Source organism: Nannobrachium achirus (genome assembly GCF_963921795.1).
Source record: "Nannobrachium achirus genome assembly, chromosome: 10".
Classification (NCBI taxonomy): domain Eukaryota; kingdom Metazoa; phylum Chordata; class Actinopteri; order Myctophiformes; family Myctophidae; genus Nannobrachium; species Nannobrachium achirus.
In genome coordinates, this window is record NC_137819.1 from 29,656,498 (window position 1) to 29,800,676 (window position 144,179).

Consider the following 144,179-nt stretch of genomic DNA (forward strand, 5'->3'; position numbering starts at 1 on the left):
TTTACAGTGATATGGCATATGTTTCCATCATGCAACAAACAAAGTCAAGCATCAGTCATGTTGATGCGAGTACATGGCATTCCACTGCTTACTGTTCGTCCAATTTAACCTCAAAACCTTAGTCCATGACTTGAATAATCTTCTCATAGCCAGCTGGCATTTCCCTGCTGTGGCAGCGTGAGTGGTGCCAAGCAGGGCCTCTCACTGGCTACGACTCTTTATGCAAAGTCTGTCAGTAAGAGCCTGTGGCCCACACGAAACAAGGAGGGAAAGAGAGGTGATGGGGAAGAGGATGAGGAGGACAGATAGAACGTGAATATACTTCTAAAACAGGTCCTGCCGAGCGAGCTCCACTTGGGTCTAGCCTAGTTTCTCTATGATTTTGTATTCTGGTAATCATTTTTACAGTACCCAGTAATCAATTTCTGAGAAATCCATTTGAGAAAAAGAGGTGAGAAGATGGGCAGGTGGACAGCTGAACAGGCCCGTTTGATGTGCTGTCAGAGATAATGGGTGTTTACTGGAACTCATTGTCATTGCTTAATGTTTCTACTGAATTGTAAAAGTTCACCGTTTTGGGGGTAATACAAAAAAAGGACTGTGGTTAAAAGTACATTTGTGTATCCTTTGATGTCATATCTTCCAATTCTGTTGTGTAGCTTGTCTGTGTTTGCCCCCGACAACAATCTCATTCTTTATGAGCAGTTATACATAGCTGCCCTTACCCCTGCTCTACTTCCCCTTTTCACAAGGGGAAGTTGTTTAGTTAAAGTTGTTGCCATTTTTATTGAAATTCTCTCTCTCCACTTTATTGATGATGACTGAACACCATCTCGGCCTTCCTTTCTGAAACTGCTGTGTAGTTTCAGAGGGTTTGTATTTGTTACTTACACATACAGGTACAAGCAGTTTGTGCGGCATCGTGTTCCGCAAGACTGATAACAACAATATAACATAAAAACATGATAATGATGATAATACTGGATGTAAAATAATAAACATTTTAAGAGAATAAAGATTAAAGAAATACAGGTTAAAAAAACAGTTTAGCAGATAAAAAGTTAATTTTGCAGTATTACAGGTAAAGAATGCTTTAGCAGCAATGGGAAATAGCAAGTAGGGCTGGGCGAATAATCAGCTTTTATTTTCAGTTACGATTTTGGATTCTTAATACGAAAACAATAGCTGAATTCTGCCGTTTAAAATCCAATTCGGAATGGATGGTCTTAAATACATATATATATATATACCGTATATTTTATCTGTGTTATCTCCGCCAGGTTGAAATGATCAGAGACTGTGTGTGTGTATATATGTCACAGTTAGTTTGAGATTCGGTTAGATTGAGAAGAGGAGCGCTCGTTTTTGTGCACAAGGTGGAGCAGGCGCCGCCTCCTTCCGGGAACTAGGAATAATTTGACTGAGGTTAGGGTTAGGATAAGGGTTAGGTTTAGGCATAGTTTTTCTGAGGTTAGGGTTAGGATTAGGGTTAGGTTTAGGCATAGTTTTACTGAGGTTAGGGTTAGGTTTGGGGTTAGGGTCAGGGTCAGGGTTAGGTTTAGGGTTAGGATTGGGGTTAGGTTTAGGGTAAGGTTTAGGCATAGTAGCATTCACCAGCGTGGGACTAATGCAGTCAAATGCTCTACCACTGGGACATCCAGGTGAACAAAAACAAGCGCTCCTACCCCAATCTAACTGAGTTACCCAAACTAACTGTAACATATATATATATATGTCACGGTTTGTTAGAGAAACAGTACGGTCGAGAAACGGAGCACTCGCCGTGCGGCACGGGGCGGAACAAGCGGTCGCCACAACAACGTCCTCCAGGCGGAGCCGCTCGATTGTCCACGACATTGCAAGCGGCGCGAAGGCCAGCGGACCTTGGCGCGAGTGGCCGCGAAGAGCGGGCCAGGGCCGCGCGGCCGGCGGAGCGCCGCGCGAGTTACGAAGCCGTGGTGAATGCAATCGTTATATTTATGCCCAGGCAGTAAGGCCTGGGCAAGCCCACGATAAACGCCCTGTCCAAGTGACTACAATGGAGCTAATGGCTAATGGCTAATGGCTAATGGCTAAACACTGCCGAGCTAGGCTAGTAAATAAAGAAAGAGAGTCGCAAACGAGTGACGTCAGCGCCTTCACTAGTGAATGGCTGTCGTCGCCATCTGGTGGTGATTGGTGTGTGGTGAACGACAAAACAAGCGCTCTTACAATGAACGTCCTGAGTTACCCAAACATACTGTAACATATATATATATATATATATATATATATATATATATATATATATATTCTTTTTTTTTTTCTTTTTTTTTTTAAGTCTGCAGTTGCCCTTTTTCCATAGAAAATCGTGCCCAAGTGTCAGTCTTGTCTCCGAGAATATTCCAAGTCTTGTTTGAAATGTATGTCTTGCCATGAAACGTGCTGAGCACATTGATGTTCCCCAAAGGATGGACCCTGCTGATTTTGGTGACCCTTTTGCTATAGAGCCACCATTAGATCAAATTGTGTCTAATTGAGCTGTGTCTAATTTGTCTGTGCTCTGCTGTGTTGTTTTTTCCCCCTGCTTTCCTCTCCAGAGATGTGGTATTGGGTGTTCCTGTGGTGTCTCTTCTCCTCGCTCTTCGTCCATGGGGCCATGGGGCTGCTCATGTTGGTCATGCTACAGCGACATAAGCGGGGCCGCCTCATCACCCTGGTGCTGGTCAGCGTGGGCTTCCTGGCCTCCCTCTCTGGAGGGGTCATCACCAGTAAGTACTGCCTCACACCGTTTTTAGTCTGAGGTTACAGTGCTTAGAACCAAGGGCGTCTCAAGGGGGGCGAGTGCTCGCAGCGCGGCACTCGGTGCTGCGCTGTGAGCTTGTATATCTGCTATTTTTTCAATAGTTAAAGCACAAAATAACGCTTAATGCGTTCCCAGTCTAAATGGGTTAAACCCCCTCCCCCTATGAAGAACATTTATGGGGGCCCAGCATTTGGTGCGACACCCCTGGTACTGCCTCACCCCGTTTTTAGTCTGAGGTCACAGTGCTTAGAACCACACAGCAAAAAGGAATATACACAATAAAGATGAATCCAATTTACAGTGACTTTACTGGAAGTGTAATAATGGACCCTCAGGTATTTGCTGTGTATGAGTTACTACAGCGAGTGAGAGAAAGAGATTAAGAGGATGGCTTAATCAAGATACTGTAGGTGTGAGGCGTGCAGCGAATGGGAGAATCGACCATTTCCAGAGACGAAGTAGCAAGCTTTGTGTGTGTGTTTACATGTCTGTTTTTGGTGTATTGGGGACTTCTCAATTATGGTATAAAATATGCTATGGCTGCTAGTAGCATACATTAAGGTTCATTGTTTATTCTAACTATTACAATTAGCACACTTTTGCGCCTCAATTTCCATACAGGCATTACCGTCTGATTCTATGGGTCCTGAACATGTAAACTCCATCGTTTGCGCACTTGCACAGTTGATCAGAAATTAGACTTGTATATAGAATAGAATATTCTTGGGGAGGAGGTTGAGGTTGACACTTGTGAAGTGGGCAATGTTGTTGCTCAGTTATTGTAAGGAAATGCGGGTATTTTCTGACCAGAAGCAGGGATCAAACATATCCCTGCTGGTAATAAAAAGGAATGACTAGAGAGGGAGTTATCAAAATCAGAGGCATGGATTCACCCCACCACCCCAGGCATTCTGCCTGTGTGTAAACACAGGCGATTGTTAAATAAGGTTTGAGGATGAAATTATTAAATATTACTACAATAAATTCAGCAAACGAGAGTATATACTAGTGTGCATTTATTTTCATTACAGCTCATTCTACACAGTATATGGTCAAGTGGTCAACATCTGTTCTGGATGTGTGAATGTATACCTCCATTTGCCCAATCCTTTCAATTCTTTCCATAAAAGACCATACCGGTGGTGTGGCATTGCATTATTTTTTTTTAAAGATTTGTTTTGGGGCTTTTATGCCTTTATTGGATAGTACAGTAGACTGACAGGAAACGGGGGGAGAGATGGGGAGAGACATGCGGTAAAGGTCTTCCGGATCGGGAATCAAACCGGCAACGCCACCAGGCATCATTGCCTATATGGTATGCGCTTAGACCAGTAGGCCACCAGGCGCCCCATGGCATTGCATTATTGACTACGACTCACTGTATACTTGACTTTACTGCTGAGTCAGTGTCAACCATTTTCCAAAGCATACAGTACCATGGTTTGTGTAATTTTTGAGGAAGCCATTGGACAACAGAAGTCAACTTACAGAGACTTAATGCTTGATAAGCACTAAAACATTGGCTACTACATTCAATTTAATTGAGTGGTTATTTTCTGTGAAACTATTGTTGTGCTTTAATGCTGATTTATTTGAAAAGGTATGGCCAAAAATAGTCCCTGGAGAAAAGACTGATTTACAAATTAAACGCAAACATTACTTATTAACGGTGCAATGATGTTTAAGGAAACATTGACTGCGGGACTACGCCAAGGCTTTTCACGCACGTCTTTGCGTAGAATTTACTGCGTGGAGAGTGCGCGTGTACAACGCGTTTGGAAAGATCCAATGTATATCAATGATAGTGGCTACGCCAGGCGCACGGATAGCACGAGCCCTGGATATGCATTCTCTAAAAATAGGATCAATCAATAGACGATTCTATTCCAGCCGACTCACCCGCACAAATATGCATGCGGTGCGCCCTTGCTGTAGCCCGGGACGCAAGTATCTTCACGGACAGCGCGCGTGCGCACATTTTCTGGTGTAGTCTGGCCGTTAGTTAACTATTGTAGACGTATAGTTTTCAACATAAAAATGGTCTGTTTCTATACAGAATGGTTCTTTAAGGTTGCCATTGTCTGTTGTTGCTGCACAGTGACAGCCGCTATAACACAGTTTGGTTACAGTGTGTGTAAACAGACCTAAATCTATCCGACCACAGGACAGGAGCTCTCGAGGGCACAGCTGTAATGAATGACTTTCAATCACAGAGCCGGTCCATGAATAGAAAGAGGCTTTATTATTAATGTGCAGCGAGAGGGAGAGAAGCCTACTGACTGTCTGTATGTAAATATGATTTCCTCTAAAGGAAAAGTAGTAATAGCTTTATAAACAAGAATTGACACACAGTCAATATAAAATCTGTGGATTGGTGTGTTGACGTTAGTGTAAAAAAAGTTTGAAAAAAAAAATGTTTTGAAAAAAAAAAAAAAAGTTTGAAAAAAAAAAATGTAGAAAAAAAAAAGTTTAGGTCCAAAAATGTGTTAAAAAATCGACCTGATGGTGGCGCTATATGGGACAGATCCATGTCGATGAGATAAGTGTAGACATACTGTGTAGCGATTTGTGTGATTTTAGGGCAAAAACTGTAGGAGCAGTATTCAAAAATGTGTTTTAAAAAATTTGGCAGGGGTCCCTGGAGCTGCGGGGGTCCCTGGAAGGGTGGAGGTTGTGGATTGGCAGACAAGGATTGTGTGTGGAAAATTTCACATGGATAGGGGCAAAAAAGTGTGATGTGACGTGACAGACAGACTGACGGACAGACAGACAGGCGGTGGAGGTTTTCATAGTAACTGCGACCTGACGGTCGCAATTATAATCATTAGTATTGTTTATTTTAATTATTATTATTAAAGGACCTACACCATGAATTTTCACTTTTTCTATTTTAAAACCTTTTTTTGGGGTCCCACTGGCACCTTCTATCCTCACAAAGTCCTATTTCTGACCGTTGTGTCTTTCTCTGGTTTTGGGCAGACAGAGATGAAAAGCTTTCCACGGGTTCTCAGAACAGTGCTGTTCTGAGAGTTGACGAGAGTGACGTCACTCTCGTTTTCCCGTTTTCCCGAGTCAAAAAAAAAAATGTTTTCAATTTTTTTTTTTCAAAACATTTTTTTTTCAAAACTTTTTTTTTTTTCAAAAAACTTTTTTTTTTCAAAAAACTTTTTTTTTCAAAAAACTTCTTTTTTTTCTGGAAAAACCCCACTAGATGCGCCCCTGAGCAAACAGAGGCCGTTTTGGTATTGCAGCTGGAGAGCCTCATTATAGTAGAGCTAGAACAAACAAAAAGAATGGTCAGAGTGTTTTTTGAGGGTTAAAACCTGTCTAAGACTCAATTTTGAGCATATATTTATACAAAAAATATAGTTTTAAAAGCATGGTGTAGGCCCTTTAAGGAACTCTAGAAATCTCAGTTGGAACTGTTACCCCAGTGACCCGATGCTGGATAAGCGGTTGAAGATGGATGGATGGATGGATGGATTATTTTAGAGTAAGCTACTTTATTTACCATTATTGTGTACTCCGCCACATGGGGAGCAATCTTCAATTCAATCTTCAATTCAAAGAAGCTTTATTGGCATGAGAACACAAACGTTTACACAGTGGTGGAAAAAGTACCTACATTTTTATAATTAAGTAAAAGTATCAATTCTGCAATGTAGAATCACTCTGTTACAAGTAAAAGTCCAGAATTAAAAATGTACTTGAGTAAAAGTACAAAAGTATTGGTATCCAAATGTACTTAAAGTACCAAAAGTAAAAGTACAAAATGTTTGAAAATAGCAGATCTACAAGCTCACAACGCGTCGCACCGCAATGCGTTGTGAGCTTGTAGATCGGCTATTTTCAAATAGCCTTGGTATAACATAGGGCTAAAGTGGTTTATGTGTGTTTTAAACTTTAGTTAAAGTTAGATAAAGTACTATGTTCTATCCGTCTGTCTTTCAATGTTATATGAGATACTTAAAGTGTGGTTCCTGTGGAAATAAGCCTCGGCTTTCTAGGATCTCCTTTTAGTCACCAGTTGACCTTGTACCAGTGATTTGTACTGTCATGAAACTGTACTTTTTTCTATTGCAAACTTCTAATAAATTCTTCAATCAATCAATCAGTTATTGCTTTGTAGATTAGCATTATTGGGCTAAATGTAAAGACGCTACGCTGCGCCAACCGTGAATTCAACACAATCTGCTGTTGAGCAGTTTAACCAATTTGCTACGTACGTCTACACAAACGGTCAGATTACAAAGATAAATTGCTTAGTGAAGGCTCACGGATGTCACCATAGGGTACGCTCCAGCAGAATGTCCCGTAATGATCGTATTATTTAAAGAGGAGCATTTTAATCCGATCGGTCGTCGTTTCCTTAAAAAGGTATTAATGTATCTAAGTGCAGTACACCTCGCAACCGATGGGGTCGCATGGCTGAAAAACAACAGAAAATGACGTCTGATCGGATTAAAATGCTGTTTATTAAACAATACGAAAGATACGGGTAATTCTGCTTGAGCGTACCATACTGTGACATCTGTGAGACTTCAGTAAGCACTTTATCTTTGAAATAAGAACGTTTTTGTAGACGTACGTAGCAAATAGGTTTAACTGCTCAACACGAGGTTGAAGTGAATGTATTACGTGCGCAACAACGTAACATGCCTGCGTTAGCCTGCAGCTAGCGCTAGCTAGCGTTAGCCTGCAGCTAGCGCTAGCTAACGTTAGCGTTAGCCGTTAGCCACACATCCAGAATAGTCTAATAAGTCAATTTTCCAACGGCGAGTGAACGATTGCATTCCGAGTTGGGTCGCCGTTTTATTCCATGAGTAATTGTGTATAACATGCCTGCGTTAGCCTGCAGCTAGCGCTAGCTAGCGTTAGCCTGCAGCTAGCACTAGCTAACGTTAGCGTTAGCCGTTAGCCACACATCCAGAATAGTCTATTAAGTCAATTTTCCAACGGCGAGTGAACTATTGCATTCCGTGTCCTTCATGGATTTTTTTCCCCCTGGCTGTCAATGTTTTTATTGTCCAAAAAGAAAACGTTCTGAACGTTAAAACTAGATAGTTTTACGATCATGACAATGTGACAAACGGAACGGATCATTTTTTTCCAAACTCGAGAAGAAGAACAGCGCCAGAACAGCGCAAGGCCGCTCCCAATCATGAAACTAGCTCGGTTACCATGTGACATGGGGACAGCCAATAGGCAAATAGGTCGCCTAGGTCGCCTGAATGTCTCACCACAAACGCACGTCTTTACTAAAATCTGTTCCACAGATTTAAAAATAGTTACAAATAAAAGGCCTGTATTCAAAATGTTACTTGGCTAAAAAGTACAAAAGTATTGGCATCAAAATATACTTACAGTACCAAAGTGAAAAAGTAATTTTAATATTTGTCAAGACTTTTTTCGAAAATAGCAGATCCACAAGCTTCCAAAGCATTGTAGTGGACTCAAAGGTACAATATTTGCCTCTGAGATGTAGTAGAGTAGAAGTAAAAGCATCTAAAATTGAAAAGAAAAAGAAAAAAAAAGAATTAAAAGTACAGTACTTGAGTAAATGTACTTACTTTCCACCGACAGGTCAGTAAGGCAACAGTGAGGTAAAGGAAAAGTTTGGTTGTGCTAGAAAGCTACGCAACAATTTAATTTGTAATTCATTCTTAAATCTTCTGATAATGATAACAATTTCCATTTCTGATAAAGGTACTTTTTGGAGCTGTGTGCAGCTCCCTATACGTGGCTGTGTGGGTCTGTCTGTGTGTGTGTCTGTCTGTGTGTGTGTCTGTGTGTATGTAGCCTGACTTCGGCGCGTAACTAGTGCCGCACCATTTACGCCACTCGCGCAATATATACATCAAAATGTGCGGCTCGGCCGGGAATGGTGTTCTATTACCTTTCGTTCCGATCCGCCTTACCATGCCGACGTAATCGGCAAAAAACGACGCTTAATTGTCCCCATTGACTTATAATGGGACAATGCAAGAAATCACTTTCAAGTATTTTTCTCTCGTAAACCATAGGAGCTACAGTTTCAAACCTCGGAGAGGAGATTCATAATGATTTTAAGAATGAATCGAAAAATAATTACATCACTCGGCCTCATGGTGGCGCTATAACGGCCCACTTTACGTTTTGCCCCGTAACTCTTGAACCGTAGATCGGAAAATTAAAATTATTTTTTCCCTGGATTCCTTGGATCAAGACGCATCTCCCCATATAGGCCACGCACATTTGCGACACACACACACAGCTCCACTTCACACGGGTGTGATTTTATTTGCACGAAAGGTCATGGTGGTGTCACTCAAATGGTTAGGGTTCAACCACTAGGAAGCTTTCTTGTTCACAGCAATTTCCTTGGCAATCCAGCCATTATATTCTGAGATATTTTGTGTGCAAGTGGAAATTTTCATTTCCTCCTGTGTAGGCTAGGTAAACAGCAGCTGTCTTTCCATCATCGTCTAAACGGCATCTGCTCATAATCATGCATCATAATATCTGTGCTGCATGTGAAGCACCTTTTATTTGTAGGGTATTTTATACAATAGAAACATACAATTATAGAGTGTAGCTCATCATGGGTGGTTGCTTCATCTGTCAATGACGTTTCTGTGTTTTGACTCTGAAATCAAGCAAAAGGCTTCCTTGAGGGGGTTCTCTGGCTGTCCATTTCACGATGTTGTCCAAATGGCATATTGTGTGTTATGGCGTGACTAACACTTGGAGGAAGAGCGGCGAGTCAACACAGCGTGTGGGCAGACACTCAATCACACCCCCAACGGGCTGTGTGGAGCAGCAGATGAATACTTTAAATGGCGCTCCTTTTTAAATATTCACACGCAAAACACCATGGCTTTTGTGCAGAACACTTGCTTCCTGGTGCTAAGATGTACAGACGAATAGGAAGCAGTTTTAGCTTCTTTGTGCATTTCATCTGTGGTCATGGTGATGAGTCTTGAGTGACAAGCAGTTGTGTGCGAAATGCCGCTCTGTTTACTTGATGTGTGTCTCTTTTTGTCCTCAGGCGCGGCTGTGGCAGGGGTGTACCGTGTGACGGGGAAGGACATGGCCCCCCTGCAGGCTCTGGTATTCGGCGTTGGACAGACTACCTTCTCCGTCATAATCTCCTTCTCGCGCGTCATGGCCACTCTGTGAAGTTCCACTTCAAGGGCACACTCAGATGAATGGAAGGACCCATACAGGTGAGCAGAGGTGGTGGATTAAGCCACGGATCAAGTCAGTGAGAGACTTATGGTTGCTCACTCGTAAGAGCATCGAAAGGGCATGGCCTGATTTGCATGGGCAAAGAGAAGGTGGGGATGCTCTGAAAGTTGGGCCTCAATGCAGGAGAGAAAGAGACCCCTGGTGTCTCTGTTCTATCACTGCAACAATCATCAGCGCTCCCCCAGTGCTGTTTAAAAGGGAACTCAGTGCAGGCCTCTCTCCTCTCCATGGGACGGCACACCACTCGCTGGACAAGAGGGCAAGATCCATAGCCACTCTGTAGCGATGCCACATCCCAGACTGAAAGCCATGTTCCAGGTGTCTCCAGAGTTCTCTCAGTGCTCTGTCATTGTGCCAACAGCCCTGCCTGGGACATCCAGATGCCTTTGTGGTAATCTCCACTGACTCTTGAAGGCTTTCTGTTGCACTTGGAAAATCTCTCTTTTCTTCCTTTTTTTTTTTTTTTTAACCAAGTGAAGGGAAGCAAGAAGGATGACCTGTAATTATTTGCGATGATTTCATGGTACCATGTCACAATGCACTTTAGGTGCCGCTGTGAGAACAACATTTTGGGCAGAGAAGGTTCACAAGAGTGAACTAACAACGATGTTCATCAGCAAAACCGCCTTTGAGTATATTAACGTCAGCCTCACCAACTGGCTAGGTTCTCACACCTAAAATAACAGATTATCGAGGCCATTACTTTCTGTTCAGTGGTTTGACAACTTCTGCAGAGTTATACTCCAGTACTAACATACTCCAGAGACTTGGCTTTGAATTTGCACTCCTCTAAATGTTGGAACTCCCTTGCCTGAGTGGTCACACGACACCTCAGTTGAAAGTCACAAAGGATATCATATTACCAGCATCCCTGCAGCATTCTCAGTTTGTATTTTTGAAATAGTTTCATTGCGTGCCAATTATGTGACAGGTGGGGTCTAAGATAGGAGGGAAAAATCCCATCATATTTAAAATACTGAGTGTATGTGCACTTGGTTGAATTTGCCTTGGGCAGTTTCTTTCAGGGCTGGTCAGCATTAGATCAGTATTAACATAATCATTATACAGACTGAATGAGAGAGATTGGGTCTCAACTGAAGTGAAAAGGTTTGTTTGCATTGCTGCTTGAATTAAAATTGCTGTGATATTCAAACAATTGCTTTACTGTCTGTGAGTCCTAAATGCTAATTTGTACTTGGGCGCACAATCGCTCAAATGAAAAACCTATTTTTTGAAAATCTGTTAATTGCGCTGAGCAATGCGGCCATGCAATGAAGTATAAATGAAGCGTTAGAATCCATCACTCCATGGCCCGCCAGTGTTAATAACATTGTCTGCAGTGCCATACATTCCTCAAGCTTATATTAAACAAAGTATGTGTGTGTATATATACTGTATAATGTATGTATACATACATACACATATATACGATGATCCACTCTCTAACTCAGAAGAACTGCAACGTGTAGCGAGCTTGTAGATCAACCATTTTCTTTATATGTCAACCAGTGTTGAAAAATGTCACCTATATTGACACTCCCAAAATAGGGATGCCAGGATGAAAGTGGTTGAAGCCATAGTTCCCTGGAGAAGATCAAATACATTTTGCTGCTGTCACAGCCATTTTATATGGCTCCTCCTTAGTTTCTTGCCATTTATTTATTTTAATTTTAACCCATGTTCCTTAAGTTTAACCTTATCTATTGCACTGAAATTGATCTGCCTTCTTTTAGCACAGTGTGTGATGATAATGTTCCAGTGTGACCCATATTAATCCAGTATTACGTATAGTTAGCGTTCCCAATAGCCACAGTTGAAGTCGATTTCAAAAGACTAACCGATGTCACTCTGTATAGAATAATGTATGGGGTCATTGATGACAAACACATTCAATAGTAAACCTATTGAAAGAAGGCGTTATCAAGGACTTATATTGCCCAGGTACACCACAGTTTGTGTTACCTACTATTGGTTAGAACAACTTAAGAATTATATTTACTTTTATGCCTACTACCTATTGCAGCAAAAATATGGACAACAAGATAACAGCGTCCCTCCCTGGATTAAAGGGGCCACACCATGCTTTTAAAAATATATATTTTATATAAATATTGGTCCATAATACGGTTTTATACAGGTTTTAGCCTAAACAACCACTCAGATATTGGAATTTCATGTTCTGTCTGTCTCTAATTCCAAACCATTTCAGATGCAATACCAAAATGCCCTTTGTTGGCAATGGGGCGCTGTATTTGGGCTAAAATTGGAACAATACAGAGAAGATACCATGGCACCATGCTAATCTTCTCTGTATCGTTCCAATTTTAGCATGGCACCATGCTAATCTTCTCTGTATCGTTCCAATTTTAGCACCACTTTACCCCGCCCACCTCATAGTCTCAATAGAATATAGCCTCCCAAAAAGTACCGGTGACTGAGGGCAGAATTCAAAAGAGTACCGTTCAGACACGCCCATTCAGAAAATCAATGAAATGGAAGACAAGGCTTAGAGTTAATGAATTGGGGGTTTTTTTTGGGCTGGAAGAGACACTGGGAAGACCAAAAAACACGTTTTTTTTTTTAAATTCATGGTGTAGTCCCTTTAATAAACTACAGTAGTATACTGTACTTGCACCAGACCCACAATGGAGAGTTTTAGGCTGAAATGCCAAAGTATTTTTCACATACTAGCTTTAATTACTGCATTATCTACATATATTAGGTTGTTATCATCAAGAACTAGTTTAGCCCAGTTTACTTTTTTTTACTTTTTTTTTCTTCTTATGGCGTAGATCAGAATGACCCAGACCTTAACGCACAGCCATAAGAGTTGCTATGATTTGGGCGAATATTTGATATGAAGTTTCTCACCTAAATTTGTGCAGTAAGATTGCATCATATTCACCATAATTTGTTGTTATGTAATTGACTCCACTCACCTTCAGTACCAACACAGCACAGAAGAGGGCAGTGTTTGCTCAGGGCAGTAGCAACAGTAATGTTGAAGAATTGAAATAATTACCAGTGAGAATTATTATTATTATTACAGCTTTATTATTGTAATTTGACATGGTTTCTATTCGCTTTCCACTTACTTACTCTTCTTGGTGGTACTGTTGGCCTACTGCAATCTTTAACCCCAAAATGTAAAAGAATAAACATTACAGGAAAAAGTGAAACACTGAATTATCTGCACATACTACAGTACTAACCATACCCATGTGATTGTTTTTGGCTCAAATTCAGGGACCAAATTGTGCGTTGTTGCCGATGACTCACCTGTCATCATAGCAATGAAAATGATGTGAAACTTTGTTTGAATTGCTGAATAGTTTGCTGAATATATGGTTCATAGGAGATGTGATATTTGAGTGTTTTGTTGTATTTTGGTGTATGTCTGTGTGGTTGTGCATGTGAGTACTATAATATTTAATTATTTATTTTCTTTCATAATGGGGGTTGTCTGTACGCAGGCCCTTGGAAAGTGTTTTCACTTGTCTCGATCAGATAATGTCTAGTCTATGCTCTGTCGTGCGATGGTGTCGTGAGTGCAACAAAAGTAGCAGCCCACAGCACGTTGCGGTTGTGAGCTTGAAGATTGGCTATTTTTGGAGTGTGATACCATCATATGACGAAGGATTAATCAGGCTTAAGGACCTAATTATAAGTGACATGAATGGCACCGTGTGTCCAAAGACGTCACACAGACAGGTCCACGAGAAACGTCTTACAGTACGTAATGTATCAGAAAACATGTTTTATTTATTACTACAAAGTGTTTAGAAGCGCCTTTTTTGTCCAACAAAACATCAAGCACCGACAGTAGAAAGCTTGCTTACGTGGATGAGGTCAGTTGCACTTAACCTGTACGGCTAAACTGTACAAAATCCTCATCAGAAGGATATATATCAAAATGAGATGTAGCATAATGGCAAAATTAACCTTACTGACAGTATTTTGATATTCACACAAATGTATTTCTCTACTACAGTATAGTGACATGCATTAAAATAATGACGCCTATGCCACAAGTGGTAATGTTTTAAGATTGAGTGAGAATTGATTTTCTGCTTTAGACTAGGCAATTACACCACCAACAAAATGGTGGGCAATGTTGTGTGTACTGCTGCAATACCTAAAAGAGAGGAACTGACGATACAACACAGTCGGAATGTTCATTTAAGTCTGAAAGAGTCAAATCTTTGACACTTTCAGAATTATATGAACACTCCAGACTTCGCTGTGGACCGCTTCCCGGACCTCAACATGCCATTCAATGATATGCCCTGTCCAATAACCACTTATAAGTAATGCTACCCTTCAGATCTGTGTTATACAAATGCCACATACAGTATGCACCATGGGCACACATCCTCTGTTACTGTACCTCCCCTCCTGTGTTTGCATGTGTAATGCAGCTCAGAAAACGTGTGAATGGATTATGGACAATCCCAAACAAGAGACAATGTACAAAAACCCAAAGTGGCACTTGTAAATAATGTATAATGTTCTTTTTTTAGTTTTTTACCAGCCAAACAGCTGATGTTTATAACTATTGGATATTTATGTACAAATTGTTCTCCTGTACATACTCAACAGTCAGGTGAAATACAAAATAAAATGTTTTGCAGAATAAACTCGGGAATGCCTTTTCTGTTCCCACATACTGTGTCTCAATACTGTCTTCTACAGATCTTTATATGACCTGAAGAAAATATTGTCTGTGGGGGCCGGATGTCTGCCTGTATATTCTCACAATCATCAGCATCACTCTTTCACTGGAGCAGTCTGAAGGATCCCTGCTCATACGATCGTTTATATCTTGTATCTCATCTGCCATGCCATGCGTGATCTGACTACTTGCTGTTGCCATTAATCCCCCTCTCCTTGGAGGCTTCCTCTGTCCTTCGATGCAGTTATTCCTAGTTTGTCCTTTGACTGCTTCCTGCATGAAACCTAAGGTGTGCAATAGTTTATTGTACGTTGTAAGTACTTTTTACTGACGATCTGATCCAGAACAACGTACAATCAGGTTAACAGGTAGGGATTCAGTTCCTCGTCAAAGGACACTGCAAGCCTGGGGCACTCAGGTGGTGCAGGGGTAAAGTTCCTGCCCACCACCGGAGACTAGGGCTTGGAATCCTCTTCTATTCGGTGCATCCAGCTTGCCTGGGTGTTCCAACAAAGACAATTACCGTATGTTTGCAGAATTGCAGGAGGGAAGTCGGACGTGGAGGGCATTTCTTTGTCGCTGCTCTAGTGACTCCTACAGGTTCGTCAATGGCATTAGTAAGCAGTGTTGTCCAGCTATGAGGCATGAGGTGAAAGTGGCTATATTTGCAATTTGACTGAAATCCCCACTGCACGTACCAAATTATTACATTTCTGTCTCGCTGAATACCGTCTACAGTCTCTGCACATAGAAATGCAGTGCAAAATCCTGAGTGTCAAATCAATTTGTGTAAAACCAATCAATTTGTACACTCAGATTTAAATTGGCACTCAATGTTTCACAGTGAAGGGCAGTGCCAGCCAGATAGGCAGACAGACATACAGTAGCCCCTTTTGAGCCGGCTGCTCCATTGTCGCTGGTTTAAAGTCTGTTATATCATTTAGAACCTTTCTCTTTGTTGCTCAGGCTGGTGTGGACGCGAAGATCACCCTGCTACATCCAAACATTGAAATTCAGAAGGCTGTCCTGGATATATCATTCCAGCTGGCAGGGGAGTTTGACATTCAGACAATATTTATAATATAATGGTTGTGATTTGGTTGTGACCCATAAGCTTCCATTTGTTTACATTTTTTACATTCTCTGAGTTACAAATGGATAAATGAATACATTGATGTATATGAAATTGATGTTCTGAATTTTACCGTACAGGCAACATGGTGCTTTACGGATCCATTGTTATGCTCTTGGAGTTAAATTGACTTGGATTGAATTGGATTTTACAGTATACGTGGTGCTTCGCCATTGCCGTTACTGGAGCTGAGGGGCACGGAGACGGAACAAAAGACAATTCAGACCTGAGCACAATTGGTCATTCATGTAGTTGTTCTAACATTTCATTGCTATTCAGGGCAAGTGGTGTACCTTGCCTGTGTCTTGCAAGTACCCGATTACAGTCCCGTTTCTCAAGGCTGCATGTATAACATTTCCAAGCCTCATGCGGTGCAGTCTACCGAGGGTCAAAGTTATCTGCACTGGGGGGCCTATAACCTGGCTGGAATGTTGGGCCGTGACAATGGATGCATGCTGATGGAATTTAATCAGGGGAATAAAACAGGCAAAGGTCTAGTGTTGTTATCATGCTGTTTTGCTGTGTTTTTGTTATTTTATTCTTTAATGCCAGAGCACGGCGTCCTCCGGACTATACTGCTCATTTCCATCAAGCGTCCACGCTGTTTTATAACTAGGAGAGAGGCTGAGCGGCGCTGATAAGGGGTCAGTGGCTGTTCTGGGGACAGGAAGTGTTTCATAAGAAGCCAGAAGCTGGGCAGTGATATATATACGCTGTAATCTGACGGGAATGTCTGACAAACAGGTCTCTCTGTGTGTGTGTGTGTGTGTGTGTGTGTGTGTGTGTGTGTGTGTGTGTGTGTGTGTGTGTGTGTGTGTGTGTGTGTGTGTGTGTGTGTGTGTGTGTGTGTGTGTGTGTGTGTGTGTGTGTGTGCCGTGTTCATCATTCTACAGTTCACTTTACACTATAACTCATTCTGCCCAACGGCAGATCTGCTGAGGTTGTTTTCCTGTTTTTGTCAGAATTAGCTCTGGAATTCGACATTGATTTTCTAAATGCCTTTTAATAGCACTCTGTTTTCTCTAGGGTGTATTCCAACTTGAAATACACACCCCACAGACAATTCTCTCAGCCACCTTTTTCAGATAATTTTTCCAATAAACTGTGCATTACAGTGTGTGTGTGTGTGTGTGTGTGTGTGTGTGTGTGTGTGTGTGTGTGTGTGTGTGTGTGCGCGCGTGTGTGCGTGTGTGTGTGTGTGTGTGTGTGACTGTATTTTTCTAAAGGCTGAAAATGGTCATGCACTTAGTTTTTTTTGCAGCTCATTCATCTATCTAAATTAATCGATCTTTGGCTCTCTTAATTGTATTCACGCTGCATATGCTCCTGCATATGCTCCTTCACACTGCATATGGCTCACTTTACAGCCACGATATATAAATAGTTTTGTTATTTAGAAAGTGGTTATTCAGCCGTCAGACAGCATTGGTAGTGGAAATACTATTAAGTAATCACACCATTAGGTTCTGATTGATTGATTGAAGACTTTATTAGAGGTTTGCATATAGGAAAAGTTACATGCATGACAGTACAGCTCACTGGTACACGGTCAACTAAAAGGATTAACACCACAAGAAAGCCTTTGCCTTGTTTCAATTGGGGTCCTTTTTTAACTCCAGGGTTCCCACACATCTTTACCAATTAATTTCCAAAACCTTTCCAAAACTTTTCCAGAATATTTAAACCGATTTCCAGGACTATATAACAATAATTCAGCTCAATAACGAGTCGCTTACTCCTATGCGCAATGCCCAAAGACAGGTAGTGTATGCCAGTGGTTCTCAACCTTTTCAGGCCGTGACCCCCGAAATAATCATATTTGAAGAGAGTTGAGGAATTTTGTATAACACAGTTTTATTGTGAACAACGCGAGGCGTTGTGAGCATGTAGATCGTCTATTTTCACAATTTCTTCCTCTAATATTTGACAATTTGGCCAATGTTTAATTTGTTATTTCAGTATTAACAAAATCAATAACGAAAGACAATGCATAGTTATTTTTTCCAGGACCCTTGATCAATTCCAAAACTTTTCCAGTGCTGGAAAAATATTTTTCTAATTTCAAAATAGTTCCAGGAATTTCATGACCGTGGGAACCCTGTAACTCATATAACTGATTGAGGTCCTTGCCAAACCCTGACCATAACAAACCTATGCCTTTACTTATGCCGAGCCTGAACCAGCTGTAAGTTACAGCAAGAGTCTTCACCAGGGGGTCCTCAGAGTTACTACAGGGGGTCCTCCAAATCTTTGAGTGATAGAAGATTTTTTCTCCTTTTTTATATTAACGACTTGAACCCTAGCGTCCATATTCTGAGAACTTTAGCCAAAAATAGCAGATCTACAAGCTCAGAACACCTCACGTTGCGAGGCGTTGTGAGCTTGTAGATCGGTTATTTTCGGCAAAGAGGTTTGGTGTAGAGTGTACTAAGTACAGAGTGAAAGGTCAAATGTATTAATTATTATTTATTATATTAATTTTACATGAATCCAAAATACACTGATGATTGTGCCGTCAAACGATGAAACTATATGGTATCTATGGGTTGTGGGGGTCCCTCTTCATCTCTCTCGACGAAGGGGTCCTTGGCCTGAAAACGTTGAAGACCCCTGAGTATGACAACATGGCAACATGACTGTCCCTAACCAATCACATGTCATAGATTGGTCTCCCATGGCTGAACATCCACCACCAACAACTTTACCCCGCAAGTAAAGTCGCCTGGCTTCCTAGAATAGGAATAGGGCCACCAAGCCACTCGTTGCTATTGTCTTATTGTTTCCTCTCCAGGAAATACTCAAGAGTTGAGCATGAGTGTAGACAAGGGGATTGCATGCTTGCTTTGAAAAAAACACCCCCTAAACAATGGCTGGAGGCAGACCAATTCCTTTGACCTGCCAGATCACACTTCACATTATTGACCTTGCCTGCATGTGCGCCTGGCGGCTCCACTCCCGTTGCTCGTGATGTATATAAAAGTTCAGACAACACACAAACAGTCCACGAGGCTAGTCTCCAGCAGAGGCCGGACCTCCTGTCATCCCAGCGCCTGTTGTCTGGACACTTCAACGGTGGGTGGGACCAGGGGTGTCGCACCAAATTCTGGGCCCTGGGTACAAGGATTCACAGCGGGCCCCCCCATGAATGTATTTCATTAGACTGGGAACGCATTATTATTACGCATTATTTTGTGCTTTAACTATTGAAAAATAGCAGATCTACAAGCTCACAACGCGGCACCGAGTGCCACGCTGCGAGCTTGTAGATCTGCTAATTTTGAAAAATCGTGAAAAAGCTTTTTAAAAAACCTATGTTTCTACCGGTATGTCAGTGGTGCTCAAACCTTTTCACACCAAGAACCCCCAAAATTATATGTATTTGGCCGCCGACCCCCATCTCAAAATATTTGGTTCCAGGGACCCCCCAGAAGCAAAATTTGAGTTTCAAATGTTCGCTTAAAAAATACACATATTCAAAGATTTGCACACATTTTCACGACTTTTCAAAAATAGCAGATCTACAAGCTCGCAGCGCGGCACTCGGTGCCGCGCTGTGAGCTTGTATATCTGCTATTTTTCAATAGTTAAAGGGCCTACACCATGAATTTTCATTTTTCCAATTTTTATGTATTTTCTTGGTGTCCCACCAGCAACTTCTATCCTCACAAAGTCCTATTTCTGACCATTGTGTCTTTCTCAGTTTATGGGCAGATCTATGTTAGCATGTCTCAGAACGGTCCTGATTGTGAAATGTCAGATTTGTGATGTCACAAGGCCTGAGAAGGAGGCAGGAGGAGCTGGGAGAGGGTTGGGGAGGGGTGGGCAGGCCTGAGAAGGAGGCAGGAGGAGCTGGGAGAGGGTTGGGGAGGGGTGGGCAGGCCTGCTGAGCAGGAGGTGGGGAGGAGTGTGGGGCCAAATCTGGCTCAATAGCGCAGTCCTCCCACTCAGGACAAGGTGGTACTGCAGCTGAAAATGCTCTGAAAGCCAGGCAGAAATGACAGGGGCTCTGTATTCAGGAGTGGTAATTTAGCCTCAAACCTTTTCAAAAACGTTTTTGGGACACAAACAGTGTTATATAAATTATTTTTAAATGCATGGTGTAGGACCTTTAAAGCATAAAATAATGAAGGCCCCTCCACCTTGGGCCCTAGTAACTCAGTCCCACTCCCCACTTGTGACGCCTCTAGGTGGGACGGAGCTGTCCTCTCTGTTTACATGTTCAAGTTATATCAGACAGACCCTGCACACTCCTACTCTGGCTCTATGCAACTATGCTGGCACAATGTAACCTTGGCGGCATGGGAGGTACACGTAATAATGACATTGCACTAATCTGAATAAAAAGATTATTAATTGGAAGTGTTTGTAGCTTCTGGAGAACAGCAATTATTTTTCATTATTTTGTATTACATGCTGATACTTAAAAAGTATTAATCTGTAATCTGTACAAAAACGTATATATAATCATTGTAATCTATAAATAAGCAGGTGACCTACAATTAAGTACATTTTGGATTTAAATCCCTCCAGTCCTGAATATAGATTTTATTCACCAAGGATGTTCACATAAAAGGAATTTGACACAAAATTAGACAACAAGTTCAAGGAGATGAGAAAAACGTCAAAGGGTAACGTTGTACAGTTTATAATACACAGATTATTGTGTACATATTACAGAACTTCACTTAATAGGTGTCAGAGTGTATAGCAAAGACAGCACTGATATACCAGCAGTAGAGTACAGTATTACCCTATTAATAGACAATCTAAATAATAGCCTCATTCACGACCTCCATTGTTTTTGGCTTCTCTTTGACATGCCCCTGCATCCATTTCTTATAGCGTGAACAATGTGTGATCCTCGCCCCCGCTGGGTCTTCCCTTTGGAGAGGCTTTCCTTTACTCTTGATGATGTGAACGATGCGTGTGTGTGTGTGCAGGGACCATTGTCTACAACAACATTAGTCGCATGCGAGGATACTGTGACCATGTGACTGCCAACACCCTCGGCCCTGACTCCATGTCTGACACCAGCACCTTGGATGGCACAGGGCACAGAAACCCCTTTTACAGTAGGCTTATACTTCGTCAAGCGACGGTGTTGCGTGCAGAAAATAACCTACCAGTGGTAGAAAAAGGTTAGTATCAATACTGTAAAATGATCAATACTGCAAGGTATTAGAAATACTCTGTTACAAGTAAAAGTCTGGAATTCAAAATGTACTTAGGCCTACTTACTTTTGATACAAAAGCATTATCAAAATGTAGGCTACTAAGTACCAAAAGTAGAAAGTTATGTAGAATGTCCCATTTCACAAGTTTTCAAATGTAGGCTATAACATATCTAAAACTAGTAGATCTACAAGCTTACAATGCATCGTGATGCAACGCATTGTGAGCTTGCAGATCGTCCATTTTCAAATGGCTGAAATGTATATAGGGCTAGTAGTACTGTAACTACGTTTTCAAATACTTGTAGTGGAGTAAATAGTCCAGTATTTGCCTCTGAGATTAGATATAAAGGAGTAGAAAGTAAAAGTAACTCAAAATTGTACTTAAGTACAGTACTTGAGTTCATGTACTTTGTAACATCACTGCTATCTACAAGCTCACAAATGTGTCACAGCAGCAGACGTCTAAATGTTAATTAGGTTATTACGTTATATTAGCTATATTTGCATTGTAAAAAACTGATTTTTGCAATGCAAGTTGTTGATATGATACACATCACAAAAAGCTACAGCTTGTCAAATACACACACACACACACACACACACACACACACACACACACACACACACACACACACACACACACACGTCACACACACACACACACACACATTGATTGATTGATTGAATTGATTGAAGACTTTATTAGAAGTTTGCATAAGAAAAGGTACAGTTTCATGACGGTACAGTTCACTGGTACAAGGTCTACTAAAAGGAGATCCATGAAAAGACTAAGCTTATTTCCACAGGAAACACACACACACACACACACACACACACACACACACACACACACACACACACACACACACACACACACACACACACACACACACACACACACACACACACATACACTGTACACATTATATATACGTAAAGTTTATACACACACAGGGTGTACAGTACACACCAATTAAAATATGACCACATTTTAGGACCTATAGGCACATTGGAATACAAGGTTTACAACGTCATTATTTAGACTCCATTGTCCTTGATTTGCTTCACTGTCTTGATTGTTTTTATAATGCCTATTACTCTCATTATTCTGGTCGTTTCAGTGCTTGGAATAGTTTGTAACTAAGTGGTTGTTTTGTTTTATATGGTTTTCTGTTTATTTTCTATAAAGCCCTTTGTAAACTGTCTGTGCAAATTACGTTTTAAATAATAATATAATAATAGTCATTTGATTTCACCAGGTCATGGCAGGTAGCCTACTATTTATTTTGGGTTTTTCCTGTGTTGTATCAGCAACTTCCACAAGGGAGCAGCATTGCATTTCTCATTGACTGCTGCTGCTGCAAATCCTGCTGCACTGCCCAATGGACTCCCCTCTGTGACTCATCCCATTCCCCAGTGCCAGGGGGACTGATGTGAGTCAAATCATGCCATCATTCAGAGTCCACTTGATAGCTGGTCCAAGCAGAGATCATCTGGTGTAAACTGAGGCATTAGAGTTATAGGCTATATTCACCTGTGGACCTAGTGGAATGATGTATGGCCTCCACCCATCCCTGTACTCTCTCAGAGCAGTGCACGCACGTGCGCGTGCGCGCGCGCGCGCGCACACACACACACACACACACACACACACACACACACGATATTGATAATGAGTTCCACTTCATTTTCTACTGCCTTAATGGGCAGCGTCAAAAATGATTTAATAGCTGTAAAAACATAGATATATCGTTAAGTGACGCATGAGAGATGTGCATGGGGTTTTTAAAATAAGATATTCGCACTTGCGGAATATTTAGAGAAAGCATGGGACAAACGGACAAAGAAAACAAATATGTGATGTAGGCTATATTTATTTAGTTTTTGGGTATTAACAAAATATTTAAGTTTTTACTTTTACGTTTCTGTTTCCAGTTTTCTGTTTTGGTGTCTTTATAATCCCTTTATAAAAAAAGGGATGGGTTTTATGACAAGACACGAAAATAGCACACACACACATACGGTACACGCACGCATGCACACACAACTGGAAAAATAATCAAGGGGAAAATGGTGTCTGTACATTCTGAGTATATTTTCGTCCATGCCTTACCCCTTATTCCAAAACTCCTTTGCCTTTTTTTTTTTACTATTTTGAAAACACTTTAAAATACTTCAAATAGCCGATCTACATCATCGACACGTTGTGAACTTGTAGATCAGTTATTTGAAATATTTAAAAAATGTTTTTCAAAATAGTAAAAAATGGCAAAAGATTTTAGGGATAAGGGGTAAGGCATGGACGGAAATGAAGGCCCTTTATGCCCTACCCAGGATCTAGCATGCAGATTGGTCAAAAATAACAGAGGGCATGCATAGCCCTATAAAGAAGAAATAAAATCACACCAGTGTGAAGTGAGCGGTGCTGATGACGATAGACCCGCACATGATGTCACAGGATAGACCTTGACATAACATAAGTATTTGGCCCGTCCATTTTGCATGGACAATGGACATACATACACAAATGGACATACACACAATGCCACATATTGGAGCGGTTAGCATAGCAGCTCAAAATATATTATTTTTCCAGCTCGAACAGTGTGGATCTAATATTGCTTATTTACAGTACACTTGTCACATGCTAAACATGATAAACTCAATAGGATGTGGACAAAAGTTCAGGGATCCTCCTATAGCAGGAGGAGACATGCTGGACTGCAGTCTCATTGTCCCAGACAGCAGAGGAAGCCCCAACAACATCAAGTGTGAACTCTGTGAAGGTGAGCAGAGCTTCACGTTGCCTTTGTCAAGAAATGGGTCTGGTTGACATAATGGCGATACAAATGGTCAAACAACCAAAACATCATGTTCTATTCCAGTGGTTCTGAACCTTTTCAGGCCACGACCCCCAAAACAATCATATTTTACCCTGACGAGTATTAAGAGTTGAGGCATTACATTTTCTATAACACGGTTCTATTGTGAAAATAGATAATAATATTAGAGGCAATTTCTGCCTCTAATATTTGAAAATGTTACCAATGTTTGACCAGAGGCACTAGTAAAAAGGTCTTTAATGTCCTTAAATTGTCACTTTAGAAATGTGCAGATACCCTGTATACACTTATACTGTATGTTGGTCTGTTTACTGTTGAGTGAGAAAACAATGTTAGCATTTAGCTAAATATCTGGGGACCCACCAAAATAATTTGGGAACCCCCCTGGGGGTCCCGACCCACAGGTTGAGAACCACTGTTCTATTCAAACAGACACTCGCCCTATCCACAACTTTCCAACATCCCATCGTGCATTGCGCAGAAGTTGTGCGGAGCTTCCGGCGCCGCAGCCGAGTGTGATCTACTAGCTCACAACGGCTGCATCTGCGACACGACGTGAGCTTGTATGTCTGTATGCAGTTAACCGGAAGTGTGGTGCAAAAAATCCTCCTGTAAATTCCCGCGGAAAGAGGTGGATAGTGACATTATTACTTACACCTAAAAGTAGAAGCACATCCTCAGTGCTGGTTGAATGGGATTTGGGATGAGAAAGCTGGAGGTTAAAGGGCCTACACCATGCTTTTAAAACTATATTTTTTGTATAAATATATGCTCAAAATTGAGTCTTAGACAGGTTTTAACCCTCAACAAACACTCTGACCATTCTTTTTGTTTGTTCTAGCTCTACTATAATGAGGCTCTCCAGCTGCAATACCAAAACGGCCTCTGTTTGCTCAGGGGCGCATCTAGTGGGTTTTTTCCACCCCTCCCCCCTCCCCTCCTCTCCTCTCCTCCCCGGACCCCACGTTGACAACAAATAATGTTAATATTGGGCCAATACAAAAATAGGATAATGTTGCAGCTCTGATTATAGCCTACTGTAGGCCTATGTTGTATGTTATAGGCCTACTGTCAAATGACACAGGGCGACCGTTGCTAGACCAGACATTACAGAAAGTTAATCTACATTAGACAATCAACCCCACCTGCATTGTATTTATGTATAAAAAAAAAGTAAAAAAAAAAAAAAAATGTTTTGAAAAAGAAAGGTTTTTTGAAAAAAAAGAAAGGTTTTTTGAAAAAAAAAGAAAAGTTTTTTGAAAAAAAAAGTTTTTTGAAAAAAAAAGTTTTTTGAAAATAATTTTTTTGAAAAAAAAAGTTTTTTGAAAAAAAAAGTTTTTTGAAAAAAAAAAATAGATTTTTTTTTTTTTTTTTTTTTGACTCTGAAAAAAAAAACGGGAATCTGTGTGACGTCACACGGATCAACTCTCAGAACAGCACTGTTCTGAGAACCCGTGGAAAGCTTTTCATCTCTGTCTTCCCAAAACCAGAGAAAGACACAACGGTCAGAAATAGGACTTTGTGAGGATAGAAGGTGCCAGTGGGACCCCAAAAAAAGGTTTTAAAATAGAAAAAGTGAAAATTCATGGTGTAGGTCCTTTAAAGGGATATTACACTTTCAAAAAACATTTTGTCATTGTATGGTCTAATCAGGCTTGTATGAACACCCTGAACAGTTTTTAATTTTCTTCATTCAGTATTTAGATATTTGATGTAAAAGTTATCTGGCCCTCCAGGCCCATGGCCTCTCCCCACACACAGTCATTGTAACTTCAAACTCCATTTTAACCATGATAGATTCATTAAAAATACCCATTATTTTTTCTGGTGACTCAAACTACCCTCCTAATACGTGAGCAGGCCGTGTTTTTTCCATAACGTTTTTCATGTATTTTTAATAATTCTTTGTGAAAATGGAAAAAATTAAATACAATAAAAATATATAAAAAAGACATGAAAAACGTTATGGAAAAAACACGGCCTGCTCACGTATTAGGAGGGTAGTATGAGTCACCAGAAAAAAATAATGGGTATTTTTAATGAATCTATCATGGTTAAAATGGAGTTTGAAGTTACAATGAGTGTGTGTGGGGAGAGGCCCTGGGCCTGGAGGGCCTGATAACATTTACATCAAATATCTAAATACTGAATGAAGAAAATTAAAAACTGTTCAGGGTGTTCATACAAGCCTGATTAGACCATACAATGACAAAAAGTGTTTTTGAAAGTGGAATATCCCTTTAAGTACATCTCTCCTCAACGACTCCCCAAAAGAAAAGAGAGAGAAAAAAAAAAGAGTTGAACACCTACAGTTTTTAGAATTTAATGCTAATCCAGAGACTTCTCCAGTAATTCTCTGGGACTGTGCAAAGGCTTACTTATGGGGATGTATTATAGCCTTTTATAGTGCTAAAAAGATTGAAAAAGAGTCTGAGCAAAGATAATTAGAAAACCAAATAAAGACTCTCTAACAGTGGCATACATATTCACACTGCTGATGTGCTGAAGTGACTCAGAAAAACATGTAGCCTTGGATTCCTTACTCTCAGAAAAAGTGAAGAGTTGCTTTCACTAGTTGTTCCCAACCTTTTTCCTTGGAGCCCCCTTCGTACGTCCTTATCTCTAACCAAAGCTGAGACCCCCCCCCCCTCCCCCCCATATACATACACGCAAGCACGAGCGAACTTGTGTTTGTCAGATATTTTCTCCACTTAGGCCGTATATCAATCTCATACAACAAATATTGAAAACATGGCAGATCTTCAGGCTCACTGCGAGCTTGTACAGTAGATCTGCTATTTTCTAATGACCCAAAAATGCAAGTTAGGATTTTGTGCAACATGTTTAAAGATTTGGACTACCTCCAAACCGGAGAACGCCTCTTGATCTTTGGTGCCCCCCAATGGGCGCCCAGACCCCAGGTCGGGAAACACTGGCTCAACACCATTTCAAAGATATTATGAACAGGGGTCTTCAACGTTTTCAGGCCAAGGACCCCTTAGCTGAGAGAGAGATGAAGCAGGGACTCCCACTACATATTGTATAAATGTGTTTGCATTTTTTCATAGATAGATTCATAGACTTGTTTGACAGCACTGTCGTCAGTCTATGTTGGATTCATGTTAATGTGTATTTTCAGGCATTTAACCACTTAAATCGTTGATATTTTGTAAATTTGACCTTTCATTATGTACTTGGTCTGCTCTTTTTTACCTCTACACCAAACCTATTTGCTGAAAATAGCTGTTTTTGCTAAAGTTCTCCTCGGAATAGGGATGTGAGTGTTCAAGTTGTTCATTTAAAATAATTATCCTATCACACAAGGATTTGGCGACCCCCCTGTAGTAACTCTGAGGACCCCCTAGAGGTCCAGGACCCCCGGTTGAAGACCCCTGTATTATGAACATGATACAAAAGGGAAGCCTTGTTCTCTTTCTGTTAATACCTCGTCAACTCCAGCCACCTGCATGTCTTCTCTCGCCGAATCCATAAACCTCCTCTATAGCCTTCCTCTTTTCCTCTTGCCTGGCAGCTCCCTTCTCCCAGTTCTACCCCTTATCCCTCCTCTGCACCTGTCCAAACCATCTCAACCTTGCCTCTCTAACCTGGGCTGATCCCTACTGTAGTCATTTCTGATCTTGTCCCTCCTTTTCGCTCCTAATGAGAATTGTAGCAGCCTTTTTGGACCAGATTAAACTGACAAAACTACCTGAAAATGCAAAAAAGGAGTTAGACTCCTATAAGCAACCTCTGGCCTCAATAATAACACAACTCCTGGCCCTGATGGCTATGGCAATGAGTTCTATAAGGCATTCAAAGAGCTCATAACTCCTCTTTCACTACAAGGCAAGCATATTATTAATGTTTACTCGAAATAGGCATCCATCTTGGAGAGAGGCCACCATAGCTGTCATACATAACATGATGTTTTATTCATTAAACCACTTAAATCCATTATACTTCATTCTATACTTTATCCACTCCTTTTTTCCCTCTACACAAAATGTCTTCACCGAAAACAGTTGATCTACAAGCTTACAATGCATTGCAACGCAAGGCTCTGTGAGCTTGTTGATCACCTATCTTTTGCAGAATGTTCGACTGTTATGAAATGCCCATAATTGGGATGGCTAGGGTTCATGACAGTTAATATAAGTTATGGATTGCAGTTAAGACATGCTGGTTAGTGTGTGAGTGGAATGGCATTGAGTGCACATACGTATAAGGCATCATACGGCATATCTGCTCAGTATCATTTATCTTCTCTGTTACAATATTAATATATATTTTTTGCGGTTGGTCTAAAAGGTATTTGCATCTTGATAAGCATCTCTGTTATTAGACAGAACCCCTGCCCTGGTGAATCAAGGGGACACCCCAATTACACAGTGTGATAAGACACAGCACAGATAACATCACAATGAGCAATGTGTCAGATGCCTTTCGACAGTAGACTAAAGACTTCCTACTTAATCCACTTCAGTGTTCAGTTATGTAACACAGTGGTTGTTGGACCCACAAGAGAGGGTTCCAGAGGGTCCCCAGCAAAATGAGTTAATATAGCGTCAAAATCAATTTAACCACTTTAAACCTATAGGCTATATTTGAAAACAGCAGATTTACAAGCGCGCAACGCGTTGCAACGCATTGTGAGCTTGTAGATTTGCCATTTAACAAAACTCCAAAATAGCACAAACAAATGTGAGAAATATGACACATTTTAGAACATTTTAACAACACAAACACAAATGTGGGTCACTTGCACAAAATAGTTTCTTGATGATGTGGGTCCGCGGCCAAATAAATATGAATGTGGGGGTCCTTGAGATGGAAAGGTTTGAGAAACACTTATGTAACAAGTGAATGAGATAGACAAGTATTGCAGTCCTGAACCAAATGAGTTGTGCAATAAACATGCTTCACCTGCATCAATAATGGATTCCCCACCAAGTTCCTCAAAGTCACTCTGTTGGACAGTTATGTAATTCTATGGTGGTATGAAAAACAAAGAACCACAGGCAGCCAACATGACATTCCTCAAGGTGGTGAGCCTTTGGCTGTTACAATGGAAACCCTCCCTAACCCCTATCACATCCCCCAGATCATTCTGCTAAGCCCACCCCCCCTGTACTGCTATCCTGCCTGACCCTGAGCCCTGACATTTTGATTGAGCACACTGGGGTCTGTGGTAACAAGCTACTGCGACGCTGCAGCCGATTTGAGCTGCGTTTAACCATCCTACGACTTTCACACTAAGGAGATGCCATTTCCATAACAAGTATTGCTCTCCGTCCACTATAGCTAGGATGGTGACCTTTGCACCTGTGCTTGATGAGAAGTGAATGCCAATTGGCATTGTTGCACTGAACTGGAGTGTGAAGGGAGCAACAACTGACAGGTGTGAGCTGATGAGTGCAGCAGGTTACTAATGGATGAGAGCTTTTCCGGCAGGTATAGTGTTATGCAACACAAACATAATGCTAAGAACAACAACATAACGCTGATTGGTGCTGACTGCAGCAGCCTCTTCGAACAGTGGTAAAAGCTGATGACATACAGTAGTCCAAATTCTTGTTAGGAGCCACGGACATGCAGATACTGTAGATGGGCATTTGACTGATGGCACACGAAGAGTGAGCTACATAATTAATGTCCTCATTCAAGTCGTCCCTCTAGAATGCTTCTGGGGCCCAGCAGGGGGTTCTATATGAGCTTCCTGGAAAGGTCCTCGCAGAGTTGAAGGCTAATTGACCATGTGTCATAATCTTTCAACATCCATCCTGACCGAACATATTTCTGTTGTCAAGTTAATATAGAGATAGCATGTCACGCAAGCTAAAGATAGAAATGGCATGATGACAACAAGGTACAGTGGGGAAATATCTAAAGTAACATTCCCTGTTTTTGTTTTGTTTTTCTTCTTAGAAATAGGGTGGGTGGGTGGATGGGTCGGAGAGGGGAAGGGCTTCAAAACAAAGCAAAGAGAATGAGTCACCGTTCCCTCAATCCCAGTCTGGATATAAATACACACACATACTGTATACAGATACACACACACACACACACACACACACACACACACACACACACACACACACACACACACACACACACACACACACACACACACACACACACACACACACACACACAGTCACACACACACACACACACACACACATACGTACGTACGTACGTTTCCCTACGCATGGCTGACATTACATAAGCTGGAGCGTGGGAGGTGTGATGTGATGGCATGTATAATTCATCAATGTGGGATTGAATTGAGAAGCAGCAACATCCACCAGCAAAGCTTAATTTATACTTTGCGCTGCGGTGGTGTCGCTCACCGAGAGTCAGTTGTTTTCAGTGAGCGATACCATGGCATAATAAATAAAGCATGCATACTGTAAATGACTGTGGGCTTTAGACAGAACCTCCAAATAAACCTGCAACACCCCCACCTCCAACCCCCAGATATGTCACTAATGTTTTGGTTATATTTAGATGGATTGCATCACACAGTGCTCTCATGTTAGTGTAGCCAAGTTGAGCCAACTCCTGGAAGGCAAAGCATACCTTGCACCGACAGATGTTCCACAAGGCTTTACATATTGAACAGTATAACATTTATCGATGATATTATAGCAGCTGGAGATCAGACCCCATAAGGACCAATGACCCCCGCAGATTTGAGACCGTTTGATCAGACATCTTCAGAGATGCCCAGGACAGATACAGATACAGACACAGAGAGATTTTGTTAATTATAGAATGATAATGATAGTTTTATAAACAGGTAATAATAAGACATTATAAGAATGTTTATAATGCATTATAGTTTTACTATTTGTCCAAATCCATCAAGATGAATACTGTAGTGAAGTCCAAAGTCCACCTAGGATTGTTCACCGGTAACAAAATGGACCTGTGATGGTCCATTTGGTTACATTTGTACACTCTCCGAGTTATAACTGAGGATTTTAATGTGCCACAGAAGGAAACTTTAGATGTTTCCACTGAGCTCACTATTCCAACACAAGCAACAAAGACAGCAAATAAAAGTTAACTGCAATACCACACTGGTTCATTGGTTCCAATTCATTTTTAGGTTGCTATTTTTTTAGGATGTGCTATTGTATGTGAATCAAACAAACCGCAGGTTGAATCTCTCTGTCTGCCCTTCCTTTTTATGTACCACAGCTGCCACAGCCTTTTATTTTTTACACCAGTTAATTGATTCATCATTTGGGGCGATGGTCTCTGTAGTGACATAACGCTACTATGAGTGCAATATATTAGATGTTTATTTCTATTTGATTTGGACACCACAGTAGTATTAGATTTGTAACCAGATGCACTGTATAAAATGCAATGTACTGGTACCAAACCTGTCCAAAGGAGGCTTTTTAAAAGTTTAAATAGAAAAAATGTTATGCACAAAATACATAGCTGTTATTAGTCTAGGTGTGAGAACAGTGTTGTTCTCTTTTAGCCATGACGTAATACCTCTATTAAAAACATTCAAATAGTGTTGCATTTTCAAATCAGTTCCATAGTTTTTCTCCTTTAACAGATAAACTGATTATCCATGAGGTTTCCCTTTTTCCTGCTTATTGCAATGTGACAGTTACCATTTATCGAGGTCTGTGTGTTGACTACTGGTGTGCTGGGTGTCTGGCAACAATTTCATTAGACAGGGAAGGAGCATGACCATGATGTATGCATTTAAAAATAAACCCTAAGTTGGAATAGCTTTATGAAGCCTTCAAGGCTGAACATAATTGTGCCCCCCCACCAAGATGTGACAATGGTACCACCTCATTGGTTTGTTGTCTATCATTATCTCTGCCAGGCCATGGACATGGGTGCGCGTGCGTGCGTGTGTGCCTGCGTGTGTGTATGTGGCTAATCTCAGACACCACTGAATTGTGTCAAACTTTGCATGCACACTAACATTTATTTTTTAATGTTTTGATTTAACCAAAAACATATCATGAACGTAATATCCAATCAAACCCAAATTAGACTTGCCTCTAAAGAGTGCAACTCCATAAGCACTTTGACTTATGCCCATAGGGGGTGCCACAGATATGTCAAGTTGCACTGAAATCTAGACAACCAAGTCGCTAGTTTTTATTGTCTGGTTATATAGTGATACGATGGGTTTGTGTTATTGTATTTGTAAGGCTTATGATGCAGTATGAGAGGTGTAAGAATATCATGGTGGCACGCTTGTAGAGCTTGGCTAAGGAATGGCAGGTACTGCAGATATTATAACATTTTTGATTCTTGATTAGAAATCAGAAATAGCAGATGTCATTGCATTTGCTGCTTTTATATCTAAACATGTTGCTCATGAAAATGCTTAACCTTTAACCCGGTTTCCTGCACAAGTGCATAGATTTTTACCATTGAGCTAATAGAGTCTGCCTGCTTGCTCAGGGGATAAATTGAATCGTGACCATCATGTCAACATTCGCGTCAGATCCGGTGTCTAAGTGAGACATGACCTTTGACAGCATCTACAGTAAATGTCTCAATAGAAGAGCAGGGAGACAAAATACAACCACCCCAATAGTATAAGTTATATTGTATTATTGCACGGCTTGTTTGAATGCTTGATTCTGATTGGTCAATCGCTGAAATCAGCGGTCTGATATTTCTGGATAACAGACCGCTGCCTAATCAAAGGGTCAGAACACTTGCTGCACTGTGGCTGCACAGCATGAATCTTGTGCTGTATCCAACATGTCAGCCATGTACTGTAAACAAACACACAGCGACATTTACAACTAAACATTGCTCTCAAGAATGTTTTTGGAAACATTTGAAGCGAGAAATCGACAATGCAAAACCAAATATGGATTCTATTTGATTAACACCTCCTTGTTTGCGTCGAGGCGACGTTGCGCTCTGCGGATGGTCAGTGCAACACTTTCATTACTGTAAGCAAAGAAATATTTTGTTGTTTTTTTACTTGGGTCAATGCATTCATTTATTTAGTAAGCAACCGTGCAATAAGCGGGATAACATCTTCGGCATATCAACCTGTCCGGCTCCTATCACTCAATAATGACCGATGGCACTGAACGAGATGCTATCCCTTACACACACTCTGCTTACAGATTGGACAACATTCCATTTATTCATTAAAAATGCAACATAAATCCGCATTAATTACAGACTAGTTATTATTACAGACTAGTTATACAGTGTTTTAGTTATTTTCCATCTTTGTTATAAGTCTATTATAGTCTACTAAAGTGGTTCTCAAACTGTGGGTCCAGAGGCCCAGGGGGGTCCCAAAATTATTTTGGGGGGTCCCCAGATGATTCTCTTAATGTGCAACACTGTTTTCTCACTCAACAGTAAACAAACCAGCATAAGGTTTAAGTGTATAGAGGGTATCTGCACATTTCTGAAGTGAAAATGTAAGGACTTTTTAATATAAAATGTCAAATTAAACATTGACCAAAATTGTCAAATTTTAGAGGCTGAAATTGTGAAAATAGCGTTGTGAGCATGTAGATCTGCTATTTTCACATTAGAACCGTGTTATACAAAATGTAATGCCTCAACTCTTAGTGCTCGTCAAGGTGGGGGGGTCCCCAGTTAAAATATGATTATTTTGGGGGCCACAGCCTGAAAAGGTTGAGAACCACTGGTCTACTATACCTTGGGAATATGAATTCTGAACTGAGCCTTTTTCCACATTTGTCCATAGAGGGCGCAAACATTCAGCTTTACAGAACTGGAACCTGAACATTAACATTTGCATTTACTGTATCTGTAAATGCAAAGCTGAGCACTTTCAGTTTAGCATTCATATGAAGCAATGTGTTCATTTGTTTGTTTTTTTAGCAGAGAGGACAGGGTGAGAGTTTGCATCAGGCCTGCAATCTGAGGTTTGACCCAAAATAAATTGTAGTCAATAAATAGTAATGGTTCAAGGTTTTCCAAAAAACATGTCAAAAGTTTCCCATTATATTCTTCGTGGATCAAGGAAAATTCAGGGGGTTCAAGTTTGGGTCCCTTCACTTCAGGCCAGGTTACTGTGACAACATTGTAAGTGAAGGGACCCAAACTTGAACCCCCTGAATTTACCTTGATCCACAAAGAATATAATGGGAAACGTTTAACATGTTTTTTGGATGACCCTAAGGATCATCAAAAACCTTGAATGATTACTATTTCTTTTGGGTCAGGCCCTTTTTTGGCTTTTGATTGGCCAATTAAGGGTGATGTAAATGTAAAACAGCAGCGAGGGAGGGCTGAAAAATATTAATTTTAAAAGATCATACAGTAGGCTATGTAGTTTACAGCTATTCTCAGCTGTGAGTGATTCATCACCCGATATGCATATTGACATACAGGGATATTGGAGAAGAAGCAAAAAAGGAATGTGTCATTGAAAAGCTTCTCTAATATAGATGAATGTAAAATCTGTCATCAAGTAACACATTTACCATACATGATGTGTGGGTTAGATACAGGTTCTATACCAGGTTCTCTCATGTGTGTGTGTGTGTGTGTGTGTGTGTGTGTGTGTGTGTGTGTGTGTGTGTGTGTGTGTGTGTGTGTGTGTGTGTGTGTGTGTGTGTGTGTGTGTGTGTGTGTGTGTGAGAATTAATACAAAATTAATAGGTCCCCACAAGGTGTTTAGGGGTTAGGTTAAGGGTTAGGGTTAGGGTTAGGGTTAGGGTTAAAAATGAATGGAATGTCCCAACAAATATAGTAGACTATGTGTAATGTCCCCACAAAGTAGTAATTGCAAACCTGTGTGTGTGTGTGTGTGTGTGCGTGTGTGTGTGTGTGTGTGTGTGTGCGTGCGCGTGTGCGTGTGTGTGTGTGTGTGTGTGTGTGTGTGTGTGTGTGTGTGTGTGTGTGTGTGTGTGCATGTGTGTGTGTGTGTGTGTGATAGCCAAACACCCTTTTGTCAATATCTATTTATGTCCCCGTGCGCCAGAACCAACTGATGAAAACAATCAACAAAAAAACATCTCATTCCCCGATAGGATCTTTTCTTCTGATAAGCCATGCACTTCTGAAAGGGACACTATCATGATTTTCAAGATTATATATTTGTTGAAGGGCTAATGTGTGGCTTATGCCATTTCAAATCCTGGTCTGTGGTCTCATTACTTGGTCATAGTTTAGTTTGGTCTGTTCACATTGTTTACTCGCTCACGTCACGACAAACTCACATTTGCATGAAAAAGTGTGTGAGTGCTGCGGACAACAATAATAGGACGTAATATGATGCAGACGGTGAACATCAGTCAACATGTAAATAAAAGGAAAACGATTATGTCTCATGTACTACTCAACCATGACCAAAGTAGTGCATGGTGACACTAGTGGATAGTAGCACAATACTACCTCCAAGCACAAAGAGAACACTATCCATGATCAATAAAGTGCATGTTACTCACAATGACCTACAGTATAGTCCCTCTCTTGGTCTCTCTTGCTTTACATGCGTACTGCTTTTATGCTCCCTGGGGTCCCACACGCACAGGGACAGTGGAGCTACATGAGGGTTATTAAGTGCAGTGTGCAGCCCATAAATAAACTGAAGTATAATCCACTAGGGAAACCGCATCCGGCAGAACCACTGCTCCCCGCGGATGCTAGCCCCCCAAACCCCACTCCTTCACCCCCCCCCCCCCCCCCCCCCCCATCAAGCCAAACACTTCCTCTCCCAAAAACGAGAGGTGTCTAGATCAGTGTTTCTCAAACTATCAAATGTCAAGGTCTCCCCTTACATGTAACTTTGTCAGAGTTACAGACTTGTATGGGTCAATTTAGACCCCCATAAAGGAACCCACAGAGTCCCTGGAATCCACTTTGAGAACCACTGGTCTAGGATGACCAGCCTCTCCCCATTCCCCTATTATCAAACTTTATTTACAAACATCTCCATCATACCGTATTTACAGTATCTGGAGAGGCATTCTATGCTAATGAATTTGGTTTTCCCTTGGCCTTGCACAAGAGCCGGAGCAAGCATTCCCCCCCCCCCCCCACCCCTCCCTTATGTCACTGGAAACGCTGACACAATGTTGGTCTTCTCCCGAAAGGCACAACTTTAGCATTCATGAATCCAGCCTCCTTTCCCTCCCCTGGGTGAGGTCCGCTCTCTCATCCCACATCCTCCTCAGCAATGTTGTCACAGTAACCTGGCCTTGCTGGTCTGCAGTTGGAGGATGACTGCTGCAGAATGGAAATGCAGCATGACTGTTATCACGTCGGTGGCAATGGTTGCTAACACAGGAGAGCAAAATCCTAGAGAAGTAGAGCGCTTTCCCCCAAAAACGCTGGCCATGCATGAAAAAGCCACTTGGAGTAAAAAGTAATTCATCCTCTTTAATTTCCCCCTGAATATATGTGGGTTATACAGGGACAGTGAAAAGAGGGGATTTGTTTTTTCCTAAAGGCTAATTTGGTTAGAGCACAGGGAGTAGGACTGAGCCAGCGGGGTCGAACGGGGCACAGAAATAAGAGTTTACCACAGTGATGCTGTTCTGAGAAATGCTATGCTTAAGGCTGGCTCTGAGTAAAGTGATTTTCTCACTAGGGATTAGACGAGAGGAGAAATACTTTTTGTTTCACATCATAGACTGGTCGATGTCTTTCTGCTGCAATGATTAAAAATCAGGCTCAGGCCAATGAATAGGTAGCCTTTAAAGGGACTTTTCTTTCAAACATATGATAGAGCACATGAAGATGCCATCAAATGTTCCATCTACTGTATAAGGACAAGATGTGCGACCGCACACACACACACACACACACACACACACACACACACACACACACACACACACACACACACACACACCTCTGAGTTTTTACCTGAAAGCTTTACGATGGACGGTCATTTTGATTTGTGTGTACCAGACTGCTCTTCAAAGACCTTGAGAATCCATAATGTTATTTACCCGTGTCGTGTGTGATGCCACTCTTTTTGCAATGCAAAACATACCCCACACATACACACAGGCACTCATGTACAGTATATGTACACATACTGCATAAGAAATTGATTGGGTCGCATGAGTATAGACATTTTATAACCAAATAAAAACACCATTTCCAAATTGTGCATACATACGTCATACTGTACATACACAACATTTTTCTCTCTGAAAGCATAGCTGATTGCTCTCTTTGCAACCAAGATACAGGCAAATATTGTCCAGGAATATAAATGCTTTTAATTGATTATTCCATTGACCGATGGACCAGCAAACAAGGTTTGATTATTGAAATGGAGGAAGCTTCTATTTATGCCTAGATAAACAGATGGTTGGATGGACAGTCACATGGTGTCTAAGTGGCGCTCTGAGACAGCGTTGAGAGCTATGAGAGCACTCGCTGCAGTATCCTGGAACACAAAGAGACAGCTCTTCTGTGGGAATGCCTGGTGTTGTTATTGTACGGCTCAGGATGTCAGGAGAGCCTCCCTGACCTTGAATTCAACTAGTGGAGAGGGATTACTCACACAAAGTAATAAAAACTGACTCACACTATTACCATGCAGCTATTGACAGCTTGTCCACAGTGTGACATGGCCAACCCTAACACAGTAAAATCCCCAATGCTCATTTCATTCTGACCGTAAGGGTCTATTTGGTGTACACTCACAGAGTTACAAATGGATACATTAATGAGGATTTTACTGCGCATCACATGTTTATAGTCACGGTTCTAGGATTCTCTAGGATTATCGTTGCATCTTGTGTATACTATGGGTACATACAAGTACAATTGTCCTCCTGGAAATGCACAGCAGGTTATACAGCACGTGCTGGTGCTGGATGGTTGCAGCTGCACATGGCAAAATGGAGCAAAATTGCAAATATTCAATGTGCTTTGATGGATATTATTTAACATGCTTATCAACAACACTGGAGTCAGAGTGAACTATTGAAGTTGAAGCATTCAACAGTGTGGCAGTGGCAGACAAATGGTGGAGAGCAGCCTATCCACTCCCAAAAAGGAAGAGATCGAGCAGAGAAAAAAGGTTTTGGATGCAATTTCAACAGCTAAGCTTGCGGACAGACTTCAGGGCTGTCCATACCAAGAACGATAACAAATGATAACTATATCGTTTAACATTTTGTTCTTGGATGGCAGAGTTCACACGCTGACAGTGGCGGAATCTGTCTGAATTCTGAGGCTGTGATGTTCATCACTCATCAACACATCACTCCTGTAGAACTTATAGAACATTTTTCAGTGTGGATGGTATAGTACATGTCTTCGTAATATAGTTATCGTTATAACTTAGATTGTCTATTTTTCTTTTTTATATGGCCACGGTATGAAAGTGTATGAACTCTAGTTTAAACAGCAGCAAGAGGAAGAACAGGCAGAAAGCTCTTCCAGAACTGGACCATGCTTGTTGTGACACTGCCCTGTCTTGAGGGGCTTTAATGACCAAACCGTCACAAGCTAGGAAGCTTAGGAAGGTGGAAAGGGAATATGAACATAACTCATACCTTCTTTGCTGCAGGAAGAGAAAACCGATGTTGAGCAGAGTAAACACAACCAGGCTTCATCCTCCATACATGGTGCTGAAGGAGGTTCCTAAATGCTGGTCAGACGGCTTCTCCCATCACATGTGCAGTCTGCAAGTGAAATTCGTCCATGCTGATGCAGCCTGACAGCGTGTTGCGCGTTCGACTCCTAATCCCGATGACCTTTGCTGTGTGTCACTCCTCTCTCTCCCCATTTCCTGTCAGTCTACTGTAATCTGTCAACAAAAGCAAAAAGACCCAAAAGTTATCTTAAAGAGGTGGTGCCATAGTTTTGTACTTTTTCTGTTTTGCATATGTGTATGAAGTTAACATTATTCTAATAGGCCACCGGGTGGGGTTATAATGTGCAGATTTGTCTTCCCCATGTATTTGTGTTTACTTCCTGAAAACTGAAACACAGATTAAATTACATCATATACTCATCCCCTCCCCTTTTACCATTCACCCAACACTGTGGGTGTGGCTAACTTCAGCTGGGTCACCACCCACCTGACAACCAGGCATACCTAATGAACTGGTGGGTGTGGCCACATAAAAACACAATTTTAACTCTTTCTGTACACTTTTTTTGAAAAGCTCTTCCTCCTATTATAATCATAATACCTGATCATCATGTTTTAGGGTATAAAAAAATCATGGCACTGCATCTTTTAAAAAAAAAGAAGAAAAAAAAAGAGATGAGTCTGTATCCTTACAACCTCAGCTCCAAGTGTCCACTTTAATACAGGCTGTCATTATTAGGCAACTTTTTCTGCAGTGCAACGTAGGATCGCAGTGTAGATTAATTTCTCTGTCGTTTTTAGGTACATCATACTAACAAGCTGCTGGGGCCCCTCCAGCTTAAAGTCCATGGCCCATCATTCACCCAGCCAGACAGCAGCTTCCTCTCACCCCATCGTCAGGGTTGTCGCACAAAATTCTGGGCCCTGGGTACTTTAACTAAGTGCTGTGCTGTGAGCTTGTATATCTGCTATTTTTCAATAGCTAAAGCATTAAATAATTAAGGCCCCTCCACCTTGGGCCCTAGTAACTCAGTCCCAAACATGGCCCCCTGGCGAATATGGTCTATAAAAGGAGGAGAAACCATTACTAAGTTCGGCTCATGCGACCTTTGCAATGCTTGCGACACGGCGACTCGCGCCCTCTGTGGTGACTTAAGGTCACCTGAGACGGCACGCCTCCGTCTTCATCACCGAAAACAAGTGCTCCTTTCCAAGCCATATCCTAAGGATACATTAATAGCGTCCCCTTATTCTTATTGTGTCTAAAAAAAACACCTCTTGATGAAACTAAATGGCAAGTTCATGTGAAAATAGTTCTTTTTTGTGACATCTGCTGCCTCGCTTTCCATAATTCCAGTGCCTCATGTCCGATATTGGATGTCCCTTGGCCCCAACCCTCTCCAATTAGGTTATAGCTGTAACATAACAAGTAAGGAATGGGGGTGGAGGGTAGCGAAGGAGTTGGAGCGTTGCTGGGGCAACAGCCTCAGTTATGTAACATCATAATATCATAATGTGTACAGTACACCACCCCCTCATCCCCCTTCTCCTTTAAGTGCTATAGAGAATGTATGGCAATGGACAGCTCAAACATGTACAGCTAAAATCCATAAATAGCTGGCATTTACATTTTAAAAAGCAATGTAAATCAATGCAAACCCTTGTAGCATTGATTATAAAAAAAATACCCCACAAAGACTGCAGTGGACATTATAGCTGTGTAATTTACAATAACAGGAACATTTTAACAGCCACGTGTGTCAACGCTGATTGACAATATAGTCGGTGAGGAAGACTAATGTCTATTTGCTCTTTGGTTCTGGGTTCTATAATGGCATTTAAATAGAACACCGTCTACTGTGATATGTGGTAGTCCTTATCTCCACAGACAGCCTGCAGTGCCAAGCCCATTGGATTTATACGGCATGTTTAAGACCATTTCCTTTCACATCTAGAGCAATAGGAAACGTATGTGGGGGAAAGGGATGAAAGGACATTAACCGATAAATACTTCAATAACATTAATCCTTAACGAAGTGCTCGACTATGAGCCAAGAGAAATAGGACGTGAACACATCCCCCTTGTGAATGCCGTCTTTCTTTGGAAGTTTGTGTTTAATGAATATCTATTTTTGATACCAGGGAAAACAAAGAAAGCAAAACATGAGAGAGCCCCATGAACATAGGCCACAGAAGGCAGACAACCAGAAGTGCCTTCCCGTCGACGAAGTCACATAAGAGGCTATTGTTCAGCAGGACAGCTCTGGAGGGCAGCTGTGATTATTTTCTGAAACCACTCCAGGATATTAATAGCCCCGCTGCCATTCACTGCCATTGCTGTGGAGGGAGCAGAGGAAGTCCCCCTCATCATTCTGACCAAATCAAGATTATATCGCTGCGCTATAGACAAAAGTTTAACTGACATGGCTAGAACTCAGGAATGAAATGGAACTCTGAATAGAACTGTCCTGTGGTCAGGAGAATCCGTTCTGTGGTCAGGAGAATCCGTCCGCAGCCTTCAGAGACTAATCTTCTAGAGTAGACCCATGAGAAGCTTCAGTCCATATAAACACTCAATGTGCCTCTCCCTGAGATGATGTTCTACACCATAAAATCCTGAGTGTCAATCTAACTTTAATTTTACACTGTTAGAGTGAAACCATCATTACTGTAAATTATCTCTTTTCTCCTCTCATAGAATAAAATAAATGTTCCCACCTCACAAGTCATACTGTACTCTTATTTCTCCATTTCCAACTCTTTTATCATGTGATTAAGAACCAACATCTGCCTCTCTATGCGAGTGTGGTGGATACACATTTAATGAATATTAGACTTACTAGAAGCTCGGCCGCCCGTCTAGTCGAACAATGTAAATAGGGAATGAATGCCCCGCCCTTTAATGCAAACCCCATTATACCTGTTGTCATAGGATCTGTTTTGATCATCTGTTTGCGTGTGTCCATTTATGCCCATATATGGAGATATCTGTCTGTCTACGTCCATTTTATGCCCATATATGGAGATCTCTGTAGGACCCGTTTTGACCATCTGTTTGCCTGTGTCCATTTATGCCCATATATGGAGTTATCTGTCTGTCTGCGTCCATTTTATGCCCATATATGGAGATCTCTGTAGTACCCGTATTGACCATCTGTTTGCCTGTGTCCATTTATGCTCATATATGGAGATATCTGTATCTGTCTGTCTGCATCCATTTTATGCCCATATATGGAGATCTTGGTATCTGTTTGTCTGTGTCCCTTTATGCCCATTATGGAGATCTCTGTATCTGTCTGTGCCTCCGACTGTGTTGCAGACACAGTGCCGGTTCCCCCTTTAATGCAAACCCCATTATACCTGTTGTCATAGGACCCGTTTTGACCATCTGTTTGCCTGTGTCCATTTCTGCCCATTGACTCATGTGGTGTACGTGATGTCAGAGCCTTTTATGAAGTGATGTCACAATGAGTCAGCGATTGCGCCGATTTCCTCCGGAACAGCCTGATGTCAACAATCAGCTCCGCATAAGGAGATTCCGAACGTTTTGCACCGGTTTTGGAAAACCGTGCATCGGGTCGAGGCCCGGCACTGCACTCCTAGCTGACCTGTTCTGACATCACAGTGATGACTCGACCAGCTCAGCCTCTCGCCCCTTAGGGCGTCTTACTGGTATTATGTTAATAGACTTCTTATTGTAGATAGTCAGATGAGATCATCTCATTATTTTCCTGATTATGTAATTTACTACTATTTATTTTTACAAGCCCAATGCCACTGGCATTCTATGCATATTATCCATGGGGGAAAAATGAATCCCTAAAATGAATTGAGTCATGAGCAGCTCTAAATCATCTCCAAAATTATGACTAAAGCCTGATTTATACTTTGTCGTACGACAGATTCTAAAGTAAAAAATAATTTAATTCACATTCTATGGGAAACATTCTTTTTCTATTATTCAATTGTGCCATTTTAAAGTTGTTGCAGTTGAAACAGGTGAGTCATAAAGTCCCAGTCTGCAGGAAGCCTGTGACATGAAGGTGGGTGGCTGTCACAAAATCACTTATTAATATGTAGATCTGCCTCACTGCAGCAAACTTTTCTCTGGATGTCAGTGTGCCTTTTTCTTACAGTTTGCTGCAAACGTAGTCATTAATGTAACGTGAACATTTATATAAAAAAAAGATCAGTCTTCTGTTAAGTTCAGTATTCATACCTACGATAGTCTGTAAATTAGGTGGACATTTTCAGTTTGGAGATATCTTTGTACATTTTTTCCCCTGACAGCTTTTTCGTTTAATACAACCTGCCAGGAGGGTAGCAAAGTGATGCTATTGTTTTTATCTGATCATCTCAGCATGTCACCTGCTCACATTGTACTTTATATTGTACAGTGTATTCATTTCTAGTAGGCAATGTGCCATTTATTTTCACATCTATCCAGGAGCTATTCTATTTACAGTATAGGCTATGTAGTAAAAATAGTATGCTCCTTTTTTTTTTAAGCGGTGAAAGCCGCTTCCAAGGAGTGGCTTTGTGTGTCCCATGTCCATATATGGTCATTTCAGTCCAGAATGAACAGGTTTTATCAAAAACAAAATGTGTGTCCCATGTCCATATATGGTCATTTCAGTCCAGAATGAACAGGTTTTATCAAAAACAAAATGACTGTCGCCTCATGTCCATATATGGTCATTTCAGTCCAGAATGAACAGGTCTTATCTGTCCCGTACGTCCAGAATATGTGTGTAGTGTCCGTCCCGGTCTGATGATTGGATACTTTGAGGATTGGTCAAGCTTCACATGACAATTCGGCCCTCCAGATAAAATCATTCATTCATTCAGAATATAAAGAATGTATAGATCACAGAGTTCATAACTCTAGAACACATAGAATAAAAGTTCACAAAGCTTGGCCATTGCTAAGCTCTGCAGTAAACAGCGGCAGCGCTACAAAAAACAGCTTCGCCTCAATGGAGCAAGACCTGTTGATTTCAAGCAATGCCTATCTGTAGTTGAAATACTGCAGCTAAAAAGGCAGTCCCACACTTTGAGGAAATGCTACAGTATAGAGGGTATGCACATGCATAAAGTGAATGAAAAATCGAGTGGCAAAGTGAGTTTTACATCATTTAATGCAATCAGATGGATTGAACCCACTGTCAGGAGTTTAAATTGACCTTAGTGTGTATCCTTATGGCCAGTACCAGTGGTCTAAAAAGCAAGTAGGCCTACATTTACTCAAGTACAATTTTGAGGAACTTTTACTTTACTGGAGTATTTCCAATATTCTGTACTTTTAATTCTTCTTCACTACGTCTCAAAGACAAATATATTTAATTATCATTACAACATAGGCATATACATTAATCGCTTCAGCCCTATATACCTGTACATTTCAGCTTTTAGAGCTGCTTTTTTCAAAATATTCCTTTACATTTGAAAACTTTAAATGGGACATTATGCATAATGAATACTTTCTACTTTTTGTACTTTAATTAAGTAGAAGTACATTTTGATACCAATACTTTTGTACTTTCACTCAAGTATTTTTATTTTATTTTTTAATTCTGGACTTTTACTTGTGAGTACTTTCTACATTGCAGTATTGATACTTTCACCTAAGTAGGTCATTTGAGTAGGCCTACTTTTTCCACCACTGGCTCCATGGGAAAGCCCGGTCGTAGTGGTGGTGGAGGGGCTCTGGGCTCAACAACGTGACCCTGACAACAAGGAACCACCGGGCGCTGCATGGGGAAAACCGTCAGTGCTAAACTATGTAGCAAACGGGGGACGTCGCCAAGGGGGTTCGCGACGAACGACACCGATCGGAGGCGGCTCGCTTCTCGGACGAACGCGACTCGGAACAAACCGCGAGCCACGCGGCGAGGTGTAGCCTTTAAACGCACATAAATCACCGCGGCGATAAATGCACGGCGGCGATCGTCTAATTACACGTCATTTTGGCAGGAGCGTATGCGCAAGTCGAGCACCTCCCTCTGCCAGAGTTGACATCCTGTGGTCGGGGAGGCGGAGACGGGACCCCCGTTGACGTCAGTGGGCCTGTCTGTTTCCTGCAATAGAAAGTGAGCGAGAGAAGGTGAAGAGAGAGAATACAGACCTTCTTTGCCCCCCCTCCCCTGTATTTATCGTTATGGTGCGTTTAACCAGAAACCCCTGACAGTAACTTAAAGACTGCACTTAATGTGAGTATTGAATCAATTCAGTTATAGTTACATTTCTAAAGTGAACGCGCGAGGCGTGTGTACTTTCGGGAGCTGCATTGGGTAGTGTGTTCGTTCAGTCGGTCAGTGCATTTCGCAGGGGCGCTCGTGTTTGGCTGCTGTTGTGCTGTCGGGGTTGGTCCTTTCCTTATCAATGTCCTCACTGTTTTCTGTGGAATGGGGCTTGTTTGGTGTTCTGCGCGTTGTGGCAGTGGCATGTTTCAGTCGTTATAAAAAAAATAACGCCGATAGGCTCGTGGTTTATTAGACTGCTCTCTCTCAAGTGCCAGCATAGCATCGCTGTTTTGGTGGAGACTTGTGCAGCATGTGTGTGTGTGTGTGTGTGGCAACTTAACCTCTCCTGTTCACTACGCAACGTGTAACTGGCTGTGTGTGCTCTCTCTCTCTCTCTCTCTTTATACCCGTACCGTAGTAGGTAACCATTTCCCGTTCGCCTTGTTCATGTTGACAATGACATCCCTCATGTTAAAGGAAACTGTGTGCATATGTAACGGGTGAAGGCAGAGATAATAACACAGACGCAGATTTTGTTGGATAGATATAGACAGGGGAAGCGAGCAGCGTCCCATAAGAGCGCTGTTGCAGAGAGACGAGGGGTTTTCCCTGACTCCTCCCTCAGTTACAGCAGGGCGTTCATGTGTTGCAACAGGCATAGCATGCTATTCCCACCACGCATTGTTTTTTGCTGACTGTATTTTCCATGCAATGACCAACTGGACCCAAATCAATTATGTGCATAATATATATATATATATATATATATATATATATATATATATATATATATATATATATATATATATATATATATATATATATATATATATTATAGTGTTTAGCAGTCCATGTCCACTCACCCAAACATGGAGATAATCACTATTATGCGAAGTCTATGGCTACATTTTCGATTTTCGTGAATAGGCTATGTTGTGGTGGGCGTGTAATAATCATAACACAAACACGTGATTGTGCCACTGACAGCTTGCTTTCTTAACGCAGTGCGCGCGATGTCTTGGTTTTATATAAGGCTTTGATTCCGGTGAAGGTGGTAGAGAGAGAGAGGTGAGGTCTGGAATTCTCATCATGTGTGAATGAATGACTCAGTCACCTCACCTGCATATATGCATGCATTCCATTCTAACAGGTTTAGGACATGCCATGGCGTTTCAGTGCAGTGCTGTGTTTACACATACAATTCATTGTAGTGCATCCTTGTTCCTTGTATTTTGTATCGACCAACATCAGGGTGTTTCCTCACATTTTTTATTATGTTCTCTTTCCCTCTCTCTCTCTCACACACACACACACACACACACACACACACACACACACACACACACACACACACACACACACACACACACACACACACACACACACACACACACACAGAGCACACACACACACACAGAGCACACAGTCACCAGGCAAAAACGAGCATGTTTATTTTCCCCATTTCATCGGTGCTGTCAGACCCAGTAAATATTTCCATCATTGCATGTGTGTTTACGTGAGAGCGTCTGTGTGACTTTCTGTGTTTCTAGGCTATGTGGTGCATGCGCTATGTACATTCTGCCGAATTGAGATGCCCAGGGAGATGATGTCATTGCTGTAGTGCCACATGTACCAGTGTGCATGTTTGCATGGTGAAAAATCACCATTCAGTTGTAGTAACTGTTATGTAATGCTGGTGAGACAAACAAAGACTGATGCTGAAGCGCCATGCTCATTGCATGTGCACGATGGGTCATGGCCTTACAAACTGTCCATGAAAGAATATAGCTGTAGACTAGAGATGTGTGCAAAACAGATATTGCGTTACAAATATGAGTATAATTTTAAGGTTAGATAGTGCTCGTCTTCGGGCTGTGCCTGTCCATTCAAAGGGAGGTGAGCTTATTCTGTAGGTGATTATGTATATCAGGGAGCCCACAGAAGCATGTACAGTGCAGCGGATTCGAAAGGTTGAGGTTTTGGTAACATTTAACTAGAACAGCCCCCTTTTACCCAGTGTTTCTTTAACCAAGCCAGAATTTGCATGAAGCCTGTATTAAACCCCCGATCATTCCATTGTAAAAAGGGCATCAGAAACAATACAGAGAGTCAAAACAGTTCCCCTGTCAGAATGAGTTCAATCTGCCCTTTTGATGTTTGCATAGCCCTTATGCAGCGGCCTGTGAGAGTTAACTTATACAATTAGATTAGCCTGATAGCAACCTATCGGCTGGCTTCCCAAGTAGCCTGGAGCGTTCAATACCCCAGCGCAAACAGAACATTATTGTTTTGCGCCTTTCGTCATCCGAGCTGCCGCTGTTCGTCAAAGAGAAAGGGCAGGCAACCCATATCAGACACTGACTTGTCAATCAGACGTTGACCAAAAAAACAACATCCCTCTCTCTTCTTGGATCAGCCTGCGAGACAACTGCTGCAACATAGCTTATATTGATACCAAGAGAACATACTCACACCTCTTCCCACTATCTACTGGTCTCTCCACCTGACAGGCCCAGAGGGGGTCTGCTTGGACTGAAATTTTCAAACTCGATCAGCTCTCTCCCTGCCAAGTGAGAGTGGTGATGGGTGTTGCGTTGAAAATCTGTTATTTGTTACGAGTGACGCTGTCATGGAGCATGAATTAAGCTCAAGCGGGAATTCTGCAAGGCCCACTTAGTGTTCATTGATCTCTGCTGTTTTATGCTTTTAGCCATCCGATGACTGTGAGTGTCTGTGTGTGTGTGTTTGTTCTATAGATGTACCCACAGTGTGTCCCTAACTGTGTGGAGCGGAAGTCAGATCCTCTCAACATCCAAGGACTTTAGAACCTACTTTACTCAAGTATGTACCTGTGAGCGAATGTAAACATGCCACGCACCAAGCAGAACAACCCAAGAAATTTAAAAGGTAAGGTGCAATTCTATACATTTTATTGTTATTTTTTTTTTTTGGGGGGAACGTATCCTCTTCCAAAATGTCTGTGTTCAAAATTATCTTTTACTTTTAAAGGTGCAAGTTATAGTAATACTGACTGTTGCTGACAACATTTTTGTCTTGCATATACAGTCAACAGTGTATTAGAAATATTATTTCAAGAATATCAAATAGACTTCTCTCAAAATTATATTTGCTATTTAGCTATTAGTAGCGAAACGCTTCATAATGTATTCTATTTGATTGCAGGATTTGTAGTGTTGCACATGAGTATAACAGGAGTTACTCAACTGGCTCCTGACCACCAAGTAGGACACTAAATAATGTAGGCCGTAGGTGTGTACTTGTACTACAGTGTAATTACTTCCTTATTACACGGGTCCATTAGAATCTAATGGACCTGTGTAAAAAAGATGTAATCTGTTTGATTTCTAATACACTAGTTATCTAATGCAGTGTTTACCAACCTTTTTTCTGCCAGGGCACACTTTTCATTTCCCAAAAGATCCCAGGGCACACCTAGATATACGGTGTGTGTGGCTATTTTCAAAATGATTGCCTCTTTCTTATATTATTTTACAATTTGGCCAATGTTTTACTAGTTTATATATATATAGTTTGTGTATTACTTTTGATGCAGTAATAGTCTTTTTTCTTGAGGTATTAAAAAGGTTTTAAACGTCCTTAAATTGTGACTTCACTGTCAAATTTCAAACGGAACACCAAAGCATCTCAAAGGGCACAGCAAAGGTCCGTGGCACAGTGGTTGAGAAACACTGATCTAATGATTAGCTAAATAGTGTATTAGAAATCATGCAGATTAACATGGTGATGAGGTACTGAAGGAGGCTGGTGGTGACACTAAGGTACTGAATTATGCTATGTCTGACTCTGAATATGCTGCACTTCCACTTCTACTGTATAGCTACTTTTAGGTACTGTACACTGCAAGTGGCTTCATTTCACCATAGTGGGTTCTGTATTAAAAATCCCTTTGTTCACCTACCTGAGTAGACTATTCTGGGTTCTCTTTTCTTCTTTCTTTCTTAGTATGGTTGCCCTATCAGGGCAAAACTATAGTACTAGTCCGACTTTATTTCCGGATACACTTTATTTTGCTACTCCTCCCACAGTTTTGGCGGCACGCACTTGGGCCATATGTCAAATGGACCAGCTTCATCGGGAATCGCTTGCTTGCATTTTGCTAAGAGATACATTATTTTTAATTTATATAATCATTTTTTCTTGAATGGGAAAATGCAAAAATTAAACTCTTCCTATTATAGATGTCTGACGTCATAGACCACATGAGACTGACACAGCATGTCCATATATTGGCATTCCAACTTAAGATACTCGCGTCACGGCGACCACATTGCAATTTCCTAGAATTGCATCTTTCGAGTTTTTATTTACATTTGTTTAATTTATTTTTGCACAAATGCATGACCCATTGAAACTGGGTGTGAATGAAGTCTATGCATTGAATAAAAATGCTTTGGCTTTTGTCTGCGAGCAGTGACCCAGATTTTCAGTTATTTGTGATATAAACACTTCCCCTGAGCGTATTGCATCAAGCTTACTTGGCCAAATAATATGAATAATTAAGTTTTATTGCAGCACATTACCCAACAGAGGTCCATACAAACTCCAGCCAAATTACTCTAGATGCTATTTTTGATAGAGGTTCTTAAACTTCTTTTACAGCAGACTACAGTGCCACAGCTGTTCTTGGAACAGATAAAAGATACATCCAGAAAAGATTAAAGCTTTTGTTATTTCTGACATTTTGATTGATATTCAAGGTCAGATGATGATGAATACTGATATGAAAGCAGTCAAAAGGTTTTCTCTTAAAGATGCAGTGCAGTGACCTTTTTCTCCCATAAAACATGATGATCAGGACAGGTTTTATTGCGACCGAAGGTCACTGACGCAGTTTACTATGAGAAACGTCACAGCTTGCCGCTCTGACATCATGCTCTGATGTCACTGTGATGTCAAGGGAACCACTCTACCAGAATGGGTTTGCCTCTCTGACATCATGCTCTGGCTTCACTGTGATGTCACACTAACAGAATGCCCATATATGGAGTTCCCTGATGTCATCAATATTAATGATGCCCTGTTAGAGAGATCCCTGTGATGCCAGGGAGAACAAATCCCTTGTATGCCCATGTATAGAGTTATTAAGATCCCTGTGATGCCAGGGGAACAAATCCCTTTTATGCCCATATATGGAGATCCCTGATGTCCACATCCCTGATGTCCACATTACTGTGGCGCAAACTTGCCCTTTAGAGCGAGGTTGCTTGTCACTGTGAGGTGTCTTACTAGTGATTATACTGGGAGGAAAAAGTGTACAGAAACTGTTAACCCAGCAGTGGTGACCCAGCTGAAGTTAGCCACACCCACATTGTTGGGTGTATGGTAAAAGGGGAGGGGATGATTATATGATGTCATTTAATCTGTGTTTTTCGACTGGGCCTTTTGACTAAGGCTTTCAGCTTTCAGGAAGTAAACACAAATACACAGGGAAGACAAATTTGCACATTATAACCCCACCAGGTGGCCTATTAGAATAATGTTAACTTCATAGACACATACAAAACCGAAAAAGTACAAAACTATGGCACCACCTCTTTAACTATTCTCACCACTTGACCTCTAAGGTATTTGACTTTTCTCAGTACTGTTCGCTTGTGTTGCGCATGCATGCACGCACACACACACACACACACACACACACACACACACACACACACACACACACACACACACACACACACACACACACACACACACACACACACACACTTAACCCTTACTATCAAACCAGCTTAATGAGACCCTGCTCGAGCTTCTTTGATTCGCCTTATGACCTAGTTCAACAACCCTCTTCCAGGCCTGCACTCAAGGCGTTTCCTTCATCAGACAGGAAATGCTCATTGCATGGCATGCTATCACATGCTTCGATTCTGCTGTAGTGAATTTCTTTCCTCCGAACTCAGTGAAACCCCCCCATATTCTTCCCCAAGCCATCACATGACGTGACGATGCCTGGTGCTCAAGACTAAAGTAGTTTAAGACTTATTATTTTACAGGGGTGACTGAGTCAGTGAGTCATCCCTGTAAAATAATAAATATGTGCAGACCATTCGAATGCACCCGTATTTAATTTTGGGCTCTCCTGAAGTGCCCAGGTACTATTCTCTCTGATTCAAGTTGTCCCTGTTGACCACCAACAAGCCCTTCTAGCTTCTACCTATAACTGGCTGAAGCGTGCTACACTTGAGTTTGATTGCAGTAGATTGACTTAGGTTGCAGTAATATTGAGTTTGGTTAGCTGAGAAGATTGTGTCCACAATGCCTTGGAGCGCTTGGCACAGTTCTGAATGCTGATGCTAACCAACAGTCATGTCAAGACTTATCAGTCTTTACCTTGTCAACGATACAAAGATATAAAAAAGACAAGACTAGGACAACACCTAGTCCTAGTGCATGGCTAGACTGTGTAAGAAACGCTAGAGGGCTTTTAATTTTATACTTTATACTGAATGGTGAAGTTATTTCACCAGAAATAAGTGTGTTAATGTACTGTAAAAGTATAATAAGTGTGTTAATATACTGTAAAAGTATAATACTGTAAGTGTGTTACAGTAGCTCTCTCTCGCTCTCTCTCTCTCTCTCTCTCTCTCTCTCTCTCACACACACACACACACACACACACACACACACACACACACACACACACACACACACACACACACAAACAAACCGTTTTACACTGTTTTAGTTATTAAAAAGCCTGATTTATATAGGAAAATGTCTTTATAACCTTGGGATGTTATTTTGACATTCTTCAATACTGTATTACAGGGGTTATGACAACCCATTCTGACATATTGTGATTGTCACGACGTTGTTATATTGCTCAGAGCAACAACCCATCTATCTCCCCGACAGCCTCCCCAGTCAAAGTTCAGAATTTTAATGAATGTAGAATTATGTGCAGGATGTAATTTGCTACAAATTAGGAGACTTCATTTAATTGACCAGGTTTAAAACAATATTTGATTTCAAAATATAAATCCTCTCTTACACTTCTACCAGTGTGCCAGTGATCACCTTCCCCTGTGCCAATGTTGGCACCCGTGCCTAAGGTTGCCTACTCTTGCTGTATTAGGATAGATTACATCACATAGCCTGGAAGGACGGTTGCTCTGTTGTTTGGACTGTTCGTTAGGCCAACCTGGCCGGTCAATAATAGACAACATCCATAATTTGGAATAGAAACCAGGCCTTCCAAAGGTACTGCGGAAAGCCTGGTGATTGTCGCGAGTTTAAGTCAGTCATAGACATTTGCGTCTATGGTGCTGCCCAGCTGCTGCCAGTATTGCATTACAGCCAAAAATATTATATTGTTCTATTGATACCATCCCAGTCCCGGATCTTTGACGATGCTTATGCAGGTGAGCCAGGGTGGCATTCCAATGAATGGTCTGTACACACACAGAGCATTAGGAATGATCCTATGACGCAGTTTGAGGGTAATAAGGCAGGAAGTTTGGAACTCCTGCCTCCTCCTTCACGTCCTTTGTTTAATTTTCTCAAACAGCTGGTCTCTAAGCAGCTTTGGCGGGACATGCACTGCAGTGGTTTCCCTTGCCCCTCATATCCCTTCACAGAGACACACTCTGTGGGCATCATAAAAACACCACTGTAGAGGGCAGATGCACAGTACTTTACCTCGCTAGCATTAGCTGCCTGGAAGGCAAACATTTTAAACATAAAACTGAAGTGTTTACTGGAGTAGTTAGTATTATTGTGTAGTACACTATATGACATACTGTATAGTCAAGTTAATGACTATATGTCCAGGGTTAGTCAATTCTAACCCTGGAAAGTGCTTAAATTATGTTAAAGTTTTTAACTTAGAAGTTGAGTTTGATTTCATTTTATTTTATGTACCTCATTTTCATCTAATTCTATTGGAAAGCCTTCTTTTAAACATAGTGGCCCACCCACTTGATTCTCCCCCTTTTATCATTTTTATTTTTAAATATTTTTGTTTACTATAGTTATTTGTTTTTCGAGATCTGTTTCAAAAGACGAGATGCACTACGGTTATTCATACAAACGTAATTTATTATCGATATCTTTATTGATTTAAGCACATTAAATCTTTCTGTTTTTAACCTTTTATCAGTGGTCTAATGGAAAAATAATGTCCTTTAGTTTCCTCCCATGCTCTTAAATTAATTCTTGGATTAGTCAAAGACTGATTTATACAAAATCTATAATCTATATGCTCACAACATGTCTTGAAGCAACGCTCATGTGAGCTTGTAGATCGGCTATTTTTGCAGCACGACATCATCTGCCTGCGTGGTGTTTGGTCTTTATCACTAGTCTCCTGTCTATGGCTCTAACCTTGGAAGTGCATTCCAAAAAGTGCCCCTGAAAATGCCCAGACTTGTTAGCAACCACAGCGTTTATGGAGCCAACTCTGCATTCCTTTTTGTCTTATAAAAAGGTTCTCACACCGAAGCCCAGTGTGCCTGGACACCTGCTTTATGCGGAGAACGTGCTGTGTGATAAATGGGGAACAACTGCAGTAAAAACGGGGTACATTTAACACAGTGGAAAATGTTTACCCCCATAAAGCGAGTGCAGTGAGAGGAAAAGAAAGGATGGAGTTCCCCTTAACTTACTGTAGTCCTTTCTGTACCATTTACTGCAACCAACACATGTTAGAGCAGAACCTTCTGTACACCACTGGAGCATCTAGAATTCTAGATTGTTACATTTGTGATAAAGTTCAGTAATTCATGAGGTTTGAAATGTCATTTTCCTAGTCCTGCTAGTGTTTGTTTGGTTCTCATCTGGCAACTGGAAATTCAGTTGTCTTCATAATTTGAAACATAATGGAAGATGTCATAGCATTGGCAGTGTAATATTTAGGCCTACTAATTGGCTGGTTCCCCCAAATCCTCCTAGATCAAATTCATTCCTAAATTGATAAGGTCATAGTAAGAATATGCAATGCAACTGTTTCATATTCTGGCCAACGCTATTGTTTCTTCAGAGAAATCCGTTTAGGCTGAACAACATTTCTCCCCAGGCTTCATCACAACGCTTAGCAGCCCATCGAGTGTTTTACCACTTCGGTAATTTCTGACCAAACCAACAAGAGTCTCCCGTTAATGATCAACCAAACCTCTGACTTCATCACTGACTGCGGTTAAGTATTCAGGGGTCAGAGAAAACCACTCCTGTACTCCTACGATCAAAGTTGCAGGGTAACCTACAGATGGCCTGATACAGGACCCACAGTCATTTGTTTATGGTTTAAAGACACAGTGCAGTTGTTGCCATCAGAAGAAATGCATAGAAAGGGCCACGTTATTTCTGTCATTCTTGTGTGTTATCACTCAAGTCAGAGATCTAGGGAGACTTAAAAATGCCCGCTACTTTGACCTGCCCTGACCCCAACCTCGATCCTCTGCAATCTCAGTTCAACTCCAGGCCACAATCAGGGTCTCTGACAACCCACTACTGAAGTCCTCATACCCTGCCACACTAGGGCTGACCACAACACTGCCTAAGCAAGTTCTATATCATTTGTGGTCATTTGAATGACAATCGCAGGCACTTATTTTAAAGTTTTGAATTTTGATCACTTGAGAGTTGACATTCACATATAATGTAATTTGTAATGTTTTTATGAGTTTCACTGTAAGGTACATAAAAAATGTGTAAAACCGTAGAGAAAAGAATGCTACGTTGGCTTAAAAATACTCATTAAACCCATTAAGATGTGTGATTTGTATCCTTGTAAGAAAGCAATCTCCCAAGTTACCCATTTAAAAAAAGCCTTTATTTAATTTGCTGTACCACTGTGGAAAAAAGTATTAATTAATTGTGTGTTGAAGGTTTAGAGCATTGGAAAGAAAGAGTTAATACCCTGGCCCTAGTGAATGGATTTCTACATGTTGTGTCATGCTTATGCAGCCAAACCAGTATTTCCGTACTGTACCTTCAAATTACAGTGTGTGAAAGCATTGCGACTCGCACAAAGGGAACTTCTCTCCCAGAGGCAGGAATAACCTGGGGTTTTAGCAACAGTAACTACAACAGACAGGCTGAAACCAGCTCAGGGATGTCTGTTTAACTTGGTGGTAACCTCAGAGAAGCTTTCACTTTGAGAGAGAGGAAAGGAGAGAATGAGGACAGGGAGGGGGGGGGAGGGGCAGGGTTGGAATTTTTATGGCCATATTTTGTATGAATGAAATTGAATACGGTGGAGAAAAAAGCCCGTTGCTCACTTTGCCATTCTTGAATGTGGGTTAATGTCTATTCCTTCTTTCTAAATGTAGGAAAACAATCAAGTATATTTTGATCCTTGCTCAATGCTCACTGCGCTCTGGCTTTTTATGGCTGGCAGACAGGCCTCTAGTTCAGAAGCTTGCAAAATGATTCTTGATGATGGAAAATATGAATATGAGGAACCAGTTTGAGCTCGTAACAAATTTTAGAATGACTTGTGCCATTTTTCCACTTTCGGAACTGTAATTGTTGGGTGTGTATCTCACGAATGGCAGTGTTTTTGATCACCCTGGGCCCTTTTCCTGCATAGAGAGGCGCTCATTCGTTGACAAACCAGCAGGCCCTCGGGAAAGCTCCACCATGGTGGCAAAGAGGAAAACCTCCCAAACACCTGGGAACATCTGGTTGTGAGGAAACCAATTTGTCAGCTGGCTGATTTGAGGGGTTTTCAATTGGCAGCTCGTCTTTGGGTATCTGGACAGCCTTTTACTTTCACGTCAGGGTTTTTTTTCTCTTCTCACATTGCTTAAGGTGAGCGCCCACATTAGTTCAGTTTTTTTTAATGCCAGTTACATTTTGAGGGTGTAGGATTGGATTTGTAATCTTTTCTCTTTATTTCCTTCATCTCTCACTGTTGGGGGGGCCTATAGAGCCAACTGTTTCTTTATACAGACTCTCAGTCTGAATGTCTGTCAAACAGTCAGACTGTTTATCAGACCATTCTGACTAATACCAGCGCTAACGCCACCCACCTGTTTTTGCAGAGAGGTTTTTGTGTGTGTGTGGTCGTGTGTATAACGTGTGTTTGTTTGTTCATTTACAGTGTATGCGTACTTGTGCTGCACATCTCCTTATCTGGAGGTTGTGCTGATGCATTTGCATATGCCACTAAATGCTCATAGTTTGCCTTTATTGTTCTTACTTCTTAAAGTCAATGTACCTGTCATGCAGTGGTGGAAAGTAACTAGGTAGATTTACTTAAGTACTGAGGTATTTGTACTTTATTTGAGTATTTCCGTTTTTTCCTTTTATAATTTTTATCCCACGATTTTGCAACCCATTTTTCACCCAGTGCCAATTGCCTATGTAATCCTGGGCTCTGCTCTCCCTCTGCCGCGCCTGGGGAGACAACGGACTGACCTCATGCTTCCTTCAATGCATGAGTAGTCCAAGTTGTTTCTTTTCACCTGACAGGGGGGATTTCCCCGGGATGGACGTAGCGCGTGGAAGGAACACGTTATTCCAACCAGTTCCTTTCCCCTCCATCAAGCCACCTTGCATTATTGAGACCAGGATCACTGCATGTATTTGTGAGGGTATCAACCCTAGGAGACACGGGGAGAACATGCAAACTCCACACAGAAAATTATTTGAGTATTTCCAATATCCAATACTTTTACTCCACTACATCTCGGATCCAAATATTGTATTTTTACTCTGCTACATTTATTTGAAAACTTATAGTTACTTTGATTATTACAAAAAATACATTAATCACTTCATCTCTATATACATGCTCACAATGCATCGCGATGCGACGCATTGTAGATCTGCTATTTTCTGCTATTTTCCCAAGATTTTATACATTTAAAAACTTGTGAAAATGGGACCTTCTGCATAACGAGTACTTTTACTTTTGTACTTTAAGTATACTTTGATTCCAATGCTTTTGTACTTTTTCTCAAGCAAATGTTGAATTCCGGACTTGGCTGAAGCCACACCAAAGTACTACCGATGAGGGTGGATTCCCCATTCCGCCAATGCATTTCAATGAGAATGGAGCGTTTTCATGCCAGTAGACTGGGTTCCCATGATCATGAAATTCCTGGAAATATTTTGAAATTAGAAAAATATTTTGAAATTAGAAAAATATTTTTCCAGTACTGGAAAAGTTTTGGAAATGATCAAGGGTCCTGGAAGGTCCAGGGAAAATAGCTATGCATTGTCTTTTGTTATTGATTTTATTAATACCTCTGAAATGACAAATTAAACACTGGCCAAATTGTCAAATATTAGAGGCAGAAATTGTCTTAGTGCTCGTCAGGGTGTCCGGGTCCACAGTTCAAATATGATTATTTCGAAAGGTTGAGAACCACTGCCATACACTACCTGTCTTTGGGCATTGCGCATAGGAGTAAGCGACTCGTTATTGAGCTGAATTATTGTTATATAGTCCTGGAAATCGGGTTAAATATTCTGGAAAAGTTTTGGAAAAGTTTTGGAAATTAATTGGTAAATATGTGTGGGAACCCTGAGTAGAGGATTTATGCAAAAAAGAAAAAAAGAAAAAAAAACGCTCCATTCACATTGAAATGCATTGGCATGGGGAATGGGGAATCCACCTTCATAGGTACTTTGGTGTGGCTTCAGCCTTTTACTTGTAACGGAATACTTCTACATTCCAGTATTGATACTTTTACTTGGGTAAAATATTTAAGTGCTTTTTCCACCACTGCTGTCATAGCTCACAATGTGAGAAATGAGGAAGATGTCTCATCTCAAGTTACCCAGCTTATGCACACAACCGCCTGCTGACAGAACACCTGACTACAGGGCTATATTTGCACAGTTTTCTTGTTGCTACGGTTTAGTTTGGGTCAGCACCAAGGATTCCTTCCCAATCAGTAAAATGAGTTGGCTTAAACTTTTCAAACTAAAGTGTTAGTGAAGGCCTCTGGCATGCCAAGTTAAATTGGGAGCTAAGGAACAGAGGAGGTCTTTCCATTTGTCCTGATAGGCGTGTGCGTGCGTGCGCATACATACTGTGTACAAACACACACACACACACACACACACACACACACACACACACACACACACACACACACACACACACACACACACACACAGTCACACAGTCACACACACAGTTTTCCGCTGCAGGTGAGCTTTGCAGCCTGGGATTCCAGTGTAATTTCCTGGAAATTTGGTTAGTCATTGGTGTTGGCAACTTTGGAAAGGTGAGCGTTGGTGACGGACGGGGGTGGTGTGTGTGTGTGTGTGTGTGCGTGCGTGCGTGCGTGCGTGCGTGCGTGCGTGCGTGCGTGTCTCTCTCTCTCTGCTAAAGCCAACATGGAAAAAACGGTGGGAGCAACATCCTGTGGTCATGAAACGGTCCAGTAGTTAGGTTGGAAGTCACGTCCTTTTAACCACTTTAAATTTCATGAAATAAAATAAAAAACTATTAGTGAAAATACAAGCTCACAATGCAGCACAAATTCACAATGTGAACTTGCCTTGCAAATGCAATTTATTTAAGAAAATGTGGCTTACGTGGTAAAGACACACTCCTGTCACAGCGAGAATTGGAGGTAATATCTTTATGGGCCGAGAGAGTATGTGTCATAGTCGGAGAAATGCCCCTCAACAAAACCTGCCTCTGTTAGAGAGGGGAACTGCTTTTTCCCGGGGGCTCCATTTAAGATGGGGGGAAAATGTGACGTGGGCTTATAGTCGCTGGAGCGAAAGAGTGAAGAAGGGGAAAAAAAGCAGTTGGAAAAACTGCTCAAATTAAAAAGAAAGGCAGTAAAGCTGACGCGTGCGATCCGGAAATCCTTAAAAGGATGGCTGCGTGGGGGCGCATTTGTGTCTGTGTGTGTGTCCATGCATGTTTGTGTGCGTGCGTGCGTGTGTGTGTGCGTATGTACGTGTGCACGTGCGTGTGTGTGTGTGAGTTTGAGTGCAGAGCTGGCAATGCTTAATGGTTTGCACAAGCAAAGCTCAATGTAGGGGTTGCCAGGGCAACTGAGCAGCATGAGTGGTGGTGTGCAGGTGCTGTTCCCTGTGTCCTACTGCTGGAATCTCCTACCAAGATGGAGGGCGGGGGAAGAAGGGGAAAAGGAGAAGGCAGCCGCGTGGACACACACAACCGAGTTTTGAGTAAAAAAAAAGAGATTTAAAAATAAAAGAAGGTCATTGACAGCAAATGGAAAGTTTATCATGGCAGTACTATTGAATGGCCGAAGGGCAAGGGAATGGATGCTGATTAGAGTGAAGCACAAGGCATGGGGTCTTGGTGGTGGTGATAGATAGGGGAGGACGTAGAGACCAATAGAAGGAGCGTAATTACACACCAAAGGAATCCTTGACTACGGTCCAGGACCTCGGCAGCCACACAGTAGGGAATCGTAACCAAGTTACAGTCACGCTGAGAGAGGGAGACCCAGAGGGAATGGCTGTAGAGGGAGTTTGGGAGCAACAATGCCGTGAATTCAGCCAGAATGGTTGGCAAAGAACAAAACAGTGAGGTTTGGTGAAGGGAGAGTGGGGGGTGGGGGGGGGGGGTTCTGCTGCTGATGGAGCATGCGGATCCACAACAATGGTATAATGTGTGTGTGGACGTCGGCTTGGATCCAGCGGCCAGAGAGAAAACGGCACTGTTCCCCTCCGTCAGTCGCTCTCTGCCTGAGAGCGACTGACATGCCTGGAGGAGAATTCAAACATTCCCGGCTGACACAATAACATACGTCTCTTGGAGTCTGTGATTTCCCTCAGCTGGGATCTAAGTGTCTCTCTCGTCTCTCTCACTCTCTCTCTTCCTCCTCGTCCTTTTTTCCATTCAGTGTTCGTATGGCATCTCTCAGATCATGCATTGATTCATGGCATTTCTCTGAGCGTTCACCACCTGCCTGCTGCTGTGTCCTGTTGTTCTCTGTTTTACAGACTGCGAACCCAGAGCCATTACTATAATAATGGCAGCAGATGCGTGTACTTGTCGTGACCTAATAGCTCAGCACGTAATTAGTTCAATATTGACGTCTTTGTTCTGGACACAGTGCACACACATTTCAGCTCCACGTTGACGTTCATACATCATCGCGTTACAAATATTGAGCGCAACCCGGGCATTTTTCTTCGCCGGTTGCTTATGCGAGCGTGTGTGATCACGGTTGATAAACGGTACTCTACTTGGTGGTCTGACATTGATATGCTAGTGCGACCGCGCCTGTGCACATGGTGCACATGGCACGCGCGTGTGGCCTTCAAAGAAACCCTGCCTGTCCTTGACTCAAGGCAGCAGATATTGCTGGTGTGGCAGAGAATCATTAAGTGGCATTTTCCCACCAGATGTTGATCTGCAGGCTGGGCCAGGTGGGCAGACAGATTGCCTTTTAAGGTGGAGGTTGCTCTGCGGTTGGATAAAGGTCAGGCAGTGGGCTGTATTTATCAACACTTACACTATGTCTTTGTTCTGCGCGTAGGATGGTGACTGCTGCCTTGTCACCAAACCCTGGCGTATCAATGCACATCGATGTAGATTGCAGAAGTGTCACATGTGTGTCGGGGTTAAACGGCCTAATTATCAGGCGCTTTGGAGACGTAAGCCCAAGTCTGTGCCACCGCTACACGTTAGAAATTGACCGAAGCCACTTTAACCACATTACACCTGGCGTCCTTGTTTTGGGCATGTCAAGTCATCAGGGGCGAAATTGAGTGCTGGGCGGGAGTGGTAGGACGAAGGCTCTATGTCCTCCTGCTGGGTGCTCCTCACTGGCAGGTGAGCCAGTAGGATACAATAGCGGTGACAACACACATACAAGGGTTTGGGGATTAATCAATTGGCATAACAACTAAATTGGGGATAAAAAAATCACACCCAGTGCGAAGTGAGCGATGCCTTTTATGAGTTAAGTTCATTAAGCGTCGCGCAAAGCTTGGCCAATAATGCCAAGCTCTGAGGGACGGACATACGTATGGACATACAGTACATACACACAAAGCTATATGTCGGAGTGGTTAGCACCGCTCAGAAATGGGTCAATTGCCAACAAAGTTCCCACTGCCTTGCCTTGCCTCATTGGTTCCCTCCATCATCGACAGTTCTTTCACCCCTGCTAAACACTTAATGATGTGGCAAGAAGGAGGCTGCTCAGAGGACAATCTTTTTCTAAGCTCCAGAGTGACGAGGGCACTGTAATTAGCAGTGCAACGAGCAAATTGACGTGATTGGAGGAAATATGCAGCAAGTGTGTTGTCCTGCAGGCTAATATTGTTTCCGTAGTCGGTGCCTTGTAAGGGAGCGCTTGTTTTCAGTGGAGACGACAGAGGCGTGCAAAATGTGCTCAAGCGGACTTGAGCCACGCGAGACACCGCAGAGCGATCTAAAGCGAGCAAGTCGCCGTGTTGAGAGTTGCGAAGTCCGCTTGAGCTGACTTAGCGCCGTCCGATTTATGTCTTCTCATAGATTCCATATAGTTTCATCGTTTGACAGCAAAATCATCAGTATATTTTGGATTCATGTTAATGTGTGTTTTCAGATATTTAACTACGTGAACTGTCAATACTTAATAAACGTCAGCTTTCACGCTGTACTTAGTCTGCTCTTTTTCCCCTCTACACCAAACCTATTTTCCGAAAATAGACGATCTACAAGCTCACAACGCCTCACAGCGCGAGGCGTTGTGAGCTTGTAGATCTGCTATTTTTGGCTAAAGTTCTCAGAATATGGACATTAAGGTTCAAGTGGTTAATATAAAAAAGAAAAAAAAGCTTCTACCATCCAAAGATTTGGAGGAACCCCTGTAGTAGCTCTGAGGACCCCCTAGGGTTCCCGGACCCCCTGTTGAAGACCCATGGCATAGAGGATACCCGTTGGAGCGGGTCCAGGTAGCTCTGGTAGCAGTGGAAAGTGTAACGCTGAAGAAAGAACTGAACGGCAATAAACCCAGCATGCAGACTGTGGGCGTTTAACTGGAAACAGTGGACTCCACAGGTCAGCAAAACAAGTCCCCTCTGTATAGACTCCTTATGCGAGAGCCTCCCCGCCTCTTGACATGAGGCCTAGCCTGTTCATTCACAAACACCATGCTTTGTTTTGAACTCTCTTCTCTCTCTTTGTGCCGCTGTACAACGTTGGCCACTTTCTGTCTCTTTTGGTGATGCGTCGTACTGTCCTGTATGCAGGGACATGCAGAGAATGTTAGAGAGGCAGGGGCTGACATTTCTAAAAGGGCCTTTTGGTGAAAATATCGGAAATAGCAGACCTCCAAGCTCACAACGTGTCGAGCTGCGTGGAATCTTGGAGGTCGGCTATTTTCGGTACTTGATACCACACTGAACCAAGCATAATCAAGTGAATACTGGAGATGTGGCATACGGCATGTATTTCTACACAGATAGGGGAATTCTTTCAACATAAGATGCTGCATTCAAGTTCAGGAGAGTTTGGACAAGACAATTCTCTTGAATGCTGCCTTCAGGTATGGCATGGAAAGAGGGCATTTGCATTTCTTTCACCACAGTAAAAACTGCATTCATGGTCTGGAGAGGGCACTTTTTACAGACGGATAAAAGGGCAGGGGCTCAAGCCCCCTTTGATGTCTATGTGTGCACATGCCTGACTGTGTGTGTGTGTGTGTGTGTGTGTGTGTGTGTGTGTGTGTGTGTGTGTGTGTGTGTGTGTGTGTGTGTGTGTGTGTGTGTGTGTGTGTGTGTGTGTGTGTGTGTGTGTGTGTGTGTGCTGCTCGTGCAGGGTGCGATTTGCTGAAGGGGGAAATCTATGCCTCTGCGTTTGATATCCCACCTCCAGTCATTCATTTTTATGACCGGTGGGGATATGTTTTATCCATGCTTCTGGTCAGACTGAATTAAATATACATGCATTTCCTTTAAGTGAAATGTAGACCAGTTGATATGTTTGAGATTTATGTTTGATAATAATATTACAATTTGACAAAATGTAGAAAATGTGTCTAATGAAGTCTTTATTTTTTGAATTTCCAAAACCTTTTTTAGACATACAAATGGACTAGAATGATAAAAAAAAACAAAAAAACTAAAGAGGTCATGGGACATTCAGTACAAATAGCTGAAACATATGTTTACAGGATTGAGATATAGCATAGAGGAGAAAATGTGTCTAAATTTGTAAAAAACTAAAACAAATGTAAACATGCTTTCTATCGTACGAATACACACATAGTGTTTAGTTGTAAAGGAAATGCCCCCCCCCCCCATGTTTTCTTTTACTAATCGAACCTTGTGCGCGTGCACGTCGGATATTGACTGAGTGAGGCAGTGGAGGAAATGGGAGAGGAAATTGATGGGGATGCCTGTCCCAAAGTGTCTGCTTGTGTCAGGGGGATGTCCTTGGCTGAGCAGCTCCGACAGAATCCAAAAGGATCGATGATGAAAGATTGAAAGCCTGCCTGACATGACGTGCGAGTTACCCCGGACGAGTGGGGTCAGCAAGGCCAGGCAGGTCAATATTTTAAAAATGCACGTAAACACTCATACACACACACACACACACACACACACACACACACACACACACACACACACACACACACAAGCAAGCAGGGGTGTCACACCAAATTCTGGGCCCTGGGTACAAGGAATCACTGCGTTATTTTGTGCTTTACGTAATTGAAAAATAGCAGATATACAAGCTCACAGCGCGGTACCGAGTGCTGAGCTGCACGCTAGTAGATCTGATTTTTTTTTTTTTTAATCGTGAAGTCTTTGAAGGTTTTTTGAAAAACCTATGTTTCTATGTCAGTGGTGTTCAAACTGTTTCATGTCAAGGACCCTCAAAATGATATGTATTTGGCCACGGACCCCCATCTCAAAATTTAGTTCCAGGGACCCCCCCAGAAGCAAAATTTGAGTCACAAATTTTCGCTTCAAAAGTTGAATATTCAAAGATTTACACACATTTTCACGACTTTTCAAAAATAGCAGATCTACAAGCTCGCAGCGCAGCACTCGGTGCCGCGCTGTGAGCTTGTATATCTGCTATTTTTCAATAGCTAAAGTATAAATGAATTAAGGCCCCTCCACCTTGGGCCCTAGTAACTCAGTCCCACTTCCCCCCTTGTAATGCCCCTGCAAGCAAGCCCACGCAATGTACAGTATACTGTATGTATACTGTATACTGTATACACACACACACACACACACACACACACACACACACACACACACACACACACACACACACACACACACACACAAACAACACTTCAGGGTCAGCAGCCTTTTAATCATGGTTCTCTCCTGAGTGCAGGATTGGAGTTGGTAGTGACAGGTGGCAGTCAGGTGTGATGAGGACATGATGCATGGCGTGTTTGTTGGTGGTTTCACCACGGGAAGCTCGCGCTCCGCTCCCCTCAGCGCGGGGTCAAGCCGTCGTGTCAAGCCCGCGTCAAACGATTGCATCCAGCGAGCCAAGGCCATCACATCTGTTGTGACTGCAGAAATAGTTTTTTCTTTTTTTTTCCAGCCAGTCACCCGTATAGCAGGATGTTTCTATACACAAAGCAAAAGACTAGAAGAAGGAAAAAAATCACACCCGTGTGAACTGAGCGGTGGTCGTGGAGGCTGTGCAACAGCACTACTGGGTGGGTGCAGCGGGGTTAGTGTGCTTTACAATGCTGTAGTTTCTTCACACACTCTAATTTATTTGACCCTAAAACATTCAGTTTGTTAATAATAATAATAATACTTGACCACACATGCTGACCCACCCTTCCCCCCTGTGTGTGTGTGTGTGTGTGTGTGTGTGTGTGTGTGTGTGTGTGTGTGTGTGTGTGTGTGTGTGTGTGTGTGTGTGTGTGTGTGTGTGTGTGTGTGTGTGTGTGTGTGTGTGTGTGTGTGTGTGAGAACAACAGCGCCCCTCCCTTAACATGTGTGGTCAGAAAAGGTACTGCAGGCTTGAGGCTACATACACGGACGGCCGGACGCATACCCACACACACGGCCACGTATAGGAGACGGTGTGACCACCGCTCAAAAAAGAAGGTGCTTTGCTTGTGAAAAATATGTTTGTGGTACCATTATATAAGACAAAGATAATTATCTGTCCAACTTTGTTTTGGGATATTGCCAGTTGCCACTACACCTTATTTAGACAAACAAAGAGAACATATATGTGAGATTTATTTGTATTTTTATTATTATTATTATTTCCCTGTTGGTGTGGGCTGTATTTTTCTCTGCAATTTTCAGTTGTTAAGTCATGTGACTGTTGTTTGATAGTTTCATAGTTGTATTTTCCTTGTTTGGGTCCTGGTAAACGGCCTGGACCAAAGGGTCTAGAAATGAGCATGAAAGATTGTTGTTAAGTTAAGAGAGCAGTGGAGGGAAATTTAAAGAGAGCTAATAGAGAGAGAGAGGGTTTGAAAACAGGCATGTTTAATGGGAAGGGGGGATGTGGGGGGCTTACTGCTGGCAGAGCTTCATCCTCTTGCATAACACAACATGCGAGTCGGTCTCCTCCCTCCGCTGCTGTTGCCATGGGGAACGACGTCGGGGTGGTTTCTGAGCCCACTGTCTCACATGGGAGAAATTCTCTGGGGAACTCTTAAGCTGCGACTATCCCCGACTTTCCTCTTCCAATAATAGCACAACGCAACACTCCGGAATGGCCAGAGAAAACAGCTGGATTCAAGCTCCGTGCGGCTTCTATTTTCAAACCCCCCCCCCCCCCCCATACTCGCGAGTCGAGTGGTTTCAGTCAAAGTGCCATGGCTGGTTGTTGGTTAGCCCACAAATGAGCGAGCACGGGTTTGCCGCATCAATGTGATCATGCAGTAAATAAGACAAAAATTGAAGTGGGACTTTAGTGTGTGTGTGAGTGTGAGAGAGAGAGAGCGAGAATGGAGGAGGATACGATTAAGAATGCATGTGGGAACCGCTGGGGCTGGTGTGTGACTCAACGCTTGCTCAGAGGTGCCTTGTTAAAAAAAAAAAGTGCGGGCATTGTGTGCACCTGCCAGGTAACATATAATAGGATCTTTTTTTCCATGAAACCATGTGTGAAGCACATGACTAATGCTGAGTCTGGGGAGCGTGTGCATTTTCCGCACGTTCGCGCAGGTACCGTCAGTCCAGGGGCGTCACAAGGGGGGGGGAAAGTGGGACTGAGTTACTAGGGCCCAAGGTGGAGGGGCCTTAACTATTGAAAAATAGCAGACATACAAGCTCACAGCATGGCACCGAGTGCCGTGCTGCGAGCTTGTAGATCTGCTATTTTTGAAAAGTCGTGAAAATGTGTACAAATCTTTGAATATATGTATTTTTTAAGTGAACATTTGTAACTAAAATTTTGCTTCTGGGGGATCCCTGGAACTAAATATTTTGAGGAGGGTCGGTGGCCAAATACCTCATTTTGGGGGTCCTTCACATGAAACGTTTGACCACCACTGACATAGAAACATAGGTTTTTCAAAAAATCTTAGAAGGATTTGAAATATTGGCCAGTTATTACTTTATTAGACTGAATTTTCACTTTTTTTTTTTTTTTTTTTCAAAAATAGCAGGTCTACAAGCTACAAGCTTGTATATCTACTATTTTTCAATAGTTAAAGCACAAAATAATGCGTAATAATGCATTCCCAGTCTAAACCCCTTCCTCCCCCTATGAAGAACATTCATGGGGGGCCCACAGTGAATCCTTGTACCCAGGGCCCAGAATTTGGTGCGAACACCCCTGCGCCAGTCACCACGTACATATTCACCAGAGGAACACACTAGTAGTGCCCTGCAGGTAGACGGAAACCACACCATAATGAACAGGAGAGAGAGAGAGAGAGAGAGAGTACACAATGTCCATATCTTCAGACTCCCATTCCTGATTCTTAATGGTCTGTGGATGCTTGTATATTGTATGTGCGCTGGAAAATGCATCTGTAAAATCATAGTGTGTGCATTTTTGTGCGTGTGGGTGTGGGCAGAAGTGTAGTCTTAATGCCATGTGTCACATGCTCTCTATATCTCCAGACTCTGCAGCTAATGTGTGTGTGTGTGTGTGTGTGTGTGTGTGTGTGTGTGTGTGTGTGTGTGTGTGTGTGTGTGTGTGTGTGTGTGTGTGTGTGTGTGTGTGTGTGTGTGTGTGTGTGTGTGTGTTACTGTGACTGTGCCCATTAGCATGTTCATTAGTCCTCTTCTCGTATGTTATGGCTGTCCCCGGCGCTACTGAGCTCTCCCTGCACAGATAGGATCAATGCACAGAATGGATGAAAGGGTATTTATATCCACTGCGGGGGTGTGGGAGGTTGTAACACCACAAGTGGGTTAGCAGTTAATCTGATGTTGACATGCAGTTGATTGTGTGTGTAAGTGCGTGCGTGCGTGTGCGTGCGTGGTGGGGGCGTTCCTTGTGCATGTACAGAAATAAGGGAATTAGGGACCATGGTTTATTTTAGAGCAACAGTTCTGCTTTGTTTTGCTTTGAGAGAGAGAGAGAGAGAGAGAGAGAGATGTTGCTCTGCTAGGGGAAGTCGACACACTGGCAGGCAGGGCTTTCCCTGATTTAGAGTAGGGCTTATAAAAAAAAGGAGGAGGAGGACGCGAAGGAAAGGAGGGGAAAGAAGGAAAGCGAAGGCAGGCAGGGAAGCGTGGTCGCTACACCAAGAGAAGGAGTGAGGCAGGAGTGAGAGGAAGTGAAAGCTTGGCTCTCGGTGCCGCGTATAAGGACACAGCTGTGTGTGTATGTATATGCGAACATGTGTGTGTGTGGAGTGTGTCTAGGACTGCGTTAGGCGCAAGAGTGAGCTCTCAGACAGACGGCGGCCAGACGCTCCGTGTTCCGCTCTGCCGTGGCATTTCAGAGTTTTGGGAGGGGGGGTCAGGAATGTCAGCAAGTTATTGGTTGGGTGAGTGTGTGTGTGTGTGTGTGAGTGTGAGTGTGTCTGTGAGTCCGGAATGTCAGGTGTTCCCCCGCAAAAGCGTGCCTGACTCCACAGAGGAAAAAGCAGCCACTCCGAAAAAGTGTTGACTTTCGAACGCGCCTGCGGAGCCTTGCGCTACAGTTCACCTCCTCCTCCAGACAGGTAACTGTTATTGTGCAGAGCTAATAGAGCTCGTCTTTGTGTGGTCGCTTGGATCACTGTGGTCTTCTACCGTTTCGCTCTGCCTCCTTTCGGTTTAAGCTTTGTTTTGTTCTTTCTGGTGAGGGTTGTTTAGTTTCCTTGTCGGTCCCTACTTTTCCTTCCTTACTTCTTCCTATCTGACTTTGTTTCCCTCCCCATCTGACCTCTCGTGAGGTCATACTCCCGTCCATATGGATACCACCTTTCCCCCCCTCACATTTTGAAATAGGTTTTCAGATTTACCTTTTTAATTTCTAACACATCTCTTAACAATTCAACAGAAGGATAAGCTTGACTTGAGTATAACTGTCATTTCCTATCCATATTATGCCTATGGACGTCATTGTAGCCCACGCATTCATCAGTGTGTGTTTTGTTTCGCATGGTGTGAGAGTAATGACGATGTCGGTCAAGGGGCTAAACCCCCTCTGTTCAGACCCGGCTCAGTGACTCCTTACCCTGGCGCAGACTGAACACATACCCGCGGCATGTGTTCATGCATGGCTAAGGAGCTGACGCATTTGTGTGACAAAGCGGACAAGATAAGCCCATGTACCGTAGCTGAGATGAGCTGGAGGGGGTTATGCAATAGACAAGTCCAGAGATAGCGCAGAGCTCAGCAGAGAGGAGAGGAGCGGAGCGGAGGTGCTCCTCCTGACTCCTTCCACCCACCATGAGATCATCAGGCTCACTTAAGCTTTCCTTCGGCTCCCTCATTGGGTCCACTCCTCATCGCTCCGAATAAGAATATAGTCAACTCTATTTAAAAAGAGAGCCGACTGTTTTTTCAGTCCGATGCCAGTCCCGATTTTGGAGGGTCGTAGCCGACTGATGAGTGATGATGGATGTTTTGCCTGATATTCTTTCAAATCAATCTGAAAAATGTGTCGCCAAAATGGCAAAAACAGCTCACAACTTGTGAGATAGAGAGGTTTTTGAAAACAAGAAAAAAGTAAATAGTGACATGCACAAGTTGAAAGTGTTTAAAAATCAGGACACATTGGCTGCATAAATGCCGATACGGATGTGGACAACTAGATATATCGGCCAGACAGATATTTAATTTGAGCTCTAATGGGCACCTCTATTAAGGACGTCGGAAGTGTAGTATGATGGGGGACTCGGTTATGAATGCTCATGCATGCTTACTCTGTCACTGTTCACTTGCCATATGCTGTGGAATCGCCATGGCTCATTTAACTCTGAGAGTGTACAAATTTACTCTTGAGGTTACATTTAAATTGTACTATACTGTACACACTCAGAGTTAAGGATAAATTAACACTGAGGATTCTCATGGCACTCTGTCTTTATTCTTCCATTTCATTATGGTCCTTTCAGTTGTATAATGTATAATAATAAGTAACACAACTGCTGTGTTTGTAGTTGGTCTCCTTCTCTTCTATTGAGAAGATCCTGTGGTTGTGTAGGACCACTACTGGTTGACAAGAGGTATTGTATCCAAGTCGAAACGGAACGTTACTAACGTAACGTAGCTCAACTGTGGACATTTCAGTGCGCACGCGGGGGGAGCCAGGTTAAAATCATGCGTATGATAGGAAAGTTATGGAATATGGATTGCAGCTTTAACCCTTGAGAGTGAACTGAAGTGGTTAATGTGTTGTAATAATAATCAAAATCTACAAAGTAACTAGTAACTAAAGTTTTCAAATAATTGTAGTGGAGTAAAAGTACAATATTTGGATCCGACATGTAATGGAGGAGAAGTAAAGGTATTGGAAAGTGGAAATATTCCTGTAAAGTAAAAGTACCTAAAAATTGTACTTCCAGTAAGTACAGTACTTAAGTAAATGTACTTACTGTAGTTACTTTACACCACTGGAAAAGGGACAGCCCACCACAAGAACACTGGATTGTGCATCCTATTCAATCTGCATAGTGTCCCCAGTAAAGGGGAATAGGGTCCAATATTTGTTAGCCTCAATAGCCTGTTAACACTTTCTTATTTAACCTTTATTTAACCAGCATAGACATCACCGTTGAGAAAAAAAAAATAATAATCGAAGGCGACCTGGCCAAAGCAGACCGCTGCATAATTAATATGACAGTTACAAACAGAGGCCACTAAAATAGATATGGCTCGGCTGTCATCAGCCCTACTTGCACACTGTCAGCTTAATATCGAAGACACACCCACATCAGGAACACCGCCACCACGGCGACCGCCTCAGCTCACAACAATTGGGGATCTTTGGACGCCGAGACGAGGGTGTTCTCATTATCGCCTACACGCATGGAACTCGGAAAACACAGCACTGGGTTGCTACTACAGGCTGAGTGCACTATACCAGGGATCTTCAACGTTTTCAGGCCAAGGACCCCTTAGTCGAGAGAGAGATGAAGCAGGGACCCCCACAACCCATAGATACCATATATAGTTTCATTATCGTTTTCATATATCGTTTCAGTGTATTTTATTTCATGCCAATTTGTGTTTTCAGATATTCAACCACTTGAACCATTAATAATTAATAAACTTGACCTTTCACTCTGTACTAGTCTGCTCTTTTTCTCCTCCACACCAAACCTCTTTGCCGAAAATAGCCGATCTACAAGCTCACAACGCCTCGGAGCACGAGGCGTTGTGAGCTTGTAGATATGCTATTTTTGTGGTTAACATGAAAAAAGGAGGAAAAAAAGCTTTATCACACAAAAGCTTCCGGACCCCTGTTGAAGACCCTTGCACTATACAAAATGGACCCGGAAGAGTCATTTCTTTTTACATTTTCAGAGTGAAACCAACACTCAGGATGTTGCCATAATGTGCTGGTAGGCTGCGGAATAGCTTGGCCCTTCTGTGAGACGTGCACAACGTGATGGACACCGGAGGACAGTTGAGTGGGCAGCAGCAGCGGGCTGGAAGGCAGAATGGCAAAAAATAAATGAGAGCGAAACTGGAGGTTTGAGGTGGAGGCTCAGGAAGGGGAGAGAGTGATGAGAAGGGGAGGATGATGATTGGGAGGGTGGAGGAGAACGAAGAAAATAGAATGGAGAGAGTGCGGGAACGGCGTCGCCTCTCCTCCTCCTCTCCAACTCCTGCATCTCGGTCTGACGTTATGTAACGTTACCTCCTGCCTCATGGTGATAGGCACCCCCCCCCCCCCAACCCCAACCAGGTTCTTCTACACTGTAAAATCTGGAATGTTAACTCAACCAGGTTCTTCTGCACTGTAAAATCTGGAATGTTGACTCATAAAGATCTGAAAAATACCTAGAAATGTCTTCTAATTCCCAATGTTTTTCTGAAAAACATGTTTCTATATCAGTAACCTTTTCATGTCAAGGACCCCCTAGAATTATATGTATTTGACTGCGGATCCCCATCTGAAAATATTTTGTTCCAGGGACTAAGAGTAAAAAAGATTTGCGTTACAAATGTTTGCTATAAGAAATATATACATTTAAAAAATAGCAGATCTACAAGCTCGTAATCTGATATTTTTTTGATATTTAAAGCATAAAATAATGGTTAAAGTGGTTAAAATCGAGAGTGACACGGATGCGTTCCAGGTCTAAATTAGTCAAATCCAAGACTGTACACATCCAAGAGTGCATGAATGTAAACCTGTACACTCTAGGAGTTACAAAAGGATACATGAACACTGAGATCATGTGTATCCATCTCTACTTCTATAGTACCATATACTAACATGCATGGACTTTGCCCCTGGCTGCTTTGACCTTTAGCTGCTTATAAATCTTTCGATCGCGTGAAATGCAGCTATTTTGTCGAAACCTTAATAAACACTGTGTTGCCATTTCCCTCCCTCCAGAATGTTGACATTAAGTGGGTGTGCTCTTATTCAAAGCAGCTTAAAATGTCACGACTCCACACCGTTTTATTGCCAGACAGTGGGCCCCCCTCCCAGCGGAAGTCTAAGCCTTTTTACCCTCCAGTAGTCGTAGACCCATCATGCAGTACCTCTTTGAGGTTTGTTCCTTCTGTACATGGACAGTGCCGACATGTTGGACCAATAGAGGACGTGTGAGCCTGTGTGTCTCCCCTAAATGAGTTAGAAAAACAGATGGCTGTCTGGAGGGAGGGAAGGAGAAAGAGAGAGAGGGGTGAGAAACATGGGAATGTATTTTGAGTGCATTTTGTAAAATGATGATCAGCCTATCCATACTTTTCAGATCCATTATGTATAGGCTTTCAATCCTAGCCTTTATTGTTCTCCACGTGGCTCACTGTAACCAGCCTCATAAGCTCCAGATCTAATAAGGCGCCTCTTTCCTAGAATGTGTCGCACTTGTAATGGTTTCGCATGGTGTGAGAGTAATGACGATGTCGGTCAAGGGGCTAAACCCCCTCTCTCTGTGCCACTGTGATGAGATTTCTATCAACCAGGCCAAACACATTTACATAGGAAATGTGTGAAAATGTTACAGACCAGACATGCGCTTGTGTCACTGCTTTTGTGTATACACAGCATACATGTTCATGGGGTACACTGAAATGCATTGTGCAGCCTTCTCTAGCTGTTGGGTTCATCAGAACAACGTTAACACATTTCTGAGCACTTTACCAAAGTGGCCAGCGTCATTGAAAGCCCTTCTTTCTCCTAAGCCGTCCCCGAGCTGACACAAGCAGAAGGCCCGTGCCGAGAGGAGAGCAGAAGAGCAGCTCATTTCAGATTCATAAAAGGGAAGATCTGAATGTGGCCTTTGTGTCCTCGCTGAATATAGTTCGGAGCACAGCCATACGCAACCACAGGCAGAGACGTGGTCAGCCAGAAAAGAGGGGTTTGGACGGGCCCTCTCTGAATACACATGGAAATAAAAGACGGGTCCAAAACGCCCCACATGACCTTTGGTATTCATTTGTCCTCCCTTAATATGCTTTTAGACTGGGTTCATTCCAGTCGCTGATATACAGCGACTGGAGTACAGCGTGTGGAGTTTGAAGTGTTGGCGATATGGTGATCAAGTGCTATTATGAATGTTTTGTGTGTGTTTTCTCCTAGCTGAGTATGTTTCTGTGTCTGTGCATGTGTGCACATTGGCCTGGTGTTTGTAGGTGTTATTAACCTAATGGCCACGCAGAGGACAGGGCATTAGAGGTTACTAGCTGGATTAGTTAATTCACGCCGTGGTATTATCGCCAGCTCAGCTGTCATTAAGGGAGATGTTCCCACAGGGATGAGTCCGCATCCAGCGCCGTGCTCGCCACACTCAGTGTGTTAATACATTATGTATACACACGCGTGCGCGCTCAAGGTTCAAAAATAGATTCACACCACCACATGGAACACATTGTTTAAAGCATATTCTTTCAGAGCAGTGGAGACTGTTTTACCACCAATTCTATACTGGGCTTTTAAGCTAGCTTAATCACAGGTCATGATGTTGACCATGGAGTTATTAAGGTCTTGTAAGGTAGCTAGCTATTTATTTAATATCACCAGATTGTGACGTTGCAAAAGTAGCTTGGCCACAGTGTTTGTTGTCCCTGGCCTTGGTAAATATTTGCGACTGGCATGAGCTCATTTTTGCGGCTAAACTGTGAAGCGTTGTGCAGACCTCAGAATTCCCCATCGTGACTAATCTAAACATAATGCTGGAGGAAGTTCCCTTTCTGAAGTGGCCTGGCTCGAGTCGACGAGGCTAAACACATCGGACGGTGTCATTCAAGGAGACACTCGCGCCATTTTAAGCTTCTGACTCCCAGCTTGGCTGATGGTCCTTTATATAATGTCACACGCGGAGCTGGTGTTGATCTTGGCAGCGGTGTGATGTTGTCACCCTGCAAGTCTGAAACCCCTACTTTAAATATCCACTCCACTCCCTTTTTAAATGGTAACAGTCCACAATACCACAAAGACCACAGCTTCCATAGGACCGAGAACCTGTGGTTTTTGTCACAGCTGTCTCTCTGTTTAACAGGCAGATCATTAGCCTGTTACCTATCCGCAACTTAGTTTTTCCTATGTTCGGTCAGAACGACATCACCCTGTTATCGCAGGCGAATGAAGGGAAAACTAAATTCACAAACATCCTGCAGTTTCAGTTTCCAGACTTCGTATTCCATAACCTTGACTCTATCTCGCAATAATCTGTAACAGGGATAGAGAGAACGCACATTGATGCAATAAAGGCACGCCGCAATGTGATGTAAATCTAAAGACTTTTTGGGGAGCTTGGGCAGAAATAATGTTTCTTAATGAATAGTATTTACTGATCATATACATTTCATATTAACGTTTCTATTAAAAGAAACAACAATCATTTTTCCCTTTTGGTGTCTGCTCCCAGTAAAATAACATTTATTTCCAATTTCCGTTTCTTTCCGCAAACCGGTCCAGAGACGAGCAGCTGAATCAAGGATAAGACAAAGGAAAACATTTTTTTCTTTTCTTTTTTGGCTACTGCTTTAGAAGCCAAAAGAAATAAATAAAAAAATACTAGACATGTTCCAGTAAACAGCCCAAGCTCCACCTCTCCTGATGAGTGAGCTGTTGGGCAAACACCAGTTGGCAGAGCGCAGTAGTCACCCCCCCCCCCCTTCCCCCCTCCCCCCTCCCTCTGGCTCATCAGGGAGACAAATAAAGAGGCAGAGAGAGAGGGAGAGGGAGAAACAGACAGAGAGAGAGCAGGAACCCCTGGAGGGTGCCCGAGCCTGTTTTACTGACGTCACGCCCCTTTGCTCTGTTTGGGCAGGCCCTCCCTTCCCCTTCGTCCCCCCCGTCCTCCCCCCCCCCCCCCCTTCCTGGGCCTTTACAGGAATTCCCCTCCTCGTCACGTTGTTCAGAGGAAACCGCCGGCAACGCCCCAAACACTGCAGAGCCACAGCTGATTGGGCGGAAATGGGGACTTGTGACTGCTTGTGTTGACATACGGGACATGTAGGCTAGTTGTTTTTTTCGCTCGCTGCTGGCGTTTTGTTCTCGAAAACAAAGGGACTTTGCTGAGTGTTTGTGCTCTGAAATATCGGGATGGTCCGGGGTAAGAAGCGAACATTCTGCTCTGTAGATTCTATGGTCTACTGAGAGGCATACGGACACACACACACACACACACACACACACGCGCACACGCACACGCACACACACACACACACAAATGATACATTAGCAATGTACCATGTGACGTGCCTGTTGTGAGGCCCTGTGTTTGACAGAACTGTAGCACGTCACTGGTCAATTTGCAGCCGTCCCTGCTGTCAAGGGCTTCCCCTGCCCAGGGCCTGGGTGAGGGTGAAGGGAAGGTGGACCGCTCCTAGGGCTGTGCTGGTTTGCCCATTTCCTATAGTGTCACCGTCCAAAGGATTTGAGTTTGACGAAGGTTGAAGTGACAGCTGTCACGCTGCTGTCAATCGGCAGTGGCCACGGCAGCCAATGAGCAAATGGACAGGACAACAGGGCAGTCTGGGCAGAGTGCGCCAGCATATGTTTTTAAATGTGATTCTCCCTTGTCGCTGTGAGTACAGTTCTTTTCACACTCACAGGACCTGCGGTTTGGATTTGACCCGGGGATCAACTACTGTAGGTTGACCTTAAACATTAAAATGTTATTCCTCCTGAGCTCAATTTGTGTAGCTATTTTGGGGGTGTCATTATAGCAAGAAAATAAAGAAGCTAGTAGATCAGCTATGTTCAAACATGTTGAGTTAAAGTAGGCACAAATTATACTTTAGCAATGTACCATGTGACATGCCTGTTGGCCATGTATAACCTTCTACTCTTTAAGTATCAGCTTAAGTGGTTAATGAAAACATCAGAATCCCCCTTTTCTCTCTGACATGACACACTGTTGGGCTGAGTCGATCAGCATGAGTGGCAGACTTCCTCATACTAATTGCCTTGGCTAATGGCCGCATCCACGAAGCGCTTAGCTTGTGTGCAATGGCGAGGCAACCTCGGGCAAAGTATCTAGAATGAATTAACATGATTATGGAGTGCCTTAAGGACCTTTTTATTTTTCGGTCTGAGCTGTGTGGAAGGCCACAACCCCCACTGCTCTTCCTTCTCTTCCTTGGCTGTGTGCGTCCCTGTTCCCACGTGAACACGTGAAGTGTGTTTTCAATCTTGAAATGAATTAAATGTGCTTTCTGCCCCGCGGAGCCCAGTCGTGACTCGTGGTTTGACAATACAAGCTGGCCGTCACTCGCAGGGATCACATCAGGGGAGACCACTGGCTTGTTGTTAGTTCACACTCACAGCTTTGATGAACAAGGGAAGGGAGGACTTGAGATGTTGACCGGGTGAAGCTTGACATATATGAGAAAAGAGAGGGTGTTTGTTTACGGTAAAGCCTTGCTTTATTTTGGAGTGGAGGTTTCACTGACCTCATAATCACAGCTTCCACGATTTGCCATAAATTGGTGTGAGCGTCTACTTGGCAATGTGTCGTGTTCATGTGTTGTTAGTGCGGGCCACATTTTGTAGAAAACTTTGCCTGAACGAAAGCAGAAAATGGCTTCACTTAAATTAATGTTTACCACCTCCTCCACCATTGCTTCCCCCTATAGAAACAGACACACTCTTATATCCGCCCATTGGATTTCTCGTTATATCCATTTTTCACAAGGGTGCCCACGCAGCCCAAACAATCAGTGGCCTCCAGTCTGAAGCTTCTTCCACCTACAGCTTTGTGCGGGGGCAGCCACACTATACAGATATAACACCAAACCACTGCAACAGCTATATCCACTCTCCTTTCTCTAACCTCTACAGTGAGCGAGTGATTTGAATGTAAAAGTCGTGCTCCAGGACCTGTATCCTTGCCATAATAATTAATCATTGCCTGCCTGAGGCAGGAGTTAATGTTTATTTTTCATATATTTTTCATTATTATTTTTTCAACACGGCAGTGTCATTACCGTTCACCATGCTAGTTCATGTCCCCCATAAACACCCCACTCCCTCAGTCTCTCCCGACGGAGCGTTACGGCCAGACTTGCCTCATGTCTACGGAATGCTTGTTCCCCTTCCTCCCTCTTTCCAACATAGACTAGCCTTCTTCTAAACTGGCAGGATGCTTAGCAGCCAGAAGCTAATCTCCACGCAAATACATTAATACAAAAATAAGGATGAGATTCCGAGCTTTATTAATGCTGTGCAGAGAATTTTGGGACCACACCTGTTCCTGCTAATATCTGTCTGACGTCTGACTTCTGTCAGACTTCTCTCTTCTCTCTCTCTCTCTCTCTCTCTCTCTCTCTCTCTCCCCATTTATCTCTCTGTCTTTCACTCTTATCTCCATCTCTCAGTGTTTATCCGGTAAGGATCAAGCCACTCCATTGCCCAGCCTCGTTAATGTGTAATTTGTGGTAAGAGAGAGGGAGGAAAGTCACTTTGCGCCGGCTCTCTCTCTAAGCAGGGTAATGATGATGGACTGTGGGGTAATGGGACATTCAATCTGCGGCAGAACAGGGGATTCCTCCTCCGCTTTCCATGGACCACTCTGACTGACTCTGTCATCTGTAGGCCGGAACAGGGTAGTGTGTGTGTGTTTGTGTGTGTGTGTTTAAAAACATTTTTGTAAAGTATACATGATGTTAACATGCACGGTACATCATTATCAGACATATTTGAAATATTAGACCTCGATTGTCGAATGTTTAAGCATGTAATGATCATTTACTTTCTTTCTTTGGACAAAATAGCGTTGAGATGTCCCTAGTGCCCACCTGACCTGTTACTGCGTGTGTGCGTGCCTGCGTGCATGTTTGTGTGGAGTAGCCCAGAATTGACATGGGCCCCTTTTGGGTGAATGGTAGTTGTTTGGGTTCCCATGCAGGAGACCTGGGTTAAAATCGAGGTGGTACTGTACATAGGTGCCGGTTTCTTGCTTTTTATGAGGGCTTGCATTAAGAGAAACTGTTTAGGCTGTTGGCCATGTAGACAATTATTGCCCACATCAGCTGCTGAGAGCTGCAGAAAGCATGTTTCATTGACAGACCACAGGAAAGGGAGGTAGATAAGATCTGCTGACTTCCAGTGAGTCATCGGACATTTGCGGTGCACCTAGCTTTTAATTGTTTAGAATATTTTCAGAGTTGGCGCCAGGACATAGAATGAAAAATGTAAGGTTCTGTAAGTGATGTGTTTTTGGTTAAAACAAAGAACAATGTGTTTGAAAAGTTAAATCTCCAGAAAAGATTCTGATAGCAATCATTGCTATAGAATATTTGTTCAGTTGCAGGGATACAGGGGTCTCTCCAGCTATTTAAAGACCTAAAATGAAAAATGTGTTTTTTCTCACTTTTAGAGCATATCATCATTTGTCATCATATGGGCATACAAAAAAAAAAAAAAAAAAACGTTTTGTGTATTTTTATATCAAAGGTCCCTAAAAAGCAAATCTTAATTACTTCCTGTGAACGAAAAACGTGCTGCGCGATGACATGGATAGGATTTTGTGAATATAAATGAAACCTTGATTATATTCACCGGTTTGATTCCCATTACTACACATTCCTCCAAACACAGCTGATTTTAATTAACGAGCTACTCCGTTTTGAATCTCATTCAAGATGACGTCCAGACTGTGTTTTACCGTCCCATCGCCTGAAGGGATGGGACCTTCTGATTGGTTCAGAAACATACAGCCTTAAGACTGAAACTTCAAAATAAAATCACAGAAAAGCCCATTTCAGTAGACCTTTAATGAGAGTGTACAAATGGAACCAAATGAACCCCGAAGGGTTTATTTGGTTCCATTTGTACACTTTCAGAGTTAAGGGGAGACCTTGAAATTTGAAAGTTTGAGAAACACTGCAATAGATAAGAGTACCAAAGTCCTGACATCACTCCCACTACCCCTGGCTCACAGATTCATTTTTCCTATTGAAATTCCCAAGGGAAATCTTATATAAGAACTGTGTTACAAAAATTAAAGAAATCAACCCGGCAATATTCTCAGATATGTGACTCCTGTGTCTTTTATTATATTTGATAACGTCTGTGTTTGGAGAATTCTCTTAACTCTTTAGATAAATTTGTACTTTTTCACTGTCAGCTGATGCTTCATATCCATATGAGTAAAATCGCCTGGCTGATTTGTTTATTCTGCGTCAAATAAGAACAGTTTTCCAAAGAATAAACAAATCAGCCAGGCGATTTTACTCATGATATGGATATGAAGCATCAGCTGACAGTGAAAAAGTACACATTTATCCAAGAGTTAAGAAAAAAGACACAGGAGTCACATACCTGAGAATATTTCGACACAGCAGTTGTTCTACGTCCCAGTATTTCAACGCGGGTGAATGTTAACCTGGTGAAATGCTAACCTGCCGACGCTGGTGAATGCTAACCTCTATGCCTAAACGAAACCCCTAACCCTAACCTCAGTAACCCTGACGAGGGTGAGTAGATAACCTGCCGATGCCCGTAGTTGAAATAATGGTACGTAGAAATAGCGAGATTTCCCCATCTAAGATTTCCCTATGGAATTCCAATGGAAAAAAACAACTCCATGGCCCAGGGGGATAGTGGCCTCTAGTGATGCAGACTTCGCGGCTCTATTCCAAATATGTCTGCTGCAGTTCTTTGTTTCATCACTTATAATATCAATATCATACTGTATCCTGTGTGAGTTCTCTCTGCTAATTGGAGGAAATAGTTTTCCTGACCTGAAAATGTGTTTTCAGGTCAAGCTGGAGAGACGGGAAGACCTGTTATTGAACAAACACCCTTTACCATTATTATCGGAATATAGAACAAATATCATTCACACCACACACACGCTTTAATTTTATTATTTTTAACGAAGAATGCGAACAAATGAATTACAAATACCTGTGTGTGTGTGTGTGTGTGTGTGTGTGTGTGTGTGTGTGTGTGTGTGTGTGTGTGTGTGTGTGTGTGTGTGTGTGTGTGTGTGTGTGTGTGTGTGTGTGTGTGTGTGTGCGCACACACACTGTATACACCGTATACACTGTATATTATTCTCTTTTCTGTCCAAATAAACATGACAGCAGTTGAACATCATAAAGATGGACATAACAACTGCATGTTCATTGATGTGTGCGTGTGCGTGTGGCAGCTGTGTTCAGCAGGACTGGTGGAGGTATTCAGGTTACATAATCTCCATCTACCGCCCGCACTATGACAAGGAGGGGGGGGGGGGGGGGGGACTGACTCTCCTCTCCTCTCAGCAGTGTGTACAGTATGCCATTCTACATAACATAATGCAGCCATCACCATGCTGGCACATCATCACCCCTCCCTCCTGCTGCTGTACAGAGTAGACATCCAGCAGAACCTAACTGCTCCTCTCTCCACCCTGCGTGTGCATGTGCGTGCGTGTGAGTGTGCATACGAACACCCTTTTTTTCCCTAACCTGTAAAGGCTTGTTTAACACTATCAAGCAAACAACCTGAACCTTTTGTCGGCGCTTGTACCTCTTTATCATGCAATATGCGCGTACGTTAAACATGGCGTGAAGGAGGCTCTTTTTAGTGACACATTGCACGTGATTAGTGCAGTGCTTGGACTAACGGAGATACTCTCTAGACACACATCTTCATGGTCCACTGCCATTGTCCTAGCTTGATATCAGTGCCATTGTGTGTGGTTGCAACCATAAACTCACAGATGATGTTTTACCAAAACAACTAGGCCCCTTTTCGCTAAACACTCCTCTCGTGTTAGCCCGACACACCACCGCCATCCAAGTTTTCTGAAACACATGCACACCATGCATATGGGCCATGTGCTCTGCCATAAAAAGCTACCATTATACTGTTGATGTGAGCCATTTGGCACGGCCAGGCCCAGCAGGGCAGGCTGTTGAGCAAAATGTGGATGTGTTGCAGGCTGGCAGTGTGGGTGGATGGGTGCTTAGAGGCTTGTGGTCGGCTGACAGAGTCAAGCAGTAGGCAGAGCGGGGGTTAATGCCTCGCCCAGGGAGAGGTCTGCACCAGGGCTATGCAGATGCGCCCCAGTTCCACATGGTTTTATGTGGACAACTGTAGTGTAATATTGTTCCTCGTGTTGCAAAGGGGCCTGGTTTTGTAAAGGACATTGGCTTAGACTAGGCCCATTTTCCAGAGGGTGTCAGTGCTTGCTTGTCCTTGAGGATTATCGTCTGAAATGACATTTTAAACCGTCTTTCCCCACCTTCTGAGGAACCCCTACAGTAGTTGATTGATCATCCCGCGATGACATCAACGTGTCCCTTTGGGGACAAAGTAATGAGAGGGAGACGGAGAGAGAGAGAGAGAGGGTGTGGGTAGAGTCTGCAGGAGGGCACTTGAAAGATTCCCGGTTGTCATGGCAGCACCACCGAGGAGACTGACGGCCCATGGATCCCTGCCTAATTGCCATGCACCCCGCCCACTCCAACTCCTCCCACTGTGCCATGCCCCCGCTTATTTCCCAGGTATCACGTTGCATTGATCAAAGACGACATGAGTGCTCCACCCCGATACTATGGGCTTACACCATTCTGCTGGTTCGCCTTTTCACTGCGCTCCGTTCCTCTCCGGCTGCTCGGTGTCCCTTCCATTTGCACCGATTCCTAACAGCGGCAATGGCTGTGCAGCAGATGAGGCAAGATCAGTTAGAAAGAGAGCAGAGAAGGCTGGGGGTGTGGGATGTTGGTTAAGGAAAGGAGGTAAAGGATGCTCTAGGACAGTGGTTCCCAAACCTTTTAGCTCGAGAGCCAAAAGAGAAATTAAGGCGTTTGCCTTCACCAAACTAGTGATAATAGCAGATCTACAAGCTCACAACGTGTCGCTTCGCGCCAAGTTGTGAGCTTGTAGATTGGCTTTTTTCACTACTTCTTAAACATTTGTTTTCTTTGATTTCCTCATGAAATTACTGAAAAAAAAGTGTAGGAAACAAAAAACAAATGGGTCCCGACTCTCGACCCACTGTTTGGGAAACAGTGCCCTAGATCACCCATCTACGGCTGAGCTTTCGGCCTTAGGCTGCCCTGTCTGCTCCCTCTTGGTGCAGGGCAGCCTAGCGAGCACTGCTACACCTTCACCACAACAACACCTGCCTGGCTGTCAAGGGCAATACTCAGCTTACACATGTAACATCACATCAAGAAATAGCTGCTCATTTATGATTAGCTGCATTGTTCTTGTGTAACGGGGTCTGCTGTTTATCCTAAGCCTGCTTGTAATAATGGCGTAATTAGAAGCAGATGCGTTTTTTTCGTGCAATCTGTAGAAGCATACTGATTGTGCAGTACGTTTTATCTGAATAATTCTTCACTAATATTTGGGTATACTGTATGGATTGACGGTGTGCATACATTCATTATTTAGGAAAATGCTGCAATCATGCGTGGTGAAATCTCGATAGGCCGATAAAAGGGTTAGGTTTTAGGGTTAGGTTTAGGCATAGTAGCTTTCATCAGGTTAGCATTCACCAGCGTCTGCAGGTTAGCATTTCAACAGGTTGGCATTCACCAGTGTCGGAACGAATGTCACGTCGAACTATCGGGCGTCGTAATAACGCTACGCTCCCATCGTGCATTCTTTAAGATTAAGCAAGGGGTTTGGAATGGGGTTTGAAAGATCCTGGTAATTATTGTGCCATTTACTCGATTGAATTGGTATTAGCGCCATTTAAAACATTTCAACACGCTTGTTTGATGTGTGTGGAGTTCCCCAAATTATTTGAGCGCTGTGTGAAATGAACGTGTCTTTCTTTATTTAGTTTCAGACCGCAATTGTGAGAAGTCAAGTTGTTGGCAAACGTTTAAGCAAAGCTTCATGAGTTCATTGCTCTCCTCCCAACTGCGTTCTCTCTCCTTGCTATTGCATTCCATGGTCACTGAGCATATTCCGAGCTGAACTCTGGTTTTCATCACAGGCCGCGCACAACATTTATTTACATTCCTTTTATTGTTTCCCCTGGGTGCAGGACAATTACATGCATTCAAGCTTGTGTTATAAATGTCTCTGTGCCTGCGGTGAAATATGTAGCTGTCACCCTGGCCACCTCAGACAGCACATCATAAAAAAGACCTTCTTCTAAACGCTGTCCAGAATCCTTTCATAACCGCTGTACAGTAATAACAACAAGCAACCCCTCCGGCCGTAATGAGGGAAATATGAACAACCCTCTAATCATTCCCTGCTGTCTTTCCAACTCCGCCATTCTGATGGAACGCTTTCAGATTTTCACCAAGGCAAAAGGGCAGAGAGAGGGCCGCCCCTCGCCTTAATAATAACAATAACAATAATAACTTTTGCATTATGTGCCTTTTGCCTTTCATGTTTGATCTGTTTGATTCCCGCTGTCGCCCTCTGTGGATCAGAGCTTGCTGTACATTCAAATGTGAGCGTGGTGCTGACTTAATGGTCGTCTTTCAGCACGGAGAGGTCCCCGTTTGTGGTTTATTATGTAATGGGAGCAACCTGATGTATAGCTCACGCAGTGCTCTCCCACCATACATAGCCACTAATAAGATTTTTGTTGGGTAGTAATCACTTTCCAGTGCATGCCAGTGTGGCCTCTAACACAAGACATATGCACGGACTTGTGTAAACAATAAAGCACACACAAATGAAAACCAATACCCCAGAGCTCCTAACCGCTGAAAAAGCATTCATTATCTCCAATTGGGCTGCAATAACATAATCGAGTGTATATTTAACATGAGGATGAAGCCATGACTCTGATGTAGTCGGTAATATGGCTGAGCATTTGAGCTAGGGAGCAGGTGGGGGGGTACGCAGAGGACAGGCCACTGGAGTACGTATGGCGTATGCTCAGATACACACTCAAGGTTACTGATACTTTCTTTTTGGCCTAATACCAAGCCAAAGTCTTTGCCAAGAAAACACAGCCTGCACCGTTCCTCTGTTGGAGGGTGAGTTCAGTTCACATGGTCATTTGTATGCAAACAACCCCCCCCTCCCCCTCCCCACACACACACACACACAGGATAACACGCTGCCAAATGACTGACATACAGAGTCTCTCTCACTTCTCTGTATCACTTCTCTCTGCGTCTCTCTCTCTCTCTCCCCTCTCTCTTTCGCATACACACAGACTTTGCCCACTCCCCCTCGTGTGTCTCTGTGTCCCTGTGTTTCTGCAGGGAGGGCGCCTTTGTTTTGCTCCACAGCAGCGCAGGGGTGGGGACGCGTTATGTAATCTGTGGCGTGTGCCTCTCGATAGTGAGAGAGATGGAGGCAGGGTGTGTGACTATAGTAACACACACTCGGGATGACATAATCCACTGACCCCATCCGTGGCCTGCTTGGGTCCCCCCCCCCCCTCCCCCTCCCCCACTCCTTGGAGTGGCCTATTCCCGGCAGCAAGCTGCCATTTGGAAACCACAGAAGAACATCCTCTTTCACCCTCAATTTGCATTTGTGCAATCTGGGACAAAATTGTTACCACAGGTCCTTGAGGCTCTGTGTCTTGTTGCTGTTGTGTGTTAGGGCACAGGAATGGGCTTTGTTTTGTTTCCATGGGCAGAGGAGACAGAAACAAAGTACAGTACTGTTATGTGCATTATCTCTGTCAAGCCAAATTCATACTTCAACTTGCAATGGTGTTGCTCACCATAAAGTGCCAAAGAAATGCTTTGATAATCTGTTCTCTTTTGGCAAGCAATTTGAATGCATATATGTGTTGATGCACTGGTGTGTAACGTGTAGTGTGTACACTGTGTGTGTGTGCGTGCGCGTGCGTGCGTGCGTGCGTGCGTGTGTGCGTGCATGCGTGCGTATGTGCGTATGTGCGTGTTTGAGCATTTCGTCACTGTCAGGAAGAACCCTCATATCTCCAAGTTTCAAATTTGTAATTCTTTTCATAAAGCAGAGCCCTGCTTCATCATATAAGACTGTCGCACAAAACTAGTGAAAATAGCAGATCTACAAGCACACAACACCTCGCACCAAGCACACAATGCCTCGCAGTGCGAGGCGTTATGTGCTTGTAGATTGGCTATTTTCACTATCTTAAATCATTTTTAAAATGATTAATACAAAACGAACGGTTTTGGACATACATTGCAAGGTTTCCACCCAACAGTGACGATTTGTTTGTATTTCTCCTTGCAGTGCAGTGTGTGTGCGTCTAAACAAGCACAGGCCCATGCATGCGCCCTCTTGCCTCCTCCCACGGCCAGCCGCTCCGCAGGAGCGGCCAAACGGAGCCATTTACTCCTCGCCCCTCTCCCGAGCTCCCCTCTCTTATCCCATGCACGTCATATACCTCATGCGGGCCACATTATGCCTGCTTATATAATTAAAATTGATTACAGCAGCACACTGCCAGCACCGGTGTCTCCTCCCACACATCCATATGGCACGAATGAAACAGGTTCCTCACCTGCTAGATTGTACTTAGTGGCTTGAATGGACTGAACTGATCTCTCCCAAGGGTCGTAAGCAGCATTGCAATATGTAAATCGATGTAAAAGCACTGAGCCAGCTTAGTAATAAGGAGACGGCGAACACTGTATTGACTTGTTTACCAGTGACCTGTGTATTATTCACCATCCATACTCAAGCTACCCGCATTGTTTGCCCGTGCGCACACATGTCACTGCGCGCTTGCAAGACGTGTGTGTTTGTGTGCATGCTTGCGGATGCACTGAGAAGTGCCCTGTTCATAATTATGGTAGTTTCCATAATGCGCCGGTGTACTCCCTTTGCCATGGAAGAACGTCTGTTTTTCATTAGACAAACCTTCATCCTGCTGCCTGCAACAGTGTGGGAAGCATCCACCAGTATCATTAGTTACATTCTGTGCTCACTGCCTTCGATACGGGGCGTCCATCTCTTCACATCTGCTGTGCTCACTGTGCTGAAAACGCTATCTCTCTCCCTGTGTTGCAGATAAAATCGAGGAGGCACAGAAAGAACTCAAAGATCCCATAGGCACACAGAAAGGTAAGAAACCCTCCGATAAAGATCAATGAGCAAGATGTTCAAAAGGGGAAATGGGAATGTTTTCACTTTCTGTGCAATTGAATTCTTTATAGTAAGTTATTTTTTTCTTTTTGTCTGAAAAGTCAAATTTGACTAAGCATACAGGAATTGTGTTTCAAAGCTCTGTATTATAAAATGTCCCATTTATTCAGCATTCACAGACAAAAATAAGCTTGTTTTGTGTTAGTCCAATAGTATGTGTATATTTATACATTGTATATTTATCATTATTAATGGTTTATTAGGATTCAACTTTTACCCTAAATGTATTTTTGATGTCTTTATCATTGACCTATATGCTTGCAACACTCAGTATGTTCAAGTAAGAGTTTTATTTGTAGTCTTGTTTTGGTTACTAGCTTATGAGCAGTGCTGTAGCACAACCCTTATACACAGCAGCAGCAGCAGTGTTTCCTGTTACCACATAGTCCTTAGCACATCTGTATTGGATCTATTTGTGGATCTATTTATGAAATAATCATTTGTATTTGGTTTCTGCATTTAGATTTTAGTACGGTAATACATTTTTTTTTAAAGGTTTATGCCGTTTTATTTGTGATACTGATTACCCAGGTATCTTGTGACACTGACACATTTTGAAATTAAAAGAGGAAAAGTGTTTATAGCTTCTTTTTTTTCCTAGAGATGTTTTACATGTATAGTGAATACATTGCTTTGACACCATGCAGTAGTTATTACAACTGCAATTTGGCTTTTGTGATGTGATCAAATTTAAAATAGAATATCTGGTACTGTTAACTCCCAAGTGTCAAGCCAAGGTGCAGTAGTTTTCTGCTAAACGGTTTAAACTGTCTGTGTTCTTGAGACATTTTACTAACTACAGTAAACTTAGGCTGTCCTTAGAAGAACTTTATTGTTTGAAAATAGACCCAGCTTTGTAGGATGCGCAAGTTTGCACTGAATCACCCTTTTTTATGAGGCCGGGTGTTGATATGTTAAACGGCAAGGATTATAACCTGACGGGAATATCTAAATCCCCTTCTCAAAATACTGCTGTTGGTGATGTCACCACCCGACAGTCAAGGGTAATCCCTGTGACAAGCCAAAACAGTTAATTCCAACAATAGCTGTGTTACCTTCGTTGTGATCATTTCCTCTACAAGATCAATGATCCAACCCTCAAGATTATATGTTCTGGCTAGTTTTGCAGCAACATTTAATCAAACGAATCAATTCTATCGATTATATAACACCACACAGGGTCAAGGTGCTAGAAAACTGAAATGTATTATACAGTATGTGTATCTTATAATTTATGTAATTAAATTGAGTGATTTATGTTTTTCTTCTGTATAAAGGCCTCTCTTTGTACCGTATGATTTAGCTTATTTCAGGACAATCATGGTTTGTCTGCAGAACATGTTCTGTTGGTTACGGGCTATTTTAAAAGCTCTTTGGCTGCATGTTTGTGTGGAGAATGGATTAGCCTAAACTTATGTAAAGATTAGGCGTTCCTCGAATCCTCAGTCTTAGTCTAATTATGGCAGAAACCAGAAGGAATCCTGACCTCATCTTGGGAAATACCTACAAAAGCCAGGAAACTGTGACAGGGCAATGGTAAACTTATGCAACATAGTCCTTTAAACCACATTCTGAAACGGCCATTGTATGGCCAATATGAAAAGAGAAAAATATGGGCCACCCTGTTTTGGGTGCGCCTGTTTAACAACAGTGGAGCTTTATTGTTGGATTGCTGGGGCGACAGCATGAAGGCTCACAGTCAAAGCCTTGGGCTACTGTAGATGATTGCTAGTGCTATCAACTTCAGGTGGTACTGTATTAGTTTGAATTAGTATAAAAATCACACCCGTGTGAACTTCACATTTCACACTAGATAGTATGATGATGGATGATTGATGATGATGTATAGATCATCATTCTATTGTCCAATCAGAAAATGGACATACGGAAAAAAATAAATAACTTGCAACATGTATGTTCAATAGTTTTTCAGTGGTGCGAGCCGTACTAACCGCTCCTACATCTGGCTTCATGTGTGTGTGTTTGTGTGTCTGTCTGTCCCACACTTTTTTGTGTTAATCTGCTTATATGTTTGTGATATTGAAATAGAAATAGTTTGTTTATTAAATTATTATTACTGTACATGTACAGATAATCCTTGATGAATGTTTATCCACCACAAATGTAGATAAATCAGAAATATAGTTGCTTATTTAGGTTTTGATGGAAAAGTGAGAAATATGTAAGGCAGCATAAGCTTATCATGTGTCATTCAATGGAAGTCATATGACAGGCAAAAGGAGATCTTTTAGGATAATTTAAACACAAAATTGTTCAAACTCAAATGATGTGCCAAAGCCCATTTCATATAAATTATTAGGATTATAGGAATATAGTTAATATTCAAGGAATATTGATAATTTATGCACACAAAAAAATCTAATATATGTATTTTCTTCTAGATTACATGATTTAATTAAATGGGAATTTGATTGTTCTTCTTCTGTAGAAACAAACTGGAACACCTAATCAGACATGGCTCAATGGCTAAGATGAATTCATGCGTATGTCTTTATGTCCACAGGGATACCTGAGGCCAGTGCCAGAAATGCAGAAAACATAAAAGGCCTGAAGAGGAAAAAGGTTGTCGTGGAGAATCAGCTCAAGAAAATTCCCAAATCTCCAGTGAAGAAACCCCTGCAGTCCAAGACAAAGGCCACGTCTCTTCACACAGCATCATCCAACCAAACCCAAACAGAACCTTCCAGCCCCTCCTATCCCAACAGCCCCACTCACAACCCCACTGGCTCACCCAGTGGAAGCACAAATCCTGAATATGCCCAGCCAGCTGAAGCATCCTCCGAGGAAGGAACATCCTCCACTGACCACGAAAAGCTGAAGCAGGGGGAAGCTTCCTCTTCAAAGCCACAGTCTGCTGAACCCAGCAGTGGAGAAGAGGCCTCTGCACCTGCAGTTGAAGTGTCTCAGCCCAAGGATAGTAAGAGCTGTGGCGGCAGTTTTGAAGGGGATTCCTACCACACGACTGCATCCCTTGAGGTCCTACTAAAGGCCATGGAGCCAGACTTCAGCACGTTGGCTGAAAGGAAAAACTCCTTCCAAGTTTCCATTGGAAAACCAGCACTCACTGCCCAATCGAGTGGTGAAATAAAGCCAATGTCATCAGTAAGTTTTGGCCTCCATGGTCAACCACCCATGCAGACTTACTATGTAGACAAACAAGGGAACTTTATTGGCATAGCAGCACCACTACAGGGTAATTTACAGATGTCTACCCCAGCTACTTCTCATGCTGCACCGCATTTCATACCTGTTGCTGCCAATCAAGAAACACCTGGTTTACGTATGAGCTTTAGTACTGGACCTGCCACCATAACTCATGCGCCTGTTCCCTCATGCTCCAATGCCTTGCCTCAAAGCCAGCCACCTGTGGTGCATACGTGCCAGTCCCTCTCAGCCACTGTTCCCAGTACCATCCAAGTTCCTGTCACACCTGGCTGCAACCAAGTTCAGATGGCTTCTGTTATGAATTTTAATCCTGAGCAGACGGCTAAGGATCAGAAGCCGAAGAAGCAAGGGAAATATGTTTGTGAATACTGTAATCGAGCATGTGCAAAACCTAGCGTGCTCCTCAAGCACATAAGGTCTCACACAGGAGAGAGACCCTACCCATGTGTTACATGTGGCTTCTCATTCAAGACCAAGAGTAACTTGTACAAGCATAAGAAATCTCATGCTCATGCTATAAAACTTGGCCTCGTTGCACGTTCTGAATCTGGAGGAGGGTCACTCTCCCAAGAATCTGATAAAGCCCTTGGAACACAATCGGATGCAGAGGAGAGTGGAGACAGTGATGGAGAAAGCAGCACTGCAGATGTGGACCATGATTCCTCACACAGCAGTATCACAGCTTTGTCAGAGAGTAGTTTGCAAAGTGTGGGTACAACACAAGCAAGCCATGGTGAAGCCGACTCCGCAGTTGTCTTTGAGTCAGTCAAACTGGTCTCCAGTCAGAGGGCTCATGAACCCAAAACGACAGCTGCCCTTCCAAAAGTCGTTGTTTACCCAGTGAATGTATCCCCTCTGAGAGCTGATAGCCCGAGGGTCACTGATGCTGCACCGGAGCAAGCTGCTGTGCAGCGCAGAGAGTTCCAGTCTGCCCATCTGAGATCCAGCATCACCGTACTCTCATCCTTGAAAGAGGTGGACTGTTCCAATCCCTCTCTGGATATTGTAAGTGAGGATGAGGACCAACAGTGCAGGTCTCCTCTCTTAAGTGGACATGCTCAACTGCAGCGACAACAAGCAACAGACTTTTCTCAACAGCAGCAGGCCAAGTGCCTGCTTAGTCCCCGCAGTTTAGGGAGCACAGACTCTGGCTACTTCTCACGCTCTGAAAGTGCTGATCAGGCCATGAGCCCCCCAAGTCCATTCGTAAAGATAACTCCACCAGTGGACATGGACATTTCCAAGACCACTCTTCCCAATCTCCCTCATGTGGTTGCGACAGTAATGCATGTAGCAGCAGAGGAAAAACCAAGAGCCACACTAGGGCAAATGCGCCCCCCACTGGAAACAAAAGCACTCTCTCTGGAAGAAAGGATTTCAAAGTTGATATCGGACAATGAGGCAGTAGTTGACAACAAGCAGCTGGATAGTGTAAAACCAAGACGGACATCTCTTTCAAGGCGAGGTAGCATAGACTCCCCTAAATCGTACATATTTAAAGACTCTTTTCAGTTTGACCTCAAACCAATGGGAAGAAGGTCAAGTTCAAGCTCAGACATACCCAAGTCCCCATTCACCCCCACAGATAAATCAAAGCCAGTATTTCTACTCTCTGTACCTCCTCAATATCCACCAATGGATTGTTTGCCAATAACAAGGAGTAACTCAATGCCTACAACGCCAGGACACTCTGCACTTCCTGTTAACGTTGCCCCTCAACCCCACCCTTTGCGAATCTGTCAATCCTTGACGTTTGATGATAAAATCAGTTCTTTGAATGATGATGTCTTTTCATCAGCCCCATCTACCCCAAATCCAGCTATACATTCTCGTACTTTGGTGAGGCAAGCAGCCGTGGAGGATTTTTCCACAAATGAGGGGCATGGACTCCCCACTGTCCGCTCCATGGATGAAGGCTGTCTTGGTCCTACTATTTCCACAGAGATGATGCAAAGAAGTAGATCTTTTGAGCACAGCCAGGAGAGAAACAGGAAATTGCAGCAGAATAAAGGCACAATGTATGAGTGTGAGACTTGTCGAAACCGGTACAGAAAGCTAGAGAATTTTGAAAATCACAAGAAATTCTATTGCTCTGAGCTTCATGGTCCAAAAAACAAGCCAGCAGTTGTTAAGGAGACTGAGCCTGATGTTTTCCAGGTTAGTACACAGCATCCCATACTCCTAAGATCAACGGGCATCTCAGGGATAATGGATCAACAGACGTCAATTCGAAAGAGAAGGAAAATGAAGAGTGTTGGAGATGATGAAGACCAATCTCCCACTGACATCATTCCCCCTTGCTCCGTCAGCTTGGATTCATATCAGCTACCAGCAGCTATGGCGGTGGTGGTCGACATCAAGCCTAAGAACAGTCCAACGCAACTACCTCAGAACCAGCTTGTAGCAAGAGGTACAGATACATCAGAGTCCAGACTGTCGCCAATACGAGAGGCCCAGATCAGTACTTCTACTAAGGAGAGAGGGGATCTGCAGAGGCAAGGCAGTGGTACATCGGTCATTAGACACACCAACTCTCTTAGCAGACCCAATTCTTTTGAGACAACAGAATCGTTTGACAGGGCTTCTCCTGTCGATAGCATGGAGAAGGATCTTCAGAGCAAGATTAAAGCAGAGGCTACAGCAAATGTTTCAATTGAAAGTTACCATGAACAGATGTCTATACCTAAGGGTGCTGACTATGGAAAACAGGGAATGCAACATTGCTCTGCTGCTGTAGTTGCGTCAGCGAGTGAGACCTCTACCCCAGTCCACCAGTCACGACTGGTTCGTCAGAACAACATTCAGGTCCCTGAAATTCTGGTCACAGAGGAGCCTGACAGAGAACATGAGGTACAGAGTACAGAGGTAGTAGATAAGCCCACAGATCCATTCAGCTGGCCTCCGAGGAGCGACAGCTTGTCCAAGGTGCCAGCGGAGAAACTTCCTCCTAAAAAGAAGAGAATTCGTCTCGCTCAAATGGACCACTCCTCTGGTGAATCTAGTTTGGAGTCCAGCCTCTCTCGAAGCCTCAGCAGGGACAGTAGCCTCTCTCGGTGCTCCAGTGTTTCAGCTTCTTTTGACAGAGATGAGCCATCCAGATCAGACAGTCCCTCTAGGGGGGATTCTGTCAGCAAAATCACAGAGCCTCAAGGGATAACAACAGACTTCAACACACTTGGGGTACCAGGGATGATGAGACGGGCCGCCTCTGAACAGATCAGCTGTACTCAGCCCTCTGTGGAGATTTCATCTGACTACCGTAGCAAATCCTTTGACTGTGGCCATGTATCACCTAGCAGACCCTTGTCCCCTGTAGGGCAGCCTAGAATTGCACAGACCCCTCAAGTAACCCAGGTGCCACTCATTGAAAGGCGACGGGGGCCATTAGTTCGTCAGATGTCTTTGAAATTAGGTCCAGAGAGTCATCAAAATGTTCGAAGAAATATCATACCTCTGCCTCTGGAAAAACTCACCATCACAAATGTAAGCCCTCTCTCCCACCATAGACCTCAACAGATTCATATTGCCAACAAGCCACACATTTCTCAACCCTTTGTCTTATATTCTGGAGAAACACCCTTGCAGAAGAATGAGAGAATGGTTCAAAGCATTAATTTGGGTAACCCAATGCTGCAGGCTCAAGTCCATGGCCTTCCACACCCTTGGCATCAAACATCAAGGGTTCAAACATGCCAAAAGTTACTGCAACCTCTGTGTCAGATCTCTGCCAGTCGTGAAAATGCCCAAAATAAGTTATCTGACTCTGATGAAAAGAAAAGTTTTGTGCCCAAATACCAACTCCAGTATCCTGCTCTGAGAGCTGGCCAAACATTTTCTTTCTCTAGCACACAGGGATCTCAGATAGCCGTGCCAATTTTAACAATGCCTATTGCCAATCAGATTTTAAGTGTTTCCAAGTCTTCAGACGTGATCCACAAAGTCTACATTGCTCAACACAGTCATCAGGCAGCCGACATTAAGACGCAACCTGTAGGACAACAAAGGGATACCTTCAATCAGAACCAACCAGGCACTGCTCCATTGCCCCAGATTTTGATAACCCACGAGCAGATGAACCCAGCTCCTGTGTCCATCAAAGACAGCCTCTCACCCATTCACAGTGTAGATAGTGATATACAAATTGCACCAAATGTAAATAAGGATAGACTTCCAACTCATACTGTCAGTACTCAGAACCATAGTGGGGAAAGAATTCCCTCTCTTGGGTCTTTACATTGCACACAGAAACTGGCATCAGTAACCCTTTGCCCACAGCAGGAGCCAACCGCCTCCAGCAAACGAATGCTGTCACCAGCTAATAGCTTGGACATATATATGGAAAAACACCAGAAGCGGGCTAAGGATGAACATGGAGTAGCCTGTCTCACTGATGGCAGGTCAGTGAACTATCTGAACTCCAAGATGGCAGACGTAACTCGACAGCGAAAATTAACACTTGTCAGGCAAGTTTGCACCACTGAACCAGCAGACAGCCCCATTGAAACTGAGGCCCCGCCATTGACTCAGGATAAACCACATGGGGAGAAGGACTCAGAGGCTACTGACGAATGCAAACCCATGTCACCTGACAGCCCTGGGTTGGAAAAGGAAACTTCCACTGTAATTCCTCAGGAGACGGACTCTGTATTGAGCACCAATCCCGGTAGTCAGAGTGCCTCCATTCTGTCAAGTAACAACTTGAAGCCTCATGACAAGACTGAGGAACACAGGTGGTCTTCAGCCAAGTCTCCCATAAGGCCCTCCAGTTTCCAGGGTAGTCAGATGAAACTAACCTCATCTGTGTCTGTGGTCAACACGAGAGACAGCCACCGCTTGTCCTTTCCGAGCCTTAAGACGGCAACCACCTTCACGTGGTGTTTCTTGATGAAGAGGAAGCCTCTCCACGTTCCTCAGATAGACCTAAAGATATCAGCATATGCTGCCTGGCCAGTCAGCCCTAATAACCCCAATCCCCTCGGACTGCCCACCAAAGTGGTCATGTCTCTCTTTGACTCCAAGCAGACTTCCAAGAAAATACACTACACCTCTGCAATAAAGACGAGCGGAAAATCTGACATCTTGTCTTACTCAGGCAAGCTGAAAGACATCATGCCCAGGGTAAGTACAATATTCTCATTGATAAGGTGTGATAACAGAATGCATATAGTTCAGTCCAAAACACTGATGATTTCATGATAACAATCTGCTGATATGATGTAATTATAATACATTGTTTTCTTCACTCTGCAGTTGCTAATAACACAGAAATCTGTAATAGCTGAAAGCAAAATCAAAGGGCAGCCCGAGACACAGCCCAGCAGTGAGTCGGACAAGGATCTATCCAAAACAGAACCAAGGCGTGTCAAAATATTTGATGGAGGGTATGGAATGGATCCAAGTCTTATAATTACATAATCACTGACATACTGACATAAAGTAGTTGTCAAGTTGTCTATTTATTTGAAATGCAAAATTATGTTTATGGTGGGGATGGTAGAGCAAATGTTTAACACTAATGGTTCTGTCATCAACCCCACAGATACAAATCTAACGAGGAATATGTGTATGTGCGTGGCCGTGGCCGTGGTAAATACATCTGTGAGGAGTGTGGGATTCGCTGCAAGAAACCAAGCATGCTACGCAAACACATCCGCACGCACTCTGATGTCCGGCCATATCACTGCACCCACTGCAACTTTTCCTTCAAGACTAAAGGTTAGAGCTTAGTGCGAGTTTGCTTACTGCAGTCTTGAATAGCCTCCCGTTTTATTACTTTCATAAAGGGGTGCCCAATCCATGTGCTTTTGCACCGTTGGTAAAGAGTCGAAACAAACAATACATGCACTACAATGTAAAAGTTATAGATTGCGCTATTTAAAATGCATTTGAACATCAACATAGACTAGAGCTGCTTGTTAATAGAAATGTACTCTTCCGAATTAGTATTAACTAGAATTGATTCTCAACTTTTATATAATTTTTCCCCTTTTTCTACTAATGGTTTAGCATACAACTGTGTAAAATGCTGTAATACACGAGATTCGAATTTTGGGTTTTTAGATGTTCATTGAAATAAATAACCAGGCAATTTTTAATAGAATAGCTTCTAGTACCGATAGAGGATGATTCACCATTCGTTCTCAAACTCACCTACCCACGCGCCACTGCAGTGTCAGAGCAACCCACGTTCTTTTAAAAATGTCTTCTGTTAGTCACCTGTTACATGCATCCTATCCCAAAGCAGAGTTCTTTTATGTAAACTCCCACCAGGCTTTTGTTCAACCTCCACCCACCCTGAAACATCTCCTCTCTCTGGTTGCAGGAAATCTGACCAAACACATGAAGTCCAAGGCCCACAGTAAGAAATGCATGGAGATGGGCATTCCTGAGGGTCTCCTAGACGATCACGACACCGAGGACTCAGGTACAGTGTTTCCCTGTTCGGCTATGAACTGCTGGGAAATACACAGGGGCCATTGTGTGTTGCAAAGCCATACACATTTTATACTGTGTAATTTAGCTTGCCATGGCCAAAACAAGGGAAGCTTTATTACATTCTTCATTATTTTCTGTCGATTCAAAGTCAAATTACCAGTAGAACAATGTTTATTTGTTTCGCTCAACATGTTATCAGATCAAACTGCAAACAATCTGTGTCCACCCCATTATCCAATGGAATCAAGCAAAAGGAAAGCCCTTCTTTAAATAGTTCCCCTCATAATGGCTTGTGCTAATGTATGATGCGGATTGTCCCTGCGTGCGCTCTGTAGCTGTGCTGATCAATAGCAGTGCCACAGTCTAATTACAAATTCTAAATGCATCTTCTTCCCCTGTTAACTCTGAGCGCATGTGGGCGGCATGCACAGCATTTAGAGAGGAAATTGCTGCGTCTAATTTTAGAAGAAAAAAGAGAGTGAGAGAGAGAGAGAGAAGCTGCCTGAAAGCGTTCCGTAGTTCAACTCTCCAAGAGCATGTTTGTTTTTCTCTCTCTGCCTGTGATGAAGCTTTAGGGACTTTATACTGGTCTAAGGTGTGAAACACCACCGCTATGGCGCTGGTATTCTTCAGTGGTGAATTTAATGAATGAAAGTGGTAAAAACACTGCTTATTAGCTTATCTTTAATGCATTAGCTCGGATGACTAATGTCCTCTTTGCAATACTGAGACAGCATTCCTTCTTTCTACCTGGCAATTGCAGGAGACCGCAGTCAGGTGGGCAGCACGGACCGTCCTGATTCTGATGGCGAGGACTCTGAGGGCCCCGATGACGAGGACAACGACGATAACGAGGAGGAAGAGGAAGACAGTCAGGCAGAGTCGGGCCTGTCCACTAATCCCTCTGTGTCAGCAAGCCCCCTGCACTTCCCCTCCCACCAGGCCGAGGTCCCTCCTAGTGCCCTGCTAGCCCAGATGTCCATCAGCTCAGCTCCCCTCCCTGTGTCCCAGCCTCGGAATCATGACTCCCACACTTCAGACACGGAGTCTGTCCCGATGATGAGCCCCGTGTCCGCGAGCAGGGAGATGCCTTCCTTAGCGTCCTGCTCCAGTCCTGGTCTCCTCCCCAACAACCCCCCGACCCTTCCCCCGACCTCGGATCCCTTCGCGTCAGACACAGAGTCGGTGCACATGATGAGTCCTGTGTCGCCGTGCAGGCAGATGTCTATCGACTATCCTGATTTTGATGTGCCCCCTAGTCCCCCAGCGCCGGGCAAGGGCTCCAAGCTCAGCCAGGTGAGACCCATGCATTCCCACTGTCTCTCTCTACGCCCCTCCCTGTCTGTCACCCTTCATTTTTTCTCCTGTCCATACCCCTTGCCTTGATTCATGCATGCAAGACACTTCTGCACAGCTCTTGTGATTGTTCTGCAAAGGTGAATAGTTATAAAAAATATCGACAGGCCATCTCTGCATTGCATCTGTCAAGTGTCCTCATGTCATTTCACTTTATTTAACGAAATGTTTATTATTTTGAACTTCTATTCCAGGATGGTTCCCAGGCCGCGCCAACTGTGCCAACGAGTGAGTCCGGCGTCCCAGTAGACCGCAGCACTCAGACCTCTTCCTATGCCCCTCAAGGCGCCATGCACTTTCCTGCCCAGGGCCCAATCCACGCACCTGCACCAGGGGTCCAGACCCACCTGTTCAGCCACCTGCCCCTGCACTCCCAGCAGCCTGCTCGCTCCCCATACAGCATGGTCCCAGTAGGAGGGATCCAGCTGGTACCTGCTGGCCTGGCAGCTTACTCCACCTTCGTACCCCTACAGGCGGGCCCTGTGCAGCTCACCATCCCCGCAGTCAGTGTCATCCACAGGAATACTAGTCCACTGCCAGCGCTCTACACGACACCCCAGCCTGAGAGCTCCCCCATGCGGCCGCTGGTGGTCCAGGAACCCATCAGCAGCGTTTTGCCCTGCTTCCCCCTGGGGCAGGTCACCGGTCTGCAGGCTCAGACTCTACAGCCGATGGGTCTGGAGACGCTCAACCTTATGGGGCTGACCAACACACAGCTGCTGCCCCAGCAGGGGCTCACCCTCAATGCCACCCTGGGCCTGCAAGTCCTGGCTGCAAGCCCTACTTCCCAGAGCAGTACCGTCGCCCAAACACACATCCCCGGTCTGCAGATCGTCAATATTGCCCTGCCTGCTCTCATTCCTTCCATCAGTCCTCTCCCTGCGCCCTCGGAAAGGCAGGGTAGTCCAGACGCCCCAGCAGCCCCAACGGCCCGGTCTTGGCAAACTGGGCCGGGAGTTTCGTGGAGCGACTCCTCCAACTCGACAACAGCCCCTCCAACAGTCAGCACCACTTCACAAGTGACATGGGCGGGCGCTAGGCACAGCATAGGAAGTCGAACTCCGCAGCTACCACAGACAGTGGAGAAGGAGGCAAAGGGTAAAACACCACAGCATCAATCATCAGCTCCCGACAGTGGAGCGGACAACCAGTTACTAGCCAGGGGCGCCTATGACCATGCCCCTCCAAGGCCAGCGGTGCTCTCCAGGCAGCAGGTTACTGACGATGACAATGAGGCATCCAGCGATGATGAAGACAGACTTGTCATCGCGACATGAAAAGGCCCCAATTGGAAAGCTCTTCTTCGTTCTCTTTTTGTAATGCTTGTCACTTTGTAAGACTGAAAAACACTTCTTCAGGGGTTTGTCTCTTTGCAAATCGCCTTTCAAAGCACAGAATCTGACATTCATATTGTATGTGCAATCATATAATGACTATGTTTATTATGATGACCAATCGTTTTATTTTTACTTTCACGTCAGCTCGAGACAATTTCTTTTTTTGTACATGTTGTATAGACACTTGTGCCTTTTTGGAGTTTCTTGTTTAGGAACCTGTACATAATTCCTTATGAATTCAGTAGTTATTTGTGTTCAAAAGATGGAAGTTGGAGTGGGGAAAACGGATATCAGTTTTATTTTGCAAAATTTGTCGTAAATATATTGAAAAATAAATGTTGTACTGGTAAATGTACATTTCTATGGATCTTGGGGCAATGTTTCTGTGTACAGATGTTGTGTTCACCTATTTATTATATTCCATCTAGTGCCCATAATGATTCATAAGTCCATAGGTATGTGCAATATGGTAGCTTTACATTGCGGTATCAATATTATGAACTGTATCAGTAAAATCTTTGTTTACATTTAAGCAGAGTCTGTGTTTTAATTTGAAACACCACACACGTTCAATCTGAATTTGAATTTGAATTTGGCCTTAAGCTGTTGTCATGTCCAACTGTGCCAAGTATTGGCATAGTTTATGTATTTTGATTCAGGTAACTAATGTCGGAGACAATCAGAAAATAATTGATAAACACAGACAAATTAAAGCTACTAAATACATAGAGTGGCTTAAGTATTGAGACAATCAAGTATAAATGGTGCACTTTTCTATATCCTTGGGATATAAGCATTTTGTAATATGATGGTCAGCTGTTGAGACTGGCCTGATATGTTCTTACATTTCAAAATAAATGTAACAAGTACTGTTTCTTGTCTATTACACATTGCTACATTGCCAAGCCATACATTTAAAGTATACTGTAGATTATTTACTTGGAGTCTGTGGCCCCGTAGAATCTGGACATGTGTCCAGATATCCTCTGAAATAATGCCACTCCCAAAATTTAGCTTTTTGTTAAAGCAACAGTGAAAGTGAATGGAATTTCAACTGTGGGATGGACCCTGTCCTGAACTATTTCACTAAACGGCTGTCTCCATGATTGACTCAATTACCAGTAATTGCGCTAGTACACCAGCCAGAAACCACTGGCCCACTAACAACACAAATTCCTGGTGTTTTATAACCAAATATAGTCAGAAGAATTCTTATAATGCATAAGATAATGTATTTTTTCTCCCAAGTTCCAGCCATATTCTCTGGATGTATTACAGGTTTCATCCCAATCCCCTCCCCAGATAAAAGTTTGTATGTCTCTGACTGTATATCAAATCATATAAACCTCTAAGCAAAACAATAAGAAAGCTTAATTAAGTCAAAATTGGCCAATAAAAGAAATAAATGCACCTAACCTAAAGTTATACTAGTCTTAAATATTATTGTCATGATGATGCCATATTACATAGAAGAGTCACTATGAGGAGTTCTTAGAGGACTTTGTCCTATCTGTGCCTCAATGACTGAACCCAACATTCATTTGAGTGACTACTGGCCATAGCTATTTATTTCTCAATGAGGGAACCTCATTCTGATTTCAATTGGGAAACAAAGGGTTTCATTTAATAAGGGAGCTCAGCTCTGCGTGGATGCGGGAAGACAACAGGTTTCTGTGAAGGAAACTTACCACACCACTCAAAGAGGGAAGCTACAGTGGCTTTCCTCCAAGAGCATTAAAATGAAAACCTCCTCATTACACCACTTTAGTGGATAACTTTATACTCCTCTTATCTCTCTTGGGGCGCAGCAGTGTCTGTCTTCCCTTCTTGGTGCTGAAACCCTGCAAGGCACTATGGTGAGCCAACAGAGGCATCTAGAGGTCACTGCCTGTTACTGCAGAAGCTGTAATTTTGATCAAGTAAATAATCCACCAAGCAGCCTCTGCATCAAGGTAACATTTGTAAACATTCCTTATTCCTATAGTCTAATAAATAGTCAACAAATAAGCCTAAATTGCGTGCCATGCTATTTGTTATATTTTTGCAGTATATCAGGGGTCTTCAACGTTTTCAGGCCAAGGACCCCTTAGTTGAGAGGGAGATGAAGCAGGGACCCCCCCCCACAACCTTTTCATAGATTGCATATAGTTTTAATCCTTACAGCACAATCATCAGTGTATTTTGGATTCATGTCAATGTGTGTTTTCATATATATAACAACTTGAATTGTTAGTAGGCCTACTTCATAAACTTGACCTTTCACTCTGTACTTAGTCTTCTTAGTACTCTTACTCTCTACACCAAACCTCTTTGCCGAAAATAGCCGATCTACAAGCTCACAACTCCTGCTATTTTTGGCCAAAGTTCTCAGAATATGGATGCTAGGGTTCAAGTGGTTAATATAAAAAAGGAGAAAAAAGTTTCTATCACACAAAGATTTGGAGGACCCCCTGTAGTAACTATGGGGACCCCCTAGGGGTCCCGGACCCCCTGTTGAAGACCCCTGCAGTATATTGTCGTTGGGCCCAGAATTCCAAAACATGCTTGCACATGTAACAACTGTCTCTTATGCATAGCTGCAAAGGGCCAAATCATGACACAAACCTTATCATAAACTATTTTGTGAAGAGGAAACGACTGAATTCTGTAGCTTGTTGCTTTGCTGAATGGAGAAAAGAGAGAGAGAGAGAGACACCAGATATGTTCTCTTATGCTGCTGCCTTGAGCACAGTTTGTTCCCCTGTCCAGTGGAAACTCTTAACACCAGTCTCTGATTAGGGTCCACAGAACGATGTCAGGATGCTTTACCTAAGATTTTTCCACTTTAGACACGCAAGCACACACGCACACACGCGCGCGCGCACACACACACACACACACACACACACACACACACACACACACACACACACACACACACACACACACACACACACACACACACAGCTGGACAAAGTACTCCAATGTTTTACTTAAGTAAAAGTAGCAATAGCACGATGTATAAATGCTCTTACAAGTAGGCCTAGTAATGGTACAGTATATCATTCATAAGTCTACTAATAGAACTCATTGTGCATAATGTCCCATTTCACAATTTAAAAAAAGCTATTTATAAAATAGCCTATGTAAAGGATTTCCATAATCTACAGGCTCATATATGAGGTAAGCGTATTGACTATTTACCAATAACCAAAATTATAAAATAGAACTTAATAAGTGTTTAATGTGTAATAATAATCTAAATCTGCAATGTAACTAAGCTGTCAAATCATTGTAGTGGAGTACAAAGTGCAATATTTGTCTCTGAAGTGTAGTACAAGTAGAAGTAGAAATAATGACCTAAAACTGCTAGAGGAGCAGTACTAGAGTAAATGTACTTAGTTACCTTCCACAACTGGATTGTTCCACTTTCAGAAGGCACAGCACACACGCGAACACACACACACACACACACACACACACACACACACACACACACACACACACACACACACACACACACACACACACACACACACACACACACACACACACACACACACACACACACAAACTTTCCACCATTACCTACAGCACAGCATCTCTTGAATAGGCCTACATACACCTTCCATGGTGTTACTAAAACTGTTGTTGAAAGATAAAGAGGGCTTTTGGGAAAGTATTTGGCTGACAATGACTTGTGTAGCCAGTAATTTGGTAATTGAACATGATGTATGAGTTACATACTTACTCAAATATGCCTTAATTATCTGTTGCCTGTGAAATGAAGACCTATTACTGAAGCAACAATGTTACCAGGCAAAAATATGATTATACTAGGTAAGCTGTCATGGTGCTGTACTGTAACCTACTTTTGAGGACGAGAATGAGATATACAGGTCTACTGCAGTCTGGATTTACTCATTCAGGAGTCTAGTGCACTTTTTTTTTTTTATATATATAATTTTTATCCCACGATTTTGCAACCCATTTTCACCCAGTGCCAATTGCCTATGTAATCCTGGGCTCTGCTCTCTCTCTGCCGTGCCTGGGGAGACAACGGACTGACCTCATGCTTCCTTCAATGCATGAGTAGTCCAAGTTGTTTCTTTTCACCTGACGGGGGGATTTCGGGATGGACGTAGCGCGTGGAAGGAACACGTTATTCCAACCAGTTCTTTTCCCCTCCATCAAGCGCCCCGGCTGGCCAGGGGGAGGCATTATTGAGACCAGGATTACTGCATGTTTTTGTGAGGGTATCAACCCTAGGAGACACAGGGAGAACATGCAAACTCCACACAGAAAGGCCCTATCGCCGACCCCACCTAGGGTGTGGGCGCTGATGACGCGGAGGGAGAAACACGCCCCCAGCACCCACAGCGGAATCGAACCCAGGACCTTCTACAGTAGCTGTGAGGCGAATCGCTAACCACTGCGCCACCGTCTAGTGCACTTTTGATGCAGATTATAGGCCTACTGCTGTACAAATATCATAATTTGCTGCAATCCATCAGTCTTAATGGTTAAATGGAAATATATCTGGTAGTTAGTTACCATTAAAAGTGGAAATTAAGAAATCAACATGGCCAAACGCCCAGCAGAATAGTTTTTCCCCCTGGTATTTCCAGTGGTGTAAAGTAACTAAGTACATTTAGTATAGCCTACTGTACATAAGTACAATTTTGAGGTACTTGTACTTTACTTGAGTACAAGAGCTTGTAGATCTGCTATTTTCAATATATTTTTATACATTTGAAAACATGTATAAGACATTCTTTATAATGAGTACTTTTACTTATAAGTAGGCCTACATTATGATGCCAATACTTTTGTGCTTTTACTCCAGTACATTTTGAATTCCAGACATTTACTTGTAACAGAGTACTTCTACATTGCATGTATTGATACTTTTTACTTAAGTAAAAAACCTGAGTAGGCCTACCTTTTCCACCACTGTTTCCAAATGCAAGTAAGGACCCCATCATTATGAAACCGCTTGGTATAGTTGTTACTCGCCTGCCATCTGCTGTACGAACGGTGCAACTGCTCGTCTGGGGAGTCCAATAAGAACTTGGCACAGGTCACAGCCTCCCCGCGTCTGCCCCATCCCTCACTCGGAACCGAGGAATTTCAAAGTTCTTATCTTGGCTTGCACGTTGCTTATCAGTGACTATTAACAAACAGCATTGTCTGCGAACAAGCCAAAGGCCAGAACTTTATACACGCGACTGGAGAGGAGGAGGGGACGTGGTTAAGCACTTGTATAAAGTCAAGGGTTGCACATGTGGGGCCGCACACTGTCAGAAAGACTTCTGAGCTGAGGGTGATGTCTTTGCTTTAGTTACATCTCAAAGGACGCTCCAGAGGCATGCAATTTTTGCTGGGGTTTTTAGAACTTTTGCAAGGGATCAACACACGGATTATTCCCTTTCTTGATCAATATCTTGTTTGTGGGAGCGACTGATTTTAAAAGGAAAATGGATTTACGCATTTTATTTTCCATGTTGTCAGTGATGTACTCTGGGATTTTGCACATAGGTAAGTTCTATAACTTTCTTTATTTTTTTTTATTTTTTTTATTCTACACTGTCTCTACGAAATAGCTTAATACACATTATACTAAGACCACATAATTAAGAAATCGTTGTTTTAACCTGCACGTTTTGAGTAGCCTACATTTGGGTAGGTTTCATTAAATCATATTCTGGGTAGGCTACATTAAATATCTATATAAACAAACTATAACTATAACTATATAAACAAATTTAGCAATGGCGAATTAGTCATTTTGTATTAGTACATTTGTAAATCTTTTTTTTAAATGAATGATTCATTAAATCATTTGTATTTGTATATACAGTCCTATCAGCTCCTGCTGGTGAGACGCCCACTGCCTCCTCCAGCGCGGTCACTCCAGTGCACCATGCGAGGACCAAACGATGCTCTTGCGCCACGTTCCTCGACAAGGAGTGCGTCTACTTCTGCCACCTGGACATCATATGGGTCAACACGCCAGAGTGAGTGAAGAACAAGTCATTAGGCTACCTATTTCTACAAGCTAGTTATGGTTGGACGTTGTGCGCACAATTTCGACTCAAAATGATACTAATTTCGCATTTTTCCCCACAGACGCATTGTGTCCTATGGTCTGGGTAGCGCTCCAAGGAAGAGGCGCGCTGTGAGCACCGCGGTCACCAAGAAGGACCCGCCGCGCTGCAAGTGCGCCAGTGAAAATGACAACACTTGTGCAAACTTCTGTCAGATGGAAAATCGCCTCAGGTAGGAGCACTACGCTTATGTAATGGCACTTATAGCAGATCGCACTTTATTGTAGTTCCAACTTGTCTTAACCCTTCTAAAGACTGTTCGAGCCACTGCAAAGCCAGGGCAAAGCATTGTTGTGTTCAGTTTAACTGATAATATAATAATCCAATCTATCTTTAGTTGCATGCTCACTTTTATCTGATTATTATGCTACAATATTTGATTTATTGAATAGGCTACTTTATTAGAAGTTTGCATGTAGGGGACAGGACAGTAGCCTACAGTTCACTGATGAAAACGACCACAAGAAAGCTTCTGGGCTTGTTTAAATTGGGGTGCCTTTTTTCTCAATTCATACAAGACATGTTGAAACTAGTTTTGTAACCATATCTCCTAAATATTTAGAAATCTCCTAAATATTTTGAAAACATGGGGAAATTAATTGAAATTTTACACCATTCTAATTATGTTCTTGTCTTGTGCACAGGTATGATACGTCGACAGACAAGGTGATCCTCTCAGCCGAGGGCGATGGCTGTGCTGAGAAGCAGTGCAAACACACGCTGGCAGGCAAGACGAGTAGGATTAAAAGGTAAGACAACCCGCTCAGAGTGGTGGTGGCAAATACCACAAGTGTATTTGCAAAATAAATGTACACGATAATTATAACTTCAAGGTGGTACAGGTCTTTTGCGGGACAAAACATCTCAGAGGCATAATTTTTGTACGTGTATGAGGAGCATGCAAGATGTCACTAGCGCATTTAGGTATTGCATCCCTCAAGCAAAGAATTATAAATCATCATGAGAAAATATTTGGAGACACTGTAAAGTGCTGGGATTTTATGGAATTTCCCAAAAGTAAATTGTATCACTTTCCCTCACAGAGGTGTCAAATTGATGTGGGGTAGTTGAGCCCTTCACTGGCACAACTGCTGTCATGTATCATCATGTCTTGAAATGAAACCCACTACCAGGTTACGGTGCCAAGTGTCTGCTATTTCTGACACATTAATAAATGGAAACATAAACTCCACATTGCCGTATCATGTTAAAACTGCACTGGACATGATACCTATAGCACACCTTGGGTTCTGTCGAAATCGAATGACTGACAGCATGTCCACCCAGCTTAGCTTTCTCTCTAACACAATCAGGGGCCGATCAGTGTTTTGAATTTGAGAATGCTGATTGTCTCTCCTTTCCTCTTGCTTCTCTACAGGGCGAACAGCAGTGATAAGAGGGCAACGTCAGCTGTAGCAGTCGGGGCCGCTTTGAAGACTCGCCTGCTGCTGGAGAAGTGGAGGGTGAGGCAGCACCACAGGGCACGAGCCTGGGAGGGAGAGAGCACAGCCTCCTAGAAAAACGAGACAGATCATCTGCACACCTTGCCAAATGGAGAGGAACCTCCTCTCTGTACATCTGCCATAACTGAGCCACGTTCTGTGCAGTGGTCCCTCAGAAAGGCATCCGATGTTGCGCGTAAGGCCGGCAAACGGGCTCTGCGACAGTGGGAAAAGTCCACCTGCCACCGGACTTGGGTGCTCTGCTCTCCGTTGGAAATAGGAGGAAAAAATAGGGGAAAAAGTCAGACCCAATACTGGGAGTTCAATTGACTTTAATAGAGAGGAATTGACCCTTGTGGACTGAAATGGATCTTCAGTGATCATCTCAGGAGAGTGAGGAGACATGATCATAAAAAGGGTGTCTAGTCTATCACTTTACTGTGTCTTTCTTCATAGCCTATACCAAAAGACCATCAATGGAACTTCACAACCAATGACATTGCTTTGCTGAAATGATTAATTTGTAAAAATCCTCCATCCCAGTATTAGTTGTGATTCCAATTTCAAATTTCCATTTTTGTCCAGCATGCAGTCGGAATCAAAAACTTAAAAGCCTATCCAAGCATACTGATCAAGTGCCTTGTGGCACACTGTTCACTGTACAGTACAGTAGAGTGTACAATAATGTAGCAGACCATTCCGCATCTAGTCCGTTTTTTGCGACTATGCAATGGTTCTTGGGAGTTTTCTGTGATGTCTCTTCATGTTGTATTGTAAATTAATGTTTCACCAAATATTTAATGTAAATTGTATTTACTTTCTATTTTATTTATTCATGTTACACTTTGTACTTTATTGGTCATATTGGTCATGTTTTGTTCATGCTTTGTCATTTCTATGAAATGTTGTTATGTTGTGTGCCAAATTCTGGCCAAGATTTGCTAAAATAAATAGTGATGTACTTATTTAAATCATTTAACTCCCTCCTTGATTCTTTACTGACCATCTGATTGGAATAGAACATTAGCCTTATACAGTAGAATAGAGACATCTCAAATCAAAGCACAGTAAAGTCAGAGTGTAATGCGACAAAAGAAAGCCATACAAGCTCAAACACACCTGCGCACACCTTAAGTGTAGAGGCCCTTTCCCATTGGGCGATAACGATAAAAAATATCGTGAAGTGGATGGCAGCGTCCACACCACAACGATAAAGCCTTCATAATTGATATTAACGCCCACATATCGTTATCATTATCGCATCCGGTGGGAATGAACCTTAAATCAGGCTTAAGTGAGAGTTCACTGTCTTGGAATATAGACATAAAGAAACTGCAGCTGAAACTGCAAACCTTCATTGCCACTGGGAACACATTACCACAGGCGGGTCAGCTGTGAATAATGGGGGTCATTAATCATACCCATAAATAAAGTATTTTAAGTTCGGTGTTGAGAGAGAGAGCGAGAGAAAGAGTGAGAGTTGTGTAGACTAGAAAGGGATTATGCTGAAGCCAACATAAGTGCAATAAAAAACACTAACCTCTGTCTTTCATCCCTGTGCCAAACCAAAATGTAAACACTGCAATTTTTTAAACAGACAAAAATAGCGGGGTTGAATGATTATGTTTGCTTCAGTATAGGTGTTTACACTTCCATATTTCAAAGGCTCAACCAAGATGTTATTCTTGTTTTTACAATGAAAGGCCTTGTAATGACAAGCAAGACTGTCAAACTGCTAGTCTGTCCCTTCCAATCTGCAATATCATGTTATGCTGAAATGACTCGGTGACGAATATTTCAGCGCCAGCCAGCTCCAGTGAAGCCATAGATAGACACACTGAGGCCCCTCTTTTAACTGCCCGTTTTTGGCCTTTAGAAACCTGCCTCCCCTTCACTCTGAAGGCCAACAAAAGATAAAGGCTATTATTCGCAGCTGGTGTCCCTTAATCATCACCCTTTACCAAGCCTTGGAGGGGGTTTGGGTGTCCCGTTTTGTCTTCCACAAAGCACCACAGTCTCTGCATACTCTGTTACATCTTCCATTTCACCAAGCTGTTAAGTATACTGCAGTTCATGCTTTGGTCGCATGAATGTGTCCAGTAAGGTGGTAATGTGAAAGCCGTACACCAAGGGTCTTCAACAGGGGGTCCGGGACCCATAGGGGTTCCTCAGAGTTACTACAGGGGTCCTCCAAATCTCTGAGTGCGCCTCGCAGCGCAGCAAAGAGCTTTGGCGTATTGGGGGAAAAAAGCAGACTAAGTACAGAGTGAAAGGTCAAGTTTATTAAGTATTGACACGCAAATTGACATGAATCCAACATACACTGATAATTGTGCTGTCAAACAATGAAACTATATGGAATCTATGAACAGGTTGTGGGGGTCCCTGCTTCATCTATTTATCAACTAAGGGGTCCTTGGCCTGAAAACGTTGAAGACCCCTGCCGTACACTATAAGGGTTTGTTGATTTTTGGTGCACAACAGCAGATCACAACTACGTATAAATCCGGCACAATTAAGGCTTCATCTTCTGTGACAGTTTGACAGACTTTGGAAAAGTGGGTGAAGATTAAACGTTAGATGTAGAAGAGAACATGATGATGAACACATGCCCTTTGAAATTATGGGTATTTCCTGTATTTGTATGAAACATTACAATGTAATTTAAAGTTAAACATCACTATGCAGTCCTGAATCTGATTATCAGTCTGAGCTCACCATGGAAAGAAAAGGATGAGAGGATGGGGATGAAGATGAGTCATGGCATTTCTTCTAAAAACTGTTTTATAACATCGGGAGGGCTGGTGAGGAGAGGAGTGGCTGGTGGGGGTTTACCTATGCAGTTATTATAGGCCTAACTTCAAAGAGGACAGTTCCTGAGCTGCATTTTTAACACACCAGGCAATTTTTGCATCTTTTGCAAAGCAGGGATTACGACCTGCAGATTTGCCACATTTAAATCTCAGTTTTGCATACGATGCAAGTTGTAAAAATTAACTTGCACTCTCTCAGCTCAAGCTTTCATATCACGTTCATCCATGTCAGTCATCAAAAACCTGCTTGAACTGGCAACAGAACAACCAAGCGCTGCAAATGATCTAACCAGCCCATTTAGCAAACAAATCGCACAGCAAAACACATGCCTCTGGCTTATACCGACATACTCCCTTGCCCTCCTAAGTATAAGTCCAATAACAATAGTGCTGTAATCACAGATCTATTGTTTTTTTCTTTTTCTGTAAGATTACCCTCATGATATGTCTGCTTCAGCATGCAGCTGAGAGAAACTGGAAAGATGTGATGGATTGAATGGGATCACATAGAACAAAGGTGGTAAGCACTAAGCAGCTAGGATTTAAACTTTATGCATGCAAAGTCAAGTGCATGGTATTCCCTTGCCTGGAAACTTGTTATTATTACTTGTACTTATTCTGTCAGAGCAATTTTTATTTGCTCTACACAGTTGTGTATTAATCTGGCGTTGCCAGGCTAGGAATTCCCCATTACCCACTGAAATACCATGATAGACATGTTCCTTCTGTTGACTGAGAGAGGAAACCTCCATCTCCTGGGACAGCAGAGGAAAACCTTATGAAGTCCACAAGAAATTAAGTTTGATATGATCAAGATTTCCGTCCACAAATTGTTTTATAATCAGCGATGGGGAAGGTGATTATGTGGATACCAGAACAGATGACACATTTAAAAAAAAAAAGACAAGAATCTGGTACCCCTATTTCAGAAATATTGTTCTCTTGGCGCATTCTATATAGGCTCTATATAGGTGGGTTCGAGTCCCGTACCTGATGACCTTTGCTGCGAGTCTCTCCCCGTCTCTCTCTCTCTCTCCCTCTTTCCTGTCCATCTTCACTTTAACACAAACATTATTTTTGTTAGGCTTAAAAAATAGAAAAGAAAAAAGAAAAAAAAAAACGAATGAATAAATATTGTGGTTTATACAGTAGTGTGAGAAAAGGTGATCCACAAAGTGCTTTACCTTATGACAATTCTGACAATATCAAGCTAAAAATAACAATGTTACATACACATCTGAGCAAAATTACAGTTGTCCTCCAAATCATTAAAAGCCCTCGGAGACCCGCGTAATCTACAACTATGTATGTATGGACGCATGACGTATTTGGACCACAATCTCTCAGAAGCATCACCTGGAGCAGGAGTCTCCATGGACAGTATCTGGCCCCTGAGGAGGTTAACAACATGTGGACGCCGGGCCTGAAGGCCCGAGCACAATGGCACTCACCCCCTGAGCTATGCAGCTCTGTGCACGGGACTCCCCAGAGACATTAGCGTTTGGCGTAAGTCATTAGTCTATTGAATAGGTCCAGAGCTAACATAATAGCCCATTACAGTGCGAGGAATCTCTTCAACTCGACAGGAATTCTCGGGCCCTGGAGCCAGACAATGGAACTCTGTGCATGAAAAGTCAGGGAGGGGTGTACTAGTCTAGGACTAAACCTCTGACGTTTGACCGACGCCCTGCGATACCTCCACACGCCCTGTTTCCCAGTGAACAGCCCCAGCGGTGCCAACACATCTCACGAAAACCCTGCTGTGGCTTAGAGCGGATTAATTACTCCAACTCTACGCTGTACCTCATAGGCTGTCATGACTCACCCTAAGGACTACGCTGGCTGGACAGGTAAACAGGAGACACGGACAGGAGAGACCTCTGTCTAAAAGTTGCGATGCTTTCTGAAAATCTGTTATTTTCGGCAAACCAAGCCAGAATAATAACTTCCATGCGTGAATTTGTGATTTTGTCCTCACATATGGGCCAATGCGGTGACACACTTCCACAAGTGTTGATTATGGGAATCTGTGCAGGTGTCTTTCAGCACTCTGTCTGCACGTAATCCCAGCACCACCCTGACTTACCACTCTTACTGCCTTCAGATCGTCTGAGTTCAAGAACACAACACATACCGTGCCTCGTGATAGAGAATCCCCAACACATTGATGGATGACGTAAATGTGAGTGTGTGACTGTGACAATGTGAATTCTCAGTTTAAGTTGTGTCACTACGGTAGCTGAGCTCATGTGCTATCAGCATTTCACTGAATTTTACTACAGCTTCATATCTAAGAACAGATCTTGGCATCCACATGTTCATGTGCACACATAAAGGTAAGGGAATGTTCAGAATGTATGGAATTATAAACTATAGGTCTTGTAATGGACTGAAGCATGTTGATACCCATTCAGTCACATCATGAATCCATGCAGGTGATAAAAAAAACTAGGCTACATATACAGTGTACATCTCAAAGCATCCATCAATTCTGCAACGAGAGGAACATGTTTGTTTTAGTGTTCCACATAGAGAGTTATTTACCCTCTCTAACCCTCTTCATCAATGTCAAACAAAACCTCTGCCTACCCAGGTAGAGGTGCAGGATAAATATGTCTTACATTTTATTGAAAAGGTGCTCCCTTATCTTTCTATCCATCCATCCATCGTACAGAGATACTACAGGGAACTGAAGAGGAACATGGCTCAGTCAGAATATACTGTATGCATCGTACATGCAGCTATATCTTCGTCCATGCCTTACCCTTTATCCCTAAACTTATTTGCCCTTTTTACTATTTTGAAAAACATTTTAAAATACTTCAAATAGCCAATCTACATCCACACATTGTGAGATTGTAGATCAGCTATTTGAACTAGTAAAAAAAAAGCAAAGACGTTTAGGGATAAGGATTAAGGCATGGACGAGAATAGGGCCCTTGGACTTCTCTGAGAATTATTACACATGCAAAATTCATCTCAGGTACAGGCAGCACACTTTGGTACATCGCATGTGTAAGGAACGCTGCACACTGTAACATTCACTCATTATTCACACACTGACGGTGAAAGAAACCATGCAAGGCACCAAACCTACTGACAGTGAAGGAAACCATGCAAGGACACTTCAAACATGCAGCCAGGAGGAGCTGCCGATCAAAACCTGAACCTTCCCATATGTCCTGGTTGAACCATATTAATCTAAAAAATAGTAAAGCTTACTAAAACTTAAAGAACACCAGACACTATATGAGTGTCTGGTGGTTATTTTGTGCTTACATCAGTGCATATGATTGAAATGTTGATTTTATTTCTTAGGAATTATAACACCATGTTAAATACAGTCAGGGACATGTGATAATACATGAACGAGCGAAAACACCGTGTCCATCTTGGATCACCTGACCACATGGAGGTAGCAAGTAGCCAATCAGAAGCTCAAAACAGAATATTGGGTAAGGCAAGACCCGCTCGCGGAAGCTTTTGATTGGCTGCTTGCCACCCCATGCGGTCATGTGATCCAAGATGGCCGACTCGCAGGCTTGCGCTTGGAGGTAGTTAGTACGCTCCTGCGCATGCTAGATCGTAGCATGTGCTGGGTGAGAAACTTCATTCAAATGAAGGGTGGGGATTTCCAGCGCCCCTCACTCTAGATGCCACTATGCCATAGTGTCGAAGTAAATAAGTGTCATACATATTCTGAAGAAAGCCATGGACTTGACATTCAATGATCAAAATAAGAAAATTATAATGGTGTGTAAAAAAGAAAATCTAAAAGTTGTCACGGACAAGACCAAGTCTTTGCCACGGACACATTTGTCTGTTTCTGTGTACGGACAAATTGATGACCCCTGGGTAAAATGCTTAGGAACGTGTCTGACAGTCATGCATGGCAACACTTGGTGGTAAGAGCTCCTGAGTTGCTGTTTGCTTTGCCCTCCTTTGTCAGCGTGTTTGTTTACATTGCTAGGCAGGTGGAGATTAAGCTTTAAGATCTTTCATTCTCTCTCTCACTCACATCTTTATTTATCTTTCTCTCAGTATCTCCCTCTCTCTCTCTCTCTCTCTCTCTCTTTCATTGCGTGATGCATTGTCTGCATTATTCCTTTTTACATTTTCTATCTTTCCGTCAGCTTTTTTTCTGCTGGAGAAAGGTAAAGACGCATGCACGCACACACTCGCGCTGTCAAAATATTTATTTCATAACCCTGTGCACGTACACTACTGTATGGAGTGCAAAACACTCCAATCATTAACAAAGTTTAACATACTTTCTCTTATATGTTGGTGTCAACTTCCAACTGCTTGTGCAAGCAAACACTCTTCCCTAATGTCAATAGTGTGATGGGAATCTCATCCTGTAGTTAATCAATGATCAAATGATTGTTAGTCCACAACTAATGCAAAACACTACGAAAGCACAGAACCAGTGAAGTACAGTACTAAATGTAATAGTGGAAGTTATAGCAGCAAATACAATTCAATACCATCCAAGTTATAATTGCAGATTCATGGTCCTTATGTCCACTAGAGACCCCAAGCATGAATATCCAGATCATAATGAGGGCCTTCCTTGAACTGTGTGCACATGCTCAGAGTCTCCTCCATCATGCAGCCAGCGACAATAAGCATCCAGGGCCAGGGCAGCTACACACTACACAGCTACACTAGTATGAACCCTGCGTTATTGTTATGACAGGGCGGCTGCCAAATGATAAACTTCTGGGTTAGACTCATTGTGTCAAGGTCTTTTTTTACTCCATCATCGTCGTCGTTAGTGCGGCCTTTCATTGTCTTTAGTCATGCCAAGGTGATTGTTCATGTTGCGGCTTGGAATCCAGCATGCCCTTCCATTGTCAATGAAACAATTTGTTGCTGGATCCGACATTAGTCACATCTGAAATGCTCACAAATGCTGCTGCCAACTTGGACTCGGGGCACTGACAGTGTTTCTGGATGTCTTTAATTTATTGTTTTTACCTTCAGATGTGTAGGTGTATAAAAATAAAGATGTTGCCAAAATAAGAACATTGCATTCATTAATCAAACCTCATGGAATACAATCTTTGCCAATCAGATTGCAAAGACCGTTGACATGGTCATACCCATAATTAATGTGTTTAAAGAGATGTTTATCGATGACAGAGTAAGAACAATTATTTTCAAGTCTTTGTTCTGACAGGGAGTCAGTAACGTCACGTGAGGTTGAGGTTTGATGCTTGATGCAGAATTGGCAGAACGAGATTGTTGCTGGCTTTTGTGGACTTACAGTACAAGCTGGTTACAAGCTGAAAAAAGGCTACAGTTTCTTGATCATATTAACTTGCATCCACAAAGTTCAGTGGAAGGTCATGAGTTTAATCTCCTCCCGAGGCACTGAAATATGGGAGGAACAATAATACGGGATCCGCCTCAGAATGGGTTCTAAAAATACGGGATCTCACTGGAATGAGAGGGGACTGTGTTGACGTGTATGCACTGGTCCAAATGTGGATGCAGCCGTGATGTAAACACCATGCTTCTTTGAAGCGAGGAACAGGTCTGTGCAAAGTGCAAAGGAAGGCATCGGGTCACCTAGGTAGATGAACCATGTTGACTACAGCCATGTCTCTGGCAGAAGCGGTCAAAATCGTGTTGTTTCCTCGATGATTTGATGTCATTTGGGTGGTTCAGCCTCCAAAACCAGTTTTGGAAAGAGTACTCACATTTCTTACTTTAAGTGAAAGTATCAATAATGCAATATAGAAATACTCCGTTACAAGTAAAAGTTTGGAATTCAAAATGTACTTAAAGTAACAAAAGTACAAATGTTTGAAAATAGCAGATCTACAAGCTCACAACGTGTGACGCGTTGTGAACTTGTAGATCGGCTTTTTTCAAATAGCCAGGGTATAAAATAGGGCTAAAGACAAGTGGTTTATGCATGTTTTATAATATTATAATGTGTATCTGCAAAGTAACTAGTAACTAAAGTTTTCAAATAAATGTAGGGAGTAAAAGTACAACATTTGATCCGAGATGAAGTGGAGTAGAAGTAAACATATTGGAAATTGGAAATACTCAAGTAAAGTGCAAATACCTCAAAATTGTACTTAAGTACAGTACTTAGGTAAACGTACTTAGTTACTTCACACCACTGGGAAAAACAGCAGTGTTTTTAATCCTATGTATGGTATGGAAGATTCTCTAAGGGGATAATAACATTGTAGCATGAAACGACAGGGCCCTTAAGCACCTCAGGCACTTTCTCACTGTCTTCTATACACTGGAGTCCTCATTACTGTGTACCACTGATCACTCATGTGCATTCAAGGACATAATTTTACATGAACAGGCACACTCTGACGCCTGCAGCCGCTGTCCCCCAGCTGTGTGTGTGTGTGTGTGTGTGTGTGTGTGTGTGTGTGTGTGTGTGTGTGTGTGTGTGTGTGTGTGTGTGTGTGTGTGCGCGCGTCCGTGTGTGTGACATACTGTAAAGAGTGAGAGAGAGAGAGAGAGACACCAAGCACTACTTGCTGGCATTTCACTTAAGCATTTATGAGATCGTCAAATTAAGTACTCGTGGACATTCCAGCAGGTAAATTTAATATAAAGGACGTATGGCCTTTGCCTTTAGAGCCCCTACACTTTGGAATGCCCTGCCTTTAGAGATCCGGCTTGCTGAGTCTGTTCCCCGTTTTAAATCTCTCCTCAAAACCCATTTCTACAGACTAGCTTTTAATCTCTATTTGCACTGGTCTTCTACCATTATGTAGCTAGGTATTTACTTCTCTGCATTGTTTTTGCATTGTTCTTTTTTAACCTTTTGTGTGTTTTGTTCTCTGTCCATTTGCTGTTTTGTGTCCTCTGTAAAGCACTTTGTAACCCAGTTTTGAAAGGTGCTATATAAATAAAGGTTTATTAGTGTGGTTGCCCAACAGGGTAACACATTATAGTCCTAGGGAAACGTATTTATTACTAGGGTAACTTTTCCGCTGCCATTGGAAATGGCAGGGATAGGGAATCAATAGGGAGGGAATCAATAGGGAATCAATGGGAGTGGGAATCAGTAGGGAATCAATGGGAGTGGGAATCAATAGGGAATCAATTGGTCAAGCTTCACATGACAGTTAGCTTACTGTAGAATATAGTCCGCAACCGTCAGCAACCACACTCGAAATTTCCAAATGCATCTTTCTAGTTATTATTATTATTATGTTTTGCAGTCTGTGGATCACACTTATTTCTGATGAAAGAACATCACGATTAATAAGGAGACAGACATCCTTTTAGCATCTCATGGTGAATATACTGTACAATATTTCCTGTAGCGAGTGTTGTGTCCATATGATAACACGAAACCTGAACATCACTGACCAATGAAGTTACACCCTTCAAGTTACAACGGCCCAGTGTCCCTACTACAGCCATATACTATGACAGTGGTTCAGTGGTCCGAGACCATCAGTGGTCCTTGAGGGGGTTCTAGGTGGTACCCAGCTAAATGATGTAGAGTTGGTAACCAAATGGAACCTTATAGATCTTTAACTCTTGAGAGTTAAATTATTGTCAAACATCAGCATTACTTAAATTAAAAGTTAAAAGTTTACACAATCAGAGAATGTAGAGAATGTGTAATTTTGGTCAAAGTTTGCCTGTTACCTCTCCTATAGCACCACATCAATACAGTATGATCAATACAGTATGGAATTGCGCGGTACGCGGCTCAAATGCTGAATAAATAATGAGACCTTGATATAAAAAAAAGGTTGAAAACCACTGTACACGGATTTGACCTAGCATATGGTCCAGCTAACAACTCGCTCGTTCCATGGGGCTCAAGGCCCCTTCTGTCGGCATGCCTGCCTTGTGTTTAAGCCAACATTTTACTGAGTCCAAATGGTCCGTACGTCCGCATTCCTTCTGTGTCAGCAGGTAATGTAAAAACTAAAAATCTGCCAATATAGTGATGCAGGAAAACATTTTCTGGACATTACACACACACACACACACATGCATGCACACTCACTCACAAGACCGACAGACGGACGGGCAGACAGACAGACAGACAGACAGACAGACAGACAGACAGACAGACACGCACTCACGCACGCAAGCACACACACTATTTTTTACATTTTCAACTTTTAAGTGTCAACTTGAACATTTTTAATGCCTGGTGGGTCAACTCTCCCCTTGACTTGGATCAACTTACCCCTAACCATGGGGCAGGTTGAGCCACAGGACTACTTATTTTTAGAAGTCAGATTTCTATGTGCCTTTTCATAAAATGCTATACTCATGATTACAATTGACAGAAGACATCCTGAAATAGGGGTAAAGATTTGACTTCTGTCTCATTTTGCCTTGCTTCAAGGACAACTTAAAAGTGTCTCATCTTATCGCACTCCCCCCGACACATCAAAGTATAACAACAGTCGGTCAAGAACCTGGAGAAGGTCCTTGACTGAAATGTTAGTCAGTTATATAAAACTATACTGTACCTATTTCAGGCAACTTAAACGATGCCAGAAGGACAACAAAGCAAAACAATTTTGCTTTGTTGAGCAAATGGGCAGGTGATTTTTATTCTTGGACATAAATACTATTGTGTTATGTACTAGAGGAATGCACACCTGTGTTGGTGAGGTGCTCACCATGGCATGTGCAGGCCCATAAACTAAATGAAAAATAAAATAGTCATGTACTCAAGCCTCAACGTTAGTGCAGTGTGTTCTTTATGAAAGTGTGTAATGTGTGTATCGAGTGTGTTCATTTTGAAAAATAGGAAGAGAAAAACACAGTAAAATACATAATAGTGCAGAAGAGAGGTTGAAGAACCCCAGCTGGGCTTATGAGAGTAATCTCCCCTAAATTCCAGCCTCAATGCAAAACGTTTTTTTAAGTGTCCACACAGCAGAGCGCAAATCTCTGCCAGGCCCAGGATGCATGTGATAACAATATTATGGGGTTGTGCTCCTGCATGAAAAGGTACCGGCCAGGCAATGGGGTAAAGGGATATGCTAACTGACACTTACTGTTAATCAAAAAGTACTCAAATGTTTTACTTAAGTATCAATACTGCAATGTAGAAATACTCTGTTGGGTGCCCTCACACCAAAATACCTACAGTATGAGAGTGGAATCCGCGTTCCGCCAATGCATTTCAATGAGAGTGAAGCGGTTTCATGCCAGTAGAGGATTTCTGCAAAAAACGCTCCCTTCTCATTGAAATGCATTGGCGGAACCCTAAGGGTGCCCTCACACCAAAATACTTTAAGTGGAATCCGCCAATGCATTTCAATGAGAATGGAGCGTTTTTTTGCAGGTGTGTGTGTGTGTGTGTGTGTGTGTGTGTGTGTGTGTGTGTATATACACACACATGTGTATATATACACAAACACACATGCAAGCACAACACACACACGCACGCACGCACGCACGCACGCACGCACGCACGCACGCACGCACGCACGCACGCACGCACGCACGCACGCACGCACGCACGCACGCACGCACGCACGCACGCACGCACGCACGCACGCACGCACGCACGCACGCACGCACGCACGCACACACACACACACACACACACACACACACACACACACACACACACACACACACACACACACACACACACACACACACACACACACACACACACACACACACACACACACACACACACACACACACACACACACACAGACCATCATCCTTCCATCCAAACCTGAGAAATAATAATGATATTCTTTCCCAAATGAGTGGTAACACATTCCAGTCATATTTTCTTTTTCACAGCTATGTCCCTGCTCCTGAGCTAGCTGTCAGTCTACACCTCAGCTCCCATATCCCCACTTGACACCGCATACCACACTCACACACAGACGAAAACACAGAGAGAGAGACAGATAGAGAGACAGACACATGTGATGACAAGTCCTGCTCCTCCCCACCTCCCGCTCAAACAAAACGATATTGGCTTTCAAATAGAAATGATGTATATGTACTGTAGCAGGGGCGTCAATTGGGTATGGCAGGGGTATGCAGCTGCCATACCCTGGGTCCAGGGGGGGAAATAAAAGTTACTTTAAAATATAAAAACATGAATGTCTCTTTGTCTATCTGTGCTGGTTATTATGTTGTTAAATTACAGTAAAATAACTACAAATGCAAATTTGAACAAAATGGTCACTTTAATAACAAGGTATTATAATGGTATTCTCCACACTTGTATTCTCCCCATCTTGACAGAATGGTATATTTCCAGGTTCCTCAGGTCAGCTGCACAGGTGCAATGCATTATTGTTAATTGTGGCACGTTTACTAACATGGCAAGTTTAGCTGCACTTGAACAACTGTTCCAGGCTGCCATATCCAGCCCAATAAACTGTAGAAACAGAGGAAAAAATAAATTGTACTTCTTAAAATAAATGTATCATGCCTGTTGCTAAGGTATGGCAACATGACTGGTATCGCGTGCGTGCAAGACACCAGTCATGTTGCCATGCCTTAGCTTTTTTTCTGAACTGACGCCACTGTACTGTAGCATTTTCTGTGTGCATTAACTTGTGAGTAATGAAACTCAAACAATGTGCAGTTGCAACATGATCAAGCCAGTAGAAAATGCATTCGCAGTTCTCTTGCTCAGTTGGTTGTCATTTTGTTCTGTCACTATTTAATATACTCTCCCGGATGCTGAAATGGTGCTATCTCTCTGAACCAAAACAAGATTGCGTGTCCTCAAACAAGCCTCTAACTCTGTCAACAACAAGTGAAATTATGACAACCACAAACCTCTGTTACTCCTAAGACATACAGCATGGACAGTCTTACAGTATCTATTACCGCTATACACATTAACAATAAATCTTCCATACACAGACACAGATTCCCACAAGGTTCTGAGCTTGAAGCAATACTATTCACCTTAAGCTTCCTTTAGGTAAAATCATTCGGAAACACCTCATACATAATCACTGTTACATAGATGATACTCAATTATATTTCTCAATGAAGCCAGGTAACTGAACTTGAACGTGTCTTTTCTTTCTTAAATTATTATCCCATGATTTTGTAACCCATTTTTCACCGGTGTCAATAAGCCAATGTAACCCTGGGCGCTACACTCCTTTTAGTCAGGAACACTCATGTCAAAGTAGATTTAACCATTTATTGCAACAAATGAAATACAGTTAAACTTGGCCTTAAAGGGTTTCCAGCTAGAAGGTCCTGGGTTCGATTCCTGCCAGGGATGCTGTGGGCACTGGGGGCATGTCCTCTCCTCCCATCAGTGCCCATAACCTAGGTGGGGTTTGAAGTGACTTGGACTCCTCATGCATAGAAGGAAGCATGAGGTCAGTCTGTTGTCTCCCCAGGTTGGCAGGGCTCCGCTTTCGGAGATGATCCCTGAATTTTGTCCAAGCAGCTTGCTAGGCAAAATCAGGGAACGTAAAGCAAAACCCCCATAGGGATACAATAGCAGCACATTAGCATTACATTGACATATTAGCTTGAATAAGCAGACATAAATCACAAGTATTTGAGCCTATGCCAGTATGCCAGACTCTGATCAAAAGGTGGAAGCTGCATGGGGTGGAGGAGGCAGCTAAGTGGCAGCGGATCCGAAGCTTTGGATCCAAGACAAGCAGAGCTAGTGAATGCAAGCCGTATTTGAAGAAGCCTCCTTTACAGAGCGTGAGCTCTGATTGGAGCATGACAGTGTGACGTAATGACCAGCAGAGCTGTGAATGAGTAATAGGAAAAGGAGCTGACTGACAGCTGATTACTACTGAGGCGGGCAAGACTCTTGTGTCCTGCATAAACTAACGCTAAAGCTTCATTTCAAAGCCTTTTTTACCTACATAACATAGTAAAAGTCAGCCACATCCTGTCTCAAAAAGATTCAAAAAGATTAGTTCACGCATTTGTTAGTCCCAGGCTGGATTACAGCAACTCTTTATTATCAGGCTGCCACACGTCTCTAAAGACTCGCCAGCTGGTCCAGAGTGCTGCTGCGAAACTGATAGAAACTAAGATTCTTTTTTTTTTAGGTATTTTTACTTTACCTACATTTTTGTTGTTTGTTATTTCCAATGTTCTGTGCTTTTACTTCTACTCCACTACATCTCAAAGGCAAATATTACACTTTTAAGGCACGGTCACACCGGAAAAATATTCTACCTACGTATGAGAGTGGAATGCGCCAATGCATTTCCATGGATTTATGGTCTTGCGCAGCTTTCAGCATGCCACGCTGAAGAGCTTGCGTTTATGCTTGAAGCACTGTTTTTTCCCCCCTGTCCAATCGGGTGAGTCGAAGACGGACCGTCCCAAGACTCAGGAAGTGACAAGTGTGTTGTCATTAGTTATTGGGAGAATCTGCTGGTCTGGCTGCAAAAAACAGTCGGCTGAGCACAGAAAAGTTTATCAGCCGCCAGCCATACTTGGTGTGACCGTGCCCTTACTCCACTACAATTATTTGAAAACTTTAGTTACTAGTTACTTTGTAGATTTTTATTATTATTACAAAACATACATAAGTCACTTCAGCCCTATATACATTTTGCCTATTTGAAAATAGCCGATCTACAAGCTCACAATGTGTCACATCGCGACGCACTGTGAGCTTGTAGATCTGCTATTTTCTGAAGGGGTTTAGACAATCTGTACATTTGAAAACTTATGAAATGGGATATTATGCTTAATGAGCACTTTATAATTTTGGTAATTTAAGTATATTTTGATACCAATACTGCATTTCAATGAGAAAGGAGCGGTTTCATGCCAGTATAGAGGATTTCGGCAAAAAAACGCTCCATTCTCTTTGAAATGTGTTGGCGGAATGGGGAATCCACTCTCATAGGTACTTTGGTATGGGTGCAGCCTAATAGAGTACTTCTATCTTGCAGTATTGATACTTTTACTGAAGTAAATAATTTGAGTATTTTTCCCACCACTTAATTCTGCGTATAAGTATGCTAGCTAGAACACCTGTGTGCTCCTAGTGCTGTAGCTTAGCTTGTTGTTCCTAACCACAGTTTGTAGTCCTACAGTACATGGGACCTTTAACTGTCTGGCTCCTCAGCTGTGGAATCTGTGCAATGACATTTTGTTGAGATTTGGCACTTCTGTATAATAAAAAAATTATTGAATTGAAAAACCAGTATAAGCCCGGAATGTCTGACATTGTACATTGATAAACTTGTATGCTGTACAAGACACATCTACTGTAACTGTTATGTCAGTACAATAGCTAATACACCTAACCCAACAGAAGCTTATGTATCAGGAATATGTTATGCATTGTGTTTTGTTTGAGGGTGAGAATAGTTTGATTAAAGGAGCTATAGTCAACTTTTTCTTGAAAAATGGATGCTAAATTAAAAAAAATCACACCCGTGTGAAGTGGAGCTGTGTGTGTGTGTGTGTGTGTGTGTGTGTGTGTGTGTGTGTGTGTGTGTGTGTGTGTGTGTGTGTGTGTGTGTGTGTGTGTGGATCATGTGTACCGATTTTTGTGACATTTGAAGAAAATATGTAGGAGAAGGAGCAAAAAGTGTGTTTTGGAGAAAATTCAAGATGGCGGAAAATCTATCATGGCGCAAATGGGCGTGGCCTATATGGGGAGATGCGTCATGACCCAAGGAATCCAGGGAAAAAATATTTTTAATTTTCCGACCTACGGTTCAAGAGTTACAGGCCAAAACGTAAAGTGGGGTGTTATGGCGCCACCATGCGGCCAAATGACACAATTATTTTTTATTTAATCCTTGAAATCATTATGAACCTCCTCTCCAAGTCTTGAAACTCTAGCCCCTATGGTTTGCGAGAGACAAATAATTGAATGTGAGTTTTTGCAATTCCCATTATAAGTCAATGGGGAAAATTAATTCACTAATAAATTTATATCAATTAAACTATAGAACCTTTCTCTTAGAAAAGTAATAGCCCACGATTCCCGAGTAAGCCGGTCGATTTGACATATGGCGCGAGTGTGTGGTGGCAAAACTGTGGGACTAGTGGCGTGCCGAAGTTTAGGAAGTTCAGGCTACATACACACAGACAGACAGACAGACACACACACAGACCCACACAGCCACGTATAGGGAGCCTGTGCTTCACACAGCTCCAATAATGTTTCGAAAATATTTTATAAAAACATAAGCTTCATATATGTGTTTCTATTCAAAAATGACCACAAAAAGCGTACAATAATGATAAAATAATCATTTTGGCCATTGTCAGACCAACACATTCTAGTCTATAGACTAGGATGTAAACAAAGTGTTGGCCCTACAATGAAAAAGTTGACTATAGCTCCTTTCAATACAAATAAAAATAATGTTTGTGTGTTATAAATGGGATCAAAGCGGCCCTTGCCTTCTTACTGTTAATCTTGCAAAGGTTAAGAATGAGGTTGTGATGTTTTTCAAAGCTCAAGGTGTTTTACCAAACATAATGATTAAAGTGCAGTCAATAATGATTAGAGTGCAGTGTACATGTACACAGTGTGTATGATGTGGCTGGCTGGTGTTTATGTGTGGGCAAGGCTGTCAGTTTTTGGAGCTGTGTGAAGCACAGGCTCCCTATACGTGGCCGTGTGGGTCTGTCTGTGTGTCTGTCTGTCTGTCTGTGTGTGTGTCTGTATGTAGCCTGAACTTCCTAAACTTCGGCACGCCACTAGTCCCACAGTTTTGCCACCACACACTCGCGCCATATGTCAAATCGAACGGCTTACTCGGGAATCGTGGGCTATTACTTTTCTAAGAGAAAGGTTCTATAGTTAAATTGATATTAATTTATTAGTGAATTAATTTTCCCCATAATTGACTTATAATGGGAATCGCAAAAACTCACATTCAATTATTTGTCTCTCGCAAACCATAGGGGCTAGAGTTTCAAGACTTGGAGAGGAGGTTCATAATGATTTCAAGGATTAAATAAAAAATAATTGTGTCATTTGGCCGCATGGTGGCGCCATAACACCCCACTTTACGTTTTGGCCTGTAACTCTTGAACCGTAGGTCGGAAAATTAAAAATATTTTTTCCCTGGATTCCTTGGGTCATGACGCATCTCCCCATATAGGCCACGCCCATTTGCGCCATGATAGATTTTCCGCCATCTTGAATTTTCTCCAAAACACACTTTTTGCTCCTTTTCCTACATATTTTCTTCAAATGTCACAAAAATCGGTACACATGATCCACACACACACACACACACACACACACACACACACACACACACACACACACACACACACACACACACACACACACAGCTCCACTTCACACGGGTGTGATTTTTGTTTTCATCACACAAGTGGACTATTTTGGAATGATTTCCGGCGGGGAAAATTACAAACTAGTTGTGGTTTTTGTCTAGTTAAAAAAGCAACACTAGTACTATCAGTACAATGATCTTTATGACATGACTAAGATAGAAGGATAATGGGTCATTCACTGGGTGAAAAGGAAAGGCAGTTCCATACAGATAGCACAAGGGAGGCGAGCAGGCGCGCGCGCGCGCGCGCACGCACACACACACACACACACCTCTACACTTGTTTTAATCTGAAAACTATATATAATCATGAATTGATTCAACAATCATTATTTGTGAATATTGTGAGTGAGTGAGTGAGTGTGTGTGTGTGTGTGTGTGTGTGTGTGTGTGTGTGTGTGTGTGTGTGTGTGTGAGTGTGTGTGTGTGTGGGGGGGGGGGGGGGGGGGGGTAGTTGTTATACAGTATGAGTAATACTATTACTGACCAGTAAGACTCCCTAATCGGGAGATTCTCCACAAATAGGGCAAAAATGGGTTTTTCCAAAATCTTCCTGATCCATGTTGATGACATGAGTGTAGACATGCTGTGTAGTGATTTCCGTGATTTTAGGGCAAAATCTGTAGGAGCAGTGTCCAAAAATGTGTTTTTAAAAATCGGCCTGAAGGTGGCGCTATATGGGACAGATTCATGTTGATGGGATGAGTGTAGACATACTGTGTAGCGATTTGCGTGATTTTAGGGCAAAAACTGTAGGAGCAGTGTCCAAAAATGTGTTTTAAAAATCGGCCTGCAGGTGGCGCTAGAAGGGGGCCATGTGAGAAATGAGGGGTGGGGTCTCCGCGTTGCCTTGGCGGACGAATAGGTACTGGCCCCGGCTCTCCCGGACGCTCCTAGCCCGAGTTACGGCATTTTATGTGAGCTGCAGTGGAGGGGGTCCTCCACTGGGGGCGCCACCACTTTTGCATCCTTTCTGGAGCACCAGGAGTGGGTGGTCCCCAGGAATTCCCCGTGAGCAGCCCCGTTGGGGTGGTCATTTGGTCATTTTTGCACATGTGGTCATTTTTTACACCTGGGGGTCCCCCAGGGACCTGGGGGTCCCTGGAGCTCCGGGGGTCCTTGGAGGTTGTAGTTTGCCAGGTAAGGAGTGTGTGTGCAAAATGTGGCATGGATGGGGGCAACGGTTGTGGAGATATGAGCAGGGCAAAAGTGTGACGTGTGACGTGTCACTCACGGAGGGACATTTTTTTACACCTGGGGGTCCCCCAGGGACCTGGGGGTCCCTGGAGCTCTGGGGGTCCTTGGAGGTTGTAGTTTGGCAGGTAAGGAGTATGTGTGCAAAATTTGCCATGGATGGGGGCAACGGTTGTGGAGATATGAGCAGGGCAAAAGTGTGACTGACTCACAGACAGACAGACGGACAGACGGACGGACGGACGGACAGACAGCCGGTGGAGGTTTTGGTAGTAAATGCGACCTACGGTCGCAATTAGAATCAAATGCATTTTCAGAAGCATGTAGGTTTTAAAACTGGGTGGCTGGGTACTAATTTAGAATTGTGCTGGCTTCTATCCACCTTATTGTGTTTAGACATTCCTTCACTGAAATGGTGCGACCGTCGGGCCAGGGTCCCATAAGGCCTGGAGAATACAGATGATCCAGGCAGGGGTTATGGCTATGGGTGCGGGTTGTCTGTGAAATAGAGCAGAAAAGGATACGACGGCCACCTGCTCGTATTGTTTGGGGCTAACTTACTGATAGAAGACAACTACACATCTCTTGGCCTCTGATACCCTACCTGATCCACTCAGGGGTCCTGAACCCGGGCCTTTACGAGGGCTATTCGGGGCACACCATTCAGCCAGAGATGACCCTCCAGAAACTAAAAGGCTTAGAGGGAGGGACAGGGGGACAGTGGGGTCATCCTTACCCGCCCCTGCTTTGAAAGGCTTGCAATGGTCAACATTTTCCTTTGCTGAGAATTAGTGATTACATGTGAGGGAATGGACAACTGAGAACAACAACTGTGCAACCATTGCATTTTATTCCCCCCTTTTTTTTGCATTTTCTCCCAAATGTTGTCTTTTTTATGTGCATACTGTGCTCCCTGATGCTGCGTGGTAACCAGCACTGTTGGCCTGGGGAGTGTCGGTGTAGACAACCACATGTTGTCCACATGACTCCTCGGATACACATTGAGTCATCAGCCACTTCTTTTCACCCGAACTGAGGTTCCCTCCCTGCCGACAGTCAGGGGCGGATCTGGGGTCTGAGGTCACTAATGATCCCTCATCGGTTTCCTACCTGCAAATACTGACAAATTGTATTTGTTGGAGCGCCGGTCAAGATGGAGGCACCACTGCCGGGAATTGAACCGGGACTCCCTTTTTTGCAGGTCTTTCAGTCCGAGTGTATCAAAAAAGCACCTCGGTTAAGGCAGCGGAAGCTTGTGATTGGCTGCGCGGGGGTGCCGAAAGTCGGGGGGATGAATATTTACTATTTTGGTGAGACCTCCTGTTGGTCCGACCACCTAAACCTAACCTTAACTCTAACCCTATAACCTCAGTAAAACTAACGCTAGTGAATACTAACCTGGTGAAATGTTAACCTGCAGATGCTGGTGAATGTTAACCTGGTGAATGTTAACCTGGTCAAACCAATGGAAGGTCGTCTCCATCTTAACCAAGTTGCTTTTTTGATACACTCGGACTGAAAGACGTGCAAAAGAGGGACTCCAGAATTGAACCATGGGTAGCGGTGGCCAAAAGCGGGGGCTTACTGCCACCCAGGCGACCCAATGGATTTTATAAGGGCATATTATGTTTAAGCTTTAGGGAAACATGTGTAAACTAGATTGAAAAAGATAATTTTGACAAGGGGTTGAAATAGGCCCTTATGTAGCAATGTGAAGTGGTGAGTTTCAACACAGCAGTCACATGCTGTACCACCATATATGCAGACCATGAATGTACTGTAAATAGGAAGTCAATTTGTGTATGGAAAAAGTATTGAAATACAGTATATTACTCATGTTTTGGTTCTGTGGTTTTTATTAAAGAAAATATTGACGATAATGGATGTTATCACATACCTTGCCATTACTTGCCCAGAGGGGGTGATAATTTAAGGAGACGATAAAATTGGGCCGATTGGTCGGCTGCCATATCAGCCCTAGGGCTGATAGCAGCACAATCTAAAATGTCATCATGCTCGGAACTGTCACCACAAATTACCTCTCTGCTGCAGGAACATATGCCTGAATTAAATTTAGTTGTGTGCCGGTGTCTTGCACCGAAAATAGCAAATCTAAATCTAACAAGTAATGGTGAGGCTGGGCGCAAGAAGCACTTTCTAGCCAAATCCCTCCTCACTTTATTGGGAAATGCCATGGGGATTACCATTTCATTAACCAGAAAGCGAAAACTACCCAGGAAGAATGGCACTTATGGCAGTAATCTTCATTCATTTATTACATTTAAAGTGTTGATCAAATGCTACAGTGTTTTCTCACTGTTTTTGTTTTTAACTAATTATCGCCTGTCATTTGTCGTTGCCACAGTTTATCCAACCAAGGGCTAGCATGTCAGCCCAAGTTGACACAGCTCGATATTGGATAATCACTCAAGACAGATTCAGCACCACTGCCTTAAACATATTAGTACTGTGCCCGGGAGGGTGTGCACAGTAACTGAGGGATTGAATGTAGGAGTGAAAAGTAATGTTGGAGTGCCCGTTGGGCAGATCTTTATGCCCATATGTGGTGTTCCATGTTGGAGTGCCCGTTGGGCAGATCTTTATGCCCATACATGGTGTTCCGTGTGCAGGCCACTCTGTGATTTCAGTACTATGACATCAGAGTATGATGTCAGAGTACTGTAGACCGACGGTTAGGCCTACCATGGCAGCGAAACTGTGTAATATCAGTGATGTCAGCATGCAGATGGTCAGACAGACATTCGCTAAATGAATAGTTAGATAATGTTGTTAAGCACCCAGGAGGAAGTGGACTAAGAAAGGGGAGGAGCCAAACTGAGTTCCTGTCTCTACACAAAAAGGAGGATGTAAGAAAACAATAGAAATTATTGAAAAATGTAACTCTTGTTCCTCAACAGCTTATAAATGCAAAGCATAATGTTCCATCTCATTTTAGTTGTCCTCCACGGATGCATCCCCCCATTCCGACATGCTGCCATTCCGACATCCCCCATTCCAACACTAACCCTACACCTAACCCAAAACCTAACCTCTATGGAAGTGCTGCCACTCAGACAATAAGAAGTCAATGTCGGAATGGCAGCATGTCGGAATAGAGAACGGCCCCCTGTCCTCCACAATGGCTGCATTTTTCTTTTTTACTTACAGCACCTAAAAGCTTGTCGATAATACACTAAAACATGTTCGTACAGCTGTCAGTTGTGGTAATTATAGCAATTATAACATTAAGTTGCACAGCATAAAATTGCAAGGTTGGGGAAAATTCTATTCTTAATTCAGAATGAGCATCACCTAAGACAAAAAAAATGCAGATTCTACTGTCATTGTTTTGTCCAGTTTGTGTGACATTACATAAAGCAGACTGTTTTGTTCTGTCAGAGGGTGTTTGTTCATTGATAACAACAGTAAAAACCAGCACTGTCCATTGTCTTCCTTTCAGTCACTGTGTTTTTGAGGGCGATGTAGAGGACAGTAACAAATCTGACATCTCGGTGTGGTGTCCGGAAATGTTGTTAAAACATCTATTTATTCAAGCCATCTACCCTACAGTAGTGTACATCTTTGTGTAGAGATGCAGCCATTAAAATATCATGCGCGATCTTCATACTTATTTTTCACCTTAAAAATGTAAGAACTAGCTGGGTTTGCAACCTGCTGGAGCGTGCCATAAAATGCCCGATTATGCTTGGCTATACAGTCCATATTATTTCTGTACTGTAATTTTCCTGTACCTCCTGACTCTCCTTGGTTAAGCAGTCAATTTCACTTTAGTGTACAAATTGCACTAATTTAACTGGATTATTTTAAATTACAACGTAAGGAACACTGTCATCGCTTGAAGCACTGGTGTCTGTGGCACGGATTTCCAGCAGTCTTGCCGTGTTTTGTTGGCCATTTACCCGTAGCCTCTCTCTGCTGGACACTCTAGACCAAGGATCTTTAACAGGGGGTCCGGGACCCCTAGGGGGCCCTCAGAGTTACAACAGGGGGTCCTCCAAATCATTGTGTGATAGAAACGTTTTTCTCCTTTTTATTATAACCACTTGAACGTCCATATTCGGAGAACATGTAGATCCTTTATTTTTGGCAAAGAGGTTTGGGTGTAGCGAGGAAAAAAAGCAGATTATGTACAGAGTGAAAGGTCAGGTTTATTAAGTATATGAGTGGTTAAATATCTGAAAACACAAATTGGCTAGAATCCAAAATACACTGATGATTGTGCTGTCAAATGATGAAACTAAAAGGAATCTATGAAAAGGTTGTGGGGGTCCCTGGTTCATCTCTCTGGCAACTAAGGGGTCCTTGGCCTGAAAACGTTGAAGTCCCCTGCTCTAAACTCCCAACAGGGCAATATAATTGCCATTGTCTTACTCAAACAGTGTGAGGCCTAATAGTCTCCCCTGACCCTTGCATGTCCACCTTTCAGGCCTCACAGAGTCACAGGTCATCACACCCTTGGCCTACAGAGGCACGAAAACCTGGGGGGCAAGGACCACCATCACCGCGAAAGAGGGAATTCCACTTGGGTTGTAGGGACATGATGAGGAGTAAATACGCCACTAACTACCTGTACCATATAGTGATAGTGATTCATCCAGTCAGATTGGTTCACAGCAGTAAAGTTTACTGCAGTTGAATAAATGTGATAAAACCTTATCTTCATAAACCGTCTCTCCTCGGGGGTTTTAGTGTTATAAACAGTCTCATGACAGGAAATACATTTTTATCATTGTCCAATTGCATTCACTAGTGCAGGGGTTCTCAAACCTTTTTAGGCTGTGACCCCCAAAATAACATATCATAATTGGGGACCTCCACCCTGACAAGCACTTGGAATTGTAGGTATTACATTTAATGTGACTCGGTTCCACAGATAAATATTGTGAAAATAGCAGATGCTCACAACGCCTCGTGTTGCGGCTATTTTCACAATGTTTGCCTCTTGCTTACTTAATATTTGACAGTTTGGCCAGTTTGGTATTAAAACGGTCTTGAAAGTCCTTAAATTGTCACTTTAGAAATGTGCAGATACCATGTATACACTTATACTGTGTGTTGGTTTGTTTACCACTGAGTGAGAACAAAAATTACATCTGGGGAGTGGGGACCCCACAAAATAATTTGGGGACCCCAAGTTTGAGAACCATTGCTCTAGTGGCCTGTCCTAACACTTTGATTAGGCTGGACCAGTGTTTATGTATCAGACAGGTGTTAGCTGGTGACATGGCCATTGCAGGTGTATCGTGCCCAAGCAACACCACAACCAAATCCTCAAAAGCAATTGGTTTTCCATATTTAAAATAAGGAAAGACTGTGTTGACATTTGTTGTTAAAGGCCTGATACACGTAGCATCTTTTTCATCAACATCAACAGACAACATAAACCTCAATGGCGAGACACAGGGCAAGGAGCTGCCTGTGGGGCAACAGCCCCAATTAAGATGTAGTTGACTTATTGATTGATGGGGTGATGAGACCCAGCGTCTGTTTCATGCTGAGATTTCCAAGCTGAGATCTCACACCCTTCCAAACTATATGAATAATAAAATCATTTAGAAAAAAGGTAGAGATATTCCCCTGACTTTTTATTAATAATGATATAACATTATCATTATCATCATTATTATTATCATGTCGAATGATACTTATACTTACATGATGAATACAAATATATGGACTGTGGACTAGATTTGAAATTGTGTCATTTGTTTCTGTTTTACTCTAATTTAGCTTGTTTGTATAGGCCTATAAAAAGAAAAAGAAATGTCAATATTGTAAAATTAAATGAACCATGAATGTCTCATGGGACGAAGCACATGCCAAATCACGAGACAGGGTTCAGTGTTAGTGTATGATTGCGGCCTTGTGTCCCAACTGGTATGAAGAAGATACGGTAAGTATGAATGAATTGCAATAAAGGTATATTCAAAAAACGAGATATAATGATATAAAAATGGATATGTGTATCAGGGCGTTTATTTTGGTGGCCACATGTTGGCAGTGAATACACAACAGATGATTTTTATTTATGGTCAAACAATAAAAAACTGTGAATTGAATTACACAATTGCCCCGCTGACCAAGAGTTTGACAAAGCCCCAGCTTTTAATTATAAAAAGAAAACATGATAGCATAAACAACTAGGCTACTTCGGTCAAACATATCACAAGATTTTCCCCCTGAAGAATGTGACACCATTATGGGTTTGGAATTCCAAGATTGTAAAAGGGGAACGGAGCTGTATTGTCCGTCTCAGTGAGTGGAAGTGATAGTGGCATTTGTGACACATTTATCAGAACGTGGGTCTTATTTGTTTAACTGAGTGCATCCTGTCCTAACACGTTGCTTCCACTCAGTCCTGTTATGGTCTGCCGTCTGCTGTCCGTGGCCTGGCCCGCTGGCTTTTATCTCTTAAGTAAAACACCTCGTATCAACCCCTATGGTCACTGCAATGCAGACATCCGGACAAATTAACGTAAATTTCCCTTTCATGCTCACTTGCCAAAAAGTACAGAGGAGAGGACACAATATGGCTATCTGTGCTATCGCGCAGACACACAACCTTTTTTTTCCTCCCGCTCGGTGACTCATTTATCTGCCACATAATGTGCATTGCCAGGATGACAGCGACATGATGAAAGGGCAGGTTGTGACCAACGGGATGAAAACACAGCATGATTGATCTCGGCAGCCTTAACAAGGCTCTGTTGTGACCTAAAGAATAGTTTTTTTAAGTCTCCGTTTTTTTAGGGGCCACAATTTGACCAAAATCAAAACAGTCACCTTTGCAAAGACATTCTCTTCTGATGAATGCCTGGGCATACCAATGCATAGCTTCACCTGAGTGATTTGTGTTGTTTTGAGAGGGGCAGGAAAGGAAAGAAGAATGGTGCTGTGATAGTATTATGGGGTAGTAGTGGAAGACGGGTGGCTAAGTGGAAGTGCTTTAGCCACACATCTTCCTGACTCTGCACACAAACATCCACAGATTAATTGGTCAACTTCAGCAGTGCAAAAGCACTATTGAGAAGTGTAAAGTCCAGGACCTAATTCTACAATCTGTATCAGTTTTCCAACTGTAGTTCTTGCATTCATTCAAGTTATTTAATAGAGGCCTATTCATTTATTATTCATGTATAATTGAATATAATTTATAATATAATTTATTTTTATTATTTAAATATATATTTATTCTGGCTGCTGTAAAAATGCAGTTTCCCACCTGGGATCGAGTACCCACAGTACCTGCGCTATACACCTGCCATCAATAAACATTTTTGCTTCAATCAATCATCATGACCTCGTTCTGGTATTTTGTAATTTCTTTTGGTCTTAAAGATGGGATTAGGATAGAACGTTTCTCCATACAAAATATTTTGAACCCTATTCCTCAGGCTGACCTCATTGTATTTGATCCCCTCTGCTTGTTAGCCACTGAACCTGAAATGAGCACCTTAGCTGAAAGGATGCCAGTGACAAAGACTAAGAGAAAGAGGGGGAAGGAGTGAGCAAGCTAAAGGTTATAATGTTAAGTACCACCCTAGGGTGGAAAAACCACAAAGAAACAGGGCTTATAGATTATCATATAAAAACCATGAACAACCACTTGTGACTGGTTAGACATAGGCTTATTGTACATTTCGGTCCAAAGCATCAAATTGTAAGCTTCAGGTAGGCTGTGATAAACTGTAACTTTACAGGTTTACAAGTACAGTATGCCTATAGTATGTGTCTATAGCAACTGGATTTATGGAGTCAAATCATGTTCTGAACTTTCATTACTACTGGGTTAGTGATATAATGGATTTACATGCAGTACTACACCAGTATCCCTTTATTACTAAATGTTCTAGTAGTCAGTCAGAATGTCAACATGTCTTTAGAATACCCAGGATTAGTTCCCATCTCAATTATGAGAACAGTGGAAAGGGTGCTAGAGATATAGTGCCATTATCAAGGTTAATCCCCTTTATTGTGGGTTCTTGAAGTCTTTATAAGCTTAATGACAACATTCAGAATATAGGAATCTTGGGGAGCAATACAGGAAGATGCATATAATAACTAAATTTGCTAAATGTGCATATGCTGTTGGAATGCAAATATACTCATAAGAAAACACTTGAACAGAACATGCTTTTCTGATTTAGCCAATAGACTGTCTATTCAATCAGATTGTGTTTACCCCAATGATCCAAACCTAGTCCTGCTACCCTTCCCCTGAAAATGCGAATGCACAATCATAACCCGATGCAAAAGGTAACACATAATGTCTCTGCAAGATGTGTAATAAATCAGTCCCACAAAGTGAATTCACCCATCTAAGACCATCTCATCATTCAAGTGGTTTGACTCCATGAATAGGGCCCTGATGGGGAGTTTGTTGGATGAAGTTCACCTGGTTTTCTGTTGCTACCATCACTGTTGATATTGTATGTTTATTAGATACAAGGTATACTGTACAGCATATCCATGTCAAGCCTGCAGTGTCGATCCCATAATAATACCATCTCTCACTTGAGATGTTTTTAAATGTGTCTAATTTTCTGTTACAGTTGGATCAAGTGGACACATCATTTCATCAGCTGTGACATCTCCTGAAGATATTATAACACACAACGACTTAATTTGGACATTTGTTATCATAGCTGTTTTGCTATGCAGGCAAGCCTTCAAAAACACATCGCCGTCCACATTCCTCATCTGTGTCTGACGGTGCTGTCAGCATTGCCACTCTCTCTCCTCCCTTCACTTGCATCGGTAACGAGCTCCAGCAAAGCCTGGCTAAGCGTGAAAAATGTGGGCAAAGTGCTGGCTTCCTTGTCTTGTCTGTGGAAATGAGCCCAAAACCTCTATCCTAATTCCTGAGCGGTATCCCTGGGAAACCCCTGGCAACCACACCAAGGATCAAAGACAGGGCCTAAAGGTCACAGGGTTCAGGGCTCCAGTGGGCACAGTAAATCCATCAAAGCTACTGCTATAGCAACACACACGGACACTTAATAATCTTTATAGGTTGGCCATTGTCCCTGGACCAGATTTCACTTCTGAGGGGATCACGGTGCACATGCCAGTGGCCAATATAATGTGTTTCCACGCACAATGAGGTCACCCTCAGTCTTCAAACCCCAGTATGAGCCCCAGAGCATCTCTGTCACGCTAATCCCAAAGCCCTGAGCCTGCAGCGCTGCACGCCACCTGACAGATACATGCCTGAAACTCTCTTAACTGCTCCATTACCTTTGCCGCCACGGGCCACGGGCATCGACAGACAGCTTCTTACTGCGGTAATCCTCCTACTGATGATGGGCTCAGGAAGATGAGAAGGGGAAGGAGGTGAGGGGGTTGAGGAAGGGGATGGCAATGGGGGGAGAGGGGGTTTAGGGTGAAAGCAAGCAATGGCCAGTGGCAGTAGGAATGATCAATGGTAAATGGTAAATGGTGCATTTATATAGCGCTTTTATCCAAGGCGCTTTACATAGATTGTGCATTACATTCACCCATTCACACACACATTCATACACCGGTGGCGGCGGAAACCATGCAAGGCACCAACCTACTCACCGGGAGCAATTAGGGGTTCAGAGTCTTGCTCAAGGACTCTTCGACATTAACTCAGGGGGAGCCCGGATTCGAACTGGGAAACCTTCGGGAACCCTTCGTGCTCTAATAACGGTTTCTCTACCCCTGAGCTATGCTGCCCCCTAGACCCTGATTCAGGCTTCCTACCGGTTTGGCCATTGGCCCGCTCAATATACATGTCAAAGTGTCCCTGAGCATGACAAATAACCCCCAAAAGCTCCCCCTCTGCCTCCACGGGATCAGAACTGAGTAAAAAGTGAAGGAATGAGAGGAAGAGGCCTGCTCTGCATGAGAAAAAAATATCCTGAGCTGTGTGACTGAATTGGGGAGTGAGGACAGAAACTCTGGTACTAGCGAGACCCAAAACAACTGGTGGGGTCTGACCCACCTGGTGAACCACAGACCCACTACCATACATTGTTACCAGCGAACGACAGCTTCTTCTTCAGCCCGTTGCCTGTCTCAGCATCGCCTTCCTGCAGCTGACTTTGTTTGGCTCACATCGACAGTTAGAGCAGACAGACCTCCCCTGAGTTCTTTCCGAGTACTGCGAAATGCCCATGGAGCGCTGTGCCAAAGTAGGATGAGATCAAGTGTAAATTGTGAGTGGATTGCCTTGCATACCTACGAGTCAAGGAATGTGTGTTCATAAAATGTCTATGGCCTATCTGCAAGTATAACGCAATGTTTTAAGCATTTCTTTAAAAAAATAATCAAATCCAAGCGTGGCATCTGGCACACATACCTGTGACTCCAGTGTAAAATATGAGAAATAATAAAACAATTTTTTTATTTTACACACCATTTTACGCACTAATTCAGGCTTAACGCTTAACACGACAGCACCGATAGACAGTGAGAGAGACCGTGAACCTGGGACGAAGAATGACGTGACAAAGCGTGGACCTGCTTGATTCGAGGGGCGCCACAGTCCCCTCAGGGAAGATTACATGTACAGTGAGCATGCACGCTCGAAGGCACCTGCTAAGGATTTTGGAAAAATAAATTCCTCGCATTCATGTTCTCGGTGCTCCGCAAAGACCCCTCCTCATCTCACTCTGGCATTCCACAGACACTGCAGTCGGGAATGATAATTTCTTTCCAGTTTCACTGATGTAACAAAGCTGCAGCCTTTGTCCCGCGTACATTCCACTGACACATGGGGCAGATTTGCAAAGCGATAGCTTGACAGCTGACGTTTAGCCAATGATGTTTTGGAGCCACGAGCACAATTTTGCAGATGTGTGCAGACTGACACAGTTTCAACACCTGTTGGGCACAAGCGGCACAGTTTGTCATAGAAAGTGGGGTCAGCCAAATACTCTTTATATATATGTTCCTTCGTGATATACAGAACTAAGAGTTCACTGTCTTTTAATACGGTATGACATTGTAAATTTATTAAACTGAAAGAAAGTTCAACTTGGCATGGGCACTAGATTTGTTGCTGATAATGGTGGTGGTCAATTTAGTTTTTACTAAGATTGTTGGAGCCAAATTTGACTTTGTTTTGTTTTGTTTTAAATGGTATGGTATGGCCTTGGTAATAACGATGACTTCATGTCAATCATGGATTGACATATCCAAAAGGATAACAACTCTGGACATTGAATTACTCATGCATGCGTCTGTCTAAAAGTCAACCCAGTTGCCCCTTGCTGTATAGTCTACAGGTACAGGCGCTACAAAGATTGATGACTTGGAAATGGAGACCTGTGCTTTAAAGTACCATACTGGTGGTCTGACATGTTTAGCTTATTGTCTGTGACTCATGGTATACTTGGCATTACTGACGACAACCATTGTCAAAAGTATACCATTGGATTCCCTTCATCAGCAAAGTAGGAAAATCTAATTATGCAGGTAAATTGGGTAACGTTTAATGACTTTGGAGAAAATCTAAACAAAGATTAAATCTAAAAATAAAGCCACTGCCTATGGTTATGTCCGCAATAAAACTATGAATAAAAATAACTATACATGTATACTTATTATTCTTTAAGAGATGTGTTCTGATTTGGTTAGTTATGTTATGACCCATATCAAAGGTTTGCGTTATTCACACTTCAACCCGTGGCTGACCTTGCGTGATCATGTAGCTCATGTGGCATTTCTGGTTGATCAGATCATCTCTTATTTAAGGCAGGACCCTCTGTGTGTGTCTGCAGGAGGTCTCAGTGCTGTGACAAGGGGGTGGGAGGTGAGGGGCGAGACCAGAGAGGCCCCACCTGGAAGTACTTCTCTCGTGTCAAAGGTCAACGTGATTGAACCTGAGTGACAACATCCATACATAAACAAACACACACAGCAGAACAAGAGAGACGTTGGGTTCGCGACAACAAAAGAAAACGTGGTCCTCCCTACTTTGCCGGATTATGTTTCACTGTCGGCTTGCCTTTCCAAATTAATTTACATTTGAGTAAAGACTAAAAACTATGCACTGTCATTCTGTTGTTATCAAAGGCCAATAATGAACCCAATACTTTGCTGTACGCCAAATAGTGAAAACAGCCGAGCTTGTAGATTTCTGCTGAATGTTCGCCTATTTGCCCAGAATATGGACGCTGCGGAGGATATAGATGCTATAGGTTTCATCTGATTAATTAACAGCAAAACCACAACCTAAAATAAAATGTACTGGTGTTGGCACAACTCGCCAGACACAGTTCATTATAGGTTAAGGTTATGTACTGTAGACTAATCAGATCAATCAAGTCACTGGGCAAAAAGCTTGTCTGCCAAATTGTTCAAAGCTCATGACATAAAGGAGACAATAAAGAGCGTGACTGATGGCTTTGACTGTAAATGAAACAATTGACTTATCAATAACAGGCCAAAACTCCCTTTTCCTGATGGCGGCGGCCTTGAAAACAGCTTCAATAGCTTGAAGAAACAAAATGGTTTTGCACAATGATAGGAAACATGAAATACTTTAATATCAGGACGGGCATCTCTCTTGACATTGTGCTGTTTATGGACCCTGGAGAAAGACCTGACAGCTAGCGGAAGACTTCCACTGGGCTGGTTCCTTCACATTAGCAGAGAAGAATAGGTGTCACCTATTCTCTGATAAACAGACAGGCCGTGTTAGCTTGCTATCTATAAGCTAAACAAACATGTGAGTAGAGTATGTATGTATATACAGTAAAAGTGTTAGGCTACTTTAGCTCTAAAAGTGAAAGAATAAAGATTTTTATCCCTTCTTTTTACTGTGGGGGACCGCCTTCTCATACCAGAAATAACAATAACATAACAACAGCATTCACTACCAAGTTTGTTTCATAACTTGTTCCAGCAGGTATATCTACTGTATGTTATTGTGGGCTTACTGTTGATGGTGATAACAAACTTTCCTTTATACAAGAAACATTGCTTGTGCTCCTGACCAAAGCGCAAATAAAATAATGGTCTTTGCATAATGTAAAGTTTACATTGCATGGGTCATGATCATTTCGTAACTTAATCGCGAGAACACAACCATAAACAATTCCTTGACCCATATACGTACTAAATGTACGTATATATGTGTCCAGATTCAATCAAGGGCATGCAGCCATCTCAGCAGGTCCCCTTATTTAGTCTATTCAGCAATCACTCCTCATAACATCCCTGGGGGTTTGCAGCCTTCGTGTCTCTGCTTATCGAGGAATGCCAGACATTCTCTACTGTGTGCGCGCGTCCGTATGTGTGTACATGTACGTGTGTCCATCACGTCTGTTAGTATGTATGGTGTGTGTGTGTGTGTGTGTGTGTGTGTGTGTGTGTGTGTGTGTGTGTGTGCGTGCGTGCGTGCGTGCGTGCGTGCGTGCGTGCGTGCGTGCGTGCGTGCGCTCGCGTACGTGTGCGCGTCCATGCCTGTGTGCGCGTGTGCATTCTGACCCGAGCAGACATGAAAATAACATGTGAATTCACCTCAAAATTCCAAACACTTGTAGAACCCACGAGCCAAAACAAGGGGATGGTTTCCTGTTTTGTTCTCAGCCCTTTGAAAGGAGAGCCCACCCCCACCTCCCTATCACCCACCGTCCACCTAATACCGCCACCCCCACCCTCCCCCCAGCCCTTGCTCCGGTCCCCCCATCAAGGGATGGAAAGTTTGGCAAGGAAAGCTGAAAAGCTTTTAAACTCTCCATCAGTAGAGTAGTTTTCCATTTCAGAGCCATTTCTTTCCAATTCCACCTAATTAACAAGCCTTTGTTTCTTGATCTCCGAGTTACAAAGAGTTATTCATCTATAGGCTGCTACCTGTTCCATAAACACACTGCATTGCTTCCTGCAGCCAATTCCAGACTTCCCAAAGATCAAGGAAGTGATACTGCCATTGTGGTTTTGTGATCAAAAGTGATACAAGTATACTGTAGAACATTAATCATTCTTACATTACAAGTCTCTGCCATGCTAGTAGATTCGTTTGGGTATGTAGACTACAATATACACTTTATTGTACGACAAAGAGTGAAACGCGCCTCATCGCGACGTGTTACGTAGTGAGACACTAGATCTGCTATTGTCATTATTTTTGAAAAATTTGAAAATGTTTTTGACAATGTTTGAACATTTAGCCTATAATGGCTGCCCAAAACAGGTTGAAAGTGGTTAGCATGTACCGTCATTTCATTAGTAAAATACAATAATTAATTCATTAACAAATAAAACAATGAAGTTAGGCCTGGACTGCTGGCGGAGCGGTCCGGGCACCTAGGCTCTAAAGTAGCCTGACAGTGCATCGTGGGTTCGAGTCCCGTCAGCATGTTTCCTGTCTGTCTCTACTGTAAAACTATAAATAACGCCCAAAAAGGCACCCCATAAATAAATAAATGAAGTTGCACATTTTCCAGGAAAACCGTTCAATAAGTATGCAAGTCTATGACATTTCTGTAAGAACCTTTGCTGTAAATAAACAAGGAAGGGGGTTGGCATTTTATTGCAATAGTTGATTGTCCTTTGAGTCAAAACAACACATGCTCAAGCCACTGCGGAGTGGCAATGTAAAACAAACAATCTTTATTCTCTGCCAGCGGCGTTTACACAATCCAAATTGTCAGACGGTGAAAAAGGCTCGGTCCTGGCTGCAGCCAAAGTGGGCGCAAGTATCTGATCAGTTCAACCAGGGATCGCAATAACAGGAACCACAGTGTCGCTCCTGCAGACCTGCAGATAAGAGCCATGTTGAATGAGGACCCGCGGCTGGTCTGGCTGTCCACAGCTTCATTAATGAATAATGCCTAATACAGGGGTCTTCAACAGGGGGTCCGGGACCCCTAGGGGGTCCTCAGAGTTACTACAGGGGGTCCTCCAAATCTTTGAGTGATAGAAAGTTTTTTTTTCCTCCTTTTTTATGTTAACCACTTGAACCCTAGTGTCCATATTCTGAGAACTTTAGCCAAAAATAGCAGATCTACAAGCTCACAACGCCTCGCAGCGCGAGGCGTTGTGAGCTTGTAGATCGGCTATTTTCCGGAAAGAGGTTTGGTGTAGAGGGGGAAAAAAGAGCAGAGAGTGAAAGGTCAAGTTTATTAAGTATTGACGGTTCGAGTGGTTAAATATCTGAAAACACAAATTGACATGAATCCAAAATGCACTGAGGATTGTGCTGTCAAACGATGAAACTATATGGAATCTATGATAAGGTTGTGGGGGTCCCTGCTTCATCTCTCTCTCACCTAAGGGGTCCTTGGACTGAAAACGTTGAAGACCCCTGGCCTAATAACAATGCACGATTCAAGACAACGAGTGAACCGTAGCACGTCATAAGTATTCTACCAACATTCTCTATGCATCAGGAGAACAGGAACTCGCTCTGCCTCATCTTTTACGGTATGCAAAGAATATTAGCACTTGCAAGAAGTTCTAGGATAATGACGAGTGTTTGACAAGATGCATTTGTTTCACTAATTGACTGTAGTCCCCCCCCCCCCCCTCCCTCCAATCCACTTGAGAAAATTCTGATGTAATGGAAAACATAACATGACAGCGACTACTGGAATGTTGTTCGCTTTACGCTGTAAATCCTTTTCTTGTGTGTGCTTCTCCACCCTGGTGATGAGGCTAACCTCAGAGAGTAATTACTGTGTTGTGAATGTGGGTTAAAGGTAAAATAATGGCATAAGCAGGCTGATTTCCCTTTCTCTTCCTATAACTGATTGACAGTGGTGTCAGTGTGTGAACCATTGTTTGGAGGACACTCCCGGACATCTTCCAGTTCATGTCAAATGTCTTGACTGTTGGTGCTCCATAGAGCAAATATTATTGAAATGCTAAGCGCTATTGGACAAACAAACGAGATGGTTATCACACTTTTATCATCAGTGAACTAATGTGGAAGAAGGCACCGGGAAGTTATGCAATTCTATTTCAGGTCATTTTAGCGCAAATATTTCAAACATGAGACACCAGCTAATGTACGCCTGTGCAGTGGAAAAGCAGGTTGCAATGCTGTGTGGGTTAGCACTCGATGACAAACGGCGGTGTTTAAACGTTGACAGCATACACCATGGTTACGAGGGGTATTTTCCTGAGTAAAACCAACGTGCTCCTTAGTTGGCTACTTGGCACAAACAAACCTGCGGTTTGCACCGACTTGCATCTCAGAATGCAAAGGCCTCGCAATCATCACAAAATAAGATTAATTATTTTAAATATAGATACAAGCTCTTACACGAAGCTTTCCTCCTAATGCTGGAGGCTCACCAAAATAACACCAGCCGAGATCGCTGAGAAAAGCACTGAGGATGAAGTGGGCGTAGCGCGCAAATGCTAAAATTGGCATCTATACTAGTCACTAGGGTTAAGTTTGACTGTTGTGGTGTAGATGCAAAAAATTCTAATTGCTGCTTGCTTTTTGAAGATATGGAATAGGATGACACAACTTTTTTTTAACAACAATCACTTTGTCTCCAACATAGTACAGTGGAAGATTTGCGTAATTTTCTGATACTGTCTTCACCTGCTGGTTAAGTGAAAATTCGAGCTTATTGAACTCTAGATGCCCCAGAATCCAGAAGCCAACCCCGCCTCTCCTTATAAAGAGGTTTCAACTAAGCAAAACAACAAGTTTTGTCCAATGGAATATGTAGCTCACGTGGGAGAAGAAATAACAGGAAAGCACCCTTCAGATCAAGGGCTCTCAAAGAATACAGTATACAGTATTTTCTGGACTATAAGGCGCACCTGACTATAAGGCGCACTGTCAATGAATGGTCTATTTTCAAACTGTTTTCATATATAAGGCGCATCTGACTATAAGGCGCACATAATAGACGCTACCGTTGCGTTATGCATCCAACAGATGGAGCTGTGCTAAAGGGAATGTCAATGTCAATGAATGATCCATATATAAGGCGCACTGGACTATAAGGCGCACTGTAGTTTTTTGAGAAAATTAAAGGCTTTTAAGTGCGCCTTATAGTCCGGAAAATACGGTATGTGAACAGAAAGTCAAATGTACTGTAGTTGTCAGCTGACTAACACTACATTCTGTCTCACCCACCCAACATCCAAAACAATGACTGCTTCAACATTTTATTCCTCTTTCTCCCTCTCCTCTTCTCGTCCTCAGTTTTTAAGTCACTCTCTCCCTCCCCTTCCCCTGAGTTTTCCTTTTGCATTGCTATTCAGGTTGTAGTACTGTTCTGTAAGTACAGATTCACTCACATTGTTGTGTTTATGTGCTCTACAGTCACACAGTGACTTTCATCTGAGTTCTCTCCCCGTTTAATTTTGAGACTAAGGTGATGGGAGACAAACTACAGTATAGGTGCTCCAGGTAATAATCTTTGGCAGGATTATACCGGAAAACAAACAAACAAACGTATCAGAAAAAGCAATACAACTGAAGTATTGTATGCAGTACAACAAAAAGGAGCCACAACTAGAAGATTGTAGTAACCTCCAATCTATAGAAGCAGATTTGTCAAAGAATGGTTTCTTTGTTACTGCTTCTGATGAGCTACCTGTGGTCTGCTCAGTGGACGCTGCTGGAGGTCTATGATCACAAGCTCAGACTCAGACCCCTCACCTGAGTCCATATCCTAAAATAGGTCAACCCCAGCCCCATGCCTCACTTCTTACCCAACCAACATTCATACAATTTACAATTTGGGAATTTAGCAGACACACTTATCCAGAGTGACTTACAATAAGCAAGATAAACACATACATCAAATAGCACAGTGAAGTGCCTCAGTAAACTACGATCACAGGTAAACCAAGAACCTAAAAACAATAAATCAAAATACTAATCTGTACATTGATACCAGGTAAACAATGAACCTAGCATCTGTCTGAATAACTAATATATAAATTACATTTGAACCTGTATAAATCTGCATGGTCGTCAAAACTACTTCAAGTGCTTCTAAGAGGTGAGTCTTCAGATGAAGGTGGAAAACTGTGAGTGAATCTGCAGTTTTAACTGCAATGGGGAGTTTGTTCCACAGTTTGTGAGCCAGGAGGGAGAAGAGTCTGGGATGTGTGGAGCGTTGTCCCGGGTGTTTTAGGGAAGGTTCAGACAGGCTTTGAAGGTATGGGGGTGTTTTGTACTATGCATTTGAGGGCAGCAACTGGAAGCCAATGGAGGGAGTGGAGAAGGGGGAGACAGGTGACATTTTTGGCTGGTTGAAGACCAAGCGTGCTGTGGCATTCTTGATCATTTGGAGGGGCTTCACTTCAGTGTACATGCCGGCCGGGAGGTCAGTGAGGGAGTTACAGTAGTCAAGTTGGTTGACGAGGCCTGTATAAGGAGCTGGGCTGACTCCTGGGTGAGGAAGGGTCTAATTCTTCGATTGTTATTGAGTGTAAACCTACAGGATCAAGTGACCGCTGCAATGTTTCCAGGACAACACAAAGGCTGTTGGAACCGAAGAAACCAGGGAGCTGTCTACTATGCTGGATATACGTAGCTAGATCCTGCATGGGGCAGGACTTACCTGGGAAGCAGAGAAACTCGGTCTTGTGTGGATTCAGCTTGAGGTGGTGAGAAAAGACATCCACTGTGAGATGTCAGCCAGACATGTAGCGATGTACTCTTCCCCCTGAGTGGCAGAGGGGGGGGGAACAGTTGAGTGTCATCGGCATAACAATAATAAGATAGCTTGTGAGCAGAGATGACAGAGCCAAGAGATTTAGTGTACCAGGATAAATGAGAGTGTTGGTAACTAAATGGACCCTCATGGATCTTTAACTCGTGAAAGTGTAAAACACTCTCAAGAGTTAAATTATTGTTAAATTATTATTACATTATTGTTAAACTTTGTTAAATTATTGTTAAACATCTGCATTACTTAATTTACGAGAAGTCTACGCAATTGGAAAAATATTATTTTGTTGAACTTTTGCCTGTCATCTCTCCTATATACTGTATGGCACCACATCAATACAGCATGGAATTGTGGACAAAATCTTATCCAACGATAACGAAATGTTCTAAGTTTTGGGTCTGAGAGGCTAAATCTCATATTGTCTATAATCTCATAAGTGTGGTCTGTGTCTCAAATGCCGAATAAATAATGGACCTTGATATGAAAAAGGTTGAAAAGCACCGCAATAAACCATCAAGAAAGAAAGCAAAAAAGAAACTGTTCTAGGGCAAAACGTTTAATGTGTCACAGCATTTAGAATATAGCTGTCAAGGACTCTCTTACAAGTTATTACATGTTTTTCCATAGTTTGGATTGATCTCTATCCCCATCGGCGCTGCTGGTCAAATGCCTCTCTGGCCCCCGATTACACAAACCTTTTACATGCATTGCCAATTCATCACGCATTCCAACACTCATAGACATACAGGTACTACTCGCACTCATTAGACACTCCCGACTCCACACAGTCGCATAGACAGAGAGAGCACATACACA

At 42.7% G+C, this 144,179-nt stretch overlaps 3 protein-coding genes across 3 annotated transcripts in view; all 3 read left to right on the top strand.

Moving 5' to 3' along the window:
* The window catches only part of tmem170b (transmembrane protein 170B), a gene marked incomplete at both ends in the record, with an annotated part of 18,728 nt that extends 8,785 nt beyond the window's left edge, over nt 1–9,943 (top strand). The window contains 2 exons of the mRNA XM_080735164.1: nt 2,580–2,750; nt 9,813–9,943. Coding sequence (XP_080591290.1) covers nt 2,580–2,750; nt 9,813–9,943 — 302 coding nt within the window. The remainder of the gene's footprint in view (nt 1–2,579; nt 2,751–9,812) is intronic.
* Nucleotides 9,944–44,449: 34,506 nt separating this feature from the next.
* On the top strand, nt 44,450–98,541 carry hivep1 (HIVEP zinc finger 1). The gene is made up of 9 exons (XM_080734881.1): nt 44,450–44,590; nt 47,380–47,530; nt 85,476–85,529; nt 88,135–93,914; nt 94,047–94,177; nt 94,336–94,511; nt 95,119–95,220; nt 95,995–96,527; nt 96,782–98,541. Exons 2-9 carry the CDS (start codon nt 47,491–47,493, stop codon nt 97,862–97,864), a joined length of 7,899 nt encoding a protein of 2,632 aa, XP_080591007.1. The 5' UTR covers nt 44,450–44,590; nt 47,380–47,490; the 3' UTR covers nt 97,865–98,541.
* Nucleotides 98,542–103,416: 4,875 nt separating this feature from the next.
* On the top strand, nt 103,417–105,937 carry edn1 (endothelin 1; the record flags this gene model as incomplete). The annotated part of the gene is made up of 5 exons (XM_080735373.1): nt 103,417–103,441; nt 103,764–103,920; nt 104,033–104,182; nt 104,655–104,759; nt 105,389–105,937. The coding sequence occupies 5 exons, from the start codon at nt 103,417–103,419 to the stop codon at nt 105,525–105,527; spliced, it is 576 nt and encodes a 191-aa protein (XP_080591499.1). The 3' UTR covers nt 105,528–105,937.
* Between the last annotated feature and the right edge of the window lie 38,242 nt (nt 105,938–144,179).

What these genes read in the sequence shown, in the direction of transcription:
- hivep1 (XM_080734881.1), top strand. Translation starts at nt 47,491, where the DNA reads ATGCCACGCACCAAGCAGAACAACCCAAGAAATTTAAAAG. An exon ending in CTTTTCCTTCAAGACTAAAG is followed by an intron (nt 94,512 to 95,118) that starts GTTAGAGCTTAG and finishes CTCTGGTTGCAG; the next exon opens with GAAATCTGACCAAACACATG. An exon ending in TCACGACACCGAGGACTCAG is followed by an intron (nt 95,221 to 95,994) that starts GTACAGTGTTTC and finishes TGGCAATTGCAG; the next exon opens with GAGACCGCAGTCAGGTGGGC.